Source organism: Dama dama, chromosome 6 (assembly GCF_033118175.1).
Source record: "Dama dama isolate Ldn47 chromosome 6, ASM3311817v1, whole genome shotgun sequence".
Lineage (NCBI taxonomy): Eukaryota > Metazoa > Chordata > Mammalia > Artiodactyla > Cervidae > Dama > Dama dama.
The window spans coordinates 25,034,054-25,165,107 of record NC_083686.1 but is presented as its reverse complement, the minus strand read 5'-3'; the positions used below and the strand labels follow the sequence as shown (position 1 = coordinate 25,165,107).

At 39.9% G+C, this 131,054-nt stretch overlaps 2 protein-coding genes and 1 non-coding gene across 3 annotated transcripts; 1 reads left to right on the top strand and 2 right to left on the bottom strand.

Annotated features, from left to right (window-relative positions):
* The first annotated feature begins 10,810 nt into the window (after nt 1–10,810).
* STBD1 (starch binding domain 1) lies at nt 10,811–17,095 on the top strand. Its single transcript, XM_061145754.1, has 2 exons — nt 10,811–11,148; nt 13,719–17,095. Exons 1-2 carry the CDS (start codon nt 10,953–10,955, stop codon nt 14,537–14,539), a joined length of 1,017 nt encoding a protein of 338 aa, XP_061001737.1. The 5' UTR covers nt 10,811–10,952; the 3' UTR covers nt 14,540–17,095.
* An 867-nt stretch (nt 17,096–17,962) lies between these two features.
* CCDC158 (coiled-coil domain containing 158) lies at nt 17,963–81,715 on the bottom strand. Its single transcript, XM_061145200.1, has 22 exons — nt 81,597–81,715; nt 77,547–77,764; nt 72,873–72,982; nt 72,432–72,759; nt 72,000–72,076; nt 70,952–71,062; nt 69,740–69,854; nt 63,738–63,857; nt 62,642–62,839; nt 61,116–61,598; nt 59,004–59,193; nt 57,016–57,168; nt 54,876–54,988; nt 51,572–51,730; nt 50,312–50,404; nt 49,420–49,545; nt 34,600–34,757; nt 31,453–31,512; nt 28,655–28,722; nt 23,910–24,068; nt 20,790–20,897; nt 17,963–18,309 (listed from the first exon to the last, which is right to left on the bottom strand). The coding sequence occupies exons 1-22, from the start codon at nt 81,664–81,666 to the stop codon at nt 18,233–18,235; spliced, it is 3,294 nt and encodes a 1,097-aa protein (XP_061001183.1). The 5' UTR covers nt 81,667–81,715; the 3' UTR covers nt 17,963–18,232.
* On the bottom strand, nt 56,248–56,354 carry LOC133058959 (U6 spliceosomal RNA). The gene has a single exon (XR_009693465.1). It is a non-coding gene; the product is annotated as a U6 spliceosomal RNA (small nuclear RNA).
* Nucleotides 81,716–131,054: the final 49,339 nt, after the last annotated feature.

The window sequence follows — 131,054 nt, the reverse complement described above, 5'->3', positions numbered from 1 at the left end:
TGTAAACAGTGCCACAGTTGGGTGAGACCAGGAGGCAGTCAAAGAATAATACTGAAAGGAGGAAGAAGGCAAGAAATGGGATAATGGTCACTTCAAACTTTGCCCTAATCATAGTTTTGCTTAGGTATATTTTTTTCTAGGACTTCCCTGGTGGCTCAGATGGTAAAGAATCTGCCTACAAGGCAGGAGACCTGGGTTCAGTCCCTGGGTTGGGAAGATCCCCTGGAGGAGGGCATGGCAATCCATTCCAGTATTTTTGCCTGGAGAATCTCCATGGATAGAGGAACCTGGCGGGTTACAGTCCATGGGATCGCAAAGAGTCAAACACGAGTGAGCAGCTCGCTCTCTCTCGCACACACATACACACACACACACACACACACACACATCCTTTTCTAATCTACCTCTCTCTCTCCCAAGAATATCACTGTTAATTCTTTAAAAGTATTTTTTTCAGGACATTCATCTCTTGTATTTTGGCAATACATTCTTGGTGTTTCACTATTCCTGATATTCATTCATTCAATAAATGTATAGTTTGAGGCCTGACTATGTAGGACTTTAGGTACTCTGTAGGACTCTTTAGGGAAAAACCTATATATTCCCTGCTCTCATGAGCCTATTCTCTAGTATGGGAGACACACCATTAACAAGTAATCAAAGAAGATAACGTGGTGAGTGATGGATAACGGTGACCAGTGAGATTCCAGAACTGAAAATAATCAACAGTAGTCATGCTCGGCTGGTGGTGTAGGCATGGCTTGGGAGGGGGAGGCTGAGGAAGATTCTGATCTAAATTTACTTCCTTAACAGTCGGCACCTGGTGGGAGTGAGCATCTTCCATTCCTTACTACAATTATTTGAATTGTTCCCACTTGCATGTGTGGCATGGCTTGACATGACTGACTAGAAGTAATAGAGAGTGCCTACTAGCTCTTCCTCTTTTTGTGTTCTGGACCCACTACCCTGCTCTGGGAGCCCCCAGTGAAAGTGAAAATGTTAGTAGCTCAGTGGTGTCTTTGCGAGCCTATGGATTGTGGCCTGCCAGGCTCCTCTTGGTAGCCATTTCCTTCACTAGGGGGTCTTCCCAACCTGGGGATCAAATCTGGGTCTCCTACAATTGTGGGCAGATTGTTTACCATCTGAGCCGCCTGGGAAGCCCGGGTGCCCCCCAACACCACACTTAATGCTTTCTGTTTTTCCCTTCCTGATCACCTCTCTTCCTCTTTAAACCTTCTGAATTAACCTTACTCCTTAGTCTCTTTGCTGCTTGAAGTGATGTCCACACACCAGCAGCACCATTATCAATTGGCAGCTTGTTGCAAAGGCAGAATCCCAGACTTGCTGAATAGGAACCCGCACTTAGCAATACCGCCAGTGCTGTCTCCACTCAGGTTTGAGAAATACTCGTTCAGAGCTATGCTTCTCGATGGTCTGTGAAGGCCCTTCTCCGGTTATTTACTTATTTATTCCCCTTTATTCCAAAGCCCATTCCTTTCCTTTCACCCAACAGAGATACTCCCTTTAATCTGTTTAAGAACTGGCCTTAACAGATGAACAACAAGGTTGTTGTTATAGCACAGGGAACTATACTCAATATCCTATGATAAACCATGGTTGAAAAGAATATGTATAACTGAATATTTTGCTGTACAACAGAAATTAACACAACATTGTAAATCAACTACACTTCAATAAAATTAAAAAAAAGAATTGGCCTTAAAACTACACCTTTAAACCTAAAGTGCTATTATAATAAAAAAAAAGAGCGACATTATGAGAGCATATATGTATTTTCAATGTACATAAACGTTATTGTACTAGAAATATTATTGCTTCCTACATTTTAGTCACTAATATGTATTTAAGATTTAATTACATTGCTGTATAGATCAAGTTCATTGTCCTAACGACTTCATAGCATTTCATTAGCATCCACCACGTTTTACTTACTATTTGCCCATGATGGGCCGGAGAAGGCCATGGCACCCCACTCCAGTACTCTTGCCTGGAAAATCCCATGGACAGAGGAGCCTGGTAGGCTGCAGTCCATCAGGTCGCTAAGAGTCGGACACGACTGAGCGACTTCACTTTCACTTTTCACTTTCATGCACTGGACAAGGAAATGGCAACCCACTCCAGTGTTCTTGCCTGGAGAATCCCAGGGATGGGGGAGCCTGGTGGGCGGCCATCTATGGGGTCGCAAAGAGTCGGACACGACTGAAGTGACTTAGCAGCAGCAGCAGCAGCCCATGATGGGCAGCTAGGTGGCCTTGAACTTACCCCAAATAACACATGTGTCCCCTTACAGTCTTGTCCAAAGTTTCTCTGGGCCATACATGCTCAGGAGTGGGATTGCTGGGTCCTGGGGTATACATATATGTAATTTCACAAAACTCTTGCAGATTGTTCTCCAGATTATTTGTCCCTGTTTACTGTAGCCACCGGGCTTCCCTGGTGGCTCAGCCGGTAAAGAATCCGCCTGCAATGTGGGAGAGCTAGGTTTGATCCCTGGGTTAGGAAGATCCCCTGAAGAAGGAAAAGGCTACCCACTCCAATATTCTGGCCTGGAGAATATAGTCCATGGGGTCACAAAGAGTTGGACACAGCTGAGCATCTTTCCCTTTCACTGTCCCATCAGTAGCATCACATCTCTCTAATATTTGCCTTTCTGGGGGATGTAAAATGGTGTAACATCATTGCTTTAATTTGCATTTATCTGACTACTAATATATTTGAGCATTTTTGTGTCTTTTTGCTGATCATTCATTTATTCAACCAAAAATTACCCTGAGTGCCTATTATGTTCCTGGCACCAGGTAAAAGCATCCCTTGTTGATGTTATACTGGATCTCATGCCTTTTTTGTTGGATCAGTTTGTATGAGTTCATCATATATATCCATATTAATGCCTTGTCAGTTTTAATAACACAAAAACCTGCTCCCCACATGAATCTATCTGCTGTCTTTGTCATAGCATCCTCACTGACCAGATAGCCTTATTTTGATGAGGTCAAGAAATTTTTTGACCTCTTCTATTAAGATCCCCTGGGCTTCCCAGGTGGCACTAGTGGTAAAGAATCTGCCTGCCAATGTAGGAGACATAAGAACCTCAAGTTTGATCCCTGGGTTGGGAAGATCCCCTGGAGGAGAGAGCATGGCTACCCATTCAAGTATTCTTGCCTGGAGAGTCCATGGACAGAAGAGCCTGGAGGGCTACAGTCCATAGGATTGCAAAAAATTGGACATGATTGAAGCGACTTAGCACTCAGGCACACACATTAAGATCTCCTGGAGAAGGAAATGGCAATCCACTCCAGTATTCTTGCCTGGAAAATCCCACGAACAGAGGAGCCTAGCAGGCTACATTCCATGGGGTTGCAAAAAGTCAGACACAACTGAGCAAGCACGCACACACTTATGCAATATTACAATGACAGTCTCTTGGATTTTGTTCTATAGCAGTAGGTTTAGCATTTACATTTAGGGCTTCATTCCATCTGGAGTCCACCATTTTATGTGGTACAAAGTAGTAATCTAGGAGAGAATCTAGTAAAGAAAAACTTTATTTTTCTCTACGTAGTGAACTTGTTTTCCTGGCACAGGTTTTCCTTTGCTCTCAGGGTTTCATCATTCAACCTAAGAGATCTCAGCCTTGAGTCTATTCTGGGAACCAAGATGAGTCAGAGGTTTGCAAACAGTTGCATTTAGAAAATGTCCCTGTGAAATCTGAAACTGGGCAACTCCAATGTTGACTGCTTTGCAGAAAGGTTTGACTTGTGGTTAATGTTATGTGGAATAGCTGGAGCCAGAGGCTTGATTGCAACGGACAGGTGTTGCTGGTGAGAATGTTTCTCCGACAAGGTGAGGGCTTGCAGAGAGGACTTACAAACCAAGAGCAAGGCTGAAATTTACCGTAAATGTTGGAATACTACCAGGGGGACTGTCGAGTATCACACATCCAAATTTGCACACTCCTAAAATGTAAGCTTTGAAATTTGGACATGATTTAAAAACATTAGGGGGCAATGGAGCTAGAGTTTCAAGCATGAGTCCTGGGAGGTCAAGAACACTGGGTTCAAATCCTGGCTTGGTCGCTTACCAGCTGTTTGACCTTGGGCATATTATTCCTCTCAGGGATTTAACATGAGATCATCCTTATAAAGCACTTAGCTCAGGGCCAATATGTATTAGGCATTCAATGAACAAAGACAACAGAAATGTCTATTACATAGCAGACTCTGCATTCTGGGGAATACAAAGAATAAACAAACTCTGACCCCCTAAGTGGAGTATGATCTAACACAGGGATGAGATAAACTACAAAAATAATTATACCATATGAGAAAAGCTAGAAGTTTGCTCTAAGAGCATTACAATATGTAATCAGAGTTCAAAGAAAAGAACGGCATATAAATCTGGGGGCTGGGTCTGGGACTAGGATTAGGGGCTGTGGAAAAGTTTCATGGAAGGACTTGGCTTTGGGGAAATGTCTAGACCAATGAGCTCCTGCAAGAGAGTGCCCATGGGGCTGGAGTATAGATTAACAGTAAGAGCAAGGCCTGTTGGGTTGGGTCATGGAGACCTTGAAGGCTGAAATGGGGTTGGATTTAACCTGGTAGACAGAGAAGACGCTCTGCTCTGAGCTGTGCATTGAGGATTAAACAGGAGCGGATTGCAACCAGAGGGGAGGGAGGTGCGGGAGGATGGTATGGTCTGGACAGGTTAGGTGGGGGCATGGGCACTGGGAGGGACAGGTAGGGAGCAACGCAGCAGGCCTGTGATGGAAGAACCCACAGGACTCCCAAGGCAACCTTTTCCCCAGCAGCCACTTCCTTCCTACCAGCTCTCCTTCCCTTAAAACTACACCTAGATTTCCTTTCTCTCATTTAGCTGATAGAGAACCTCACTTATGGCCCCCTTTGTATCTCAAAATGTTTCTTTTGTTCCTTCTTTTCTTTTTTCCTGCCTGTTTCCTCCCCTCCTTTCCTCTGAGGCCACCCCTTCTACTGGTGTTCTTGACCCTGCCTTTCCTCCTCCTCATGGAATCTCCGCCAAGGACTTCCTGTCCTTCATCCTCACATCTTCCTCCAGGTCTTCCCTGGCTCACTCCTGCTTACAAATGTGCCAGGTGTCTCTCAGGCTGAAAGAGCTTCCCTTGGGTGTGGTTCTCTTCTCAAGTGATACTTCAATTTCTCGCCTACCCTAAGCCTCCAGGTTTCTCCAGAGAGGGTTCCCTCCAAGTCAATCTTCAGAGCCTTCACCACCTTCATCCCTCAGCCTTCCAAAGCAAGCCCCCACCTCCGCAAACACTGCAGAGCCACCAAGGACCTCTTTGAGGCCGAATCCAATTGTTTTTTTCTCAGCCAGACTCTATCCACGAGGCTCTGCTGAGTGATAGCCCCCTTTTCCCCACACCACCTTCCCCCACTCTTCTCTGTACCTGACTTCGCAAACAACACTCCTGAACCTCTCTTTTCCTAGCTTTCCCTTCCCACCCTCTTTTATCCCTGCCCTGTAAATAAGGTACTGGGAGTGAGCAATCTTTTCCTGTACAAGTTAAAGGAGAAAAAATTTATATAAATATGTATATGTTATCCACCATCTGGAGTCAGGCCCCAGCTAGGATCCTCCTGCTGTGCGCTCTATGGGCCCATAGAACAAGATTGAGAGCTCAGTTCAGAAGCAAAGGAAAATTGTATTCGTTGATCAGGCATGGGGAAGTAAGGGCTTCTGCTCCAGAATACAGCTCTCCCTGTGGGCAAGGCAGTTTTATAGGGTCCTGACACTGGGAGCGGAGGGGAGGGGAAAGGATAGAGTTCTCATTAGGCAGGCACAGCGGTGCTGTTTCAGATTGCAGGGCTCACTCGGTGTCTCTGCACAAGCCCTGCCACCATCACGCACAGTGGTTCCGGGCTGTGCACTCTCATCCTATGTGTCAGATGCAAGCTCTTTGCCTGTGGCCTTCTATAGGCAAGTGAAGCTAGACTAAGCTAGCTCAAGTTAAAGAAGAGGTTAGACTGTATCACCTAGATTCCATCTTCTTTTTCTTAGGGACTCCAGTGGGGTTTTGCTGGTGACAAGTATATTTATTCTATATAAACTTAAAGATTTATTTATATATATAAAGGATTCCCTGGTGGCTCAGATGGTAAAGAGTTTGCCTGTAAAGCGGGAGACCTGAGTTCAATCCCTGGGTCAGGATGATCCCCTGGAGAAAGAAACGGCTACCCACTCCAGTATTCTTGCATGAAAAATCCCAAGGATGGAGGAGCCTGGTGGGGCTACAGTCCATAGGGTCACAAAGAGTTGGACACAACTGAGTTTATATATAAATATATATATAAAGTTAAATATATAATATATATAAATAACTTTAAAATCTCCATCTATGTCTATTTATACTCCATGTAATAGAATAACAATCAGTTAGAAAATGGGCACTTCATTATGGCCCCTAAATCATAACATCAAGACATAATTGCAAATAAGTAGCAATATGGAGGCAGCCTTTCAATCTTTCTTGCAATTATGCTGAGGGCTGAAGTTAGGCTCATTCTTTTGTTTTTCCTCTGAAATATTAATGTCTACCATGATTTAATTGCCACCTCCTTGTGAGGAATTTCCAAAATCTCCAGCTCTGACCCTCTTCTTAAACTATAGACCCCGAGTCCCAGTGTCCTGACAGTATCTCAAACTGAGCCTGGCTCAACAGAACTCACCATCTTCCTCCCTCATCCTACTGAATCTGCCATCCTTTTTCCTTTCCATCTTCCTAGGCTTCAAGATCTGTGTAGAAGCAAAGAGCATTATTTTGAAATTGTGTAGTGATAAATACAGTACTGTTAGTGCTGTAAGAATGTTTTTAGAATATGTGGCTGTAGACTTTTAACAAATATGATAGTGAGTGGAATATTTTTTTTTAAAACAGCAACACAGAAATCGATGAGTCAACATTTAAGTTTAGGAAATCCAAATAAATAATATTCTCTAAAAATGCTGCAAGATAAACCTAATACAATTCTTTTTACAATGTAAATAGAATTCTGATAAGTTGGGGAGAATTATGTCTTTCTTCCTTATATTTTTAACAAATGAAATAGTAATTGATGACAACAATCAACCTTGACTAAGAGCCTTCTATGTATCAGAATTGAATAGCAGGCCTTGAAATCTAGGATTTTATAGATCTTCTGGAATTTCATTCGTTAGCACATTGATAAAAAAAAACTAAGTGATGAAGCAGTAGCTGAAGTTATCAGTGAGAAAAAAAAAAAGAAATGTTTAGGGATTTCCATATTATTTGTAAAATCACTCTATTGGCTTGAGTTTATAAAATTTAAAAACAGCCCATGTATGACGTTTCACTTTGACAAAAGGAGATGAAATAATCCTAAATTATTCTACAAAGTTCAGAATTTGATTAAAATTTGATTTGATCTTAAATTAAAAATTTGATCTATAATAGTCTTATAAGAAGCAATTAGTAAGAGTCCATAAAGAGTTCAGTTCAGTTCATTTCAGTTGCTCAGTCGGGTCGGACTCTTTGCGACCCTATGGACTGCAGCACACCAGGCCTCCCTGTCCATCACCAACTCCCAGTTTACCCAAACTCATACCCACTGAGTCAGTGATGTCATCCAACCATCTCATCTTCTGTCCTCCCCTGCTCCTCCTGCCTTCAATCTTTCCCAGAATCAGGGTCTTTTCCAATGAGTCAGCTCTTTGCATCAGGTGGCCAAAGTATTGGAGTTTCAGCTTCAAAATCGGTCCTTCCAATGAACACTCAGGACTGATCTCCTTTAAGATGGACTGGTTGGATCTCCTTGCAGTCCAAAGGACTCTCAAAAGTCTTCTCCAACACCACAGTTCGAAAGCATCAATTCTTCGGCACTCAGCTTTCTTTGTAATCCAACTCTCACATCCATACATGACCACTAGAAAAACCATAGCCTTGACTAGATGGTCCTTTGTTGACATGTAATGTCTCTGCTTTTTAATATGCTGTCTAGGTTGGTCATAACTTTCCTTCCAAGGAGTGTCTTTTAATTTCATGGCTGCAATCACCATCTGCAGTGATTTTGGAGCCCCCCAAAAAATAAAGTCAGCCACTCTTTCCACTGTTTCCCCATCTATTTGCCATGAAATGATGGGACCGAATGCCATGATCTTAGTTTTCTGAATGTTGAGCTTTAAGCCAATTTTTTCACTCTCTTCTTTCACTTTCATCAAGATGCTCTTTAGTTCTTCTTCACTTTCTGCTATAAGGGTGGTGTCATCTGCATATCAGAGGTTATTGATATTTCTCCCGGCAATCCAGATTCCAGCTTGTACTTCATCCAGCCCAGCATTTCTCGTGATGTACTCTGCACAGAAGTTAAATAAGCAGGGTGACAATATACAGGCTTGACGTACTCCTTTCCCGATTTGGAACCAGTCTGTTGTTCCATGTCCAGTTCTAACTGTTGCTTCCTGACCTGCTTACAGATTTCTCAGTTTTTTCCTGCAGTTTATCGTGATCCACACGGTCAAAGGCTTTGGCATAGTCAATGAAGCAGAAATAGATATTTTTCTGGAACTCTCTTGCCTTTTTGGTGATCCAGCAGATATTGGCAATTTGATCTCTGTTTCCTCTGCCTTTTCTAAAACCAGTTTGAACATCGGGAAGTTCGCAGTTCACGTATTGCTGAAGCTTGGCTTGGAGAATTTGGGGGGAGGGATGGGTGGCACTTACTTTGGAGAGAAGAATTTTGAAGAAAGAGGCAGACTTTGCTATTGCCTACTTTGAGAGGGGGTAAAAAGGAGAAATGTGGTTGCCATTTACCGAGATGAGGAAGTCAGAGCAAGTAGTGGGTCTGGGGGTGTCAGATTTGAGTGAATTGGGTTTGAGATGTCTACTAGCATAGCATCCAGGGGGCTCTCCAGATGGCCCTAGTGGTAAAGAACCTGTCTGCCAGTGCAGGAGGCATAAGAGACATGGGTTCGATCCTGGGTCGGGAAAACCCTCTGGAGGAGGGCATGGCAACCTACTCCAGTATTCTTGCCTGGAAAATCCCATGGACAGAGGAGCCTGGCGGGCTACAGTCCATAGGGTGTCAAGGAGTCGGACACAACTGAACGACTTAGCGTGCAGCACTAGCGAGGAGCTCGGGTTGGTGCGGCCCCCTCCCCGCCTTTCCTCTCCCCTCTCGGTTTTGATGGCAGGGGCTGGGACCTGCGTGCGCCAAGGCTTGAGCCTGGAGTGCATTTGTGTGTGTGTGTGTGTGTGTGTGTTTTTTCATTTATTTTTATTAGTTGGAGGCTAATTACTTTACAATATTGTAGTGGTTTTTGCTATACATTGACATGAATCAGCCATGGAGTTACATGTATTCCCCATCCCGATCCCCCCTCCCACCTCCCTCTCTACCTGATCTCTCTGGGTCTTCCCAGTGCACCAGCCCCGAGCACTTGTCTCATGCATCCCACCTGGGCTGGTGATCTGTTTCACCCTTGATAATATACATGTTTCGATGCTGTTCTCTCGAAACATCCCACCCTCGCCTTCTCCCACAGAGTCCAAAAGTCTGTTCTGTACATCTGAGTCTCTTTTTCTGTTTTGCATATAGGGCCTGGGGCGCATTTGAATGATCCGTTTTATCAGAGCCACGTGTTAGTAATTATTCCAAGGCGGATGTCTGCGGGCTGTGGCTTTGGCAGTTGGGTGTGGACTTGTGTGAAAAGTGAAAGTCGCTCAGTCCTCTCCTGTTCGACTCTTTGCGACCCCACGGGCTGTATAATCCACGGAATTCTCCAGGCCAGAATACTAGAGTGGGTAGCCTTTCCCTTCTCCAGGGTATCTTCCCAAGCCAGGCCTTTCGCGTTGCAGGCAGATTCTTTACCACCTGAGCCACACTTGTGAAGGCCAAGGAAAAGGCTTACTCTGCAGATACAAACATGGGAACCAATAGCTCGTAGTCGGTGTGTGAAGCCATCAGGTCAGCAGACGTGTGAATTTAGGAAGAAATGTGTATAGCTTAGGTCCGGGATCCGTGTTCTGTATGCATTTGCCTATGCGTATATTAAACACCTGGCACACCGACAGCACTTAACAAAGATGGTTGCAATTTTTTTTTTTTTTTTTTAATTAATAAAGCCATCCGTAGAGGCTGGCCTCTGGGCAGCCTCCCGTCCGGCCAGGATAGCGCGCATTTTGTGACAACCACGCACCCTAAAAGAAATCGGGGAAGAAGAAATGACTGGATGCGGTAGAAGTGACGGGCATATATAGATAGAATGGTGTCAGTCCTACCCTTTCCTTTTACAGGTGGGGAGGCGGAGGCTCGGGGAGGTGAAGCGCAGCTAACTGGAGGCGGAATGAAGCTTCCACCGCGCCCGCTGTGCTCCGGGTCTTCCCCACCCCACCCGACCAAGCTGCCTCTCCCATCCTAGCCCCAGCCCGGCTGGTCCGCGACATAATGCAGCCTCTTCCGATTCTAAGGTCCTGGAAACGCCGGCCTCTATGCGGCCGCACTGTTACTGTTTGTGAGGAGATGCCCGGCTCACAGAGCCGGGCTTGACTGCCGCGGGAGCCGGGAGGGAAAGCGGCCGGGCAGGCGCGGGTTTGCGCGCTGAAGCCGCGCGCCCTTGGGTTCTTTGCGCACGCAGCAGGCACTTGGAACTGGGCGCCGGGTGCTCCCAGCCGCCGGCAACTGGCGGGGTCGAAAGGGAGGGAGAAGGAGGGCGCTCGCGGGCCCGCCGGGCCGGAGCCTGGGCTGCAGCCCCGGGGCGGGGAGCGGGGCGGGGCTGGGAAAGTTGAGTCTTAGCGGCGGAGGGCTGGGCTCCGCGCGGCAGCGCCCGCCACCGCGGGGACCGTAAAAGGTTGGAGCGGGCTGGGGAGGTGTGGCTCTTCCTGCCTGACCTGAGCCCCCGTCTCGGTTGCCGTCGTCTCCCGCTGCCGCGGCCTCTCAGTCATGGGCGCCGTCTGGTCCGCCCTGCTGGTCGGAGGGGGTCTGGCCGGAGCACTTTTCGTTTGGCTGCTTCGGGACTCGGGAAAGGAGGGGAATGCGGAGCAGAGGAAGGACGCCCCCCCAAGGGAGGCTGAGGCTCCGGGAGGAGATCAGGGCGGTGGCGGCGGCGGACTGAGCCCCGGACCTTCTGCCAAACCAGGTATTCTTCCTCCCTGTGTCTCCTGGGCAGATCTGCCAGGGGGGCTTTGAAGTTCCTCGGGGGAGCGGGAGGGATCCACCTGGAGCTTTCCTAGCAGTCCTTTCCCGGGGACCAGCTTCCTCTAGCCGGAACGCGACCCTCGCCGCGATCGGCATTTCCCCCGGCTGCTGCGCACGCCCCCGGCGGTGTGCTCGCCCCCGCCGAGGCCCTGACGATGCCCAGACGGTTCGTCAAGGGGCGCGCCCCGCCGAGTCGCTGCCCTTGGCGCTTGCCCCTGCTCCTCCGGCGGGGATGGGCTCCTCCGCTCGCTGGCGCTTGGTGCAGTGCAGGCAGCTGCAGCGGCGGCGCCCCTTCCGGGCCTTCGGAAAGCGGTGCTTAGGTTAAGAGATCCTCCCACCCTCCCGCGTCTGTCCGAGCTGGGACACTGTCTCATCTCAGTCCCAATCCCATAGCCTCATATCCTCCTATCCCTCACCCCAGGGAAGAGCCGCGTTTGGGAACACCGGAGCAGTGACCACCCCCGCTCTCTGGACGCCTCTGTCAGGGAGGCAAAGTTCAGGCTGGAGGCTGGCCATGAAGGCCTCGGCTAAAACCCTGGGGCGGCTCCCTGGCAGCCGATTTCGGAGCTGTCGGCCCTCCCCCATGCTCACCGGAGCAGGGCTCGGTTGTCTAAAACCCCAGGGAAGAGGCACACTCGGTAGCGGCCCCAAGTCCGAGGAACAGAACTGACATCTAGGTTTAGCCGTCTGCGCTTTAGACCCCGTGTGCTGGGCAAATAAGGGACTCGGCAGAAAAACTTACCTTCCAGCGCCCTCCCTTGGCAAGCTGCCCATCCCTGGATTCCAGCCTAGTGAAAATGACATCTGTAAACTTTATTTTTAGTGGAGTGGTGTTCATGTGTAGCCACTTGATAAATCTGCCTCTCTTGTCCTGCAGAGAGCTCGTTGGTCGTCTTTTCCCTGAAAGCCAGCCTCCTGTTTCAGGTGGAGAGATGGGGAATTCAAAGTAATTTTTGTTTATGCCTCACTTCCAACCCCACCATTAAAAAGAGACAATTAAACAACATCGCCGTCTTCCCACTCCCATCCCCCTCTCAATCCCCTTCTATACTGATTGAATGGCTCTGGAGACCTTGTAGGGAGCTATTTGGACTATCAATGAGGTGGCCAAGAAGTAAGCTGAATTTTCGGTTAAAGTGTTCGTCCCTCAGTCGTGTCCCACTCTTTGTGACACCCATGGACTGCAGCCAGCCAGGCTTCTCTGTCCATGGGATTTCCTAGGCAAGAATACTGGAGTGGGTTGTCATTTCCTTCTCCAGGGGATCTTCCCAACCCAGGGATTGAACCTGGGTCTACCACATTGCTGGAGAAGGCAATGGCAACCCACTCCAGTACTCTTGCCTGGAAAATCCCATGGATGGAGGAGCCTGGTAGGCTACAGTCCATGGGGTCTGGAAGAGTCGGACATGACTGAGCACCTTCACTTTCACTTTTCACTTTCATGCATTGGAGAAGGAAATGGCCACCCACTCCAGTGTTCTTGCCTGGAGAATCCCAGGGACGGAGGAGCCTGGTGGGCTGCCATCTATGGGGTCGCACAGAGTCAAGACACGACTGAAGTGACTTAGCAGAGTCAAGACACGACTGAAGTGACTTAGCAGCAGCAGCAGCAGCTACCACATTGCAGGCAGATTCTTCACCTTCTGAGCCACCAGGGAAGTTACTTTAATTAACTAAATAGCCTGTGTTTTGTTGAAGAGGCTCCCAATGCACATGGAGTTGGCAAGGAGAATCCAGCCCTGTCCCCCCACCCCACCCCCCCTTGCCCAGGGATGCACTGCTGTCCTTCATATTCTATCCCACTGACAGCTTCTGCTGGCCTGTCCAAACCGTGACCACCAATGCCTGACCCACACACAGTTCCTGGGACGGAAGGTGTGCTCTTCTGGTTTGCAGGGTAACTGTGTAGCTTTTCGTCACACAGGCTGGACAGCATTTTTGATGATAGGAGCCAAACAACTTGACTTGATTGCATGCCAGGATGGCCTGCACTGCGGAGATCCAGGACCATGACAGGGTTACACGTCCGCCTCTACAGCTTGCCACCTTGTTGACACTCTTGTGCTGGCGTCCTGGCGCTCCTGGATATGCCTGTTATTATTGGATGTGCTTTGCTTAGTTGCTCAGTCATGTCTGATTTTTTGTGACCCCAGTGGACTCTAGCCTGCCAGGTTCCTCTGTCCAAGGGATTCTCCAGGCAAGAATACTGGAGTGGGTTGCCATGCCCTCCTCCAGATCTTCCTCACTCAGGGATTGAACCTGGGTCTCCTGCATTGCAGGCAGATTCTTTTATCTGAGCCACCAGGGAAGCCCCTTATTATTGGATATGTGTGTTCTTAGAGCACAGTGTTAGGAACGCACCAGGTAACTAAGTACTTGATTTTAATAGAGACAAATTTTGTGAACTGCAGATAGATTAGTAGTGGAGTCTTTAATAACTAAACCTATTTCCTCAACCTCACTTATTGAACTGCCCAAACACTATTACATTTTTCCTTTTGTTTTTTTAAGAGCATCTTCAAGAAAGCAATGGATGTTTGGTTTCTGAGACCAAAGGTCCCGGTGACCTGCCCGGAGCAGCATGGAGACAGCAGAGTCCTTCTGGAGAAGCTGGTAACCCTGATAGTTCAAGAGCACATGTTCCCTCTGGCCCGTTTCCAGGCACAGAATCTCTAACTACCTCTGAGACTGGTAACTCTAGAAGTTACTCTGACGTTTCAAGACACGAAAGCCTTGGATCTCCAATGGGAGAATGGGGATTGCAAAAAGGCCCAGAGACACCTTCCAAAGCAGTTCCATGTTTGGCAGAAAAGTTTCCCTCTAGCAACCTGCTCCTGGGCAGAGGGAAAGAAGTGAACCCTGCACATCTGGACTGTCAGACTCGGGCTGACCACGAGGACTGGGAGATGGTGTCCCGGCACTCATCCTGGGGAGATGCTGGTTTGGGTGACGGTCTTGGTTCTCCAGTGTTAAGCGCTAAGCAGGGAAAGAATTGGGAGAGAAGCATGCTGGTGGAAGCAAAAGGTCAGAAAGAGTGTCATCAGGTTAGTGTCAGGTTCCAGGTCCATTATATCACAAGTGCTGGCGTGCAGTTCATCGCTGTAACTGGAGACCACGAGAGTCTTGGGAGATGGAACGCTTACATCCCGCTCCAGTGTAACAGGGATGGGTTCTGGTCTCGGTCTGTGTCCCTGCCGGCAGACACGGTGGTGGAGTGGAAGTTTGTGGTGGTAGAGAACGGAGAAGTTGCTCGTTGGGAAGAATGCAGCAATAGATTCTTAGAGACTGGTCATGAGGATAAAGTGGTTCACAGGTGGTGGGGGATTCACTGAATCGCTTTAACAAGCAGCCAAGAGGCTATGGGAGAGCATGCAAGGGGCTAAGGTCATGGAGCACCCGGAATAGTTTAAAATAAAGGAAGTGTAACTTCAAGTCTAACTCCTCAGACTTGTTTCAAATTTGCTAGTGGCTTTTGTCTAATGTGTAGATAGCGCTTCCAGAGAGCATGGCATTTCCTGTGGCATTGCTGGATGGATTTATGCTGATCCATCATTACTCTAGGGCTTGGTCGTCTTGGGGAGTGGCTTGGCTAAGTGCGCAGTGGTCAGGGAGCACGGAAACCAACTAACTGCGCAGGGTTTAGACTTGAGCCTTTCAGTGATTCTTAGACCAGGGAGTAAAACAAGCCTTATTCAAAAAGAGCAGATTTCCTACTGGTCCAGCTGGAGAAATGCTCTCTTACACATTTTATGTTTAAAAATCATTAGCATCATATGGAACTGTGATGAGAAAATATCTGGTCACTAGATGTGATTAGCCAGGATATGAAGCATCGCGTTAAGACTTCCCAATTTTTTTTTTTTTTTCTCGCTTGATTTTACTTGCCATGAATGGTTTGAAAGTAGCAAGTATGTTTTTGCCTTAATGATCAAAGGCCGGTGTAGAAGCAGGGGCCTAATCAGAGTCTGTTACTGGGAGCAGTCCAAGAGGAAAGAGAACAGGAAGGGAGTTATGGTGGATGCTGAGCAAGGTGGCCCGTGTGATACCTCTTAGAGGGCTGGGGGCTACGGCACAGCCCACTGGAGGGTGGGACACCCCATCATCTCCTGGAAGGGCCTTTGGAGGATCATCTTGCCTCACTGCTGCTCATCTCATAGCAGATTTGGGCTCACAGATGGATGGTCCCACAACAATCATTTCACTGTCTTCCCTCTTCATGTCAGTGACGATCTTGGGTAACAAAACTGTAACAGCAGAGTGATACAGAAATATATCTTTGCCCTGGGAAGAAACAACCTTTTAAACTTTGCCATTATAACTGAAAAAAAATAATAAAACCTGAGTTTAGTATCTTTATTAAATGTCTGAATTATTTGTATAAGTCTTAGTACCATAACCGCTTAGATATAAAATAAAATACTAATATTTTTCTTCACTAATGACACAGAAAAAAAGGCAAACATCAAGAGGCATATAGACTGTTCTCTTCCCTTTAAAGTTTTATAATATTTAACTTTGGCTTTGTTTGGGAGGATATTATACTTGAAAATACTATGTTAAAACAACTTTTTATTAAGTATAATATTTATTGGCAAAACAACATTTAATCCTGGATGGTCCTTGCTAAAAAGAGCATAAACTCAACTGAAAATAGTGTTAGAAAGTGCTTCAGTAACTTTTTTGGGGGGCTCAGAATACTTTTGCTTTAATTCACATATATTAAATATATATATATTTTCCTTTTTTTACAAACTTCATAATGGAATTTTATATTCCTTCCAGTCAGGTCTTCGGAAGACACTGACTTTTACTACACAGAATACCCAAGCATTTCTATTAGGTCAAGTTAAAGGTAGAACAATTTATAGTAAAAACCTGTTGAGAGTTCTGTCACTAGTGATTTTATCATTATCTGATGAAGTAAAAATCTTTCAGTAAAGCCAGTTGATTTAAGGGATACATAGTAATACTAAATTTTACACTTTTGAAACTCACGTAAAATCAGATGTGCTTAGAGGGAGAAGTGGGAGGACGTCTGTCCTACTCAGCTTGGCACCCGCACTTGCTGGGCGGAGCGTCACCTGCGGTCACGGGCCCCAGGGCGCCTGCTCCCCGCTCACTCGACAGCAGTGGGCGCTCCTGGCTGCGGGGCCGCTTTCCCTGCAGACCGGCACCCAGGCCCTGTCCTCGGCTCCTCTGTCCCCAGGACCTCCCTCTCCTCTGGGCCCAGTCCGTGGAAAGGGAAATAAAAGACTCCGCTAAAACTCGGGGCCAGAAGGTGCCGCATAAGGCTGCGTGTCCCTGGCTTAGTGAGAGCCGGTCAGGCGGCCCCACGCAGACGGGAGCCGGGGGGCGGGGGTTTGCTGGGAACAGAGCCATCCGCAGGGCCGCCTGTACTGGGGAAGGGGAACGCGGGCTGGCTTCTGTGAATTGTCTGTTGTCTCTGTATCTGTTTTTGTATCTGTTCTGGTCTTCTTTCATTGGGTTCCCATCCTGTAGTATAATAAATACATTTGGTCTTTGTTCCTGACAATTTCCCGAGAGATGGTGGTGTCTTCTGTTATTCATTCTGAGGCCCCTTAGACCATGCCTGAGTTTCTGCTAGTGAGGTGACTTAGGTGGGGCCCCTAGACAGCCTCAGGTCAGGGCTGGCCACCAGCAAGACCAAGTGGGATCGCAGGCTTGCCACTTCCAGCCCCACACACCAGTCTGCAGGCTGGGGAGGGGGCTGGAGATGAGGCTCTGGAGACACTCTTGAATGAGGGCACTTAATGAGCTTCTGGGTGGGAGGATCCATCAAGGGGCTGGGAGCCCTGAGGGGGCGCGGAGGTGCCTTGGTCTGTGCGCCTGTCGTTGGCCTGTTCCTGAGTTACACCCTTTATAATAAACCATAATAGTTAAGTAAAGCACTTTCCTGACTTCTGTGATCAGTTCTAGCAAATTACTGAAACTTTAGAGGGGGATATGGGAACTCCCCAATTTATAACCAGTCAAAAACTACAGGTGGCCCAGGACTTGCGATAAAGTGGGGGCCGTCTTGCGGGTTGTTGTTGGTTAGTCGCTGTGTTCAACTCTTTCGCAACCCCATGGACTGTAGCCCACCAGGGTCCTCTGTCCATGGGATTTCCCAGGCAAGAACACTGGAGTGGGTTGCCATTTCTTTCTCTGGGGGATCTTCCCGACCCCGGGATCGAACTCACATTTCCTGCACTGGCAGGCGGATTCTTTATTGCTGGGCCACCTGGGAAGCCCTAGTCTTGAGGGACTGGGCTGTTAAGTCTGTAGAACTGGACACTATCTCTAAGTAGTTAGTGTCAGAATTGAATTGACTCAAGGATGCCCAGTTGGTGTCCACAGAGAACTGGGTATTGGTGTTGGAAAATATTTCACATACAAACCCCACTCATTTATGAAACACTACTTAGGGCAGACTGAATTCATTTGATCTACAGAAGTTACCCACTGGCTGAAGAATAGTGAGCCTTTTTTCTCTTTCCTTCTAGGTATTAATATGCAAAAAGAGAAACTTCTCCAAAAGTTTTGATTACAGGCCCCAGTGTTCTGTTCTGTGATAACACTCACTGATATTGACAGAACACCGAGTTCACGGTCACAGAAGGAATCTGGACAAGGTCTTGGAGTTTGTCCTTCTGTCTGGGCATTACACCCCATCTTTTACTTTCATGTAAAAATAAACTTTTAAGCTGGAAAAAAAAAAGACTATTGCCTTAGCACCTGTAAGATAACAATTAAAAAAAAAAAAACAAAACGCAATTATTCCAACACACTGGTATTAGCATGAAATGATACCTGTAAGGTAAGTTCACATCTAGCTAGTACTGCTTTAAGTTTTACTAAGAGAGCATTCAAGAATAGTTTATTTCAAAATAGAGCTTACAGGACAGGATAGGATATCTTTTATTAAATTTTCACATAAAAAGAAAAAAGTACACAGGGCATTAATTATAAGTAACACCACAATTAATTGGGCATCATCTCTCTGTAAAGAATAGGCAAGCAATGTATCACTTTAGTAACATTTTTTCCTGGTCTTTCACTTTCTGTATTCTCTTTTCTTGATTTCTGATCATTGAAGACATTGCTGAAAATGTTGATAAAACAAGGTTAGAAAAGCAACATATACTCAGGTTAAACACATACTTCTATTATGTATTTCTTCAAAGGTCAGCTTGCTATCATAGAATAGATACATGCTGAGCTCAAAAAGTTCTTAAATAGTGCAAAGTAGCATATTTTTTAAAAAGACTTTAATTATGAAACAGAGCTGAGAGTAAATCTTTGCTCTTTTAGTTGTTTTCAATGAACATGATAGGGAATTCCCTGATGGTCCAGTGGTTAGGATGCTGCGCTTTCACTGCCAAGGGTATGGGTTCAATTCCTGGTCAGGGAAGCAGCACTGTGTGGCCAAATAAATAATTAAATAACATGATAGTTATTGTTACAGAAGTAATACATCCTGTTGCTGCTGCTAAGTCACTTCAGTCCTGTCCGACTCTGTGCGACCCCATAGACGGCAGCCCACCAGGCTCCCCGTCCCTGGGATTCTCCAGGCAAGAACACTGGAGTGGGTGGCCATTTCCTTCTCCAATGCATGAAAGTGAAAAGTGAAAGTGAAGTCACTCAGTCGTGTCCGACTCTTAGCGACCCCATGGACTGCAGCCTACTAGGTTCCTCCATCCATGGGATTTTCCAGGCAAGAGCACTGGAGTGGGTTGCCATTTCCTTATCCAAGTAATACATACTAATTGCAGATAATTTGAACACCTCAGAAGGGTACACAGAGAGATAAAAATCATTCTTTGTTTTTATTCCTCCAGTGTATTGAACCTCCTCCTCCCTAGGTCATCACTATAAACATTTCAGTGAATATCTTCACAAGTACATACACACACACACAGTTTTCTTCTTTACAAAAATGGAAATGTGGTATAAATTGTTCTGCAGCTTGCTTTCATTCACTTAAAATGTCAGTATCTTTCCAATTCAGCTCATGTTTTGTTATGACAGCACAGTATTACATCATGTGGATGTACCAACATGTTAATAAATAAACTTTCTAAAGTTGCTTCCTTATTTTTGTTTATAAACAATGCTATAGGAAATACTTCTGTAAATAGATTTTTGTATGTGCAATTTTTCTTGCAGAATAAATTGCTAGAAGTGGAATTTCTGGGTCAGAGAATACATGTACTTTAAATTTTGATAAATGTTCCCCACATTCTCTCCAAAATATCTGTTTCATAATTTCCAAGAGACATTTCATCCAGACAACGCACCCAATAACAAGATTAAGAAAAAATTGTTTAAACAAATATGACATGTTTTCCAATTGGATTATTACATGGTAGAATCAGTCAGATAAAGTCAGAAATATAAGTCAAAATGTGAATAAAAATAGGGCCAATAAGATAATGAATCTTCCTCTAAAAAGTTATGATAAACTTAAATGTTTTTCTTTATGTTTATATACACAGACATCTGGAGTTATCAGAAAGAATTTGTTGATTTTCTTTAGTAAAAATTTAACTTTTAATACATTAAAAATGTGTATTTTGGAGTCAGAAATTGCAGAGATCAATTCCCAGCTCCACTACTCATTGTGTGACTGAGAACTTACTGACTGACTGTGATCTTCAGCTTCCTCATTACCAAATGACAAGATACCAGCACGCACCTCCCAGTGTTGTGAAGCTCACAAGCAAGACACTGCATACAGGGCCTGGCACACAGCTGATAATTGCTCAATAAATGCTAATAACAACTATTATTAATAATAAGGTTAAATTTATTTTTAAATGATTTATTTTTTGAAAGTTAATATCTTCCATCTGGCAAGATTGTATTATTTTCTAGAGATGGAAAGATGAAATAAGAATAACATGTATACTCCAAAATTAATTTCTCTCTGACTAAGTCTCCTGGATTCATGGATTTATGTCAGGAAATCATAAAACATGATAGCCTCCTGAATTCATGGGAACATCCACTTAGAATTCACATCCCAAAAGTTGTCTATCATCTGTAGAATACAACAATTTCTTGTTCAAATAGCTCTAGTTTATGTAGGCATACATAAGTCCATGTTTAGACATAGTTTATCTTTTTATTTAGTGATTCATTGGGTGGCAATCTGCCCATAGTAATTTAAATCTTCTATAAGGCTAAATTCTATTGTTTTGTTTTCTGGCTATTAACTGCCACCTCATGCTGGCTACTGTCATACAAATGTTCATCTACAGACCTAAAAGGACAAGAAAGACAGTCTATGGGAAAGTGTGATGTGAACTCAGCCACTCGGAACATGTGTCCTGCCGAAGGCTGGTCAGCAATATTATCATCCCTATTAGATGAAAGAAGAAAGGAGGGCTAAAGCGACCTGCCCAAGGGCACACTGTTAATCCAGGCATTAGTCATGGTGAAGACTCTTATGTTCTGACTGAGGTTCCTGAATTGCCTGTTGTGTATCCTTCTCAGTGGATCTACAGGTAAGAGGCTTAACCTGCAAGGAAGACTGAGTATTCTTTTGAGCTAGGATGATCTCTCCAAAAGCATGCACCGTACCTTGGTTCTTCATCTGTAAATCTTCTACCAGAGTTTGCAAGCTTTCCAGTCTTGTTTGGAGCTTCCTGCATGTCTTTCCGGTTGTTTCTATTGGCTGAGACTGTGAAGCTATTAGAAAATTGCTTAGATGTGATATTAAAAGTCTATTTGATATTTCATTTTAGAAATCTTCCACTTATGGGTTAAACAACCTTTCTTTTAAAATAATGGAAGCTTTAAACCACTATTTTAAAATAAAGAAATATTGTGTCCAAATATTGCAATACTAGCTTATATGATTTTGTTTCAAACCAATCTGATTTACTAGTTTGTAACCACACAGCATTAAGTGGGATGAGTGGGAAAAACACTTCAAGTTTAATGATACGTCCTACATTTTAAATGACAGCTTTTCATTCCAAACCTGTGTAGTCCCAGTAACGTAGTGTTTGGAAGACTGAGATTTAATACTGGTGCTGGAAACATTTTTGAATGTGTGAGGCCAAGTGCCCATTTCAGCTGTCACCTGAATGAGGACAGTATTATATTGCAAGAGCAGTATGGACGCTGACACGGCCACAAGGAACCTAGAATAAATGTGGCAGCAGCAACTGAGGAGGTGCTAGAAGCCTGTGAATTATTCTCAAATAAGTACGCTATGCTTTGTCAACCTCCAAAAAACACTGGCTGTCAATCACAAGATTTTAATTTCGAGCTTAGTCTCTGACTTGTTGTATAATCTTGAAAAATTTTGATACCTCATTTTCCTATCAAGAAAACACCCTTTTACTTTTTAAAGATGATTTTAAAGGCAACCATCTAGGAATTATTTTTGTTCAAGAGAATAAAAAATAATTTCTCATTGAGAGATTTTTAACGTAAATATAATGTAAAACATGTTTGACAAATATCTGACAACAGGGAACAAAAAAGAAAATGCCATGCTATTGAAAATGAAAGTGAAAGTTGCTCAGTCGTGTCCGACTCTTTGCGACCCCATGAATTCCCTAGGCCAGAATACTGGAGTGGGTAGCCATTCCCTTCTTCAGGGGATCTTCCATTATGTAGCCACAAACTAATAATGAGGTGACCAGCAGCACTGTTCTACTCCTACAATAATCACTGTTGTCATCATGATGTAACTGGGCTTCCCTGGTGGCTCAGAGGGTAAAGAATCTGCCTATAATGCCCAAGACCTGGGTTCGACCCCTGGGTTGGGAAGATCCCCTGGAGGAGCGCATGGCTCCTCACTCCAGTGTTCTTGCCTGGAGAACCCCATGGACAGGGGAGCCTGGCGGGCTGCAGGCTGTGCTATGCGGTGCCCACTCGCTCAGCTGTGTCTGACTCTTTGGGACCCCATGATGGACTGTAGCCCGCCAGGCTCCCCTGTCCATGGGGTTCTCCAGGCAAGAATACTGGAGTGGGTTGCCATGCCTTCTCCAGGCTGCAGTCTATGGGGCCGCAGAGAGCTGGACAAGACTGACCAACTAAGCACAGCACATTTTTAAAAAAAAATTAAAGAACTTAGGAGTGTAAGAGATGAAGGAGGACCCAAATGCAGAAAAAGATGACAAAAAAAGAAAATGTGCTAAAAGCTATGATTAAGTCCTGATTTTTTTTTTTTTTACGGATCTAAAAATATGTTAGGCATAGAATTTCAAAAGACCAGGAACTGACTTAACAATGATACAACAACTTGGCTAATTTACCTCTTATCAAAGAGAATGATACCAGAGAGCACTGACGTCATATGTGATGAAAAACATTTCAAGCGCAATTCAGCATTTATATATATTTAATGTCCACTTTCATTTTTTCAGGCTTATTCTAAAGCAAATCATTTTTTTTCACTTGTCTTTATTAATAATAAATGAACACAAAATTTTAAAAAATGAGGACATTTTGGTAAGTCTGTATAACAGATATTTGCACTTACAGAGACAGAAAACAGACATAATTTGAAGCACAAGCTGGAATCAAGATTACCGGGAGAAATATCAATAACCTTAGATATGCAGACGACACCACCCTTATGGCAGAAAGTGAAGAAGAACTAAAGAGCCTCTTGATGAAAGTGAAAGAGGAGAGTGAAAAAGTTGGCTTAAAGCTCAATATTTAGAAAACTAAGATCATGGCATCCAGTCCCATCACTTCATGGCAAATAGATGGGGAAACAGTGGAAACAGTGGCAGACTGTATTTTTCTGGGCTCCAAAATCACTGCAGATGGTGATTGCAGCCATGAAGTTAAAAGACGCTTACTCCTTGGAAGGAAAGTTATGACCAACCTAGAAAGCATATTAAAAAGCAGAGACATTACTTTGTCAACAAAGGTCCATCTATGGTTTTTCCAGTGGTCATGTATGGATGTGAGAGTTGGACTATAAAGAAAGCTGAGTGCTAAAGAATTGATGCTTTTGAACCATGGTGCAGAAGATTCTTGAGAGTCCCTTGGACTGCAAGGAGATCCAACCAGTTCATCCTAAAGGAGATCAGTCCTGGGTGTTCATTGGAAGGACTGATGTTGAAGCTGAAACTCCAATACTTTGGCCACTTGATGCAAAGAACTGACTCTTTGGAAAAGACCCTGATGCTGGGAAAGATTGAGGGCAGGAGAAGAAGGGGACGACAGAGGATGAGACAGTTGGATGGCATCACCGATTCGATGGACATGAGTTTGGGTGAACTCTGGGAGTTGGTGATGGACAGGGAGGCCTGGTGTGCTGCAGTTCATGGGGTCACAAAGAGTCGGACATGACTGAGCGACTGAACTGAACTGAAATAAGAAAAGTCATTCATCTCAGCATTTACAAGACCCAAAATCTTATAATAAAATAGAGAAAGAGATAATATTATGTCAGAGAAAGAGATAATATTTACCTATAATATCTATGTTTATATACTAAGGTGTACATTAATAATTATTCTATTTAACTAAGACAAATAAATAAATAAGACCCACTTAAAGACACACCCACCACATAGCACCAATTGGAGTGTACGTATAAGAACACCATGTGAAACTTTATTAAATCCAATTATGAAAAAAAAATTAAAAAATAAATCCAATTATGGAAAAGAACTTTTAAATCACAGAGTAGGAAAACAATTAATCTCATCAGTGATATCAGGTCATTCTTACCTTTAACAGAATCAGGTGAATGAACAGGTTTGGTAGATCTATACTGTGGTGAGGAACCTATGGAATCCTCAACTGAACTAGTTAGGAGTGAGTGAACTGGAGACTTCTTAGGAGAAGAATGCAATGAACGGGAAGCTGAATTTTTCACAGATGGACTTCCTAAAATTTTATAAGAACAAAAGTAAAAGGACAGAATTATTTAAAAATAGTATGCTACACCTCTCAAAAAATCAAACTCTCATGAGAAAATTTTTCCAATCATGTGGGTTGGGTGTGTTCTGGTAAAACCCAAGACTTTGAATTTGAACTGAAATGGGGTACATCCTAGGAATAAGGAACTGAGCCTGCCCTTATGGGTCCTGAGGTCTATCTTCAAATTATCTTAATTCCTGATTGGATTAAATTGATCTGGGATTGCTGGTATGGTTGAGTACCAGAGGCAAGCATGAATTTTCTCTGGAAGAAGGCAATCTTATTCTAAGTCTGAAACAGTTTTTCGTATATGTTTGTATATGTTTGTCATACAATAAAAATAACCAAGCATATGAGGAGACCCCCTTCATGGATCACAGCATTGTTGTAGCAAAGGGGCTTGTCTAACTCAGTGAAGCTGTGAGCCAAGCCGTGCAAGCCACCCAAGACGGATGGGTCATAGTGAGAGTTCTGACAAACATGGTCCACTGGAGAAGGAAATGGCAAACCACTCCAGTATTCTTGCCATGAGAACCCCATGAACAGTATGAAAAGACAAAAAGATAAGACACCAGAAGATGAACCCCTCAGGTTTGAAGGTGTCCAATATGCTACTGGGGAAGAGAAGAGGGCAATTACTAATAGCTCCAGAAAGAATGAAGTGGCTGGGCCAAAGTGGAAATGATGCTCAATTGCAGATGTGTCTGGTGATGGAAGTACAATCTGATGCTATAGAGAACAATATCTCAAAGGAACCTGGAGTGTTAGGTCCATGAATCAAGGTAAATTGAACATGGTGAAGCAGGGGATGTCAAGAGTGAACACTGACATTTTAGGAATCAGTGAACTAAAATGGACTGGAATGGGCAAATTTAACTCAGATGACCAATGTATCTACTACTGTGGGCAACAATCCCTTAGGAGAAATGGAGTAGCCCTCATAGTCAACAAAAGAGTCCGAAATGCAGTACTTGGGTGTAACCTTAAAAATGACAGAATGATCTTGGTTCGTCTCCAAGGCAAACCATTCAACATCACAGTAATCCAAGTCTATACCCCAATCACTGATGCCAAAGAAGCTGAAGTTGACCAGTTTTATGAAGACTTACAAGACCTTCCAGAACTAACCCCCAAAAAAGATGTCCTTTTCATCATAGGAGATTAGAATGCAAAAGTGGGATGTCAAGAGATACCTGGAGTAACAGGCAAATTTGGCCTTGAAGTACAAAATGAAGCAGGGCAAAGGCTAACAGAGTTTTGACAAGGGAACACACTGCTCATAGCAAACACTTTCTTCCAACAACACAAGAGAAGACTCTACATATGGACATCACCAGATGGTCAATACCAAAATCAGATTGATTATAATCTTTGCAGAATATATATATAGAGAAGCTCTATATAGTCAGCAAAAACAAGACCTGTAGCTGACTGTGGCTCAGACCATAAGCTCCTTATTGCAAAATTCAGGCTGAAATTGAAGAAAACAGGGGCAACCACTTGTCTATTCAGGTATGACCTAAATCAAATCTCTTATGATTTTGTCCCTTACAGTGGACTTGATGAACAGACTCAAGGGATTAGATCTGGTAGACGGAGTGCCTGAAAAACTATGGACAGGGGTTTGTAACACTGTATAGGAGGCAGTGACCAAAATCATCCCCCCGAAAAGAAGAAATGCAAGAAGGCAAAGTAGTTGTCTGAGGAGGCTTTACAAATAGCTGAGGAAAGAAGAGAAACAAAGAGCAAGGGAGAAAAGGAAAGATGTATCCAACTGAATGCAGCATTCCAGAGAATAGCAAGGAGAGATAAGATGAACAATGCAAAGAAGTAGAAAAAAATAATAGAATGGAAAAGACTAGAGATCGCGTCAAGAAAATTAGAGAGATCAGGGGAACATTTCATGCAAGGATGGGCATGATAAAGGACAGAAATAGTAAGAACTTAACAAAAGCAGATGATATTAAGAAGAGGTGGAAAGAATACACAGAAGAACTATACAAAAAAGGTCTTAATGACCTGAATAATCACGATGGTGTGGTCACTCACCTAGAGCCAGACATCCTGGAGTGTGAAGTCAATGGGCCTTAGGAAGCATTACTGCAAACAATGATAGTGGAGGTGATAGAATTCCAACTGAGCTATTTCAAATCCTAAAAGATGATGCTGTAAAAGTGCTACACTCAATATGTCAGCAAGTTTGGAAAACTCAGCAGTGGCCACAGGACTGGAAAAGGTCAGTGTTTTCATTCCAATCCCAAAGAAGGGCAGTGTCAAAGAATATTCAAAGTATCATACAACTGCACTCACTTCGCATGCTAGTAAGGTTATGCTTAAAATCCTTCAAGCTAGGCTTCAGCATTATGTGAACCAAGAACTTCTTGATGTATAAGCTGGGTTTAGAAAAGGCAGAAGAATCAGAGATCAAATTGCCAACATTTGTTCAATCACAGAGAAAGCAAGAGAATTCCATAAAAACATTTACTTCTGCTTCACTGACTACACTAAAGCCTTTGACTGTGTGGATCATAATAAACTGTAGAAAATTCTTAAAGAGATGGGAATACCAGAACACCTTACCTTTCTCCTGAGAAACCAGTATGCGGGTAAAGAAGCAACAGTTAGAACTGGACATGGAACAACTGACTGGTTTAAAATTAGGAAAGGACTATGACAAGCTGTATGTTGTCAATGTGCTTATTTAACTTATATGCAGAGTACATCGTATGAAATGCCATGCTGGATGAAGCACAAACTGGAATCAAAACATCTGGGAGAAATATCAACCACCTCAGCTATGCAGATGATACCACTCAAGTGGCAGAAAGGGAAAAGAAACTAAAGAGCCTCCTGATGAGGGTGAAAGAGGAGAGAGAAAAAGTTGGCTTAAAACTCAACATTCAGAAAACCAAGATCATGGCATTCAGTCCCAGCACTTCTTGGCAAATATAAGGGGGAAAAGTGGAAACAGTGACAGATTTTATTTTCTTGGGCTCCAAAATCACTGCAGATAGTGACTGCAGCCATGAAATTAAAAGACATTTGCTCTTTGGAAGGAAAGCTATGATAAACCTAGTCAGCATATTAAAAAGCAGAGACATCACTTTGCTGACAAATGTCTGTATAGTCAAAGCTATGGTTTTTCCCCCAGTAATCATGTACTGATGTAAGAGTTGGACCATAAAGAAGAATGAGTGCTGAATAACTGATGCTTTCAAATTGTGGTATAGGGAAGACTCTTTAGAGTCCCTTGAACAGCAAGGAGATCAAACCAGTCAATCCCAAAGGAAATCAACTCTGATTCACTGGAAGGACTGATGCTGAAGTTGAAGCTCCAGTACTTTGGCCACCTGATTCGAAGAGCTGACTCATTGGAAAAGACCCTGATGCTGGGAATGTTGAGGACAGGAGAAGTGAGCAGCAGGGGATGAGATGGCTGGATAGCATCACTGACTCTATTGACATGAATTTGAGCAAAGTCTGGTAGATGGTAAAGGACAGGCAAGCCTGGTGTGCTGCAGTCCATGAGGTTGCAAAGAGTCAGACATGAATTAGTGACTGAACAACAACAACACGAGGAGTCAAAATGACACGGCAGAAAACCAAGAGGAAAAAAATACAGATAACAGGCACAGACCTGCAAGGTCTGGATGATGGAGGCACAGACTACCACAGATTCAACAGCATTTACTCCAAACCACAAACAAGTTCTTCCTATATAAAGAAAATCATATCGAGGTGTATCAGTAAAAACTGCCAGAAAATAAAACAAACCCAAACCCAAAGACAAAAAACAATCTTAAAGCTTTCAGGAGGGCAAAATGACAGGTTACATTGAAATGAGGGATAATTAAATTTAGAGCTAACTTCTTAGTGGAGACACTGGAAGCCAGAAAACATTTATAGTAAACTTTTGCTGAATAACCATCATTTTCAGTTTTGTTCTTTTCCATTTATTTTGTTTTCTTCCATAGGAGGGCTGATTTTGTGTCTGCTGGTTTGCCTTTGCCTTCCAAATGCAACCTATTCTCCACCATTATCTTTTACATTTCTTAGTGTTAAAAATTCCTCTTCTGCAATTTTCTCTAGGGGTTTGAGTCCCTGAGTATGATTTCAGCCCTTCCTATCCTAATTTTTATTTTTTTCCATTTCTAGTTTGAGTTGTGCCATTTTGCTTTTCAATAGATTCTGCTATCTTTCACTTTCTTCCTTTATCTTGTTTTATAGAGCACATTTTGTCTTTGGAAAGTGTATGGAGCATAATCTGTCTCATATCTCTTTCAGCAATTATTTACTGAATATTTTTACTGAGTAATTTACTGAATTATTTACGGGCCTGCTATGTCCCAGGAAGGTTCTGGGTACCGGGGTATATCCCAACCACTAAAGACATCTGCCCTTGTGCAGATCTGTCTAGCAGGAGGTGACACCCAATCAACAACATAATTAGTAAGTTACATAGTATGCAAAATGAGGGGACTAGCAGTGAGTGAAAGGGAAGCCACTGTAGGGTTTAAGCAGGCCCCATTTCTGGGCTTTCATTAAAAACTCACCTGCAGATGGGAATACAAAGCAACCAGGTGGATCTTCCAACTCTCCTACGTGTAACGTGACTGGCTCTCTGGAAACATAAGAATGGTCATGCAAAAACATTCCATTTCTAAACTCAGTGCTAAGATTCATCAACAAGCTGTATAGAATAGACTTTTGGACTCTATGGGAGAAGGCGAGGGTGGGATGATCTGAGAGAACAGCATTGAAACATGTATATTATCAAGTGTGAAACAGATCACCAGCCCAGGTTGGATGCAGGAGACAAGTGCTCAGGGCTGGTGCACTGGGAAGACCCAGAGGGATGGGGTGGAGAGGGAGGCGAGTTCAGGATGGGGAACACATGGAAATCCATGGCTGATTCATGTCAATGTATGGCAAAAACCACTACAATACTGTAAAGTAATTAGCCTCCAACTAATATAAATAAATGAAAAAGATAATAATAAAAAAACAAGAACAAGCTGGTGAAGGCAACAGTCATGGCTTAATGTATAAACCCAAGATGGCAGCCATGACCCTGAAGTGCAGAAGTCCTCAAGTACTCTACGAGGGAGAACCAGAGTTACGTCATCCTTATGTATTCAGTGCCCATGAACATTCTGCAGAATGAAAATGTAATAACATACAATCTTGGTTGCAAAATTCTTTTTTGTAATAATAGCTATAAAACCCAGTATTTCTCCCATGGATTCTAAGAGATGCACTCTTAATGATTCATTTAAAATTTAAAAACCAAGGAAAAAAATAACCTCTCTTAGCAATAATAAGTGTCACTTTACAAAACTATCAGACCTATTTAAATCAGTAAGTTGAACTAAACCACACAGTTCTCTGTGGGTTGGATACCAGTCTGAAAATATTATGACAGCAGCTCTCAAAGTGGTGCCCTTGAAAAGGGGGTTTGTGAGGTCAACACTAATTTTATTAGAATACTAAGATATTATTTTCTTTTTAACTCTTAGTCTCTCATAAGTACACAGTGGAATTTCCCAGAGGCTCCATGATATCTGATATCATACCAGAAAAATGCAGAGGCAGGTATGAGAATAAGCTACCTTTTATTAAGCCATGCATTAACTGTAAAATGATGTCTTCTTAATGATTTGTTTGAAAAGTTATTTTTCATAATAAACTATTATAGTAACATGTAATATACTTACTTTGCTTAAGTATCAAAATGTTTTAATTTTTTAATGCTTAAAATTTATTTTCCAGTACTAAAAATAGAAATGACCTATGTAAACAAAAGCTCTTTGGAATCCTCAGTGATCTCTGTGAGTGCAAAGGGGTCCTGAGACCAAAAAGTTTGAGAATATTAGGAGGAAAGCCTTGGAAAAGGTCACGGCTGTGTTGTGTAGTCTTCAGTATCATGGTAAGGAGTCTGTTCTTGCTGCAGTAGGCAATGAGGAGCCTTTGAAGGTTTGGGGGCTGGAATATAGTCTGAGGTGTGCTTTAGGCAGAACAATTTGAAACTGATGCACAGAAGTGATTGGAACGTACAAGAGACTAGACATTTAAAACATCCACACTGAACACTGTAGAGGCTACCACAAAGGTACATGAGTGGTAAAATGGCTTTAAAAGCAGTGTGGTGGGATGAATAATGACTATCAAATGTATCTGTCCAAATGCCAACAGCCTGTGAATGTTACCTTACATGGCACTAGAGACTGCAGATGTGATCACATCAAGGGTCCTGAGATGGGGAGACTGTCCTGGAGTAGGTGGAGATACACCTACATTATCCAAATGGCATCACAAATCTCTTTACAGGAGGAAGGCAGGGGGGGTTTTTCACACAGAAGAGGGAGGGCAATGTGACCATCCCAGCAGAAGACTTGAGGATGCCACGCCAGAGGCTATGAAGACAGAGGAAGGAGCCACAAGGCAAAGAGTGCAAAGAATGAAGCGCTAGAGGCCCAGAAGCTCTAAAAGAGAAGGGGAAGGGAATGCATTAAACCCAACGGCTTCTAAAAGGAGTGTAACCTTGCCAACATCCTGATTGTCCAGGTACCCAGAAGCAGAACACAGGAGTGGTTATAAGCCTGAGCTCAGAAGCAGGCTAGAACTGAGTTCAATTCTGGCTCCTTTATTTACAAGCTGTATGACCTTGGTAAATTGCTGGGCAAGCTGAGTCTTCATTTCTAACCTATATATGGGGATAATAATGCCTATATCATAGATTTGATTAGACAGACTAAATGAGATAAGTCAGAAACACCCAGATAATAGATGGCTGCAGATATTATTAACAGGATCAGTGAGTGTAATGTTACACACCCAGGTTAGAAGACAATCAAAACTTGTTTCTTTTAGGCTAAGAGAAAGCTGTATTTATAAAGTTTCAAGTTCACTGAATACTGACCAAACAGTAGGGACAGTAAGAAAGTATCTGCTTTAATTCATTCACGAACAAATATTTACTGAAAAGCAAGCAAAATGCTTGGTGCTAAAGATACAGTAATGAATAGGCCTTTCTTTGCCTAACTGGAATTTAAACACTAGAATTCATTTTCATATTCTATGATATAAAGAGGACTCTAATATCTCTATTCTTTCATAAGCAGTAAAAACAGAAAGATAAAAGTTTTTCCTGGCAGTCAGTAAACAGACCCCACAACTATAAGCAACTTGAGGACAGGGCCCATGTGTGTCTCCCCTGCTGTTACATCCCATGGGCCTAGCACAGAACTTGGCACATCACAGGCAGTGAAGGATATTCGAATGAATGAATGAATGAAAAATAGTAGTAAAGGGAACATTTGGAAAGTCAGGGGCTGGTCAGATGGTTTCTTACCTGCTAAAAGTTTCACTTGATTTGCTGCCTTCAGTGGATTCCCTTAATGAGTTGTTGCTTCTGTTGGCAGAGGGTGGGAGAAGTTAAAGACTATGTGATGTTATTTTAACTTAGTGATCAAACCAAACTGTTCCTCTGAATACTGCTTTTAGACAGATGCAGATTCAAAAGAGTGAGATTGGGGTGCTGGCTCTTCCCAGTGGAGAGAATGTATGCAGAGAAGTTTGAAGACAGAAGGACAAGGACCCTTCTGGGAATCAGGAGTAGTCCATCTTGGTCAGAGCTCAGTACAGGAGGAAAGCAGGCTGGCGACCAGCTAGGGAGATGCTTCCGTGTCAGTCTGAGAACCATGTGTTGAATGTAGCAGATGCTGGGAGCTACTGAAGACCTGCAGGCCATGCTTCTGTGACTGAGTAACAAACTAATATTAGCTTTTCTCCTTTTTGGCTAAAGACAGTTCTCAGAAGTTGTTTTTGTTTAGGGGTTATGGATGTAATCTCTCTTTTTAATGGTTTTTTAATGCTCTTTTTAATGGTTTCCTTTAAACATTCAGCTATTAGATTATTGATAAAAATAGGACTGTTTTCAGCAAGGCTCTTATACCCCTATATTGAGGCTGTTGCAACTTCCTTTGAGACCACCTTCTTCTCAAAAGTTATGTAAGCTATTTTAACTGTAGGAAAAGTATTCCATTTTTGGAATGGCATACCACAGAAATATCTTCATCTGGGTAAACAGCAGCAAAAAAAAAAAATGCCTATTAAGTTGACTTCTAGAAAGTAAGTTACTTTAGTATATTTCACTGAAAACCTTTTTTGTTTCAGTTAAACACTACTAAGGCTTTCCATCAATTCCCATCTAAACTATCCAGACTTCCCAAATTATCTGGTCACATGTACAATTCTTAGGCAATTAATAAGATTCAGAATCTCAGATTCCTCTTACCTATGGCATATCTCTAATCTCAGGCTTGATTCAGTAATGCAATCTCTTACTCTATCATCTCTGTATAGATAAATGTAACTCTCAGTTGATTATACAAAGAATAATTTCCAGATTCTAATTTCTATTTTTAGAATAATCAATTGCTCATATGTATTTAACTCTTCTCTAATGCACAAGAGTAGATTTTAGGTCTCCAAGCAAGTTTTGCAAAGGGCTACCCATGGAGTTTGTCAACCTAGAAATGCTTTTGTTCCTGAAACTTTAAAAACTTCAGGCTGAGTTTAGGCTTTGGGTGACAAGGCCATTTCTAGAATCACAGCAAATTAACATAAATTCTCTAAAGGCAGGGGCCAAATATATTCATGTTCAACAGAGTCCAATATAGTCAAGCACATCAGTAGCGGTTGAAGTGATGGAATTTGATCAGGGAAGTCATGGTAATCTTGTAGAATGATTAGTTCCGGAAGCCAGGGGCTCTAACGTTTACTTTGTACTTCCGAATTTGTCTCTTTGTCTCATAGGAGGCGGCAACTCAATCTATGTCAATGTAATCATTGGTCAAATGAGCTTAATAAATACTGCCCTAGCTTAGAAAGCATATTATAGAGTTACGACAAAAACCAAACTGCTCTGTTATCCACAATAGCCAAGACATGCAACAACTTAACTGTCCTTTGACAGACAAATGGATAAAGAAGATGTGGTACCTACATACAGTGGAATACTACTCAGCCATCAAAAGAACAAAATAATGCCATCTGCAGCAACATGGATGCGACCAGAGATGATGATACTAAGTGAAACAAGTCAGAAAGAGAAAGACAAATACCACATGATATCACCTGTATTTGTAATCTAAACTATGACACAGATTAACCTATCTATGAAACAGAGGCAGAATGACAGACACAGAGAACAGACCAAGGCAGGGTGCCAAGGGAGAAGGAGGGTGGAAAAGGGAAGAAGCGTGAGTTTGGGGTTAGTAGACATAAGCGTTTATATATAAAATACATAAACAGCAAGGCCCTACTGTATAGCATAGAGAGCTATATTCGATATCCCATGATAAGCCATAATGGAAAAGAATATTTAAAAAAGAATGTACATGTATCTATAAGTAAATCACTTTGCTATACAGCAGAAATTAAAACATTGTAAATCAACTATACTTCAATTTAAAAATTGAAAAAAATAACTAAAATGCATGAGAACATTTTTTAAAAAGTACTCTGCACATATAAGTGTTCTTGGATGGAGTGACAAGGGGATGTTTCTGACGTGATTCAGAGAATGCAATGTTATGTTAGGTAACCAGACAATCACTAATATTTTACTACTACTATTAACAAGTATTATTAATAAAATAGACAAATCCAATTAAGATTTTGCTACCTCAGGTTAATAAACACTATCTGAACATCTTAAAGAAACTGGAAATTGTTTACATGTAAGTATTAGGTCAGAGAGTATGATTTTGAGATATCTGCTATATAACCAGAAAACAAATGTTACAAAAGTGGGCTGTTATAATACTAACAACATATAATTAATGCTGTAATGCTAATAATATATATACTGTGCTGAGATGCTCTAAGTTAATTTAATAACAGCACACATTAAAATTTTAAAACACTATTTGATTTCTGTAAGTACATGAAGGCACTGGCTGGTAGACTGGTTGAATCACTTTTTGAATCTGACTTTATATTAATTTAAGTCACTGGCACAGATGCCTAGAGAGCCAAAGTTTTCCAATTAGTTTATATTTGAAGAGTATGCAGTTCTCAGGGTTCGAGTTTTGGCTCCACCACATGTGGCTGTAGGTAAGTCAACCTTTTAGAACTTGTGTTTTTCTTATTTTTTAAATGGGATAGATAAATCCTGCTCTGTCTTGCCTCAAACAGTTGCTGTGATAATCAAGTAACATGATGGATGTGAAATTTGCTGGGAACCATAAATTACTGTGTGAATGTAACTTTGGGTCACACTTTGCCCTGACTAATTTCTGAATAGAACAAATAATATTTTCTCTCGATATCAAGTAGTTTCACTTCTGCTAACTCCTCCACTTTCACATCATTTCTCCTGGTAGTGTCCAGATACCCCTCAAAGTTAATGTACCCTCAACCTCCCATGAGGACACCGTGACGGCCAACCACCGCTGAGGGAGACTTCCCCACTCTGAAGCGCACTGGGTCTTACACAGCCACAAAGGAGACCCCCAGAGACGGCGCTCTCCCGTCTTCCTCGCTCTTGCCCAGAGGCACGGCTGGCTCCTCATTGATCACACTTCTCAACTCCTGGAGAAGCTGTTTCAAGTCCCTCGTTGGATCTTCCTTTGCGTTAGGTTTCATAGAGTGCTGAATTAAAACAATTTACAAGACAAGGACACTTCGTTTTTTTCAGGTTTGAATGCCATTTCCTATTATAAAATTAATTCAACTGGTAAATTATGGAGGAGAAAAAGAGGAAATAAAAAACCTGTAATCTTACTACTCAGAGATAAATCAGTAATATCCAATCAACACAGTGCTATATCTAATTCATAAATGCATATACCTATTTATGGGCTTCCCAGGTGGTGCTAGTGGTAAAGAACCTGCCTGCCAATGCAGGAGACTTAAGAGCTGCAGGTTCAATTCCTGAGTCAGGAAGATCCCCTGGAGGCGAGCACGGCAACCCACTTCAGTATTCTTGCCTGAAGAATCCCATGGACAGAGGAGCCTGGCAGGCTCATAGGGTCACAAAGAGTCAGACATGACTGAAGTGACTTAGCATGCATGTGCATACCTATTTATACATAAACTAAACTATACAGGATTAACTATACACACCTATTCAAAAGTCTTTTCTTTTACAATTAGCAGGGACTTTATTTTTCAACATAATTAAGATTTATATAATTTTCACACAACAGTAGAATACAAATTCTATTCAAGTTCCCATAGACTATCAATTAGGAGACGCTGGAACATATCCAGGGACATAAAACAAGGTGGAAAAATTTCATGGTCTAAAGGTATTGAAACTATAGAGTCTGTTCTCTTATCACTGTGGAATTATGGTTAGAAATCAATATCAAAAGGTATTTGAAAATAACCCACATATTTTCAAGTGCAATGTGACATTTACCAAGAGAGATCTTTGGTTTAGCCAAGAGAGATCTTTTGATTTAGATCTTTAATAAAGCCATTGATTGAGCCTTTATTACTCTCAATAAAGTTAGAGGGCTGAAAAAACACAGCAGGTGATTACAGAGAAGAAAGCACTTAAAGGAGAAATTAATTTCAAAGATATTTCAAAAACCCTGTGCATGTAGAAATTAAATGTCCACTTTTAAATAATGGGTGTATCTAAGAAGCTGTAACAAGGAAAACTAGAAAATATTTGTAACAGAAAAAAGATGAAAAGAGAATTTACCAGAATTTGTTGCATATAGCTGAAGCTACTCAATGCAACTCCTTTTTCTTTTTTACCACATAGTGAAATCATTTAAAAAAATCAATTGACAAACCATTAGCAAGACTCATTAAGAAACAAAGAGAGAAGAACCAAATTAACAAAATTAGAAATGAAAATGGAGAGATCACAACAGACAACACTGAAATACAAAGGATCATAATAGACTACTACCAGCAGCTCTATGCCAATAAAATGGACAACTTGGATGAAACAGACAAATTCTTAGAAAAGTATAACTTTCCAAAACTGAACCAGGAAGAAATAAAAGATCTTAACAGACCCATCACAAACAAGGAACTCGAAACTGTAATCAAAAATCTTCCAGCAAACAAAAGCCCAGGACCAGATGGCTTCACAGCTGAATTCTACCAAAAATTTAGAGAAGAGCTAACACCCATCTTACTCAAACTCTTCCAGAAAATTGCAGATGAAGGTAAGCTTCCAAACTCATTCTATGAGGCCACCATCACCCTAATTCCAAAACCAGACAAAGATGCCACAAAAAAAGAAAACTACAGGCCAACATCACTGATGAACATAGATGCAAAAATCCTTAACAAAATTCTAGCAAACAGAATCCAACAACATATCAAAAAAATCAAACACCATGACCAAGTGGGCTTTATCCCAGGAATGCAAGGATTCTTTAATATCCGCAAATCAATCAATGTAATACACCACATTAACAAATTGAAAGATAAAAACCATATGATTATCTCAATAGATGCAGAGAAAGCCTTTGACAAAATTCAACACTCATTTATGATTAAAACTCTCCAAAAAGCAGGAATAGAAGGAACATACCTCAACATAATAAAAGCTATATATGACAAACCCACAGCAAGCATCACCCTCAATGGTGAAAAACTGAAAGCATTTCCCCTGAAATCAGGAACAAGACAAGGGTGCCCACTCTCACCACTACTATTCAACATAGTGTTGGAAGTTTTGGCCACAGCAATCAGAGCAGAAAAAGAAGTAAAAGGAATCCAGATAGGAAAAGAAGAAGTGAAACTCTCACTGTTTGTAGATGACATGATCCTCTACATAGAAAACCCTAAAGACTCTACCAGAAAATTACTAGAGCTAATCAATGAATATAGTAAAGTTGCAGGATATAAAATTAACACACAGAAATCCCTTGCATTCCTATATACTAACAATGAAAAAACAGAAATAGAAATTAAGGAAACAATACCATTCACCACTGCAACAAAAAGTATAAGATACTTAGGAGTAAATCTACCTAAAGAAACAAAAGACCTATACATAGAAAACTATAAAACACTGATGAAAGAAATCAAAGAGGACACAAACAGATGGAGAAACATACCGTGTTCATGGATTGGAAGAATCAATATTGTCAAAATGGCTATTCTACCCAAAGCAATCTATAGATTCAATGCAATCCCTATCAAGCTACCAACGGTATTTTTCACAGAACTCGACCAAAGAATTTCACAATTTGTATGGAAATACAAAAAACCTCGAATAGCCAAAGTAATCTTGAGAAAGAAGAATGGAACTGGAGGAATCAACCTGCCTGACTTCAGACTCTACTACAAAGCCACAGTCATCAAGACAGTATGGTACTGGCACAAAGAGAGAAATATAGATCAATGGAACAGAATAGAAAGCCCAGAGATAAATCCACGAACCTATGGACACCTTATCTTTGACAAAGGAGGCAAGGATATACAATGGAAAAAAGACAACCTCTTTAACAAGTGGTGCTGGGAAAACTGGTCAACCACTTGTAAAAGAATGAAACTAGAACACTTTCTAACACCATACACAAAAATAAACTCAAAATGGATTAAAGATCTAAATGTAAGACCAGAAACTATAAAACTCCTAGAGGAGAACATAGGCAAAACACTCTCCGACATAAACCACAGCAAGATCCTCTATGACCCACCTCCCAGAATATTGGAAATAAAAGCAAAACTAAACAAATGGGACCTAATGAAACTTAAAAGCTTTTGCACTGCAAAGGAAACTATAAGTAAGGTGAAAAGACAGCCCTCAGATTGGGAGAAAATAATAGCAAATGAAGAAACAGACAAAGGATTAATCTCAAAAATATACAAGCAACTCCTGAAGCTCAATTCCAGAAAAATAAATGACCCAATCAAAAAATGGGCCAAAGAACTAAACAGACATTTCTCCAAAGAAGACATACAGATGGCTAACAAACACATGAAAAGATGCTCAACATCACTCATTATCAGAGAAATGCAAATCAAAACCACAATGAGGTACCATTACACGCCAGTCAGGATGGCTGCTATCCAAAAGTCTACAAGCAATAAATGCTGGAGAGGGTGTGGAGAAAAGGGAACCCTCTTACACTGTTGGTGGGAATGCAAACTAGTACAGCCGCTATGGAAAACAGTGTGGAGATTTCTTAAAAAACTGGAAATAGAACTGCCATATGACCCAGCAATCCCACTTCTGGGCATACACACTGAGGAAACCAGATCTGAAAGAGACACGTGCACCCCAATGTTCATCGCAGCACTGTTTATAATAGCCAGGACATGGAAGCAACCTAGATGCCCATCAGCAGATGAATGGATAAGGAAGCTGTGGTACATAGACACAATGGTATATTACTCAGCCGTTAAAAAGAATTCATTTGAATCAGTCCTAATGAGATGGATGAAACTGGAGCCCATTATACAGAGTGAAGTAAGCCAGAAAGATAAAGAACATTACAGCATACTAACACATATATATGGAATTTAGAAAGATGGTAACGATAACCCTATATGCAAAACAGAAAAAGAGACACAGAAATACAGAACAGACTTTTGAACTCTGTGGGAGAAGGTGAGGGTGGGATGTTTCAAAAGAACAGCATGTATACTATCTATGGTGAAACAGATCACCAGCCCAGGTGGGATGCATGAGACAAGTGCTCGGGCCTGGTGCACTGGGAAGACCCAGAGGAATCGGGTGAAGAGGGAGGTGGGAGGGGGGATCGGGATGGGGAATACGTGTAAATCTATGGCTGATTCATATCAATGTATGACAAAACCCACTGAAATGTTGTGAAGTAATTAGCCTCCAACTAATAAAAAAAAATAATAATAATAAAAAAATTTTTTAACTTTAACAATATGGTATAGACATCTTACCATGCCACTGAATATTTATAACTATATCCATGTAAAATAATTTCAATAATGTGTTAAGGGATGAACTAATTTTATATAGCTATAGAATTTCAGAAGTAAGGAACCCTCTAGCAATGAGTGAATCTAGCCCCCCCATCACCACTTTACTGATGAGGAAAGAGACATTCAATATTTTCAAACTATGTTAGTTGGAGAATAATATTAAAAGATTTTCAGGTAGCTAGTGTTCCTCAATGAATATTTATAATATAAAAAGAAGCACAGAGGTTCCCAATAGGCACAAAAAGAGAGGAAACCTAATAATAATCAGAGTTTTCCCTGGTGAGCAGGTGGACTTAGTTGGAGGATACTCATGGCTAGAGAGGCATCAAGCATCATAAAGGCATTTTAGCCAGAAGTGTCTGACCCAAGGTAGAGTTACACCTGCCAGACATACTGGTTGCTGAAGGATAAACACTGCAAAAGTTTAGGCTTTGCTTTTCTAGGGTCCATGCCAATCAAGTGTTGATGCTACTGGTATAACCCTCACACTGTGCTTCTCTTCCTATTCCCACTGATAAACCACATAAAATATCCAGTTGAAGATGTCAAGTGTTCTAACTAACTGAATGTGTGGTAAGTATGATTTTACCAGTTTACTGATGGTCATCTTACCGAGACATTACCATGATGAGTTCAGAGTTTCATAAATTAAGATTCCATTAAACTATTAAATTGTATTTCATTGATTTAAAATATACAAATATGTGAACCATTTTTTATAGCTTTTATTTTTTAGAGAAGTTTTAGGTTCACAGCAAAAATGAGTTGATGGTACAGAGATTTCCCATATACCGCACATGCTGAACCAGTTTCTTAATAATGAATAAAAGCATTTGTTGCTAAGCAGATCCAGTTTCACCAAACACAGGCTTTGTTCTTGTCCTAGCCCTGGTGGACCTCATATCTGATGTGGAATAAAACTTCAGAAGACTTATCCTATTGCAATATTCAGTCATTTCAGTTCTAACCTTGAAATCTCAATATAACACCTGGGCCTTCATATCTTCTGCCCACTAGAAAGTTTACTTAATAAGCTTTGTTATTAAAAAATTTTAAGCCCAGGACACTTATTATAAATTATCAGTATAAGAACCTACAAACAAATTCATAAAGTTTATTTCATTATAACAAGAGAAATGCTTCTTTCAGTCTCCATTTCCTAATCTGTAAAAATGGGGAAAATAACTCTTACTTTATAAGGATGGCATAAGGAATGAGAAGTACTTAATGTATGCAAAGTAAGTATTTAAAAAGGCTGGTTTCCACCTCCTTCTCCCCTTAGTGTAAAAACACATGAAGTACCTTATATGCTTCATAGTTACAGATTCAGAGTAACCAGAAAGGTTAATGTGACAATGTATACAGTGTGTTACTAGCAGGACAGAGTCATGAAGATGTCATTAGGGTTAGCTGTGCAGTCTAGCTATGAAGCTCCCCTTGATATACTGACAAACTGATTCTAAAGTGTATATGGGAAGGCAAAAACCTCAGAATAGGAAAGACAACAGTGAAGGTGAACAAAATTGGAGAAATGACATATCCCAAGTTCAAGATTTACTGTAATAAGACAGTGCGGTACTGGTAAAAGAACAGACAAACAGACTGATGGGACAGAATAAAATAAAGATCCCAGGAACAGTCCCATACAAATATAGTCAACTGGTTTTCAACAAAGGAGCAAAGGTATTTCAGTAGAGAAAAGGCAGTATTTTCAACAAATGGTACTGGAACAACTGGCCATTCACACGCATTAAAAAAATGAATCTAGATGCAGACCTTATATCTTTCACAAAAATTAACTCAAAGTGAATCACGGACCTAAACATAAAATTCCAGACTATAAAATAGAGGATAATACAGGAGAAAATTTAGATGATTTGGGGATTCATGATGACTTTTTAGATACAAATCAAAAGTATGATCCATGAAAGAAAAGCATCAGTAAGAAAAAAAAAAAAAAAGAAAAGTATCAGTAAGTTGGACTTCTTAACCTTAAAAAATTTTCCTTGCAAAAGATAGTTTAAACAAAAAATGGAAACAAAAATCACAGACTGGCAGAAAATCTTTTCAAAACACATAAGTGACAAAAGACTGGTAGCTAAAATATACCTCCAAAAAGAACCTTTTAAAACTCAACAGTAGGAAAAAATTTTAAACACCCATTAAAAACAGGCAAATGTTTGGAACAGACATGTCACTATAAAAAAATATGTAGAAGGCAAATAAGCATAAGAAAATATGCTCAACATCATATTTCATTAAGGAATTTCAAATTAAAACTATAAGATATCATACTACACTCCAATTAGAACGGCTAAAATCCGAACACTGACACCACCAAACGCTGACAAGGTTGGGAGCACCAGGAACTCTCATTCACTGCTGGTGAGACTGCAAAATGGTGCAGTCACTTTGAAAGACAGTTTGGTAGTTTCTCACAAAGTTAACATGTTCGTACTATAAAATCCAGCAACCATGCTCTGTAGCATTTACCTAACAGAGTTGAAAACTTATGTCTATGCAAAACCTGCACACAGATGTTTATAGCAGGTTTATTCGTAACTTGCCAAAACTTGGAAGTAATCAAGATATCCTTCAAAAAGTGACTGGACAAACTGTGGTACATCCATACTATGAAATATTATTCAGTAAAAAAAGAAATTTAATTATTAAAGGATGAAAAGATATTGCTAAGTGAAAGAAGCCAATCTGAAAAGACTATAACTAGATGACTCTGGTTAGATGACATTCTGGAAAAGACAAAAATATGAAAACAGTAAAAAGATCACTGGTTGCCAGGGGTTCAGGGGAAGGGAGCAACAGACGAAAAGGTGAAGCATAGGGCATTTTTTGAGCAGTTAAACTATTCTGCATAGTACTGTAATGGTGGATACATATCATCATACATATGTCAAAATGCACAAAACGTACAATATGAGGTGCACGTGATGTTCAGTAGTGTCTGACTCTTTGCGTTCCTTTGCGTAGCCTGCCAGGCTCCTCTGTCCATAGCATTTTTCAGGCAAGAATGCTGGCGTGGATAGCCATTTCCTACTCCAGGGGATCTTCCCGACCCAGCAATCAAACTCACGTCTCCTGTGTCACCTGCATTGCAGGCAGGTTCTTTACCCACTGAGCCCTCAGGGAAGCCCCACAGTGAGCCCCAGTGAAAATTATAGACTTTAGTTAATAACAACGTATCGATATTGGTTTAACAATTATAACAAATGTACCACACGAATGTAACATGCTGGTAACAGAGGAAGCTGGGGGGAGAGAGGAGGACAGTAAAGAGAATCTATGGGAGCTCTCTATATTTTCTGCTCAATTTTCTGTATGGCTAAAATCACTCTAAAAAAAGTCTATTAATTTTAAAACAAAAAGAAATCCGTGAACTTTGAAAGTAAAAATGACAACATAAAGTCATATCAATCTATATGTTTATCAGTAAGGTGTGATAGAAGAGTGGCCATTATACCATACCCTTCCTATCACCATTTGACCATTCTATACACAAAATTGCTTGTTTTAGCTTTAATATGCAATAATTATTAACTGATTATAAATGAGCTTGAAGATTTTTCATGTTTATGGACCATATGCATTTCTTATATGAATTTTATATACATGTTTTTTCTATACTTTTCTTTTAGAATATATGCTATCTTTAGCCAGGTATGTAAAAACTCTTTATATTTTATATTAACCCTTTGTTTACTAGAAATATTTTTCTAGTTTGTGATTTCACTTTAGTTTATGGTGGCTTCTGATTTAAGTATCATTTACTCAAAATAGTCAATTATTCCTTTTCATGTCTGTAAATCTTATAATACTTTCACTTGTAATACTTTTCATTAAAAAGTTTATTTTTAACACTTTATTGTTTGATTTATATGGAACAAATTTTGATTTATAACATGAACAAAATACACTTAAAAAATTTGAAAATAGCTAGGAGATGAATGATTTAAAAACATTCTTTACATATGACTGGCTGGTTATGTATGGCTGGTTATGACTATCTTGTCTGGCTGGTAAAGAAACAGCTACATACAAGTTCTTCATAAGGTTACTGGAACCCATCAAAGAATTTTGCTCTCCCTCATTTCAATCCTTTGACCCTTAGGATATACATTAAGGCTATTTCGAGGGGACATACATTTTCAGGTTAAAACTTATACAAGCTTTTTTACTTCAAGGGATGAATATGAGCTTATACTGTCATTGTTAAACTTAAGGTTTATTTTGTGATTTGATTAGCCTCCTATTACTTTTGACTTTGAAATTGTCTTATGTCAGACTTGTTTCCAAAATAACTTGCAAATTATATCTCAAATGCACCTCCATCTTCTCCAAATACTGTTCTCTCCAATGGCCTTGAGTCCATTGTAGGCAAACATGAGTTATAACTTAAGATAAGTAATGTCTAGGAGAGTGTGTGCTTCTCAACACCTTCTATCTCCAATCTCCAAAGATAGAAGATAAATGAAAAAGCTAAAAATAAAAGCTTGATCTCATTCAGTTTGAATTAGACTATTCTATTTTAAGAATGCCTGACCAAATCCATCTCCTATAATACTTATATTCCTGTCAGAAGATTGTAATAAAAATGGAATATGAATATACTATTTAGAATATAAATATATTATTTATATTGTATATTAAAAATGGGTGAATCGGAAACCAAAGTTATATAAAGTCTTACTGAAAATCTTGCTCACATCATGGATACTTCAGTGACAAAGATCAAGCAACAGCTAGCACAAATTACAGTGCATGTGTATGGAATCTGATATAGAAATAAAATAAATTACATTATCCTGGAATTATTCTATTTTAAATGCTAAAATAATCTTTATCTACAACTTTAATCTAGAATGCTTCTGTGTCAGGCTACCAATTATGTGTGTGTATCTGTGTATGTATGTATATACATACAAATACATACACACATGTTCTTGGTTTCTCAGCTTAGATCAATCAGATAATAAAATGTTTCCAATTCTACCATTTTCTCTTCTATTATTAATAACACTAGAGCAATCAATTGGATAATTTTTAATGTCTTTGGACCTCTGAAAGGGTATAATCCTCAGTCACAAGGACCTAATGAAATACACAATTAGTTCAGGTAGAGTATTTATTTATAGCATCATCTATTTATTTTTTTATAAATAGCATTCAACAGTGTGGTGTACATAATCAGTACAGCAAACTAATTAAGACGACAAATTCTAGACTCAGGCCATCTTGGTTAAGTTTTGGCACAACTGTGTTTTTGGAGTGTGAACTCTGTATAACTCATTTAGCTTCTCCAAGCCTTAGTTTCTTTCTTTGAAAAATTGTTGTAACAATAGCATTTATCTCATATGGGTAGTTATGAGGAATAAATTATATAATCTACAGAAAGAATATCATATAGTGCCTGGTGTTCAACAAATAATGACTATTATTAGATTCATGGAACAAGAAGACTAAAATGAAATGAAATAAAGGGGTAATGCAGAACAATTCATGCAGTGATATTCTACTTTTGTTCTACTTTTAAACATTAGACTTGGCATTTATTCCATTTATTTCAGTGTCACTAAAATGACACTAAAGAAATTAACAAGGATAAAGAGGAAAAGAGATAATACTAGATGAGTAATGATGATAAAATTTGGGGAGATGAAAAGCAAATGGGTAATTCACAGCTAATTCAGTGCAGCAAAGAAGCTAACACATTAAGGACCTGCACAGAAGTAGTCAAGAAACAGTGACCTGCTCTGGATCAGAGTATACCAGCAAGAAAGATTCAAGTAATGGAGGCCTCATGCATTTCTGAAGGTCAGGGCAAGGCACAGGGCAGCAAAAATGGGAGCACTGGCTAAAAGCTTATGGCAGAAGCTGTGAGAATACCAGATGTTCTCCCCATGCTGGGTAATAATTCATTCTTTTCCTCTAAATAAAATTAGAGGCTTAATCACTGGGTGAGGCTGGACCAAAGGAATTTAAACTCTAAGAGGACACCTGGCATGGTAGAAGTCAGGCTGCAAACTGAAAATATAAGCACAATAACATAAGGCTGCATAGATACACATGTACCCCAGGCTCCCTGGCCCACTCACCTCTTCAGAACACTAGCAGACAGATCTATATCAACAAGTCAGTAGTAAGAGATTCACTCTGTACTGGGACTGACAGGACCAAGAAAAAAGTAAGATAGTTTTTGGGTCCCTCAGTTAAAAAGTAATACCTAACCATCTACTAGTTGACAAATCCTGTGAACCTTACCAAGTGCTTTTAATTAGTTTTTTAGGGCCTCAATTTTAAATATTAATGGATGGCTAGTGATGAGCAGACAGTGAAGGAAAAAGCTCCAACATGAAAGACAGACATCAAAACAAACAGAAAAAAATAAATTTGAAGAAACAGCAATGATTCAGCTAACAGAAGAGATTACTGAAAGACTGAAATTAATAGCCTTAAATGGAAATGAGAAAGTACTGCTGCATCCACTAAAGAACATAAAACTATATAAAGAGAAGATTTTAAAAACAAAAAGTCTCCTGGAAATTAGAAAAAAAAAAAAAAGATATTCAGAAAAAAAAATTCAATAGGTATTTGGAAGACAGAGTTGAGGAGTCTTCCCAAAAGTTGGGAATAAAATACAAGACAGAAATTGAAAGCCAAAATTAAAGAAGACTGGAGACTAAATCCAGGAAGCCTAATAGGTGACTTAACAGAAATTCCAGAAAGAACTGTAAAAATGGAGGGAGAAAAGTGATCAAATAAATAATACAAGAGAATTGCTGAGAGGAAAGAACATAAGAGCACCTATACAGTGAAGGGAAAAAGATCCTCAGCAGAGATCACCCTGAAATGAATACTAGGGATAAAGAAAGGACTCCAAAAGCTTTGAGAAACAAACAGGTCACATACACAGGCGCTGGAATCAAAACAGCAAAACAGCAGCAGCATTTTGTGTATCAATCAAATATAAATGAAGAACAAAGGTATTTTCAGACATGCAAGGTTTTAAAACAATGAATGAAATGCACCCTTTCACAGGAAACTACTGCATTATACAATCCCCACCAAATGCTGGCGAGGCTGTGGAACAAGAGGAACGCTCACTCGCTGCTGGTGGGAGTGTAAAATGGTACAACCACCCTGGAAGACAGTTTGGTAATTTCTTACAAAACTAAACAGATTCTTACCATATGACCCAGCAATCATGCTATCTATATTTGCCCAAGTAAGTGAGTAAGTGTTAGTCGCCCAGTCGTGCCCGACTCTTTGCGAACCCATGGACTGCAGCCCACTAGGCTCTTCTGTCCATGAGATTTCCCAGGCAAGAATACTGGAGTGGGTAGCCATTTCCTTCTCCAGAAGATTTTCCCGACCCAGGGATCGAACCCAGGTTTCCTGCTCTGCAAGCAGATTCTTTACCGACTGAGCTACACACAAGAAGTCTGTATTTGCCCAACAAAGTTTAAAACATATCTACACAAAAAACTGCACATGGATGTTGACAGCAGTTCTATTAATAATTATCAAACCTTGGAAGCAACCAGAGTATCCTCCAGTAGATGAACACATAAACTGTGGTACAATGGATTACCATTCCATGCTAAAAATAAATGACTATCAAGCCATGAAGAGACATGGAGAAAGCTTAAATGTGCACTGCTTAAGTGAAAGAAGCCAATCTGAAAAGACAACATATGGTATGATTCCAAATCATAGGCATTCTGGAAAAGGTAAAACTAGGAGATAATAAAAGATCAGTGGTTGCCAGGGGTGGAAGGAGGGTAAGGATCAATAGGCAGAGCATAGAGAATTTTAGGATAGGAAAGTGAAAATACTGTGTATGATATAATAATAATGGATATGTATCAGTAATGACACATTTATAAACACTGGTACAAATCCATAGCATGTACCACACCAAGAACAAACCCCAAGGTAAGCCATGAACTTGGGGTGATTATGATGTGTCTATGTAGGTTCATCCTTGATAACACATGTATCATTACAGAGAATGATGCTGATAATGGGGACGCTGTGCATGTGTGAGGGCAAGAGGTATATGGGCAATCTCTGTATCCTCCTTTCAAATTTGGTGTGAATCTAAAACTGCTCTAAAAAATAAAGTCTTGAAAAAAAGGAAGCAAAAAAACCAGACAAAAATATGACTAGAAATCAAGAGAAACAATGGTTACAATTGGGATTCAATTCAGGGGATTCAAACAATGGAGCTATAACACAGCAATTAAAAAAGTAATGTTATCTAATAGTACAAGTTTCAGAAGTAAACAAGAGAATGGGGTAGAAAAACATAATCAAAAATATAAAAGATACAAATTTCCCCAAATCAATGAAAGATATCAATCCATACATCCAGGGAGATCAGTGACCCACAAGAGATATAAAGAATATAGGTAGGCACATCACAGTCAAACTGCTTAAACCAAAATCTTCACAGTGGTCAAAGAAAAAAATTACCTTCAAAAAAGCAACAGTAAGAGTTAAAACTGACTTGTCAGTAGAAACGATGAAAACCTGTACCCAGTATTTTATCAGTACAATGAATTCATTCATCCATTAGACAAATATGTACTGAATATCTACCACATGCTAGATACTTTTCTAGGTACTCAGAACACATCAGTGAACAGAACAAAGAATGTATATTACATTTAATATGTAAAATTATATAATAAACATTCATAATAACATTTTTAAGGGAAGAAATTAATTGTATAAAACAGGCTTAACAATCTACTCAGAAAATATACTTCATTATTGCTGTTAGAATAACTCAAATTTTTAATTTAATAGACTCATGACTAGTACTTTTTCAGTGATGGATGAGATTCTTTATAATCAAGTATAGTCTATGTATTAAAGAGCCTATCTTACTAGGCTGGCTTTTAGGTAATGAAAAGTCATGAAATTTTAGAGCTGATCTTCTAGAAAATCCTAGAGATGATCCATAGTCCAGACTCCTCATTAGAGATGAAAAGGCACAGTATTATTTAACTCAATTTCCAAGGTCACACAAAGAAGTTAGAGACACATCTTAAGCCCCAGTGACTCCTGGTCAAATATGCTTTGTTGCTGTTCTTTGTTTGTTGTTTAGTTCATGGAGAGAAGGATTTAATTTAATTTTTATTAATGTAACATGCATATAGTTTTAAAAGTAAAATGATTTATGACACTTAAAACAAAACGCAGCAATTTTCTTCCCTTCCTCTGCCCACCTCCAATTTCCAGTCTCCAGAGAGAACCATGCTTAACTTCTAATATTAATAATACTGGGCTTCCCTTGTAGCTCAGTTGGTAAAGAATCTGCTTGCAATGCAGAAGACCCAGGTTTGAATCCTGGGTTGGGAAGATCCCCTGGAAAAGGAAATGGTAATCCACTCCAGTACTCTTGTCTGGACAGTCCTATGGACAGAGGAGGCTGGTGGGCTATAGTCCACAGGGTCACAAGAGGCGGACACGACTTAGTGACTAAACCACCAACCACTACCACCATTAGTAATATTGTTTTGTTTGATAGAATGTTATTGTGTGACAGCTTATCAGTCATATACCTTGTGTATGTGAAAGGAGTCCATTTCAACTTGTTCACTCTGAAGTGCATGTTTTATATTCAATGCACAGGCAGAATAACTGGTAGGCTACCAGTGACCTTGTTGCTATACACACAATAGGACTAGTAATTAATGAAACAGACTTTCATGAGTGATTTAGGAAATATGTCTCATTTCTTTAGAGTTGGAGTTGAATACTGGCTGCAAGGGATTAGTGGTACAATAATTACATATAACTTCAGAGAAGGGAAAATCTGAATTTTATACTGCGCATATTTTTCCTAAGCTTTAATAGTACAAAAGGTTAAACTAAAAAATTTTCAAACTAATATTTTAACTAAAGAGAATAACAATTTTAACATTAATAAAATCTTTATGATTATAAATAAGTCCACATATAGGTCATGAAGAGACAATATACAGCAAATCATTTTCATCTTAGTAGAGTACTACAATACAAATAATTTGCCTTTGGCATTTGAAGTGATGCTTATTTTAGCCATCTCAACATTGGCTTTGTAAACTGAATACTTATAATAGAAAAAAATCACACACAGGTTATTTCTTTAATAATTACTGTTTACATTAATATCACTGAGTATTTCATGTTTTGTTTTTTCCCAGAGAAAATATCAAACAAGAAAGAAAAATCTTTTTGTTCACCTGGTCTGCATACATTTAAATTCTAAAAACTGAAAATGTCATAGGTTTTTTTAAAAATGAAATTCTTCTCAACTTAAAATTGTTTACATATTATGCCATTTGCATCACAAACTATAAGACAAGTGACTTACATGAGACAGGAAGCTGGCTGTAGACTGGGAAGATGGAGCATTGGAGTGAGCACGCGCAGCAGATGACGGCTGCAGAAGGCGCGGTTTCACAGCAGGATTTGAGGTGTATCCAGGGCCCTGCAGTTCCTGGAAGATGGTATACATGTGAGCAAAATAACTGTCAACCTACAGCTGGAATTGTGAAATCAAAATGTATTTTTGCAAATAAATTTCAGTCTTTCATGTTGAACCCCTACAAAGTTTGAAGCCAAAGTATTAAGTAAGATGCATGCTATTCTTTGGGGACTAATCTTGGGCTTAGCAAGAGGCCTTCACACTTGTGAATGATGTAAGCATTCCAGGTGGGAAATGGCATCTCCAATCAAAGTCTACTACAATTGGTTTTAACTCTGCCAAACACTCCACACCAGCTCTGACATACTACTGAGAAGGTTCCTCTCCAACTATGGGAAGGTATCCAGTATTGCAACTTTGAAGTATGTCTGCAATTTTAAAATATATTCAAAAAACAAATATATTCCAGTGGAAAATGTATTATTTTTAAAGCACACCTGATTTGTCATGCAAATTACCTCATTTGTGCTATTCTCCAAACAAGCCAAAATGTCTGACCTCCTCCTGTATGCAAACCTCTGGCTCCCCAAGATAAGTACTTCTGTGTTTCCCTCACTCAATATAAACCTAACATAAAGCATGATGCTTCAACGTGTTACTATATAGTAAAAGGATAGGGAGAGCAGGTACAATGTAAAGATTTTATAATTGCTAATATCAGATAATGTTAAAAGTACACTTGAAAGCATCTAAGATACATGAAGAAAACCTAGAAGTATATCAAACCAAGGCTTAAGTTTTGCTTAAATTACTATTTAATGAAAACAAAAGACCTTACTTTTACATCCAACGTGTGTTGAAGTTTTAGGCGCACAGATTCTTGTTCCTGACGCTGTATTATATCTTGACATTCTGCAAACTGCAAAGATGCCTACAATCAAGCAACCACATGTGGTTTATCCTCCATTCTTTGTGCGATTTTATTTTATTAATGTATACGTGCAGAGTCACCATCTCTTCAAGGAAACTGCCCCCCATTCCTAGCATAGTGTATTACATTTATCTATTTACTTATCTGTTTTATTCAGAAAACTGAGAGTTATTGGAGGTCATGTCTTTGTAGTCCCAGCATCTATATGGCATTTAGTAGGTAAAAGTGAAAGTGAAGTTGTTCAGTCGTGTCCAACTCTTTGCAACGCCATGGACCCTACCAGGCTTCTCTGTCCATGGGATTTTCCAAGCAAGTGCACTGGAGTGGGTTGCCATTTCCTTCTCCAGGGGATCTTCCTGTCCCAGGGATCGAACCCAGGTCTCCCACACTGTAGGCAGACACTTTACCCTCTGAGCCAGCAGGGAAGCCGCAAAAGAATGAATGAACTAAGGATGAAATGAGCAAAAAGTTTTAGCAATGGTAAAAATATTTGCATAAAGATAACCACAAATGAAATTCGTTGAGCCCATATATCATGTTCTAAGACCTAAGTTTGCACAGATGGGAACACAGACCATGTTCTGTCACCACGGAGGCTCTGATGTCTGAAGAAGCAAGGACTAGTTTCGGTATACAGTATTTTCAGATTTCCAGAGTTTTCAGGTGACACAAAGAGAGATTACTCCTCTACGATATATGGCAAGGACAAATGTACTGTCATCACCGATCTTCTCAGTCATTTAGCTGCACTTTAGTCATTCTCTACCTGCACTTTCTGAACTCCACAAAGTGCCACACATTAGCATTACTTTGTCTTTTTATTGATATTATTAACAGACTGTATTCTACCAAGTATTGAAGTCCTTCTTTGAAGGTAAATTAGACTGGTGGTATTTTAAATTATTCAGGTCACAGAGGGTATCAGAAGCATTTCACATCTTGTATCTTACTGCGCTTATATTCATGTTAGCCGAAAAAAAAAAAAAGATAATTTTGTCAAAAGTATGCATCATGACTTGTTCTTAAAGTTCAGCCTTCTCTATAGGATATAGTTCTTCCTTGTGTGAGGTGACTGGGACACAATCCAATTTGACAGATTTGGTGTTTATCAACATGGAGCTTCCCTTTTTAGTTGTTAACTACTGTATATATTTAGTTAATAACCACCTTATCAAGAGCAACTTCCATATTAGCAACCTTTTCTTTCAATCGGCGCTCCTGAGATCGCAGGACTTCTAGTTCTCCAGCCATCTTGTTTTTCTCTGTTGCAACAGTACTCAATTCCTGGCTTAATTTTGTCTTCTCTTCTTTTAGAAAATGTTTTTCCTACAATTATACAGGAGCAAATATCAGAAATGATACAGTGATGTAGATGCTAAAGCACACACACATCATTTCTCTTATCCTAGATTTGTTCTTTTTTATTCTTCCATTATTTGCCTATTTAGAACTTAAGGCAAGAGCGGAGAAAAAAGTGGGAAAGAACAAAGACACAGGAAATAAGTTCATGTAATGAGTGTGCATGCATTCAGTCAAGTCTGACTCTTTGTGACCCCATGGACTGTAGCCTGCCAGGCTCCTCTGACCATGGGATTTTCCCAAGCAAGAAATACTGGAGTGGGTTGCCATCTCCTTCTCCCAGGATCTTCCTGACCCAGGGATCGAATCCGCGTATCTGGTGTCTCCTACACTGCAGGCAAATTCTTTACCACTAAGCTACCAGGGAAGACTGGTGAGAAGTATAACAAATGTATGTGCATATTTGTCAGTATTTAGTCTCATTCTAAAAAAGCATTTCAGCATTTTGGGAAGGGGGAAAGCAACTGCTTTAGTTGCCCTCGTTTTCTACGTATGCTGTTAACCTTCTCTTTGGCATTATGGTCAGTTCTATTGTAATTCTTCTTCTGAAAGTGCAAGTCTGTTCCAAAGTGGTTGATGTATCAGGGAATATTTGAGCACAACACAGATTTCACATTTACTAATGCATGGTTTCCTCTGTGAGAAATACTAGATCAGTGCAGAAAACAGCACCCAGCTAAGGAGAGTCACAAACATACACACTCTTGAAACAATTAGCTCCCTCAGTTTACCTTGTGTTATGAGCCACATCCTATGTCACAGAAATACCTACCTTCTACCCCTTCTTAACAACTATCACACCGCAATTCTTCAATGCACACGTTCACAAGCAAACTTCAGGTCATTTTTAAGATAAAGGGCCATTCTAACTGTAGTATTTATGTGTCTCTTAAACATTTAACATGTAAAACTATGCTACCACTTTCATTAGGTCCCTACTTTTCTTTTGTCACTGATGAAGTCCGCCAGTGTCGAGCTCCTACTCCCACAAGTCCCATGGTGGTTTCTGTTGCACAATTTTGCATAGAGTGGTTTTAGGAACACAGTTGTCACATTAGAGTGGAACTGAGTATGCTCTGCTTATAGTCACTCTGTCTCTACCACGAGTATCTTCTTGCAGTTAAATTACTAGCTCTTGGACCGCTACATGTAAGAAAATGAAATCAGAACACTTTAACAGCACACACAAAAATACATGCAGAATGGGTTAAGGACCTAAATGTAAGACCGGACACTATACAACATCCGCAGAACACTCTGACCTAAATTACAGCAATATCCTTTTCCATCTATCTCCCAGAGTAATAGAAATTAAAACAAATTAAAACTCCAATGGAATTAAATGAATGGGACCTAATTAAACCCAAAAGTTTTTGCACAGCAAAGGAAATCATAAACAAAATGAAAAAACAACCCACAGAATGGAAGAAAAGATTTGCAAATGATGCAACTGACAAAAGATTAGTCTCAAAAATTTACAAATAGCTCATGTGGCTTAATATCATAAAAACAAACAATCCAATCAAAAAATGGGCAGAAGACCTAAACAGGCTTTTCTCCAGAGAGGACATATAGGTGGCAAGAGGCACATGAAAAGATATCCAACATCGTTAATTAATAGAGAAATGCAAATCAAAACTATGATGATGTAACACCTCACACCAGTCAGATTGGCCATCATCAAAAAATCCACAAACAATAAATGCCTTAGAAGGTGTGGAAAAAAGGGAATCCACCTACACTCTTGGTGGGAGTGTAAACTGGTAATTGCCACTATGGAAAACAATATGGAGGTTCCTTAAAAAGACTAAAATTAGAGTTATTACATGATTCAGCAATCCCACTCCTGGGCATATATGCAGAGAAAACCATGGTTTGAAAGGATACATGGAACTCAGTGTTCACTGCAGCACTGATTTAGAATAGCGAAGATACGGAAGTAATCTAAACACCCATCAAGAGATGGATGGATAAAGAAGATGTGATATATATATATATACGTGATGGAATATTACTCAGCCATTAAAAAGAATGAAATAATGCCATTTGCAGCAACATGGATGGACCTGGAGATAATCATACTAAGTGAAGTAAGTCAGAGAAAAACACATGTTGTACGATATCACTTATATGTGGATTATTAAAAAAATGATATGAATGAAATTATTTACAAAGCAGAAACAGATGCACAGACTTAGAGAACGAATTTATGGTTGCTGGTGGGAAGGGTTGGGGGGAGGGACAGATTGGAAATTTGAGATTGAATATACATACGACTTTCTTTTTTGTTTCTTTCTAAATTAATTTTTATTGGAGCAGAGCTGCCTGATAATGCTGTGTCAGTCTCTGCTGTATGGCAAGGTGAATCAGCCGCATGTACACACACAGCCCCTCCTTCTCAGACTCCCTTCCCATTCAGGCCGCCACAGAGCGCTGAGTCGAGTTCCCTGTGCTCTATAGTAGGTTCTCACTAGTTACCTATTTTATGCAGGGTATCAAAGTGCAGATACGTCAATCCCAACCTTTCAATTCTTCCCACCCCCTCCCCCCCCCCTTGGAATCCATATGTTTGTTCTCACTGATATATTTAAAACAGACAACCGGGTGGAGAGGGAGGTGGGAGGAGGGATCGGGATGGGGAATACGTGTAAATCTATTGCTGATTCATGTCAATGTAAGACAAAACCCACTGGGGGAAAAAAAAAAAAACAGACAAATCGGAAAAAAAAAAACAAACAGACAACCAACCAAGACCTACTGCATAGCACAGTGAATGCTGCTCAGTATTATGTAATAATCTACATGGAAAAAGAATTTGAAAAAGAATAGATGCATGTAAAAAATAACAAAAGAAGACCAAGGGAGAAAATAATAAAAGAAAATAAAATTCATTCCATAGTAGTTATTAAAAAACAAAACAGAAAACCAAAAAACTAGCTCTTTCAAGGCCCTGCTCAGATGTTCCTCCGGGAACCATCTCCTCATTCTCTGTTAGGAAGAGCCGCCTGCCTTGTCCCCACTGAACTCTGCATCTCTGTGTGTCTTGCTCTGTGCTGTCGTTTGCTAATGAGCAAACACACCGGCCTCCCCCTCCCCAAGGACAGGGGCTCACCTTGTTTGCATTTGTCATTGCCTCTTCCAAAAATTGTATCTTGCTCTGAAGGGCATCTATCTGACCTCTTTTAGCTGTAATTTGTTTTTGCATCCCCATTGCCACTTTCATAGCTGAAAAAAAACAAAAGGAACTAAACTGTGTCTTAGTTTTTAAAGTTTCTAAATTTTGAGAGGTGACTATAATTTGAAGTTCAAACACTATGAAAAGGTGATAAGATTCCTCTAAGGCACCTGGACCGTTTCAAGAAATTATTCACAAAAGATGTCTTCAGATTTCACAATATTGGGATGTAACAATTTTCAGCAATTACTCAGGGGTTTTGAGCTGAGAAACATAGGTAAATGATGATGTTCTGTGATTCCTTCCTAGAATTAACTTCATTGGCCATCGTAATTTGCCGTATCTCCAATGGTAATAAATAATACTGACCAAATTCATACTTACACATATAGGAAATATATAGACAAAATATATAGTTATATAATGAAAAATATAAATAGTATTTTACTAATATAACTTTCTAGAAACTCATATATAAAATACCACACAAGACATCTGCTATTATTGATCTTTTAAAAGATCGCGGTGATAACACAAACCGTTCCATTTCCATTGTCAGGGGTACTGCCATGTACTCAGAACTCACTATTGTTTCAAAAGTCAAACTGGCCATATAAGCATATATGTGATTATTTTACTGAAACTGGTGATAGGATGAGAATGTTCTAGACAGGAGGCAAGGCACTGAATACTTAATGGCAGGCCACTGAAAAGATAAGTAAAGCTCACCATTGCTTGGAAATTCAAAGTCTGAGACCCTATGTCGTTTCTTAGAACCAGCTGAGAAAAGAGGTTTGAAAATGCCACTGCTTTTGAGTTAGGTCCAGCTTAGAGGTTAAAAAGAAAAAGAAAATGTGGCATTCTTTAAAAACAAACTATTAGAGGATGAAAGGTCCGACTTCTTGCTAACAAGATATAGTTCCTGTAGCTAAACTGTCCAGACCAGGGTTAATACAGGCACAGTTCACTGGTTTGTTAATAGAGCAAAAGTCTGGTATCATTTGCTCACCACTCTGAAGAATTCTGGTCTGATTAAGTGCATCAAGATTGGCCTTCAAAGGTAATTTTCTTAATAAATTCTTTATTTTAAGATGATCCTAATTCGAGAGTGAATACAGGGTTACCTAGTTAATTTAACAACTGTAATGGAACTGGGGGAGCTGTGGAGAGCCCTGGAGCACGTAGGAGACTGTCTAGTGGATGGGGAGGAGGGAACAGACTCCAGATGGGCCTCTGGAGTGAGCTCTCAACGCCCCACCATTTTCTTCATGCTTGCCAGCAAAGACAGAGCTGAATCTCTGAGGACCGCACAAAATGTGGACACTTTAGGAACTTCTGTGCCATCTTTGGGCAAGGGCCACGGTAATCTTTTCAGTATCATTCCAATTTTGGTACATGTGCTGTTGAAGTGAGCACAAACATAAATCTTTTGACATGAAAAAATATTGAGAAATAGAAAGTGTAGTCTTTAGTTAAAGCATTATTCTTATATTCAGCTAATACAGCCATACTAACAATGATAGGAATGTGAAACAGCAACTAACCTTCCCTCTGAATTAATATGGGCAGCAAGGTGAAAAGGGAACAGGTGTAAAGTGGTGAGAAGGGACCCCTCATCCTAGCAGTTCAATCCCCAGGGTTCCCTCCCATCTTCAACTCAGAGGAGGAGTCAGGAATGGACATATAGCCATAGACACACAGTTTATGAAGATAGTGAACATGTTAAAAATAGGCTGATGAATGAAAATTATTGGTGATCTGGATTTATATCAACATTTCCTCAAAAACAATTAATTGGCATTTATGGACACTGAGGTTTGTTAGAAATTATTGAAATAGCTAAAAAAAAAAGAAAGATTCAGATACTTAAGGAATAAATTAAGCAAATGTCAAATTTCCCTCAAAAACACTGGGAACTGTAACTGCTATATAACAACCATCAGTGATATCTACTGTTGTATGTCTCTCACACCATGCTTCACTGTGAAGAAGTGGAAGGCAATGAATCCAGTTTGTGTTTTATTAAATCTACACCAAGGGAATTAAAAACAAAAGGAAAAGATCTACTGAAGCATACCATGACCATCAGATCCTTCCATTGACTTTAAAGTATTTCTTGTTTGCTCCAGCTCAGACTGTGCAGATTTTAATTGCATTTTCAGCTTATTTGTAGTAGTTTCCATCTCTTCACTTTTGTTTCGAAAGTTCCTTTTTAAGACTTCATAGTCCTCTGTACAACATGATAAGCAATAATAGTTGGTTAATTTTTTTCTACTCCATTGTTATAAAACTTATTTTATTTGTAATTAATGATCACAGAATTTTGGAGCTGAAAGAGACCCCACTTAGTTACATCATCAGTTGTTAGAGAAATGAGATGTACACACACGTTTTCAGGGATCTAACTCTTTTTAATCTGCTCGGGTGGGTTGTCCCCTTTTACTCTTATTATTCATTGCTTTTCTTCCAGTCGGTGTAATTGGCTCACATCTATTTCCTCTTAAACCTTCTTGGATAATCATACCCACCACAAAAGATTTAGCCACCATTTGGAGGCAGATGAATCTCCATGATTTAGTAAGTAACCTGACGCTGCCCTGTGTTTTACCTGATTTTTTATCTCCAGTAACTATCAAAATATCTGGCATTCATCATTCATACACAAGAATACACACACACACACACACATTCAACTATCCATTTATTTACACTTGCCTATTTATATATGATAGATTTACTTATAAAGGGAACAATCAGAGTCAAGACCTCTCTGCTGAGATCTCACCCCATCTCTCCAGACACTTCCATGTGGATGCCCTGGTGCCCCCAGACCAATGGTCTCACACTGACTGCCTCACCCTCCTGCCTGTAAGTTAACCCCTCTTGATTTCATTCTTTCAGATGTTGGTATCACTGTTCTGATACTACAAAGTTAAAACCAGAATCACACACACAACCCCTCTGATCATTTACTGTTGATTCAATCTCCAAAAACATGTGTAATTCTTCCCTTTCCTCTCATTCTCATTATACTGCCTCAGTTCAGGTTCTCATCACCTTTCCCTGGGACTACTGCAAAATTCTCCTCAGCTGGCTGGCCTCTGTTCCTTTAGGCTCGCCTTCCTCTTCTTACCTGCTGACTCTGTCCTTCTAAAATGTAGATGTGGCGACAAGAATCTCTTACTCTGTATCTCTTGCCGGCTCCACAGTGTCTGGCTCTGCCTGTCCACTCTGCCTCATTTCTTAGCCCTTGTTCCTTTGTACGTCTACTCCCGGGTGTTTCTGAGGCCGCACTGTGTTACTTCATGCCTTCCTGCATTTGCCCGTTACGTTCTCTCCGCCTAGATTGCCTTCTGCCTCCTTTTCACTGCCAAATTCCTATTCTTCCATCAAACCCAGATGTCACCCGCGACAGGAGGCCGATTCCCCACCTTTCCCGCATCTGTACCCACCACCCAGCCACTGTGCTTCACCCACCGCACGTGACGCGCTCTACACAGGTCTGGCTTCCAACTAGCGTGGAGCCTCACTGCTTTCCCGGGGCCTGTCTCGGCATCTGACATAGTCAATGCTTAGGAATCACTGACATGTTCATGTGCGTGTGTGTGTGTGTATGCGTGTGATGTAGATACTGCCTGTACCGTACTAACAGTGAACTGACGGTGTTTTCATCTTAAAATTTACAGCCTCGGATTTTTCCCTCCCAAGAAATTTGCATAAGTCTGTTTACACGTGTGGCTTCATTATTACACCTCTCATCAAGCTACCTGACTCAGAGGACTCAAGGTTTCCACTTCTGCCACTCTCCCCTTGGAAACGCAGTACAGAATTTCACGGACACTGAGGGCTGACTGAAGTTAACGGTCAATGAGCGCACGCTCTGGGAGCACTTCATGGAGAAGGGTCAGGGTTTCGGGTGATGAGATGTGTGCACAGGGACAGAATAATTATCCATGTTTGTGTCACTGGACAAGGGCCCGTTCTGTCACAACAGTCCGAGTATCCTCGTGGAATGCCACTGACAGCACTCCTGTTTTCGGCAGAGTTTGGACTGGAGTAACGTACCTGTAAGACTGTTTAACTCATTCCTACTAGCTTTCACCTCACTTAGTAAATGGTCTCTCTCTTGCTTGATGTCCTTCACTGCACGGAGCCGCTCAGAGCCTGCGTTCACCAGCTTCACTTTTTCCAATTCCAGGTCACTCACTCTGGCTTCAAGCTCCCGTATCTTGGCATCTTTTTTATCTTTCAGAATCTAAATGTAGGGATAAACACAAAGGACAGAGCAGGAAATAAAAAATAAGATGTAAAGCAGCAATAAGAAGTGAAAACAAAAGGAGTATTTTACCTTTCTTTTAACCACAGATATCAATTCCCAGTATCACTGACTACAGCCCTTCATTATTCCTATTCTATATATTCATTCATTCAAATAAAAAAAACCCGTATTGGGCACCTAACTGTGCCAGATTCCACTTCACACGTTGGGGATAGTGTGCACGTAGTCCTAGGTGAGCGCCTACTCAAGGTTTACTCCCATGGCACCTCCCCCAGCAGGCTCCCCCTGCCCCAGCAGTAAATAAACAATGTCCTTGTCCTCGTGGGGCTTTTACGTTCTTGTGAGAGGAGACAGACAGCAACAAATACTGAATAGCCAGATGACAATAATGACAGAAAAAGAACTGAAAAGGTGAGAGGGTAGAGAATGAAGACAGGGAGGAGGCTGCTACTGGAGCTCAGGTGGTGTGTGGAAGACAGCCTGACTGCTGCCCTGATGAAAGCTTCTAGTCAGGGTGGCTGTTGGATGTTCTGAAAACTTGGATTTGGGGAGGGGTCCCACCAGTCTAACCGGCTCTGTCTAAAAACTGTTCTTCAAGCGAAACAATTTACGCTGAACCCTTGCTTTCCTTTCAGAAGACTGTATTCCCCTCCCTGGTAAGGAGAGCCTATACGATCAACTCCCAGTATAAAACCCTGCCCACTGAGCCTCTGATGGACTCCCTGGTCGGCAGCATCTGACACGTGCTGTCACAACTTATCTCTGATGGGGTTAAGCATGTCCTGCCTGACTGCAGGAGAAGAAGGTTGTGCCTGGTTTCTTTTGGGTGAATTCTCCCCTTTGCTGATTTTTAGATCCTTTCTTTGTCATAAATCATCATAAGGGAAAAAACACTGTTTTTTTTGTATCTATGTGAGATGACAGATGTTAACTTATTGTGGCAATCATTGCACAATATGTGTAAATTAAGCCGTATGCTGTATACCTTAAATTCATACAGCACTGTATGTCAATTATATTTCAACAAAACTGAAAGAAAAAATAAATTATATGTGATCTGTTTCCTACTAGTTACCATGGCAGATAAAAGTAATATAAAGCTTGGGAAACTGAATTTTTAAAAATTCATTCAATAGTTTTAAATTCTGATAAATATTTACTGAGCACCTTCTGGGTACATGGCACAAAGTCAGGGGCAGGGGTACAAAGATGAAGATGTGTGCCCTGCTTGAAGAAGTCGTCAGTCTTACAGGGAAGAGGAGAAATTGCTATTTACACACATGCACGCACGCACACGTGGTGCAATATAGAATGTGACCCAGGCTGTAACAGGTACAAATGCAGTACGATAAGGTTCAGGAGGAGAGTGGAATGGGGGAAGGGAACTAATATTGTCTAAACGTCTTCCACAGACCAGGAACCAAGCTAAATCCTTGATATATACTTTCTCATTTAAGCCTCAAATAACACAACAAGATTCGGGGTGTTTTGTTTTGCATTTTGGTTTACAGACATAGAAGCCAACATTCAGCAAACAGTCTAGTGTTTTACAGTTTACTGAGTGATGAGATGGGGTTCAAATTTAGGTCTGTCTGAAAGGGGACAAAATGCTTTCTCAAACTACGGGATTAGGACAGACTTCATAAAAAAGCTGGATTTTCTGATTTTTCTCTTTTGTATGAGCACTTCTGAACCATTTGGGGGCCACTCCTTGTGGAATTTAAGAAAAGTGTGGAAACTTTCTCACAAAAGCACACATGCACACTGACAAAAACACTTGCAAACAATTTCGGAGTGTCTATAACTATCTTTACAGAACCTACTTCTGGTCAGTTAGGTCAGACTTACAGGAGAAAAGAGACATTTCAGAAACAAAACCACCAAAACACGCTACAGACCTTAACTTCCTGTAGCTCCAGCCTCCGATCGTTGATCTCCTTCTCCAGCTGAGCTTTCTCCACTTGCATGGCGCCGGCCGTCCGCCCGTGCTGGCCCACCAGCTGCGTCATGTTCTCAATCTGCTGTCGCAGGATCTCGATCACCTTGTCCTTCTCTGCCATCTGCAGCCTGAGCGCCTCGCACTCCGTCTGCACGTTTCGGAGGTGATCCCCTTCGTTCTTCAGGTGCTGCAGTTCCTGCAGCTTCAAATCCACCCGGGAGCGCAGCTTCGTGATCTCCGCGTTGGTGGCCTCGATGGCTCGCTCCTTCTCTTGGAGGGAAGCTGTCAGGTCCGACACGGTCCTCTCTGAGCTCTCCAGCGTCATCTTCTTGGCTGTCAACTCTTCCACCACTTTGCGGAGCATCTCTTTGGTGGATTCAAGCTGAGCAGTCAAGGAGGACACTTTTTCTAGGCTTTCATTCTTTCCCTGAATGGCTGCCATCTGATTGTTAAAGAAGAATTTCATGGATTTAGGCAGACAGGGAGAGGTCTCAAGAGATCTGACAAGTTAGCTCAAGAAGGTGAAATCAAGAATATGACAGTACCTCCCGTTGTTCTGCTCTCAGAACTTCACACAGTAGACTAACTTGTGTTAATTAGATCAAGACGGAGAGGCTTAATTAAATAACAATGCTCATCCAGAATGGTGGTGTAGGGTGGGGATGAGCTTGGTTAGTGTCCTCTGAGGGTGTTTTCCACACCAATTTGTTAGGATGACACTGGCAACAGTGGAAAGTGGGGTAAGAGCGAAGGCAGCTATCCTTTCTGTTTCCCTCCTCCTTAATTCCACCTTCGAGGGGAAAGTGAATCATGGCTTTTATCCAATGTACATTCACATTCTCTGGTCCCTGTTTGGAACAGAGTAAGATTCTAACTGGGCTTCCCTGGAGGCTCAGACAGTACAGAATCTGCCTGCAACGCAGGAGACGCTGGTTCGATTCCTGGGTTGGGAAGATCCCCTGGAAAATGGATAGGTGACCCACTCCAGTACTCTTTGGCTTCCCTGGTGGCCCAGATGGTAGAGAATCTGCCCACAATGCAGCAGACTGCATTAGTTGTTCAGTTGTGTCTGACTCTCTGCATCCTCACGAACTGTAGCCCATGAGGCTCCACTGTCCATGGGGATTTTCCAGGCAAGAATACTGGAGTGGGTAGCCTTTCCCTTCTCCAGGGGATCTTCCCAACCCAGGGATCGAACTCAGGTCTCCCACATTGCAGGCAGATTCTTTACCACCTGGGCCACCAAGGAAGCCCAGATCTCCCTACGGTCTGAAGCTTTTCTATTATTAGAAATTATTAGGTTGCCAATTTCTAGGTGAAATGAAAAGGCAACTGGATGGGAGTTTCATGTCTCAACAATGGACAAAAGCGAGATGAAGTTTAACATTTGAAATTTAAGGAGAGGTCAGAACCATAGAAACAAACAGCCGGTTTACGTATCTTGCTCTCAGAGCCCACAGCTCTGCCCGGGGCGCCCCGCCTCACCTGCCGCTCCATCTGGCCCTGGCACTCACTCTTCATGGCCTTGAGCAAGGCCTCCAGGCGCTGCACCTCCATGTTCCTGTCGTCCAGCTCCCGCCGCAGGTGGTCGACGGTGATGCTGTTGCCCGTGTCCCGGTCCCACAGCCTCTTGTTCTGCTCCTTCTCCAGACTCAGCTCCTTCTCTCGCTTATGTAGGTCGGCCTGCAAGAAGGGACGTCAGCCTTGCCCCTCGTTTCACTTATTTGTTTTCAAACTCTTTTTTTCCTTACATCATCTTTGGAGTTTCTATGTGATTTGACAAGACTTTGATCTTGGAATTGGATTCTTTGTTAATGATTTTAGATAAAGAACAACGATTTCCCAGAAAACTAACCTTTTGTTTACTTATAATTTCTAGCATTACAAGTAACTTTTCAATGGACTAGACCCCAGATTAGATATGAGGATGCTGGGAAACATGCAACAGGAAGGTGAGAAGTGAGGATTATCCCGCAGTTTAGAGTCAGCTCTCCCCTGAGCATGTCAAGCCCCGGTTAGCCTGTGAAGGACAGTCCGCCAGCTGAGGGCCCTGTAGCCTGAAGTAAGGTTTGGCGGGGAGAGAATCCTGTTCTACAGGAACCCTAACAAACATCAAAGGGGTACCAACATCGCCTTTCCTAATTTCTCAGCCTGTAGTACCCCTAATGGAGGGCAGAAGCTGCTTCACTACCATCGGAATCCTCTTTTCTTCCTAAAAAAAATTTTTTTTACCTAAATTTGCATTTAACTTTTCTTTATACATGATTTGTATGTGTTTTGAATGTTGTTTGGCTTTGAAATGAACACTCAACCCTACTTCAGTTTAGCAGAACACAGTGCCTAACGGAAAGACTATGGCTGTTCAAAGATCACCTTCGCCCAACTAGTAAGCCCTAACAGTTGTGCTTAACGTGTACAATATTATATTTCACACGTAAAACCTGAATAGTGTCCAGGATGCTGTGTTGTGTGTAAATGTACAGATGTGTTGTAAAATTTGGAATTTGAAACTAGTTTTGTGAAATACTGTGGTAAAATTTCCCAGAATTAACCTCACTCATATTTCAGACCACCTTCTTACCAAGAGCTTTTGAAGCTGGTCGTCCAGATTTCCAGATTCCTGACTGAACTGATCACGTTCCGTCCGTGCTTCAGTCAGCTCTGAGTTTGCAAGAACCAACTGCTTCTCCAGCTCTTCTATCTATAAGGAAAGCACAAATCAATCTGACTACGTCAGTGAGTAATATAAAATAAATATAGTCTTTGGAAAACAAACAGTATTATTTGGGGCAATGGTATCATTTGGGGGGCAAAAATAAGAGTTCATTTTGTGATGTATTTTGCAAAGTTTTCTAAACTTAAAATCTATGTGGAATTCAGCCAGACAAATTGACCAAAATGAAATACTTGGTACTGTGAGATTTAGCCATTGTCTGTGACATGTCACTCTCATTATCACACTATTCAAAATCTATCTTCTGTGAAAATATGTTCTATAATTTTGTATTTAAGGAAGCTTTATGTGGCATAAACAACATTCTACAAAGCCCACACAAATTAACTATATTATACTTATAAGTGCTATTTTATTTCAAAACATCAGTTTCAAAAATAAAGGCATTGACTATAAAAGAATGAATGGTAACAAGTTTATAGTTATTGTCACTGTTAGTCACCCTGTTTTGAAAGGATACACAAATTTATATAAATATATGTAATACAATCCTCATTTTTTCTAACTATCAAATGGGATAAGAATACTAATTTTAAAGAACTGTACAGATGTAGTTCTCTCTTGCAGACAGGCAGCTATCAGATCTGTGTGACCATGCATTTCTGTGACATATGTCAGAAGGGCCATCGCTGTGAACAGCACCTCTACTGCCCTTAACCTGGGGCTGCAGGCTACAAGGTTAAGATCTCAGACAATGGAGATTCTGAGTTTATATTTGAGCACAGCTACATAAACTCATTACTTAGACACAGATAATAAAATAATGAAAAACTACTGATAGTGTTATATAGGGATACCTGATCTTTAATGTGATACCTACAATAACATTTCATCACCACTTTCCAGTAATAGCAAATCTTTCATGTCTGCATAAATGCTACATAGTCCTTCTTACTTCTAAGGCATCTACTGAATAGGCTTCCAAATCCACAGTCAAGAACAAAACTTACTGACTGGTTTGGATGGAACTGTGATTAAATCTTCTTAGAGAACATACAAGCAAGTATGTATACAAGTATACATTTTGTGATACTATTTTAAGTTGGCCTAAGTTCATTTAAGAACTTCACTTATTAATTCGGCACATATATATTAATTATATTACATATAAACATGTATGTGCAACTATCTCTGATAAATGGTAAGGATGAATACATAGATGGGTATGTATACACATATATGTCTTTATTTACACACATACATACATGACCTAAGAGCATACTAATACAGGACTATCAAATAGTTTCACATTTACCAACAGAGTAGCATCACAACCTACAGGAATTTGAATATAAATTTTAATATTTACATTGGATATATTTCAAAACTGACTTTGTAATTGATTCCATGTTTTATACAAAAAAGTATTTCACAGGAATTAGATAAAACATTAGGTGACTGATAGAAATGAGCTCATAGATTCTAATAATCCTCTAAAAAAGTGCTTTCACTCTTGTGCTCCTGTAACAATTCATCCTCAGGGACACAGGCAGCTTCCTGAGACAAACGAGGGCTATCAGCTGAAGCCATCTCTTCAGCTCTACTATTATTAGGAAAGACTAACTCAGCACACATAGTAAAGACATTCCCAATACTGAGGGGGAAAAACATCAACTCTTACTGTGGTTAGACAAATGTGATCAGAAAGGCAATATGATCTGGCTGAGAGTCAAACAACCTGGTTCTGAACCAGCTTCTGTCATATAAGCTCTCTGAGTCTGTAATCTTGAGTCTAAATTATACATTTATAGTTTGAAAAAAGTATTCTAGATGATCTTTCAAATTCCTTTCACTTCTGCTTCTAATATTTTTTCACATAAGATCAGTATTAACAAAGCTGAAATTCTATATTTTCAAAGGAACCATATTGGAGTTCTAAATTTAATAAGAATGCTTTCAATTTTAAAAGTTACTCATATAACTAAAACAAATATTTTAGACTCCTGGTCTGGTGTAAAACCATTTCTATCTTTGAGCAAAGTATTTGTGTGGTTTAACAGTTTAAATTAAGACTTGCTATTTTATATCTGTTTTCACTTTTTAAGAAATTCTGGATAACCATTTAATGTTAAATTCTATGAGACCAAATTTTACAAAGAAAAAAATAAAAGATAAAAGAAAAAGAATCAACTTGTATCTTTCCATCTAAGTATCACAGGGTTCCTCCAGACCCCTGCAGGAACATTAGTTTTGTAGTTGTCAGTACTGACTCAACTGCTATAGCTCTGCTTTTACCTTTCACTTTTTAAAAGTAAAAATATTTATATTAATTAATCAATCAAAAAGATAAATGGAGAGTGAAAGGGAAAACCATTGAAGTAGCAGCTGAGCTGATAGAAACAGCTGTAAAAAAACACTATGAAGAAAAGCCTTTTAAAATGTCCAGAATAAATACTGACATCTGAGATGTATTAGTTTTTTTCTTTTTCGTTTCTTTTTAAATAGCAGCACTGGTTTTCCCTTTCACCATCTATGAATCTACTTTTTGTTTTGGATCACTGGACAAATAAGTACTGGGATCTCATTATAATCGTACAGTGATTTCAGGTATCACCAATTGTGCCAAATTGTTATCTCGTTTTCTGTGCTCAAAAATACACAGTTCTGCGATAATAAGTGCTGCCGGTCAGCATGGAGGTGCATTGGCAGAACCATGCAGAGATCTGCACAGAGTCCCCCTGCGCGGGGTACAGCTCCAGCCAGTGCTACTACAACCTTACTTTCTGAGTAAGAAATTCAGCCCCAAAGACTTTCAAAGTAGGAAAAGTAAACTGAGAATCAAGGTTGTCAGATAGTTTTGTTATCAAAAAGCGAAAGTTAAGAGTAAAGCCAAATCTACAGAGCCAATAGTGACAGCTTCTACTGGTCCAAATTCGTAAAGGGGTATTCTGGAGGTTCTCCTAAAATGGAAAGAGAAGAATAGAAAAAATATTACAGTAAAACACTTTTGTATGTCTGAAAGCTATGTCTACAGTCTTCTTTGAAACATCACTTTTCATCAGTATGAAAACACTTTTGCTTATCTGAAGAGACAAGTTTTCTCTATACTTATGCATTCTAGTTGGGAAAGTTTTGTTCAGACCTGTCATGTAATCAATTTTTAAAAATAATAAATATTTTTTCTGAAGGAATCTAACCTTCAGGAGAAAATACTAACACTGCCTGCCTCTCATAAAATATGTTGATGTATAATATCAACATACTCTTAAATAATAAGTCTCTGTTCCCACAAATCTCACTTTTAATCATAGCTGTATTTTTTCCTTATTGTTATTTGGACAGTATATATTGTATATATTAAATGTGTACTGCAGTAGTGGAAAAATAAAATTTTAAGATTTTATTTATTCAATTTTAAGATTTTAAGGTTTTAGTAGGCTTTAGCAATGTCAAGGTAAATGAAAATAAAAGAAATTGAACAAAAGAATCTGTTTTTTTTAAGTTTTATATTCAATTTATCACAACAAAAACATTTCATAACAATAGAATTTTCATGAACACAAAATAAAATACTTTTGTTAATGTGTTTCATCTTCTTTGCTTAGTTACACCATGTATTTTTTTTTACGCCATGTATATTTAATGCTTTTCAGATCAGAGTACATTAAAATCTGTATTTACATGGCAGGATAATCATCTCTCAGTGTTCCCCGACTAAAGGGAGTTACTATACAGATCCTCGGTAACCATCAACTAGGTGCCAATTCGATTAGGCTCAATATACTTTACTAAAAGTCTCAGTGATCTGGATTAAAATTAAACTAATATGTCCCCCTTTTTTCCAATAATGTTGATTGTTTAAGACTGTAAAAATTCTTCATGATCAATTGTTTACATTAGAGCAAGGTAAGACAATGATTTTAATATTACATTTCTATCTACGTGACCTCAAAACCCTCATATAAAAGGTTTTTGGTCATTTATCTGGGGCTAATGCTTCTACGGTGCTAAAGAGATAGGTGTTTATAAAAACAAAAACTATTTTTGTACTGTTGAGATATCAATATTTGTTAAAATTTCCCACCATGCCCAAATTTAGGTTGACCAGCATGGTGTTATACATCGGACAACACGCAGATTAGCAAACAACTGCATGACAGCTTACGAAGAGGCTGTCTCCAAGCAACATTACAAACGCAAAGCTATATTAATCTCAAATTATGTAAGACAGACAGGTGAGGCAAGTCTCAGTATCTAATATTTTGTGGCTTTTCAAAGGGTCTGTCAATAAACAATGAAAATCAAATCTTTTCAGAATGGGTTGAGTATGATGAATATCAGTCATTGTATAGGCTTGATCTGCCCAGAATGGGGTGGATATTCCTGCTATCCATCTTCAGAGGAAAAGTCCATCCTGAACTAGAACACAAAAGGCAGGCCTCAGAGAAGCAGGAAAGAACAAATATTTCTCTCTGGGCTTTTGTTTCTTGGGTTTAGCCTTTAAGAAGTCTGAGGCTCCTAAAGGCTACTTCTAGGTAGCAGTGGCTAAAATGACCTGACACAAGAATCAAGGCCAAGAGCTGAGGAAGAGGTTTTCAAGAGCGGTGCTGTTCACACTGCAACCCACCAGGAAAACGTGAAATCAACTTAGTGGGCGTCAAATCAGTATCTGAAGAGCAGAAAAAGAGCCAGTGTCATAAGTATTATTTTCTGAAGCGTACTTCGATTGTATCTGTGTGTACTAGATCATATGGTAAACTAGATTTCTCGGTGTGGGTAGTGATCAAAAATGTTTGAAAGCCCCTGTAGAGGACGCAAATCTCCAAACTGAGATTATACAGTTTCACGTTACTCTTTATTGTTTAGACCTTTATAGTAAGATCATGTCTAAAATTTCTATCTTTCTTTTAGCTGTGAAACTACTAACTAAAATCAAAGTCTTGAACTAGAGAACCAAGGAGAAAGAGCCCCCTCCTGTGACCAGCACAGGGGTGACAATGATAATGAAAGGAGGGGTTGCCCAAAGGCAGGAAATATCTGGAAGAATTAGTGCTGCAATTTTTCAATTGCCTCTTCCCATAAGGAGCTTTTCTCCTTGTACCATTACCCTGTAGAACTAGCTTATGTTATAAAGAAAATCTGTCAGCTTTCTTATACTCTATTTTTTCCCTATCAACTAAGGAGTAAAAAAATTGGCTACAAGTGGTTAGACCTGCAGGTTCTCTTATAGGTAGGTTGATTATCTAAAGAATTTATCTTCCAAACTAGGGCATTTTGGAGATAAAAGGTTACGGTATTCACAAAACAGGATACTATTTTGTGTCCTTGAAATCAACAAAAACCTAAGCTCCAAAAGAATGGTCGATAATGAAAACAAGTTTCTTTTTAGCTATGGAAACTGAGAGAATAGAATACTGTAGTAAATATTAATTAATGGCTAGTTTTAATAGGAACTGTGTGATAAGAGATGAAGATTTAGCTTGTTAATTATTTTTTATTCAGACTAATCTTGAAGTGAATTCAGTTTGTAAGCCTCACAATGATTAATAAGGAGGAGTTGAAGTAAGACAGGAAATAGCCTCATGTATTCAGTGGGAGGGGGAGATCAGCTCCAAGTACTTGCCAAGTACTTGCAAAAGCTAAACCTTGTAGCAGTAATTTAAATGATGTTATCCTTTAATTTTTTAGAAACTTGCTTGAAGTATGCAGGAAACTTTTCTAAGAATGAATTGATTTGACCAAACACTGTTTATAATTTAACTTGTAGATATTTAGCACTGATCTTATAAACTGCTTTTAATTTTAAATGATTGCTTTGATTCCTCATTTTCAAATAAACCATCAAAAATTATCTAACTGATTTTGTGTATAATAGTCTCTGGAAGCAGAACAGCAAAATTTAAACTCACCTTGTCTTCATACATCCTTTTGGCTTCCCTTAATTCAGAACGTAGTTGAGAAACAGTAGATTCCAGGTCACTGAGTTGGCGCATATACATTGAATTTTGGTTTCTTGCTTGCTCTCTAAGAAGGGTTTAAAGAGGGAATAAGAGCAAATAAGATCTAAGGCAGAAGGAAAAGAGCATGACAGAGGATGAGATGGTTGGATGGCATCACTGATTCAATGGACATGAACGTGGGTAAGCTCTGGGAGATGGTGCGGGACAGGGAGGCCTGGTGTGCTACAGTCCACAGGGTCACAAAGAATTGGACATGACTTGGCAACTGAACAACAAGAAGGGCAAATAGCAAACTAAGAGTAAGTGTGATATCTAAGGGCACTCTAGCTTTTAGGTACTTCCACTGATTATTTAATATAGCCACTAGTCTTTTATCTTTCAAATTGGTTACTAAAGGCTTAAGTTCAAAAATGTTAACTGTTAAACATAGATGATGCATACACAGGACTTCATTTTATAGTTTTCTCTCTGTATGACTGAAAATGTCCATATAAAAAGTTTCAACATGGGAATGCAAATTATAAAATTATTTGTATGTTGCTAGTCAGTCACTGAGTCATGTCTGACTCTCTGCAAACCCACTGACTGTATAATTTATATATATTTACACACATGTTCATGCTCAGTCACTCAGTCATGTCTGACTCTTTGTGACCCCATAGACTATAGCCCTCTGGGACCCTCTGTCCACGGGATTTTCCAGGCAAGAATACTGGAATGGCTTGCCATTTCCTCCTCCAGTGGATCTTCCTGACCCAGGGATCAAACCCACGTTTCCTGTGCCTCCTGCATTGGCAGGTGGATTCTTTACTACTGAGCCACCTGGGAAGCTCATCTACACACACACACACACACACACACACACACACACACACACACACAGAGATAGATAGTGTGTGTGTTTGTTTTATCCAATCAGTTGAAATGTAGACAAAAATTAAAACATCCATACCCCAAGAGGCCCAAATACTTGCCATAATACTTCTGATATGGTTATAAAGTATTATCCATATGTTAAATAATCTTTCCCTTTCACTTGAATGTTAAAATAGTTCTTGTGAACTATTAAGCATTTTTTAAAAAGATCTTAGAACAAAAATCAATAAAAAAATAAAATGAAGATAAATAGCTATCAACTTCAAACCACCAGGACACACATACTGAATGATTTCCAATTGACTCTGGATGCTGTTGGCTTGGCTCCGAGCACTGCTAGCTTTCTCGGTGAGTCCTGTTATTTCAGCTTCATGTTCACTTATTAACTGTTCAATCCTATAGAAAGAATGTGGTGATCGTTATTTGATACAGATTTTGCTTGATAATGAATTATTCTAAAAATTAATGGTTTTCCCCTCTCTCACATTTGGTATTTTGTTTTAGCTTTGTCTATATTATTCTTTTTATGACAAGTATCTAGCTCTGGGAGTTGGTGATGGACAGGGAGGCCTCGTGTGCTGCAGTCCACGGTGTCGCAAGGAGTCAGACATGACTGAGCAACTGAACTGAACTGATGACAAGTGTTTAAGTTAGATACAGAATCCTTTATCCAAATCCTTTGGGAGCCAGTCAGGCTTTGGAATTCAGAATTTTAAAAAAATGTTATCATGGTAATAAAGAATAGTACTAAGTACCATGTGACTTCCCCAGAGAGATCTACGGAAGCTCTGTCTCAGAAGCCAGACATCACTAATGAAACGGTAGGTTTTTAAATATTCACAGTAAATCATGAAGACTATAAAAAGCTTTACATTAGTTCAGATTAGGTTTTGCCAACAAAACTGACACAGTATCTAATCTTGACCAAACTGTAGTCAGGTGCTTCTCGGCACTTAGAAGCCTAGGCTTAGTAAGAATTTTGCTAAGTCAGTTTAGTGAGAACCTCCCAGCCCATGCCTCCTCCTAGTAATTTTCCACCCACTGACCCCCTCACCCTGCTTCTTGGCTATGAATCCCCATTTGCCCATGTTGGACTGGGAGTTGAACCTCATCACTAATTCAAACACCTTTTGCAACAGTCTTGAATGACATCTTCCCTCCTTTTCAAATAAGTGTCAGAATAAATTTTTCATTAACATGAGTTTGCTACAAATCTATGAGAAAAAAAAAATCTGTGTTTTAGAGCTTTTTAGATATTGGAATTGCTGATGAGAGATTGTAGACTTGTGCTATAGTTTCACTATGATCTTCTATACCTCAGCCAGAAACTTACCTATCTTGATGTTGCTGAAGAAGTAGTTCCATTTTGTTCTGTGATTCAGATTTCAGTGCTTCAAGCTGATCCTCTACCTGGTTATAAAAAAGAAATATTGACTGAGGAACTGGTAAATCTAAAGCTTGGAAAATATAGAGATTTTCTAACTAAAGGAATGCTTTAGAAAGATGCAAATAGAAGCAATACTAAAATCAGATACATTCTATCACTGTACTTTATTAAATCTTTTACAATGGTTATACTCATGAAACTATACTGACAAGTTAGCTCCCTTTATTAGGAAAGATCACTGTGGAAGTAACTTCCGCTATTTTAGAGAACAAAAATGAGAACTTGGCTTACTTTGAAGAGTTTTAAAAAATTATATGCCTTATACTATTGTCTTAATGAATTTTAATATAAAATTGACATAGTGTTCTCACCACTTACTGGAAATATCCTCCCTTTAAGATAAGAAATCTCTGTGTCTAATTCTCTTAGGATTTTACTAATAGCTGAGGCCATGCTTCGGGAGTGGATGGTAGACATGCTGTCATGTTCAAATACTTTCTTGCCTGAGGCTTCTTCAAAGTCAACTAGGACTGATCGGATTTCTTGAAGCACTCCCTCATGACTAAGCATCATCTTTCTTAGCTGCTCTATCTGTGTGCTGCTATCTTTCAGCATATCGTCCTTAAGGCATTTGGCAGCTTCAAGTTCATGAACTGTATTTTGAAGCTGATTTCGTAAATCCTCCTGGGACTGACTCTCCCTTCGTCTATGAAATAAATGAAAGAAAAGAAATAATATTGATAAAACTGAGATTCACACAAGTGATTTTACTCTAGAAAAAGTAAAACTTTAAAATAATTTCAGATAACGAAGCCCAACCTGATGTCAGCCATGGCATCTCTCTCCATCTGCATCTCTTGAAGTTTTGTTTGCAAATCAATGACTGATTGTCTTAAGTAAAACTTTTGTTTCTCATGCAATTCATTGCTCTGGAAAAAAAAGTGTCCTGCAAATTAGTCTTCATCAGAGGAACATATTTCCTTATAGCTAGTAATTTCCAAAAATCTATATACCAATCATTTACTTTTTTTAAAAAACTGTGTGTCTTTTTAAAGAAATTACTAATATTTATTTGGCTGCATTGAGTCTTAGTTGTGGCACATGGGCTCTTCACGGTGGTAAGTGAATTTCTCTCCAGAGCAGAGGCCTCAGTAGTTGCAGCTTGCCAGCTTAGTTGCCCCAAAGCATGTGGGATCTTAGTTCTCTGACCAAGGATCAAACCCACGTGCCCTGCACCAAAAGGCGGATTCCTAACCACTGGATCACCAGGAAGCCCCTCAATTGTTTGTTTTTATGTGTACTTCCTTCCCCCCTTCACCACTGTCTGGGGCCTAATTAATCATTTCTAACACAGATTTTTGGAATACCCCTATCAATCCACTTACTTTATAACCAAAACATCATTTCTAGGACAAATCTGACTTATAGCTCAAGAAAGAGATAGGAATAAACTCTATTCCTGAGGACAGAAGTGGTTGAAATTGTGTATACAGAAAAGTCAACCCCCACCTCCAACTGACTTAAAAAACTTGGCAGCAGACAAGTACCCATTCAAAAATCAAGGTGTTCTACTACAGAGAAATTCACAAAGATCTCTAAAATCAGGCACTGAGAGGTCTCCCAGAGAAACAGTTGACACCCCACCTAATTATCCCAAAGTAAAGCCATCAAGTTCTGCCCATAGACAGATTGCCAGCAGTTTTGTTTTTTCTCTACTGTTCATTCTTGAGTATGAACAAAAATCCAAAAACCACTGAACACTTGAAGGAAGATTACAAAATAAAAGAGAGAGTAAGATCAAACAAATGAGAAAATACCCATAAAAAAAGATCCAAAGAAACAAAAAGTGATAATGCAACAGTGGAAGGACATTTCCAAAAACTTGTATTAGAGAGAAATTTGAAAGACATTTTTGCTATAAAGTAAGAATAAGTGAAAGTGAAGTCACTCAGTCGTGTCTGACTCTTTGCGACCCCGTGGACTTGTAGCTCACCAGGCTCCTCCGTCCATGGGATTCTCCAGGCAAGAATAATGGCGTGGGTTGCCGTTTCCTTCTCCAGGGGATCTTCCCGACCCAGGGATCGAACCCAGGTCTCCTGCATTGCAGGCAGACGCTTTAACCTCTGAGCCACCAGGGAAGATAGGACTATGTCAAATAAGAGATCAGAGGAGAAGAAAGGGTTCCTGGAAATTAAAAATATGGCTGCAAACTAAAAAGTTGCAATAGAAATGTTGGAAGTCAAGAAATGCCCCTTTAAATAGAAAAAGTAGATAAAATTTTTGAAAGAAAAAGAGATTTAGAGGTTCAACCCAGACAACAGGAGCTTCAGAGAGAGAGAACTGAGAACAGAGAGAAAGAAACTGTCAAAGGAAAAAACAAACTGAATTCCTCAAAGCCCGGAAATTAAAGACGCGTGATCCTCGGGAGAGAAGCCATGACCAGACAGCATACTAAAAAGCAGAGACACTACTTTGCCAACAAAGGTCCATCTAGTCAAGGCTATTGTTTTTCCAGTGGTCACGTATGGATGTGAGAGTTGGACTGTAAAGAAGGCTGAGTGCAGAAGAATTGGTGCTTTTGAACTGTGGTGTTGGAGAAGACTCTTGAGAGTCCCTTGGACTGCAAGGAGATCCAGCCAGTCCATCCTAAAGGAGATCAGTCCTGAGTGTTCATTGGAAGGACTGATGCTGAAGCTGAAACTCCAATACTTTGGCCACCTCATGCGAAAAGTTGACTCATTGGAAAAGACCCTGATGCTGGGAGGGATTCGGGGCAGGAGGAGAAGGGAACGACAGAGGATGAGATGGTTGGATGGCATCACCAACTTGATGGACATGATTTTTGAGCAAGCTCCGGGAGTTGGTGATGGACAGGGAAGCCTGGTGTGCTGCAGTCCATGGGGTTGCAAACAGTTGGACATGACTGAGTGACTGAACTGAACTGAAAGGCACAAATCTACACACCAAAAGGGTCCACTGAGTCCCTTTTGGGACTAGCACAGTGAATGAAAAAAGCAAAAATCCACACCTATTTACGTTATAGTGGAATTTCAGATATAAAGTTTCCAAAGTTTCCTAAAGGTTCCAAAGATGAACCTCAACTAAGTAAAAAAATATCATCTACAAATGAACAAGAATCAGATAGACATCTTCTCAGTCTCTGCAAGGGAACATAATATTTTCAACGGATTGAAAGAAAATAACTTTCAATTATATCCAGCTTAAGTCATTTTCAGAATGAAAAAAATTCATACAATGTATGTCCCATAGACCTTTTCTTAAAGTTTCTAAAGATTTTGTGTTCTGACTAAAGGAAGAAATAAATCAAGAAAGAAGAAAAAAGAAAATAATAAATCCTGGAAATCATGGCTCCAACCAGGAAAGCAGTGATAATAATCTCAAGAAAATATTTTTTTAACTTTTTTTATAGTTATACAACAGACCTAAGAAAAAATTCATCTAGACTAGACAAAAGAACTAAAGAGTCCTGGGTTAAAGGAAGGTATGATAGAAAACCTATATGATAATTTTTTTAATAAGGATATGATAAAGGTAAATAGTATAAAGGAAAAAGAAAGACAATTGGGAACCACAGGAAAAACAAAAACTACACAGCAAAGGAAATATAAAAGGTTACGACCTGATTCTGCAGTTCACAATGTTTATATAGTCACTATAAGGTGGGACCCTCTATCTTTTTCTCTAACAGTCCAGGTGAATGGCTAGAGTAGTCTGAACTTTGGAATGTAACAGTGGAAATGAAAACATACTTGAGAAACATATATGAGGTGCACTGGGCGGAGTTGGGAGTGAAGTGCATGTCAGGGAAAACGCAGAGCTACCAAGAATGAATCAGGCTTTTGCCCTCCGCGACTGTGTAAATAGAGCACCACCCAAAGCTAGAAGAAGGGTTTGGGGGAATCAGAGATGTCATTGGAGTGGTGAGTTTATGGAGCCTGAGAAACCTTTCAAGTAGAAATGTCCAGGAGGAACACAGGGACACTAACTGGGTGTGGCGACCAGTTAAGAGGTCTGACCAGATGTGTAACTGGCACTGACATATACATGGCAACAGAAGCCATGGGAATCACTGTTACAATCTATGGAGGGTTTTGTTGGAATAAGAAAACTGAAAAAGAATGAGCTGGAGGGAAGTTAGCAGAGTGTGCTTCCAAGAGACCTAACAGAAAAGAGTGCTTCAAGGTGAAAAGAATTGTCATGTGCGTCAAATGTTGTGGAAGAGGCAAGTAAGATAAAGAATGTAAGGCACTGATTAGATTTAGCATCAGTGCTTACCCTACTGTGGCATATCTTGTTACTATCATTTTCTATTTTAAATACCTCAGCCATAAGACTGTAAACATGCACATAAAAAGGAGGACATCTTTTCCATCTCTATATATCCAGTACCTAGTATAATATCTGTTACATGGAAGGTTTGTGATAAATATTATGTCTCCAAATAACCCTGTTATTTACTTACTGATACAACTATTAATAATTTATTGGGAGCCAGTCAAGTGTCACACACTCTGCCAGAGGACAGATGTGGAAAATTAATTAAGGCATTATTTCTATTCCTCATTGGTATTTCTGTGCTTCACCCATCTATCTATCGATCATCAATCCATCTCTATTAGTGTACTTATCATAAAGTATTGCCATTGTTTGTTTATATGCCCCCTCCCTTCGAGACTATGAATTTATGAGTCCTATCTTATTCATCTTTGCATCCTCTGTACATAACACAGTGATACCTCTTTTCCAGCACTTAATAAACTTGCAGAATTCTTAAGTGTTTACACAGTCTGATGAGACAGAACAATGCATTGGTGAATGCAATAAAAAGCACTAAACAGTACAACAGACGTGTGCACAAGGAGCAGTAACGGTACAGAGGGGGACACGCCTACTGTGTCTAGAGGACAGGTTTCAGAGAAAAATGCTTGAGCTGAGTCTTGACTGAGAGTAAGAACTGCCAGGTAGACAGGTAGAGAAGGGGGAATGATCTGGGCAAAAGCGTGAGGGTCTAGAATTGTATAGTACATCTAGGGAAGACCATGTAGCTTGATACTGCTAGAATGGAGGATATATATAAAGAGCAGGTAGCAGAAGAGGCTAAAATGCACAGGGAAAAGTTGGATTACAAAGGCGTCTGTGCAAGTTTGACTCTAAGCTATAGACTGCTCAGATGCAACATGCAGTTGGAAAGCTGACTAAATCCAGCTTGATTCTACATAAGGTCCACTTGAAGTTTTTATGGATTAATCTCTAAACACTATTTAGCTATCACGTATACACACACATCTAATATCTGATCCCCTACCACTGCTTTGAAAAGAAAAACCTGCTATCATGATAGCAGCACAGCAGGCTTGAACCAATTATTAATTATAATTGTAGCTGAATGTCATTAAGCATAACACTTTGAGCTATTCAAGTTTCACTATGATTACACCAAGAGCACAGCAAAAGAATCAATTTGCAACTCACTTCATTTAGTCTTCTCTGCAAATCTTTGACTTGATGTGAATATTCTTCCAAAACACGCTCAATGTGTTCCTTTCCAGGGTAAGGAATGACTTTTCTATGAGAATCAAGTTCTACTTCATATTTAGGGAAAAAAGGAATTTGTGTTATAGTCCCAGTTGAAGATGTGTTTTCAATTATTGTTCCACGAATAGATGACATAAAAAATGGACTTGAAGAACCTAAATATTAAAGAATTAACCAATTAATTAACTGAATAATAAAATAATTTTGTGGTGAACAATTATACCAGGTGATGGCCTTATTGAACCCTGAAGGAGCTCAAGGTCTCATGGGGAAAAGAGACAAGTGATAGTTGCTCTGAGAGAGAAGGGCGCAAGGTGAAAAGGAGGAGCAGGATAGGAAAGATGGGGCAGTTTTACTTGCTAGTGATCAAGTGACACTTGTGTTGAATGAGCCCTGAAACAGCTATGACTAATGAAGTAACCAGCCTGTATTATAACTCAGTATGTATGAAGTAACTAGTATGTGTGGTAACTAGTCTGTAGAGTAACTCTATGGCACTGTATCTGAATTCAAGTTTTCAGTATGAACTTAAAAAAAAAAAAAATCTAATTCCAAGTTTTAAGACACTGGACACCCCCAAACACAGTGTCACTTCAGTAGCAATAGGCACACGAGATCCTGGTGTATGATTACTATTTCCTACTAAAAGGAAACCAGGGCTCCTTAGCAAATGACTGATTCCAGGTCTGGTGGAACAGGAAAAGTACAGTGTGAGTCACAATTAAGAACCACTACCTTTATCAGGCAGAAAAAAAAATAAGTATTGTAGGAATAAGAGAGTGACAGTGCTAGAAGATAGCAGGCTGGATTCCAGAATCCCAACTGTTCTTGGCAGTAAGATCCAAGATAGGAAAGTGAGTAGCTGTTAGCAGTTCAGTCATTCAGTCATGACCAACTCTTTGAGACCACAAGAACTGCAGCACACCAGGCTTCCCTGTCCATCACCAACTCCAGGAATTTGCTCAAAATCATGTCCATCAAGTCGGTAACACCATCTAACCATCTCATCCTCTGTTGTCCCCTTCGCCTCCTGCCTTCAATCTTTCCCAGCATCAGGGTCTTTTCCAAGAAGTCAGTTCTTCCATTCAGGTGGCCAAAGTATTGGAGTTTCAGCTTCAGCATCACTCTTTTCAATGAATATTCAGGATTGATTTCCTTTAGGATGGACTGGGTGGATCTCCTTGCAGTCCAAGGGACTCTCAAGAGTCTTCTCCAACACCACAGTTCAAAAGCATCAATTCTTTGGTGCTGAGTCTTATGGTCCAACTCTCACGTCCATACAGGACCACTGGAAAAACCATAGCCTTGACCAGACCTTTGTTGGTAAAGTAATGTCTCTGCTTTGTAATATGCTGTCTAGGTTGGTCATAGCTTTTCTTCCAAGGAGCAAGCGTCTTTTAATTTGCATGGCTGCAATCCCATCGGCAGTGATTTTGGAGCCCCCAAAAATAGTCTCTCACTGTTTCCATTGTTTCCACATCTACTGACATGAACTGATGGGACCAGATGCCATGATTTTAGTTTTTTGAATACTGAGTTTTAAGCCAGCCTTTTCACTCTCCTCTTTCACTTTCATCAAGAGGCTCTTTAGTTCTTTTTTGCTTTCTGCCATAAGGGTTGTGTCATCTGCATATCTGAGGTTATTGATAATTCTCCCGGTAATCTTGATTCCAGCGTGTGCTTCATCCAGGCTGGCATTTTGCATGATGTACTCTGCACAGAAGTTAAATAAGCAAGGTGACAATATACAACCTTGACATACTCCTTTCCCAATTTAGAACCAGTCCATTATTCCATGTCTGGTTCTAACTGCTGCTTCTTGACCTGCATACAGATTTCTCAGGAGGCAGGTAAGGTGGTCTGATATTCCCATCTCTAAGAACTTTCCACAGTTTGCTGTGATCCACACAGTCAATGGCTTTGGTATAGTCAATAAAGCAGAAATAGATGTTTTTCTGGAATTCTCTTGCTTTTTCGATGATCCAGCAGAAGTTGGCAATTTGATCTCTGGTTCCTCTGCATTTTCTAAATCCAGTTTGAACATCTGGAAGTTCTTGGTTCCCGTACTGTTGAAGCCTGGCTTGGAGAATTTTGAGCATTACTTTGCTACCATGTGAGATGAGTACAATTGTGCGATAGTTTGAGCATTCTTTGGCTTTGCCTTTCTTTGGGATTGGAATGAAAACTGACCTTTTTCAGTCTGTGGCCACTGCTGAGTTTTCCAAATTTGCTGACATACTGAGCACAGCACTTTCATAGCATCATCTTTTAGGATCTGAAATAGCTCAACTGGAATTCCTTCACCTCCACTAGCTTTGTTCGTAGTGATGCCTCCTAAGGCCCACTTGACTTCTCATTCCAGGATGCTTGACTCTAAGTGAGTGATCACAGCATCGTGATTATCTGGGTCATTAAGATTTTTTTTTGTAGTTCTTTTGTGTATTCTTGCCAACTCTACTTAATATCTTCTGCTTTTGTTAGGTCCACATCACTTCTGTCCTTTATCGTGCCCATCTTTGCATGAAATGTTCCCTTGGTATTTCTAATTTCTTGAAGAGATCTCTAGTCTTTTCCATTCTATTGTTTTCCTGTATTTCTTTGCATTGATCACTGAGGAAGGCTTTCTTATCTCTCTCTGGATTTCTTTGGAATTCAGCATTCAAATGGGTATACCTTTCCTTTTCTCCTTTGCCTTCTGCTGTACAGATCAAAATGATTGAGTAACTAGAGTACAGAAGCCATGAGTCTGAGACCTTAGATGGATCATCCATGAGGACAATGACACTGCAGGATGATGGTGTGCCTGGGGCGGGATGACAGTCCATGAGCTAAGCACCCATGTCCCCACTGGCTGAGGGATATCATGCGGGTGGGGAGGTGAGCAACGGGAATGAGCAGGGTGAATGGGTCTAGTACGATGGAGGTGCCAACAGCATGAGCATCCTAAGAAGCAGAATTTTTATGGAATAAGCATGTGAAGACAAAAGTCTGTAAGCAGACCAGTGGAACAACAGACCTGTAATTCAGAATAAGCTCTGGCTGCATTCTTTCAGACGAGAGAGACAAGAAGGGAAAGCAGGCAGGGTTGAGCAGTCACCCGCCTGACCGCCACAGAGCTGCGTCCCTGCCATGTGCTGTGGAGACCATCCTTCCAATGCCCCATTCCCAGCGCGTTTCCTGGTAGGTTCACGATGGAAGGTGCTGGCAAAAGACCAGAAGGCCGTAGGCGGGAAGAAACTGAGGGACTCTCCTCTCTCCTGCCTCAGACGGGCTTCTGGCAGTGAGTGGTGGGTCCGTCTCCAGCAGGCAGCCCTGACCTCCTGCTTCTACCCACGCCTTCTAACAGCTCCTACGCTCAGGGTCCTTTTGGTTGAGCTCTGTGTTCTTCCATCTCCCGAGAACCTTCTCGGCTCTTCCAACACCTGTCTTATAAATGCCCTGTGTTAAGTGCCGCCTATTTATTCCACCAGTTTCTATCTTCCTGTCTGCTATCTGCTGACTGACATAATTTTCATCAGAGTCGATAGGAGGCCTGAACTAGAACAGTAGCCGTGGGAATGGAGAGGTAAAATGCATTCAAGAGACATGTCTGAAACTACAGAAAGCAGGACGTCTTGATTGGATGTGGTGGGGAGAGATGTAAGGGAAAAGCAGTCAAAATGATGCAGAATTGGGGCCTGGGGCAGACTGAGGAAGAGAAGGCATTTAGAGAAATGGCATGTGCGGAAGTGCCTCAACATGGAAACAGTCTTCAAACCAGAAAATAATGTAAACACATGCTAAAATATAGACATGCTATTTTTAAAAGATTAAACAACTTCTTCCTTATAAAGCAGAATTATAAATAATCTGGTAAACATTCATGAACAAGGTCTGTGACCTGCACAGTTAAACTAAAACATACTAAAAAACAGTGGCTTGAATGAATATTATGAAGGCTGCTTAGTTCTAAGTTTCTCCCATTTTTGTTTCATAAAAAACACATACCTGCATTGGATGGGATGCCACTGCTTGACAAAAGATGTTCATTTTTGGGTTCACAAGGTTTTTGTTCCATATTAAATATTTGCTACCTCTTCTTAGAGATCTTGAAATATGAATGCTTCCCTATTTAGTTCTTTTAGTTCTTATCTATAAAAGACAGGGATTTAGTCTTTATTAATATGGTACTATGTGAAAAAAGTTCACAGAGGAGGAAATGACTATATTCACATTTGAAATTTAATAACAGGTTTTCACCAGGAAAATATTTACACAGAAATATTTTATTATTACATAAAATTAGTAAGTGAATAGAATCTTATTGCAAAACTTGTTGATTTTAATGGCCAAGTGGTTTATTAAAGATAACCCGAAAATAAGAAACACTTTTAATTACTACATTATTAGCACTCTAATCTGGGGCAGACTTTTTTCTCTTCTTATGTCTCTCTCATAAGTTACATTGTCAAATAATGAAAGAAGGCACTTCCTCAGTAAGGAGTCACAAATTGTGAAGAAAATTCAAATTAGAAATCATTAATAAAAGGTAATGGAGGAGGGCATGGCAACCCATTCCAATATTCTTTCCTGGAAAACCCCATGGACAGAGGAGCCTGGTGGGCTACAGTCCAGGGGGTCACAAACAGCTGGACAAAACTGAGTGACTGAGCACAATAAATGGTAAAAACTTCCTGGATATCAGACAGTGCTCATAATTTTAGATTAGGCCAAGAGGGGACTTTGGGGTTTGAAGAACACTGGTAGAGGCCTGATTCCAAATCTTCTCCTTATCCTCTGAATATCCATAAAATCAGCAACAGAAAAAACCCAAATAGAAGCACATGGGCTCCAAGCCCTCAGCATTCCCAGAAGACAGAGAATGTCACAGCCTTCAAATTATCTGTTAGCAGAGGGAAATTTTTTTCCAAAAGTGCTCCCACACTCTACAGACCAGCACTACAGGCCTGTGGGTGTGGACAGCGGGAGAGGAGAGGCTGAAAAGGAGCAGAGGGCCCAGAGGAAGCACGGGGCGCCCCCAGAAGGCGAGCAGGAAGAGCCAGGTCACAGCACAGGCTGGAACATGACAGTCTCCAGCTGCGCAGTTAGGGCTTAAAGTGGGTGGGCACCAGGAGCATCTGCCTCAGAGAAGAGTGTTTCTGAGGGAGACTCAGGGTCTCCCCTGGAGACATCGCAGGAAAGGGAAGACGGAAATGAGACAGGAAATTTTAGGAACCAGCAAAAGCAAAAAGAAGCAAGATATGCCAGTGCTCCTTCTACCCTTCCCACCTAATATTCCCCCACCATCCATACAAGAGAATGCCCGGAAGACAGCTCTCTCAGACCAACAGTCCTGTCCACTAAATAAACAGAAATAGTTAAAAATAGATCACATCCATAATCCATACAAAACTTCCACAAAATATCAGAAAATGTGGATAAAATCTTTTCTGCTCATAAAAAGTCCCCCGAACCCTCCCCAACAACAAACATGAACTCAATGAAAGCTGTAACACAACATTCCAAGCTGAACTAAATATTCTCAAACAAGCATTTGGGAATAATGAAAAGTCACCCTTGAGTAAGAATCGTAAAATGTAAGAACATAAGTGGACAAGAAACAAAGAAAACAAGCAAGTCATCAGGAAGAAATGAAATGAGAGTTGCCTGAGGTAAGGAAAGAGAAGAAAAACACAGACTTATATCAGAAGTGAAGACCAAATTACAAAGACCAGAGAATAAACTGCAATGTAAACTTAATAAAGGCACTGAAGGAAATCAGGAAAACAGCCAAGAGGATGAAAACGGAGATAAAGAAGAAAAGGGGGTTGGAGAAGAAGTGAAAGAAATGGAAGACAGGCAAAGGAGGTTGAATATAATTGGTGTCCCTGAAGAAGAAGTGTCCAAAAAATGAAATAGAACTGTTATTTAAAACTATAATCCAAGGAAGCTTCCTAGAAATAAATGAAGATCCAAATCTATACATTTTTCATACTAAGGAAAATCAGCCAAGAATGATTAACTTTGAAATACATCCTACAGAAACAACATTAAGATGTTAAAGATTATGAAAAAAATCCTTAGAGCCTGCAGGCAAAAAAGATGAAGTAATTTATAAAGGCAAAAAGATTAGAATGGCATCAGATTATTCAAAAACAACATACAGAGCAAGGCAACAGAAGAGCAGCATTTTCAAGGAATATAAGGAAAAAGAAAGTACAAACCAAGCCTATTATATCCAGCCAAGATCAAAAGACACAAAAGCATGGAAAAGCAGTTTTGAATGTGCCAGAACACTGTACGTAAGTGCCCCTTCTGAGGAATCTACCAGAGGGAGTGAAGCTTCATCCAACCAATAATGACCAGCAAACGTGGCAACATGCTAACAGCTGGTGTAAATCTTTGGTTTTTCCAGAGGTTTTAAATTTTTCAAAATAAAATTTGGGAAAAGGGAGGCCTATGTTTTAAAAAAAGATGACTGGGAACACTTTATGTGAACATTTTAAATATTCAATTGTAGAGTTGAGACTAAAACATGAGAAGGTTAATGGCACTGAAAAATAATATATAAATATTGTATGTGTGACAATAGAGAACAGATACAACTAAAGATGGGAAGAGAGAGTAAAAGGGAAATAGAGGGCCACTGGCTATAAAAAATACCATTTAAAATTGACAAAAAGCAAAAGGTTAAATAAGAAAAAAAGTTGGAGGGCTTATGGGTGTAGTATAGAAAGCATTAAGGCAAAGGTAACAACTAGAATAAAAATAAAAATCTTAAATGCCAAAAGAATTTTTTAAAAAAAGAACACTAAACACATTAATATAATACACACAGTAATTATACCACAAGATAATAATGTAATATAACAATGAGACAGAATTTAGACCAACACAACAGTCATGTCAGTAAATCTGAAAGGACTTGACTATTCAAAGAAATTTCAAATTAGCTCTTAAAAAAATTCAACTCTGTGCTGTACATAAGAGGACACTAAAAGGCACTGATTAAAAAAAAAAAAAAACAACACAAAAACTTCAAATAAAGTGACACCATGATCTGCTAGGCAAATGAATGCAATAAGAAAGCATGGGGTGGCCATACTATCCAAAGCAATCTGCAGACTTAATGTGATCCCTATTAAAATTACCTGTGGCATTTTTCACAGAACTAGGACAAATAATTTCAAATGTATATAGAATCATAAAAGACCCAGAATTTCCAAAGCAATCCTGAGGAAAATAAAGCAAAGCAGGAGGCATACCCCTCCCAGACTTCAGACAATATTACAAAGCTACAGTAGTCAAAACAGCATGATATTGGCTGCCCACCTCCCACCCCACCCCCTCCACAGACATATGGATCAATGGGGCAGAATAGAGAACCCAGAAATAAGCCCACTCACCTATGGTCAATTAATCTTTGACAAAGAAGACAAGAATATAAAATTGGAAAAAGTCTCTTCAGCAAGTGGTGCTGAAAAAGTTGGACAACTGCATGTAAATCAATGAAGTTAGAACACATCCTCATACTATACACAAAAGTAAACTCAAAATGACTTAAAGACTTAAATACAGGACATGACACCATAAAACTTCTAGAAGAGAACATATACAAAATGTTTTCTAATAAAAGTCATACCAATGTTTTCTTAGGTTAATCTCCCAAAGCAACAGAAATAAAAGCAAAAATAAACAAATGGGCCCTAATCAAACTTATAAGCTTTTGCACAGCAAATGAAACTATAAACAGAATGAAAAGACAACCTACAGACTGGGAGAAAATATTTGAAAATGATGTGGCTGATAAAGGATTAATTTTCAAAATATACAAAGAGCTCATACAACTCAATAACAAAAAAGCAAACAACCCAATCAAAAAATGGGCAGAAGACCTAAACAGACATTTCTCCAAAGACATACAGATGGCCAACAGGCAAATGAAAAGATGCTCATCACTAATTATTAGAGATTTACAAATAAAAACTACAATGAGGTACCACCACACACCAATCAGAATAGCCATCAATAAAAAGTCTACAAATAATAAATGCTGGAGAGGATGCAAAGAAAAGGCAACCCTTTTACACTGTTGGTGGGAATGTATATTGGTACAGCCATTATAAAAAGCAGTATGAAGGCTCCTCAAAAAATTAGAGTAGCCATATGATCCAGCAATCCCATTCCTGGGCATATACCCAGACAAAGCTAATTCAAAAAGATATGTGCACCCCTGTGTTCGTAGCAGCACTATTTACAATAGCCAAGACATGGAAACCTAAACGTCCACTGAAGATGAATGGATAAAGAATGTGTGTGTGTGTGTGTCACACACACACAATTTAATACCATTTGCAGCAACATGAATGGACCTAGAGATTATCACAGTAAGCAAAGTCAGTCAGAAAGAAAAATACAAATACCATATGATATCACTTATATGTGGAATCTAAAATATGACACAAATGAGTCTGTATCAATGAAACAGAAGCAGACTCACAGAAATAGAGAACAGACTCACCGTGGCCGGGGGAAGAGCACTGGGAGGGAAGGATTGGGAGTTTGGGGTTAGCAGATGCACACTATTACATATTCAATGGATAAACAACAAGGTCCTATTGTATAGCACAAGGAACTATACTCAATATCCTATAAAAAGCTATAATAGAAAGAATATGAATATATAGATGTATGATTTTGCTGCACAGCAGAAATTAACACAACACTGTAAATCAAACATACATCAATAAATTTTTTTTTAAAAAAGCATGGGTTAAAATCCTGATAACCAGACCAGTCTTCAAGCCAAAGGGTATTAAATAAGACAAAGGGCACTTAAGCTAAAAGCTTCATTCCACAATAAAAATATAATACCTCTGACTCTGCTGCTGCTGCTAAGTCACTTCAGTCATGCCCAACTCTGTGTGACCCCACAGACGGCAGCCCACCAGGCTCCCCCGTCCCTGGGCTTCTCCAGGCAAGAACACTGGAGTGGGTTGCCATTTCCTTCTCCAATGCACGAAAGTGGAAAGTGAAAGTGAAGGCACTCAGTTGTGTCCACCTCTTAGCGACCCCATGGACTGCAGCCCACCAGGCTCCTCCGTCCATGGGATTCTCCAGGCAAGAGTACTAGAGCGGGGTGCCGTTGCCTTCTCTGCCTCTGACTCTATATACCATTTAACACAGCAATCATTTAGATAAACCATAAATTACAGGAAATGCAATAAGAACTAGAAACAGTAATAATGAGAGGCTTTAACATGTCACTCAGCATGAGAGAGATCAAGCAGCCAAAAATAAGTAAGGCTATAAAAGAATTAGAAATAATCACTAAGGTAGACTTTATGGATATACATTGAACGCTATGTTTTAAGAACAGAGAATACACATTCCTCTCAAGTACACATAGAACATTCACAAAACTCAATCATACTCTAGGACACAAATAACAGATTAGCAGCTTCCATAAACAGAAATGACAAACATCCCCCTCTGGTCACAATGTAATATGAGAAAATAAAAGTAAAACCCCAAAAGCAAAAAAGCCTTTCCACTTAAAAGTTAAAAGGCTTTGTATTAATAACTTTTGTGTGATAAGAGAATTATAAACAGAAATTTTAAAATTTCTAAAGCAATGACAATGAAAGCACTACATATCAGAATCTGAGATACATTAAAGCAATGCAAAAAAGAAAATTCCCAGCCTTAAACACCTATTTTAATTTTTTAAAAAAGCATGAAAATAAGTGAATTAGATTTGTAACACAAAAAGATTTCTAATACAAAAAGGGAAGGGGGAATATAACAAAAGCACATGGTAGGACATAATAAAGACAAAAGCTGCTGCTGCTGCTAAGTCGCTTCAGTCATCTCCGACTCTGTGCGACCCCACAGACGGCAGCCCACCAGGCTCCCCCGTCCCTGGGATTCTCCAGGCAAGAACACTGGAGTGGGTTGCCATTTCCTTCTCCAATGCATGAAAGTGAAAAGGGAAAGTGAAGCCGCTCAGTCGTGTCTGACTCTTCGCGACCCCATGGACTGCAGTCTTACCAGGCTCCTCCATCCATGGGATTTTCCAGGCAAGATTACTGGAGTGGGTTGCCATTGCCTTCTCCGAAAGACAAAAGCAGAAATTAACAAAACAGAAAAACAATTAAAAAAAGAAAACAGAAAAACAATAGATCACATTAATGAATCAGAATGCTAATTCTTTAAAAAATAGATGTAGGTAAGAACTATCAAAATGATGGAAAGAGGAATATTACACAGAACATATTGCTCATCATTTTTACAATGCAAGCATTGTACTAAGAGTAAGTTTTAAAAGCTTCTGAGCTAAAAAGAATTTTTGCTGTTGAACAGAATTCGTTTTTATTACACTCACAGTTTTGCCTTTTAGATTACTGAGGTGCCATCTGTCAAAACAATGATTAAATTCTACCTTAATATGTTTGTACTATCATTTTCAGGAAATAAGTGGCAGGTAGGGAAACATTCCATAAAGAATTATAACAAATGGAACGTTATTCAAGATTGCTAGGCAATTTAAATGTTCTAAATAGAAGAAATTGCTATTTGCGGGGGGCGGGGGGGGGAACCCTTCTCATTTAAACAAGTTTTATCATGAATGTTTGCTGTTTCACTTAGCTTACACACTAAAATGATATATTTGGTGATTCTTCAGGATGGTAAAAGTAAGAAAATGTAAATTATTGAGTAATGTTATTATCATAAAATAGAGATAGATCCAAAGCATGAAGGAATGAGTAGGGCAGGTGGAATCAAAGCCCAGCATTAGGAGAACATACACTAATTCACTCTGCTTGAAAGCAGACTTTGGGCTATCAAGAAAGAAACAGAACCTACAAGAAAGATAAGCAGAACGGGTACGTCTATTTGCCAGTGCTGCTAGTTATTTAATGTATATACCTGAGAGTAATGAAATGTCTTTTAAAAATTATTTGTAATCTAGATTTTCACTGTTTTAGACGGACCAAATCATTAAACTGGTCAAATCATTCAGTATTTATTTTCATTGCATTGTAAGAATTGTAACCTTATTCCTATTTTCAGGCATAAAACTTCTTGAATTACTAAGGATTTCTGGAAAAAGAAAAAAATTTTTTTTTGTCTCAGTAAGTCATGAAACTGAAAATGCTGTACCTTGTTGATTTGCGGATCAAAACATGAACTTACACATGTCTGATTTAAACCTCTGAGAAAAGCACACAGATGAGATCTTGGTCTCTTCTAGTATGCCCAAGATTTATTAAGAACAATTCTGCCTGGTTTAAAATTATGAACAGGTTCACACTGAAAGATGACTAAATTTCTGACAAGTAATAGCTAGGTAAGGATTCTACTCTTGTTATTTAATTGGAATGTTGCAGAAAAGGCCTTAGAAACTACAGACCACAAAAAGTGGACTTTTGGAGGAAAATAAGGTTATAGGCTTTAGTTTTTGTTACACAGTTGAGCCAAGGGACTTAAAACTATTTCCTGGGTTTTCACCTCTTCTCCTTGGCTCCCAAAAGCTGTGGTGACTGTACACCTATACCTTCCCTAATGTGACCAGTCCTCACCTTGATTTCTTTCTGTATGGCTATGCTGGGTAGACCTCTCCTGTGACTATGATAGAATGTGACTGTCTCCATAGTAAGCTGATTCAGAATCCATGATCTATTTTGATTTGGAAAGATTACTTACAAAGTGGGCTTCCCCGATGGCTCAGTTGGTAAAGAATCCACCTGCAATGCAGGAGACCCCGGTGTGATTCCTGGGTTGGGAAGATCCTCTGGAGAAGGGAAAGGCTACTCTCTCCAGTATTCTGGCCTGGAGAATTCCATGGACTGTATAGTCCATGGGGTCTCAAAGAGTCTGACAAGACTGAGCAACTTTCAGTTTCACCTACAAGGTGTGTTACATTTAGATTACTGGATTCATAAATTAATGACTCAAGCCTTTAGGGTGCTATCTTTCACAGAAGCCTGAGATTGGTGATTTTATAAAGCCAGTTCATACTCTTGTAGAACCAGTCTGCAGGTATGTTTTCCCCAGGAAATCCTAAGGTACTCTAGTGTGTTAGTCAGTCAGTCATGTCCGACTCTTTGAAATCCCACGGACTACAGTCTGCCAGGCTCCTCTGTCCATGGGATTCTCCAGGCAAGAATACTGGAGTGGGTTGCCATTTCCTTCTCCAGGAAATCTTCCCAACCCAGGGATGGAACCCAGGTCTCCTGTATTGCAGGAAAACTCTTTACCATCTGAGCCACCAGGGAAAGTGAAAATGAAAGAAAGTGAAGCCGCTCAGTCGTGTCCGACTCTTTGCGCCCCCATGGACTGTAGTCTACCAGGCTTCTTCATCCCTGGGATTTTCCAGGCAAGGGTACTGGAGTGGGGTGCCATTGCCTTCTCCAGGGGATCTTCCTGCCCCAGGGATCAAACCCCCCCAGGTCTCACTACTAAGACTAATCCAAATATCACATGCCTGGGCCAGTACAGTCTGAGAAACACAATGAAGAGAGCAGTTACTGCTGAATAAACCTTTATTGCCTGAGTTATTGTTCTTACTACTAACTTCACATCACTCACGGGTTCAAATTCGAGCTCTGTGATCTACCACCTATGTAACCTTGAAAAACAATATCTAACCTCTGTAAGACTCTAAGATGGATACGGAGTATACACCTCAAAAGAATAAGAGTTACCTGAGGAAACTCATCAGACTACTACCCTGTTGCCTCAATCTATAGGAAACTAGCCTGGGGGGCTGCCGTCTATGGCGTCGCACAGAGTCGGACACAACTGACGCAACTTAGCAGCAGCGCTACATAATGGAATAGTAAACCAAGAATAACAATACTGTTTTTGAAATTTAGGCAGTATATACCAGCTCACTTTTCCATAATAAACGGCTATATCTTTCTGTTTATCTAGAAAGAAGGTATGTTTCACATATGTCCTCTAACAGAAAACAAAGTGGGTTCAGAATACACTGAATAAACTCAGGGGACATTATAATGTAATACAGAATTAAGCTACGTAAGATTCTACATCACCAGTACATGAGACCATTTTGGAAGGAGGCAGCCCAGAAGAAAAACAGAACTTAGAATTGTAATTCTGCCCTTGGTCACCTTGAAAGCATAAGCAAATCTATTCACATCTCTGAGCCTCAATTCCCACCATTACTAAATGAGGTTACGGGTGTGTCTTCTAAATTTTTTTAAGGAGTGGAAGCCTTTCGTTGAATCTTCAGACACCTGACTACACACACCCTCCTCTCTGCCCTCCAAATATCTTTATGGAATACAGAAGGCTCTACTGATCAAAGTTTGAAAACCACAGAGATAAACCCATTATAACTTTATTAACTTAGATATTCTAGCCTAGGCATTGATCAAGTTTAAGACCTCAGGGTCTAAAATTAGTTGCAGATATAATAAATTAGTGTTATCAGTTATATTTAGTCACAATTCTTACGTATAACCCATAGTAAAACAAGAAATACCTTAAAATCTGGATATTCTTATTTTCACTTATCCTATCAACACCTGAAAAACAGAAAATATTTTAAAATCTGCTTATTAATATATACAGTACTTCATTATCTAAAATTTATTATTTTCAAAAAGTTCAACTTGCAAGTTCGTTTTCAACACTTAAGATCATGACAACACCTAAAACATGTACATACAATACCAACAACAAAAGTTCGAATTCTTCTTCCTTTGGGTTTATGTTGTACATGAAAGTATCGACATTTCAAATTTACAGCACTTAAAATGGCACCTGCGGCACTTATCTACACTAAGTTTACACACAGAACATGGTCAACCATATGCTCCCTATTTTGCTGTACTAAGTCACTCAGTCGTGTCCGACTCTTTCATCCCAGGGACTGTAGCACGCCGGGCTCTGTCCATGGGATTCTCCGGGCAAGAATACTGGAGTGGGTTGCCATGTCCTCCTCCAGGGGATCTTCCCACCCCAGGGATGGAACCCAGGTCTCCAGCATTGCAGGTGGATTCTTTACCATCTGAGCCATCAGGGAAGCCCATGCTTCCATTAGGTCCAACGCTAATCCTGTATATATCAACATTCCAGACCCAACCCTTCTCCAGGTACTTCCAAACTAACTTAAATAGATCCCCTGAATGTCTTCTGATCATGTAAGCTGCTTTTCACTGCTTGGAGATGCTTTGACCAGGTAACAGCTCTTGTGCTTGGTTAGAAAAGTTACTGAGTAGAGGAAATTCTATCTATAAATTAGCAATAGGTCTATAAATCTTAAGCAATGGAGCTGAGAAAAACAACTAGGAATTCTGGAATATCTCAGTGGCATCTAAGTGAGCAGCTGCCTTTCTGGAAAAAATGAATGACAACACAAATATTAAATCATAATGTAATAACCAGTGTTATATATCATTTAACCTCAATTGAAAAAAAGAATGATGGTGTTCTATGTGCAGAATGAGGACTAATGGACAGAAATAAAGAGAGACAGGTTCTAGCTCAGAGTGGAGAGGGACATTCTAAAAACTGAAGCACCAACATCATCTTAACTAAGGACCAAACCTAAGTCATTTTGTACCTATATTCTCTTAACCAGAGCAAATGCAGTGATATATTAAAAGAAACACAAAGAAAGTTCAAAGAAAATTGCTTTAGTGCTAGACTATCTCTTTCTAACGCAACTTATTTTCCCTTCTCACCAAATTCTCTGTTTAAATCTTTTCCTTAGGATGTACAGGGTTCAGGAAATATTCATTGGTCTCCACTACAACACCTGCCACTGCCCCAGCTGGAAAGCTTTAAAACATTCATCAATACAGGCCTGATTCTATGTGACTTATAAGCATAATTGTATGTATTAGTTTCATATAATCACCATAACAAGTTACCAAAAGCTTGGTGGTTTAAAACCATAGCCATTTATTCTTTCACAGATCTGGTGCCAGAAGTTCAAAATCAGTCTCACAGGGCTGAAATCCCAGTATTGGCAGGGCTGTACTCCCTTCAAAGGCTCAAAGAAAGAATCCATTTCTTGCCTCCACCAGCCTCTGGTAGTTGCTGGCATTCCCTGGCTTGTGGCCACATCACTCTAATCTGTGTCCACAATGCAGTCTCCTCTTCCCTGTCTAATCTCCTCTGCCTCCCTCAAGGATTCTATTGTTTGCATTTAGGATCCACTCAGATAACCTTTCTAGTTCAAGATCCTTGACTTAATCGTATATGCAAAGACCTTCTTGGCTTATCACATTTTTGGTTCCAGGGATTGGGACCTGATATTTTTGGGTGGCCCTTATTTAGCCTACTATACCAAATCATCTGAGGGCTTCTAGTGTGGGAACAGGTGGTTTGCAGAGGCCCTGTGGATGTGAACGGCCCTAATATACTAAATAGACAACACTGAGTCCTCCTGTAAACCACAATGGTAAGGAGTCTGCATATACAAAATAAATTGTCAATGTCTGCCCTCAATTCAGGAGTATAAAAATGTCTCCAGGGCATAAACACCATTTTACCCACAAGACAAATAAAGATAACTGTTTAAATCTAAAAACAATAGAGGTGGGAGGACCAGGCATCTCCCTCACTCCCCCACCTCCACCCCATGACTTTACACAGAGAAACAGTCCTGCCCCGCTGCGTTCCAGGACAGCGAAGGTGCTGAGCCTTCCTTTCCTGAATGGGCAGCTGCGGAGGAAGCAAGAAGTGGATGCCAGTCAAAAGACCCTGAGAAATAGCCAACTTCACTTTTCTTCTACTTTCCCTTGCTCTTAAAGTACACCAAGATGCATGAACACCACAGGGCTCTTCAGGTCTATTATTATAATAGCCTTCTACTTTTCTGGCTATTCTCTCTATTCATTCTATTAATTTTTGAGAGCTTGATGCTGAAACTCCGACCAAAAATCGTAATTTATCCACTTAAAAATAATTATAATATACAGTGGAACTACATATTAATTTTGTTCTGTATTGTCCACGTCTCCTGTAAATATGTGATCATACTTTCACAATTTAAAAAAGAAAAAAATAAAGATGCATGAACTCAACCTGGAACAAGAGCCTCAGTGGTGACTGGGAGCAGAGTTTTGTGGGAGAGGGTGGACTCATCTGAGAACCCACTGTTTCTGATAGATACTGATAATGATACAGAACCAGACTCCCACTTAACAGACAGGCTTCCAGCTGAGAGGGCCCTTGAACAGCATTTAATACAATCTCATTTGGATTAGACTGTCCAAGGTTACACATTACTCATTATGTCTCTGTCTTCCCTATTCCTCCCCCTGTCTGCGAGAGAAGCTGGGTAGGAACAGGAGTTAGCAGTAATGTTCGAACAACAGGATCCTATTGTTTCTACCGAAAGGAGTACTATAGTCCTACAGTTCAGCCACCGTCCCCGGAAGTCTTGTGATTCCTGAAAACAACGGCAGTCCCTCCTGGTAAAGAGGCAATTTATTGGGCATCCATCATGTGCAAAACAAACGCAAAGATCTGGAAGGTTCCAGAAAGGAAGACGCGCAGCCTTGGGTCCTGTGGCGAACGACCCACCTCCTCACCCGGTCCCCCCCGGTCGCGCCCGCCCCTGTACCTGCTACCAACGCCTCATCCTAAGAGACCGGCCCCATCCCCGCGGGGGCGCCGGCGGGCGCGGCGGCCGCACCTGCGTCGACTGGGCGGCGGCGGCGGCGGCGGCGCGGGACCGAGCCCCGCCCACCCGTGCGCCAGCTCCCCGTGCGCTCGGGCTCGCGCCCTGCCTGCTCCAAGCCAGCCTCGGGGGCAACCGTTGGCCACCTTGCCCGAGAGTCGGGAGGGGGCGGGGGGATGCTGAACTAACCATGTGGGGACCACCTCTGGCCCCAGACTCCGCCCCTAGACGCCGTCGCCCGGGTAACCGAGCGCCATTTCCGCCCTCCCGCCTCGCCCGCCCAGCGTCTCCATCCTGGGAGCCCTGACCGAGGGGGCTGCTTGGCATCAAATCTTGCCAGCCCTACTCCACAAGCGACCCCGATTCGGGCTTCCAATTTATACTCTCTGCCACTCACGGCCATTCTCTTTATCTGCGGCCTCCTAGCCGGTATCCACGTCCTGCTCTTGCCCTCCATCACCCGAACGGCCCGGGCTATTCTCCAAGTTGCTCCGCAGAGGATCTGCCCCAATTCTTTACCGACCCGCATAAATCCTGTCTGTATTCACAGTCTAAGAATCAGGCCAATATTGGCGTTGCTAGTCAGGCCTCCCGGCCCGCCTTCTAACAGTGGCCCCTCCCACCCCAACCATTCCCCTCTGTCTATCTGCTTTTGCTTATCCTGATCCTCTGTCCGGAGTGTTTTGCAAGGTTCAGAAGTGTCCTCGAAATAGCTGACCCTCTCGCCTCCGGAGAGTTTTCTTCCGCTGTGATTCAGTTGCTGTCTGTGGTCATCTCTGCAATATAGAACTTATCATGTACTGTGATTACACACTTAGACCTCTCCGGACTGCCTAAATTAGTGCTCGGATGGAAGAAATCCAGAAAGGGCCTGAGTGTGATGGATGCCACCTGTCAGCGTTAATGCCATTAGCAGTGGCACTATAAGGACACCTCCAGCGAATAACTTTTTATGTGTGAGTTGATTGGAAATATTAATAAATCCTACATTGCATAATGTAGTTTTAAATTTTCATAAAATTAGTATTAAATACCACTAAAGATCACCTTTTATTGCACCTATAACATAAATTTATTGACCTGGACAATCTTGCCTATAGAATCAAGTATTTTAATAGGGAATGAGAGTATTAAATGGAAGGATGAATGGTTTAAGTTTTATGGCTAGACAGCAATGTTTAATTCTTTGGTTCTAAACTTTTATTCTGTTAAAGCACAACTGTGTTCTTAGGGCAAGAAAATGTTTTAGTTACCTAATATGTGGTTTCCATTGATGTCTCATGTCCCTAGAAATTTCCTTTTTTTATTCTTTTTGAAGTTGTTAACTAAAATATGTTAATTAGAACACTATAAAACTATTTAAACCCACATATATGTGTGAACACTATAATTTTATTAGAAAATTCTTTTCATTTGAAGTGCTTTGCAGTTTTACTTCATGGTATGTTTCTGATAATTTAAAAGAGATTCTTAGCTTTTAAAATAAAAAATGTAGAGATAAAGGAAGGGGTCTAGAGTTCCTGTACCATTCATCCAGTCATTTGAACATGTATTCATAGAGACCTGACATGCAACATGCAAAGGTGTTGAAAATACAGCCATGAACCAAAAAAACTCCTGTCCTCATTGAGTTTACACTCTTGTAGAAGAAGATGAGCAATGAGCACTGAGACAAGTTCAAATATATCTCATGGGGGTAAGTGTAGATGAGGTAGGATATGGAGGTTAGAGAGAGTAGGTACCATTTCATGTGTGGTCTGAGAAGTCCTCATTGATAAAGTCGGAGAAGGCAATGGCAACCCACTCCAGTATTCTTGCCTGGAAAATCCAATGGACGGAGGAGCCTGGTAGGCTGCGGTCCATGGGGTCGTGAAGAGTCTGACACTACTGAGTGACTTCACTTTCACTTTTCACTTTCATGCATTGGATAAGGAAATGGCAACCCACTCTAGTGTTCTTGCCTGGAGAATCCCAGGCACAGTGGAGCCTGGTGGGCTGCCGTCTGTGGGATTGCACAGAGTCAGACACGACGGAAGTGACTTAGCAGCAGCAGCAGCATTGATAAAGTGACGCTGAGCAGAGGTCTGGAGGACTGGAGGGAGGAGCCACGTTGTAGAACAGAGCTTCCCAAGGATGTGCTTGGTGTACTGAAGAATAAGACACAGCAGTGTATGTTAAAACAAATATGCGCCAATAAAAAAATAATAATAATTGAAAAAAATTCAGTCAAAAGGCCAGATTGGCCTTTTCTCCTCTATGCTGTTTCTGTCATTGAGGTCAACCACCATTGTCACTAATGTCTTTGAAGCTGGCTCTGGTTTTTCCAAAATAAACTTATGCTCTTTATCAAAACTATCTATTGTTTAAGATCTTAATACTGCGGGTTCTGCTGAACTATATTCTTATTAAAATCCTCTACTTCTAAGTTTATGGATATATTTCTACCAGATTTTAGAATTATAACTTACTATGATAATTCCTATAACAGTTATAATTTTTTACCAGGTATCTAATGTTTAGTATATGTGATCAGGTATTATTATTATTAGTTGGTTCTTTATGCATTTGACAATTTCTATGACATCCACCACAACCATGTGCAACATGGTGAAGGGATGAACTGATTAATTACAGCATCATATTTTACAATGTTTCTTTACCTGTTACAAGTACTTAAAAAAAAAACTTTTTACTGTGGTAAAATACATTAACATAAAAGTTACCATTTTAACCGTTTTAAGTGTTTAGTTCAGTTAAATTCACATTGTTTATGTGACCATCACCACCATCTATCTCTAGAACATTTCCCCAAACTGAACTCTGTACTCATTAAATTCTAATTCCCCATTCACCCTCCCTCCAGCCCCTGGCAACTACTATTCTACTTTCTGCCTCTACCAATTTGACTCTTCTAAGAACTCATATGAGTGGAATAATACAGTGTTTGTCCCACCATGACTGGCTTATTTCACTTAGTACAATGTCCTCAAGTTTCATCCATGTATGTATCAAAATTGCCGTCCTTTTAAAGGCTGAATTAATATTCCACTATTATGTGAGATATATATGTATATATACATAAAATAATAATAATAATAATAGTATAAAACCTCACATTTTGTTTGTCCATTCATTCATTGATGGGATTCTTGTATTTTTAAAATTTTATTTTATCTTATTTATTATTTTTTTACAGTTCCAGGCAGAATGTGGGGTCTTAGTTTTCTAATCAGGGATTAAACTCATGCCCCCTGCAGTGGAATCTTAATCACCAGTGGACCACCAGGGAAGTCCCTTGAGTTTTTTTTAAGCTGAACTTATTGAGGTGTAATTTCTGTTCATTAAACTGCACTTATTTAAAGTGTACCATTTGATGTGGTTTCATAGATACACATTCAACCCTTGAGCAATAAGGGTTTGATCTACTTATACACAAGTCTACTTACACTCGGATTTTTTTTTTTTTTTCAATAAATAAATTCTACAGTACTACACAGTCTGCAGTTGATTGACTCCTCGACACAAAATTGGGGGAACAGAGGGCTGACCATAAAGTTAAGTGTTTTGATTTTTGACTGCAAGGGTCAGGGGGAGGGGATTCTATGCCCCTAAATTTCATGTTGTTCAAGGACCAGCTGTATACCTGTGAAACTACAGCTTTAATCAAGACATGGCATTTTCATCATTCCTGAAAGATGTGAACCGACTGTGCTCTGACAGTTTTGTGACAGCCCTCAGGATGGGGAGTGAAGCTGATGCTGTAAACCACAAATCCAGCATCCATGGCCCCTCCCTCCTTCCTCAGGGAACCCCACTTTGAGTATCCACATTCCATAGAGCTAGGACACTGCTTCAGGGGCAGTTCTAGCAGGTGCATCTTGATAATTTTTAACTAATCTTCGGGCTTCCAGTCCTCGTTTCAAGTGACTGTCTTCAGGTGAGGCTTCTTGGCATTTCAGCGTGAGGGAAGGTCGGCTTGGAAGTTTTCCTCAGAAAGAGGCACATGACGAGATCATTTTTTTTGGGTTTTTTTTTTGCCTCTGAAAGGTTGCCTAGAGAGACTGTGCAAAGTTTAAAATAAGGTTGATTTTTGTCTATTTGGGATGGTTCTGAGATGTTCTTTCTAAGAAAATCTAAATAACCTTCCAAAGGTACAATTTAACAACTGTGTACATTTCCTTTGATGACTATTGAGTAAGCCAGAAGAGCCACTAGATGTCACTCTGAGTTTTTTTATTTTCAGAGACAACCCAGTGAATTTTCAATCTTTGAAATACTAAATTTAAAGGCACTCAAAACACCCAACAAGTTAAAAAATCACATTTAAAATGCTAAAACAAAAGAGAAAGACACACAGGTTGCTATGAAAAAATCAAGGAGTGAATATTTTGAAAAGAACATATTTTTCCTGAAGTAATGTTAACAAATAGAGTGATGCATGATTTCTAAGAAATAGGAACGATGATTAGGCAAGTGACATTTAAAAGCACATTTGGAATAGGTACTCCAGAAGGACAGGAGAGTCAACATGATTGAACTGTTTTTTGCTCTGGGGCCATATTCACAGTAACAGCAAGATGAACAATTACAACATTGGGAATCTTTCATACAGAGATAAAAAGTTGTGAGGTATGTGGAATCTATTTATTACAAAGGAAGAACTTGATGAGAAAGCAAAAGTAATTCTACTTTAGAGGCACAAAGAAGGAGGGAAGAAGTAGAAAAAGAGAGAACAACATTCAAGGCTACCTCTGTGAGACAGCAGTGTGTGTGTGTGTGTGTGTTCAGTCGTGTCCGACTATTTGTGACCCCATGGACTGTAGCCGGCCAAGCTCCCCTGTCCATGGAACTTTCCAGGCAAGAATACCGTAGCGGGTTGTCATTTCCTACTCCAGAGGATCTTCCGCCCCAGGAATTGAACTCACAAATCTTGAGTCTCCTGTGTTGGCAGGAGGATTTTTACCACTGCGCCACCTGGGAAGCCCCCCACAAGACAGCACTAAGCTTCCCTAAACCTTTTCCTAAACTAGGAAAAGCCATGAAGGGTTTCATTGTGTTTACTTGAAACTCTCAGTTGCAAGTAACAGAAACCCAACTCCAGCTATTCAAGGAAAAAGTACACATATGTTTATAGGCTCACCAAACTGGTAAAAATGGGATTGCTTCAGGTATGGCTGTACCTGGTTGAGGCCAGCAATTCTCAAAATGTAGTCTGGGTATCCTGGGAAGTCCTGAGACCCTTTTGGGTCTGCAAGGTCAAAGACATTCACATTCATGGTTCCTTCTGCTGTCAGCCCGTGAGACAATAGGGTTGTTTTTCTCTGTCTAGAGAGGGGAGAGGGTCCAATTTCATTCTTGAATTAAAGTTTGGGTCCAAGTCACATGCCCTAACAGAAGTTATCCTTATGAATTAGCAGTGCTGGCCACATAAACAATTTTCCTTTAGCCATAAATTGTGCAAAAGACCTACCTTAAACTGAGAGTCCATTCCTAAGGGTCTGATGATGTTAATTTTATGCCCACTTATGCTTTCAAACTGTAGTGCTGGATAGGACTCTTCAGAGTCCCTTGGACAGCAAAGAGATCAAACCAGTCAATCCTAAAGGAAATCAGTCCTGAATATTCATTAGAAGGACTGATGCTGAAGCTGAAACTCCAATACTTTGGTCACCTGATGTGAAGAGCAGACTCAATGGAAAAGACTCTGAGGCTGGGAAAGATTGAGGGCAGGAGAAAAAGGGGGTGGCAGGGGATGAGATGGTTGGATGGCATCATTGATCCAATGGACATGAGTTTGAGCAAACTCTGGGATATGGTGAAGGACAGGGAACACTGTCCACGGGGTCACAAAGAGCCGGACATGACTTAGTCACTGAACAACAAGAAGGTTGCTTGCAGGATGACTCCAGTTGGATTATTTAGGCTTCTTATGGCCTCTATGCACTCACCTTTAAAACAAGGATACTTTCTTTGATTGTGAGCAATGGAAGAAGGGGGGAAAAGTTATTAAAAGTTATTCTAATCCTGATCTATCAGTTGCTACACTGTGTCCAACAAGTTCTATATGGTTTATTTTTCAAATTATTTATCAATTTTCATTAAATATTTATGTCAAATACTTTTGGTGATTATATAAAATAGAGGTTTCATCTGTCCACAAGCCCTGAGTTCTTTCTTCATTGCTTAATGTGTTCTTACTTTCTTTCCATTTTGTTTTTGGTAAAAGTAATAAACTTTTAATATTAAACATTGATTCTATGAAATCCCATGTTTTACAAAATGAATCAGGAGCAAGATTGTAAATGCCGCACACAAAAAAGTACTTTTCAGAAAGAAACTTCATTTACCTTGGTTTTTATTTAAATATCCTCTCTCTGTATACATATATGTTTTAATAATGGAGTGAAAGAAAAGCCTAGATTTCTTTATTTATAAATTAAGCCTTCTATTCTTTATTTATAAATTAAGTTGTAAAAGGAAGCCCCAATCAAAATTGCATAAATTACTCTTAAGAATCAAACAATGTTTACCATTTATTTTCATTTTGTACACCTTTTGTTTTCACTAAAATACTATCATTACGTTAAAATGAGATTTTACTTTATTTTGTCTTTGAGCCCTATGGGTGAAGTTACTACTGAAAAGCAAATAACACTTGTCATGTGTTGTTGTACATTAAACATCATAGAGACTTCTTTGCATATTATATCTGCTTCTTTATTATATTAACTTTTCATTAACTATAGGTACAAACACCAAAATTAAATTGATATCAAAACATCAGTGTCCAACAGAATTCACATCATGTACTTTTAAACAAAAAAAATTTTTAGCAAAATATCCCTTAGAAATAATTCTAAGTTGTTCCAGCTTAATAGCTGGGGCTTCTGGCTAAAAGATACAGTTATCTTGCACTATTTAAGTTTTTAATAGAAAGTTTTGATGTCAAATTTTATATAACATTATTACAAAATTCCATTGCTAACCTGAAATCCGAACAACATTCCACCTCGAGTGCTTATTACTTGCCAGACACTAAGTATTTCTTTTCATTTAAAGAATGGATAACAAAGAGCCTTGGAGTAGATAACAATTACAATATAGAAGAAAGCCTGCGACCTGTTTGTACTGAATCAAACAAGGAGAAATTTGATTGGAGAGTCCTATTTCAAGATGAGAGGCCAGTTATAAATTTTACTTGGCCGTTTTCTTCTAATGAACAAAATAAAGCCCTTGTGCTACCACCTTGACACATACTTAAATGTTTACCAAAAAGCTCTGCAAACTTGGCCGCAGGGCAGAATTGCCCAGAGATTTTTTTTTTTTTTAAATGTCAATGCCTGTGTCTCACTCCCAGGGATTCTGCTTTAATTCACCTTTAACAAGGTGGGGTTAGTCCATCAACTATTTTACTACTTGCTAATTAGCCATGAGTACTTTTAACTGTCTACGGTTTATCAAGTGAAAGACTGTTGTGATTGGTCGGGTCTTTGTGTGGAGCTGAATTCCGCAGGGCAGCGCCTACAGTGCAGAAAGGTTGCGGTCGCTCTGTTTGCCTTAATCCATTTTCCTCTCACTTCCGTACCCTTTTCTCTTAGAAAAGGCAAGTACAGCCTTGGCGGCAGTGGTGGCTGCTCATCACTGAAAATACCAAAGAAAGGACTGAGCTGCCTCCTGGATATTTTTTCCAGGGAAGGTTAATTCACCGTGCTTTTTTCCATTTTTCTCTACATCCTGGAAAAACTTTTCTTTTTTTCCAAGAAACAGACTGAACTTATTGCTGAAAAACATAGACAAATACGTTTCAGCACAGCTTATCTGTTTGGAACAAGTTAGAAACTTCTGAAGCTAGCAGAAGCATAGTGAGTGCTTTCTTTCTTTTTAAAACTACTTCTGGGAAGATGGGAGGCTATTGTAATGGTAAATTTCACTCAGAGAGGAAGAAAGGGTTGATAATCAATCAAAATTGAGGTATGCAGTTGACTTTTTGCAATTTTCTTACTATATTGTAAGACGACTTTAAGTTTCTCTGTATAAACTGCTGGAAAAATTTTGGCGTGGGTGTGTGTGAAATAGAGGCAGTCTGGAGAGTGACAGTGAAAGAAGTTTGTTTCTTTTTTTTTAACGGAGTGGAGAGATATACACCCCTCCGGGGCTTTAGTGAGAACCGGGAATTCCAGGAGAAGAGTTGCATTCAGAAACATTGAAGTGAAAAATCCTCCTGGCTCAGCATCTTGGAGTTAAGCTCACAAGAACCTTTTACATCTGAAAGAATTAGTTTCTGAAAACATCTTTTTTTGGCCAGTGTGGATTGCGAAGGATGGCATAATGCTAAACACCATTCTCCTGAAACTGCTTCAGGCGTTTAAAATTTAACTCGAGGCACCATGTGTTTGCCATGATGAGGACTACGGAGAACTTCGATGAGACCAGAGCCACACTAACCCCTAACAGGACCTCCAGGGGACGGTACATTTATCTGGAAGCGTTCCTGCAGGGAGGAGCTCCCTGGGGTTTTACTTTGAAAGGTGGTTTGGAGCACGGAGAACCATTAATCATCTCTAAGGTATGTTGCTTTTTCCAATATTTTTTTCTTTAATCAAACTGCTTTTCCAATGTTTGTCAGATCTCTCAAAAACACAGATAATGCTGAAGATTGTCCGTCAGTTGCTTAATTTGCTGTTTCATACCCTTCTGATTATATCTGGAAATATCTTGCATAGCTTGGTGTTTGAAAGAAAAATGTGTCTGGCGCCTTTATTCTGTGAAATTCCAGGGGAAAATGTGCTTGTCTAATGGATAATCTCTTTTTGTGAATGAAATAGTGTAAAACCAGCTGCCACATGATCTTTTCTGTTGTGAATCAGATTAAAGGTTAACCCCCTAGTTAAGGTGGTGGCATGGTATGTATTTATATATGTGCATCTTTATTTAACATGTAACACAGCAAACTCCAGGAGATAGTGAAGGACAGGGAAGCCTGGCATGCTGCAGTCCATAGAGTCACAGAGTCGGATACAGCTGAGCAACTGGACAACAACAACAAATTTAACATATGGCTAGAGATATACCTGCTCTTTCTCCTTTCAACTAAAAGTGTTATATCTAGCATTCCAAAAGATTTTAGAATTTGTTTGAAATTCTGGATAGTTGATTGCATAAAAATTATTTATTTTTCTTGCACACTTAGAATTATAGAATAAATCAGCTTCCAGTATAGCAATTCAAGGGCAAAACAGCATTTCTGCCTCTTCTATTTATTTATGATTTAAGCCCATTTTTAAACTTTAGTCATCCTGTAACATGCCTCAATTCTTCATTTATGTTTGGTGTGGCGAGGTATACTCATTGAATGAATCCTTTTAATGCATTAGGTATAGTGCTTCTACTTTTCTCTACAACTACAGAGATTAAGATTACAGAGGATGCTTTACAGAATTTTGTTGGTTTCTGCCAAACATTTCCTTCAATTAAGACATAAATGAAAAAAGAAAGATAACAGAAGTTTATTTTACAATTTCAGAATATTAACAGTCTAAAACAGCAGAATATAAGTGCTTTACATATCAAAGCATTACTGAAGAAATATTTCCAATTGAGGGGAAATTTCTTTTTAGTTTAAGGGTGGGAAAGAGACAAATACGCATTTTGCCTGATCTCTGATACCTATTAAGGTTTGTTTTCCTATCTCACCAAAATAGGTGTTTTGAGAGAGACTAAAATGATTTTTGCTTCCCTAGGTCCTCAGCAGTAAAGAATCTGGAGCCGTGGGTTCGATCCCTAGGTCAGGAAAAGGAGAAGGAAATGGCAACCCACTCCAGTATTCTTGCCTGGGAAATGCCATGGACAGAGGAGCCTGGCAGGCTGCAGTCCATGGGGTCTCAAAAGAGTCAGACACGACTGATCAACGAAACAACAGCAACAAAACAATTCTTACTGTGGGTGAGAGCCAGTGGAATTGGCTTCTGGCAGTCAGCCAAGAGTGTGCAAAATAGCACAGTAAGCTGTGTGACTTTTCCTTGTCTTTCCTAAGAAAACAAAAGATAGGTGTACATATATGTGTATCAGAAAGGCTTACAGCTATAAGTAAGTGGAAACCGGATTGATAGTGACCTAAGTAAATTGTGATTAGCTTTTTTCATCTTATAATAAGTCTGGAGTTAGGCTGTCCAGACAAGGAGAAGCTCAATAATGTCATCAAGAACTTCACTTAGCTCTCCACTCTGCCTTCCTCAGTGTTGGCTTTTATCATTAAAGTTGCAAGATGGATGCCACACTTCCAGCATTGCATCTCCATTCTGGGCAGACTTGTGGCTTTTGGTTTGGAAAGGGTCACCCGCCCTATCAAACTTGTGGTTACATCTCATTGATCAGAACTGTGCCACTTTCCTGTCCTTAGACCAATTACTGGCCAACAGGAATGAAACTACTATTACTAGTGTAGACCAATCAGAATTTCTCTCCTGGGTTCTGCAGTAGAAACCTACTCTTCCTGATGTCAAAGGATCTCCACCCACTAGTTGAACAAATTGAGGTTCTGTTTTCAGGAAGAGGGAGGTAACAGGTGCTGGGTAGACGGCTGAGAATGTCTGCCACGGACATAAATGTCATCTCTGCATTTTAAAACTCTGATTTACACTCAATTTTCCTGATCTTTAATGATAAGATATTATGTATGGGACTGCCCTCGTGGTCCAGTGGCTCAAACTCAGCACTCACAATGCAGGGGCCCAGGTTCAATCCCTGGTCAGGACACTAGATCCCACATGCCTCAAGGAAGTTTGAAGATCCCGTGTGCTGTGACCTGGCTCAGCCAAACAGACAAACAAATAAAAAGTGTTAAAGAAAGAGGGAATAAAGGTCAAGCTGATAAAAGCTGACTTGAACCTTAAAAAAGAACAGATATTATTTATCTGTTCCCTAGAATATGATTAGCTGTTAGATCTAATCCTACCACTAATGAGCCACTTTGGTAAGGCTTCATTTTATCTGCAGAATGGGAATAAACAATTATCTCCCTTATTGTTATGTGCGGAGATTAAATGGGATGCAAGCACTTAGAAGAGTTGGCACAGGGGCTCGTACACAGGAAAATCTCAAAAAAAACCTTAGCAAGATTATGACTATTGCTTTTCATTACTGTAAGAGACATTGTGTTAGGATACAAATTTATCTGCTGTATAAAGATCCAAAATAACAATAGCTTAAGCAATATAGAAATTGATGTCTCTCTCACATGACAATGTGAGCTTAAGCTAAACTGAAAGATGGTCCTTTCCACTGTCTTACTTCCATCCCTGGGGTGATGGCCCATCTGCTGGTCCAAGGTGACTTGCCACAGAATCTGCTTTCCAGTCAATAAGAAGTGGAAAAAGAGTAAAGAGAAGACAGTCTCCTTCCTTCTCAGGGGTATAGTCTGCTGTAATCCACTCTGTCCAGCATGGTAGCCAAGAGCCACATGTGGCTATTTCCAGTTTAATTAAAAGGAACCAAAATGAAATGGGGCTTCCCAGGTGGCTCAGTGGTAAAGGATCTGCCTGCCAATGCAGGAGACACAGGAGACGTGGGTTAGATTGCTGGGTCATGAAGAATCTTTGGAGAAAGAAATGGCAACCCACTCCAGTATTCTTAACTGGGAAATCCCATAGACAGAAGAGTCTGGCAGGCTGCAGTCTATGAGGTAGCAAAGAATCAGACATGACTGAACACACACGCCTAAAATGAAATGCAGTTTTAAATTCTGTTTCTCATATACACTAGCCAGATTTCAAGGGCCACATTGCTCCAAAGCTCTTGAATCTCTTTATCCTGTCTGTCTGGCAGACTCATTCATCCAAGCTTCATTTCTTCTTCTTTCTCAAGTTTTCCTGATTTCATTAAGCTGGGTTAGATGGTCTCTCTTCTGTACTCCTGTACCATACATTTATTACAACAAATCATACTTTAAATAAATTTATGTTGACTGTCTTCTCAGAAGTTTAAAAGCCTGTTGAGAGCCTTTTCCATCTCTACCACATCTAACTCAGAGCCTGGGTACACAAATATTTGCTGAGTAAATGAAAAGGCTATGTCTTATTCATCTTGCATTTCCAAGACGTGGCTGGTGCTGGCACAGAGTAGGTGTTCGATAACTTTTACTGAATGACTAATCAAAGACAAAACAGAGCAAGGAGCAGGGTGAGCAGGGAGGCAGAGTTCCATGTGGTGAGGATACTAGGCACATCTCTGGAGATGGAATGTCAGTTTCCCATTGTTGTTCAGCCGCTCAGTTGTGTCCGATTCTTTGTGACCCTGTGCATTGTTGCCCACCAGGCTCCTTTGTCCATGGAATTCTCCAGGCAAGAATACTGGAGTGGGCTGCCATGCCCTCCTCCAGGGGATCTTCCCAACATAGGGATTGAACTTGAGTCTCCTGCATTGGTAGGCAGATTCTTTACCACTGTACCACCCAAGGAAATCAAGGGAAGGGACAGTACACGTTAAGTCTTTGATATGAAAGACACGTACACTTATACAAAACAGTTATAAGCTGCACCGTATGACAATATAATGAATGAAGTATCATTTTTCTTTAGGTACAAATGAGACAGAAGGATGAATGGGGGAAGAGGAGCTACAAAAGGGTGGCAATAAAAGAAATCATTTCCAAATCACTTTCTTTGGGATTTAATGTCCTTGAAAAGGAAAGGTGGAGTTGAGGAAAGAGCCTCTGTAATCTGCGAACTTAAAAAAGAAAGGGTAGCTTTAAAAAAAAAAAAAAAAAGTATGTAGAAGCTCAGGTAATTCAATAGTTCAGGAAGTTGGCAGCTTGATTTTATTATGACTCACGCAGTATTGTGGCTGAGAATGGTTCCACCTGCTGTGGGGATGCACCTGCCCCTAGGATTCATCAATCAAGTAACAACTAGACAACAACAAACAACAACCAGTAACAATCACCAGTAAATGCTCACACTTACTGAGTGTCCACTAGGTGCCAAGGTCTATTCCAAGAGATCCACATGTGTTAACTCATTTAATTTTCACAACTCCATGAGGAAGGTGATATTATGAAGCTAGTTTTATACATGAGGACTGAGACCCAGAATTTGAGCAGCTTTCTGAAGCTTTCATGACTGGTAGAAAGTGCTAGAGTTGGAATTTGAAACCAGACATCCTGATTCTCCAGGGTCCTCTGCTATTCAGTCACCATGGATACCAAATATTAATATTTGACTCTGTAGATTCTAGAGCTATGATCTGGGTAAAACATGGGATTAATCTCTTTATTGTATATGTTTTTAAATTTATTAGAGGAAAACAAACTTAAAAAATCTTAGTCCTAGAGCTTCCCTGGTGGCTTAGTGTTAAAGAATTCACTTGCCAATGCAGGAGACACAGATTCCATCCCTGATCCAGGAAAGTCCCACATGCCATGGAGCTACTAAGCCCATGTGCCGCAACCTTTGAAACTGTGCTCTAGAACCAACATGTCACAACTACTGAAGCATATGTGCTTCTCAACAAGGGAAGCCACTGCAATGAGTAGCCTCCACTCACCACAACTAGAGAAAAGCCCACAAAGCAATGAAGACCCAGTATAGCCAAAAATAAATAAATAAAATTTTATATATAATGTTAGTCATATAAAAGTCCCCTAAAAATAGGTATGGGCTTTCCTGGTAGCTCAGCTAGTAAAGAATCTGCCTGCAATGCAAGAAACCTGACTCGATTCCTGGGTCAGGAAGTTCCCTTGGAGAAGGAATAGGCTACTCAGTCCAATATTCTTGGGCTTCCTGGTGGCTCAGATGGTAAAGAATTTGCCCGCAATGCAGGAGACCCTGGTTCGATCCCTGGGTTGGGAAGATCCCCTGAAGGAGGGCATGGCAACCCACTCCAATGTTCTTGCCTGGGGAATCCCCATGGACAGAGGAGCCTGGTGGGCTGCAGTCCATGGGATCACAAAGAGTTGGTCATGACTGAACAACTAAGCACAAAATAGGTGTAGGAAGTCCTGTAAGTAGTTTCAGACCCCTAAATGGAGGGGTCACTTGACATTTCTTAGAAAGTATTGTTGGGTGTCTTCACCTAGAGAGAGAGATTTTTCTGGGTGTGCACTGCTTCTGCTGCTGACAAGGGCTCAGTGGTTTCTGACTCTTTGCAACCCCATGGACTGTACTACAAAGGATTGAAACCTCCAATGTACTTCATGTGCTTACACGGCCTAAGATTGTCTAAGAAGACGAAAACATACATGCCAACCAAAAGGAACTATGAGCATGCCAGTTCAGCCTTGGGGAAGAAAAGGAGGGGGAGGGAAGCTTATTTTAGTTTTGTGGGGAAATCCTAAAGAAAATATAGCCTGACTTCAATGGATCCTTGGGTCCTCTGGAGGAATGGTGACTGAATGGTGACTGAAACTGATTGTGTGTGTGCTAAGTCACTGCAGTCGTGTCTGACTCTGTGTGACCCTACAGACTGTAGCCCGCCAGGCTCCTCTGTCCACTGGATTCTCTAGGCAAGAATACTGGAGTGGGTTGCCACGCTCTGCTTCTGGGGTTCTTGCCAACCCAGTGATGGGAACTGGTCTCTCACATCTCCTGCATTGGCAGTCAGGTTCTTTGCCATTAGCACCACCTGGGGAGCCCCTGAAACAGATTATCCTGAAGGCAACTAGACTGTCCTTCGACAAACACAGGAAAGCTGTCCCCAGCAGAGAGCTCCTTGAAGCAGTCAAGCAGAGGTCCTCTCAGAAGAGCTTGTGGATAAATGAAGTGTTTCTGAATGGTCCTGTTGTGGGAAATGATTGTACTTGTTCAAAAAAATTGGACGCCTCAAAGGGCTGGGCTGGAGGACAGAGTATCTAAAGCTGCCACAGGCAGGAGTCTGGTGCTAAACACCTGTTATCTGGGTCCTCTGTTCTTAGCCTCTGATGTCACTTGTAGAAAACAAATAAAGGAAAGGCATTTTTTTCATGTGTGTTAAGAAATCCTGGGCCTCAGGATTGAAGGTCGGCCATTGTCTCTTTTGTCACTGATACGAGGAGCAATCATTCCTGATTCCTACCCCTGAGAGGTATCTTTGCTCTGACTGGACTCTCTTATGTGCCAGCCACAGGTAGATCTTCAAATAATGGCCCTGTTACTCTACCAGGCCAGCAGCTCTCATGAGTGACAGAACTAGTGGATCCCATCAACATGTGCCCATTGCCAACCTCCTTTACTGTAAGTGTTTCCTTTGATCAGAGGGGATGTGATGTAGGATCCTATTGAGGGGATCAAACACTTGTAAGCTCCCAAATATCAATGCTGACTGAAGGCTTATGGTTAGGAATATGTGTCCGTTCCAGTCCAGAGGAACAGCTGCCCCTTCCAGAGTAAAAAGGTCCAATGTCATCAACTAGCCACCAAGTAGGTAGTTGGTTTCTATGAGGGATGTTGAAACAGGTAAGTTCAGCATTTGTCTCTGTTGCTGGCCAGTTGAACCTTTGGCAGCATTGATAGCTAAATCAGCCTTGGTGAGGGTGGGGCCTATGCTACTGGGTCCATACACAACCTCCATCCCTGCCACCTGCCTCCCGTGTTTGCGAGCTCGATGTGCCAATGCCAAGGTGGACTATGACACAGACTTCAACTGGCTGTTGGTTCCGTCTTCCACACCATTACCCCTCCCTCTCTGAAACTGCTTCTGCCATCTACACCACCATCTTTCTCTTCCTCTCAATCTAAGTCATAGCCTTCCTTTACCAAGGCTTGGCTCACTATCCCAGCTCAGCCCTATGTTTCCATTCTTGATGTATAAGAGAGTGTGTTTGCTAGGTGACATCAGAGGTTAACCTCAAACACATGTCCCCTGGCTTCCTGGTGTCTGACACTACTCAGATATAAAAATGGATTCTTTCACTGTATTTTTCTAGCCTCAGTGATATGAGCTCATCCCTGAATCCTCTTCATAATTCCTCCTCTGAAGACAATGATCTGAAATACCTTAATCAATCAGCTATTTTGAGATAAAATGAACTACCTCACTGCATTGTGAGAAGCCTTGGAAATAGAAACAGTCCATAGGCTGGGAAATGATTCATTGGGAACATACTTAAATTGTCTGGATGAGCATGTTGAGATTTCCTTATTGCTGATTTTTCTATATCCATCTTTCCACACTGAGCACTCCACCACCTTCTAGCTTCCTTAGTGATCTTCAGTTTCAACACACCAACACCAGCCAGACAATCTCTCTTGGTCCATTTCTTCTTCATTAAAATAAGAATTATCTTATGAGTTTATGGGCCCTGGTTTCTGAATTCAGTGTGAAATTGTCTTCTAGTCAGTTCCCCCAGGACCTTGGGCTGGTTGATTTAGTTCATCCCAAAGTCACCTTTTCCATCTTTTCCCAAGAACCAAGCTTGACTAGCTTGTTATTGACCTTTTAAAATAGCCAGTGTTTTCTGAGTTTCCTTCCCTACTGTTCTTGCTCTTTCCTTTAACACCCTTTACCCTTCACAAGAGGGTAGCCTCATCTCTCTGCTGTCCTGAAACCAGCTTGTCTGGTCCCTCATTGTTCCATCCCCCTCTGTCCTGAATTTGTATCAAGTCTTCCTCTTGTGTCCCCCAGCACCTTTATTCATGCCATCTTCTAGTACAGTTGTTTGTATTTGGCCAATAAATTGTAATCACTTCAAAGCCAAAAGAGTTTTACTTAGGCTGTACATCTTGTTTCTTCTAGTAAAATACTTCCCATTTCACATGCAACAATTGCTCTGTAAATGTTGAATGTCCTATAGGATGTTAGAACTGTAAAGAATCTCAGCAATCACCTTATTCAACTTCCTTATACAGAGAGAAAACTGAGATGCAATAAAGTTAATCTATTTGCCAAGATGGTTTCTGCCATAGCAAACAAACTGTGTGTGTGTTTCTGGTTAGGCTGCTAACTTCTGGAAACTAAGGACATTTCTTTCCTTTTCTCTCCTCCCTCCTTTTCTTCCTTCTTTCTTTCTCTTAGCCACAGTGTTTAAACTATGCATGGCCATGATGAAAATGAAAATAATGAAGAAGACAAATGAATATTAAAAAGGATCTTCTTTAAAGTCTTTGTTAGAGGGAGGCAGGAGGGGGGATCGGGATGGGGAACACATGTAAATCCATGGCTGATTCATGTCAATGTATGGAAAAAACCACTACAATATTGTAAAGTAATTAGCCTCCAATGAATAAAAATAAATGGAAAAATTTAAAAAAAAAGAAACCAAAGGAATAAAAAACAAAGACAAATGACAACAAAAAAATAAATAAATAAATAAAGTCTTTGTTAGAAAGATGTCAAGGGCAATGTACAAACATGCTACTAGGAAATGCTGCTTTAAAGTATAAGATAAATTGGTTGAGTTTGACTTTCAATTTAATGATGTCTTGCACATACGTAATGTTTGGTTCAATGTCTGTTGAATTGACTGGGAGCAAAAGGGAAAATTTGCATTTTTGATTTAACCATTTATAAACCATCTAAACTGCTTAAGGTGTTATGTGTTGTTAGACAAAGCCCAAATTTGTGATCCTATCAATGATGTTGGAAATAACTTCTCTTCAAGTAGTACGCTGAGGTGGTGTGACAGATGGCTCTTGGCATCTATGAGAACTCTGCTTTCCTTTAAAACTATAGCTTCCCAAGGCACTGCCTCCTATGCTAGGAACACAATTTAAGAAATACTTGTCTGGCTCAGTAAATCAACAATCCAATCAAATCCAATCAAATTATGATTGGAAACACATAATGAGAGACTTTCTACCAATCTTTGAAAAAGCAAAACCCCAAAGGACATTCTGGATCTTAGCTAACCCACAGACAGATTTTTCCACTTCTCTCTTGAGGTACTTCCAAACATCAAGCATCTTGATCTAAAGAGCTGCAGAGTCAGTGTTCTCCCTCTGTTCCTCCCATCCATCTCTCGTGCTCTGACATCCTGGGCCCTTATCAACAAAAGGAAGTGAGGCAAAGACACTCTGCTAAATCTGAGCTCTGTTTCTCCCCCTCTTCTAATGAATAGCCCTGCAAGAGGGAACTTGCGTATCTCCATCTGTAGGACGGAAGTGACAGTTCCTTCCTGCCTTCAGAGGAGGCTTTTCTAACTTCACAGACAAATGTGAAGAACTCTCTGTCCTGGGCATCTGAGCTTGAATTTCCTCTTACGTCATGTACTTTTTTTTCATTCCTCAGCCATTCATGCATCTATTCATTATATCCTTCTCGAACTTGAACTGCATTTTACCTTAGAGATTTATGAGCTCTAATTAAAGTCTTTATTTTTCAATGCCCTTTGATATATCTGTATTGCTTTAGGTTATAACTTCTATGTTTTCTTTTCATTTTAATCAAGGCTGTCCAGTATAGCAAAATACACATCCCAGACACTATAGGGCTTGGAGTGAACATAAACAAATTTCATTTCATTTCATTCATAGTCTTAACTGGCTGTGTCACTGTGGCAAGTAACATAGCTTTCTTAAACCTGTGTCCTCATCTTTAAAAATGGAAATTCTCACCTAATGGAATTGTTACAAGAGTTCAAAGAATTAAACTATACAACAGTGCTTTGAGATGACAAAACACATCCAAAGTTTAGTTATGATGTGATATTATGGACTGGTGGGAGACTAGTAGATACCAAAGTTAGCAACTCACATAACAAAGATGATACTTGACTGACTTTCTGTATCATGGCCTAAATGGATAATTGTTGTTAGTTTCTACCTGAACAGATAATTCCCTGCTCCTGTTGAGCTTATAATCTAGTAGAAATAGACTAGTGGGAAGCATGTTTATACATGATAATTTCAGAGTTGATAAGTGTTATTACAAAAAAAGAAAAAGATGAGTTCCAGAATGGTACTATCTGTTGGGTAGAGAGGTATGGGGAGCAAGGTTTACTTTAAATAGGGTAATTAGAGAAGTGTTTTCTGATAAGATGACTTCCGAGTTAAGACTGGTGGATGAGATACAAGAAATCAGATGTAAAAGAGGTTTGTAAGTTAGGTTGAGGAAGGAAAGTCTTGGAATGTTTCAGAAGCGTGAAGAAGGGCATTTGAGGAGTAGAGTAGGTGTCTTATTCTGTTTGGATTGTTATAACAGAATGTCATAGACTGGGTGACTTACAAACAGAAATTTATTTCTCACAGTTCTGGAGGCTGGGAAGTCCAAGATCAAGGCATTGGCAGATTCAGCATCTGGGGAGGGCCCACTACCTCGTCCGTAGATGGCATCTTCCTACTGTGTCCTCATATGGTAGAAAGGGCAAGGGAACTCTCTGAGGTCTCCTTTATAATGGCACAAACTCCATTCATGAAGGCTCTACCCTCATGACCTAACCACCACCCAAAGGACCCACCTTTAAATACCATCACATTGGGGGAATAGATTTAACATATGAATTTTGGAAGGGACACAGTTTCAGTATATAGTGGTAGGCAAGAGAGAGTAATGTGACATCAAAATGCAAAGGAGGCAAGGGTCAGATCATAGAGGACCTTGTAAGTTATAGAAAGGATCTTGGATGGAATTTAAATGTGAGGTGTGAAGGGAGGGTATATCACACCATGATTCTGTCTCTTCTTATGGTGGGATGGGCCAATTGCATTTGATTAAACTCCAGGTGATTTTTTTGTGCCAACTCCTTTCTTCCCTTTCATTTATTTATTTTTGGCTGCACTAGGTCTTGGTTGCTTTGCACAGGCTTTCTCGAGCTGTGGCAAGCAGGGGCTACTCTTCGTTGTGTTACTCCAGCTTCGCATCGTGGTAGCTTCTCCTGCTGTGGAGCCCAGGCTGTAGGTGAGAGGAGAGAGATGCAAGCCAAGGAGTGCAGGTGACCTTGAGAAGTTGGAAAAAAGCAAGAAAGCAACTCTCCTCTGGAGCTTCTAAAAAGAACACAACTCTGCTGAAATCTTACTTTAGTCCAGTAAAACCCCTTTGAGCTTAGACCTCCTGTGCTATTAGATGATACATTTCTGTCGTTTGAAGCCGCCAATTCCGGGGTACTTTGTTACAAGCAGCAATAAGAAACTAATACAATATGTCATCTAGCCCACTGTTCTTTTCAGAAACGTAGAGGATAAAAACATCACACTGAAAGGGAGAGTGAGGGAAAAGAGGCCCCAAAGGTTGAAAACTGGTGGAGGAAAGATAACGGTTTGACCCCAGGAGGGTCGGTGAAAACACCTACATTTGAATCACGATCAGTTTTGAGCTTCAAACTGGTAGAGTGCTGATTTTCTGGGAGGTTTTAAGTTCATGCCACTGCAACTTGGTAAAGAGACCTGGTTATAAGCTCAGTAGCACAACAGATGGTCTTTCATGGGGGAGTGTCCCCCAAGGGGCCTTAACCCTCTGTTCTTGGCTCCTGGAAATCTGGTTTAGACAGATCCTAAACTCTAAAGATATCAACATTTTAAGAAGATCTCAAAACACAAGCTAGTTAAGTGAAATAAGCATTCTTCAGGTTAGTTGGACTAAGTGCCTAGCACTTTGGGTATTGAATTATACCCTGAGTTACACGTTTGCTGGAAGGTAAGAAGAAAGATTGAACTTCTACAATGACGGGACTTACTCTTTTCCTTTGAGAAGTTAAATTTTTTATGAAGAAAGTTGTACGGGTATAATTTAATTTTTTATCATCTTGTGTGCCGTCCTCTGAGAAGTTAACATTTTTCAGGGTTTGTTTCATGGAACTGGGAAATGAGCTATTGGAATTCAGACCTGGGATCTTACTAGATACTTGAAAGAAATATACATATTGAGTGTATAAAACCTTAAAAGAGTAGGAGAGTGAGTGAACTTTTGGGAATGAGAAATAGAAAATAGCTGACACTTTCTTCTTACTCCTTGATATTTTTTATTTTTCATGTTTTCACTTTGGAGTAATTACTGATGAGCATCAGGTCAGAAAAAGGCAACCATTGACCTTAGTATAAGCAACAGTCACATTAAAAGGGTTAGCCTCAATCTTCAAAATACATTCATCGTTCCATAGTGGTGGTCTTGGCTCAAAACTAGCAAGCATTGGCTCTCTCTTGAAAGAATTGCTATCACAGCTTCCCCTATATATGAAAGTCAATGAATTAGACATTTAGGAAGAAACCGTTTGTATGGGCCAAGATACATTGCAGATTTCAAAACTCAAGCACTATCAAGTGCTCCAGCTACCTTTCATTTCTGTGAGAGAAAAGCAAAGCAAAGGAGGGAGGGCCACGAAAAAAGGAAATGGATCTATAATAACAATATTTCTATTTACTTGGTTCCTGCTGTGGGTCAGGCTCTATGTTAGGTTCTGTCATTTATTATTGATAATAGAAGGAGATTTGTTTTTACATGTGAGGAAGGAGGTTTTCCACAGATGATGGTGCTAGGATTAAAGCCAAGTTATTATCATGTATTCACTAATACGGTATTTATTGAGTGCCTAAAATGTGACATGATCAAGGAAACCACAGCAAGCAAGGTCCCTGCACCCCAAGAGGGAATGTGTTCTCTGGTTACTTTCATGTCACTTGCAGCTGACCCAGGTGCCACCACTCACGTTCCCTCAAGCCTTTCTCTGCCCCTGCACAAAGGCTGGACTTCCCTCTGTTGAAGCTACAAGGTGGCTCAGATGGTAAAGAATCTGCCTGCCATGTGGGAGACCTGGTTCAATCCCTGGGTCAGGAAGATCCCTTGGAGAAGGGAATGGCTGCCACTTCAGTATGCTTGCCTGGAGAATTCCATGAACAGAGGAGCCTGGCAGGCTATAGTCCATGGGGTTGCAATGAGTCGGACACGACTGAGCGACTAACACTTTCCTACTGTCAGCATCTTGATTTCTTTGCCTGTGGACTTTCTTTTGCCTCCTCCTTTGGTTAATGACTCTGGGAGCAACTCTCAACCCATGACTGAGTGAAGATGAACAGCTCAGCTTTTTCATCCCTTGAATGAGGTAAGAGGGAGGTGATGTTTCCACTGGAGTTGCCCATGGTGATGGCTGGCTTGAAATGGGACTGCTTTCCTTCTCTTATCTCTTTTACCCACTTTCGCTCTGAGCTTTCTTTACTTCCCAGAGAAATTCTTTGCTTTTGAATACTTTTGTTTTCAATTTTATTTTTTATTTATTTTTGTTTCTTGGCCATGTCGCATGGCATATAGGATCTTAGTTCCCCCACCAGGGATCAAACCTGTGCCCCCTGCTTTGGAAGAGTCTTAACCCCTGGACCACTGGACCACCAGGGAAGCCCCTCATTTGAATTCTTGTCTCAGAGTCTGCTACTGGGGAAACCTAAACTAAAATAACCACTATTTAGGGAATGCTTACTAATGTAAAAGCCAGAACTTAAAATCTAATGTAAATCTCTTTCCACTCTGCTCTGGAATTCAAGCAGGAGGAATCTCATACTTCCTTAGACCTAAGATTTTCTTGGGTGCTAAGGAAAGGAGAAATTCATTCCTAGATGTGTTGTTTTGCAAGTCTACCTTTATCTTCTGCCCGCTCCCCCATGGGCCTGCCTTTCTCATTTTTCTCCATTGAATGGGTTGGTGAGCCTCACTGTTTTCATCCTGGCTTCTATTTTCTGTATCAATCAAGTCGCAAGAGACTTTCCCCTCCCCTCTGAGAGGAGGATCCAGTCTGTCTTTTGTTCCATAGGTCCTTTTATTCTTCAGGTTCTATAGGTGAGTGGTTAAAGAAAATGTGGTTTCTTGAGCAGAACAGACAGAGAAAATTAGATCTGATTTTTGTCTCTGAGCATAGTTTCTTTTCTAGAATGTTAGTTATGTTGCTTCTTTTCTTTCTCAATTCATTATATACACACAGCACAAGAAGCAAGGTGAACAACATACTATTTTTCAGTCCAGAATATTTGACAGTATAATCTGTCAGTGGTATGAAGTTTGGCACCTAAGCAAGCAATAAAATATAATTTCCAACCCACCCCAACCCCAAAATAACAGAATAACTTTTCAACACTGAAATGTCGTTTCCTGGTGTAACTTGTACCACTGCCAAATTCAGTACGAGAAGCTGCTTTTCTTTTGGAGCTGTTTCTCCACCATATGAATATTCTTTGACTCCCTAGGTTGTCCATTCCCAATTTCCTTGTTTTTTGCTTGAGTTCACTGGAGACTGACAAACAGTAGCTTCATGTGACAGCCATTAATCTGCCTTAAACCTCAACTTACTCTTGAATGGATAGAATAATGAATGCATTTTATGTCATATAATTCATGTTGTCAGCTATATGAAATTGGCAGCTCAAGATCAACCTAATATGCTTCCAGTCTTTTCTGTGTTCCTATTTGAATATAATAATGCAAAAGGCATTGTTACTTCCTTCCGCTAAAGTACTTTTATAGTAGTCTGAACTCTGAGTAAGAGAGCAGTAAATTCATTGTCTATCAAAAAAGAGAGAGAGAGAAGGTATGGAAGATAAAAATTTCCTTCTTTGTAGTCGTGGAAATTAACAAGCATTTTAAAAAGTTGTGTTTGTGTGTGCGTGCATGTGTGTGTGTGCACACAGGGAGGGCCTTTTCATCATAATGAAGGAGGTCTTGGCAAGTCAGTGTTCATTTTAACCCCATGGCATTGATTGCTGAGCACATGCATGCCCACTCTAGCTCCAGGGAGCCTGTGGAATAGAAAATAGATTTAGAAAGTAGTACAGAAGAAAATCAACTCCCAACCTTCCATCTCTCATGCAGGGGAAAAGATGCATTCTTCTTAGAATTCCTTGGTTTATCCTGTTTATGCTGTCATTTCACAGAGGTTAAAAATATACCTTTTCATTTATTGCTGGTAGGAATGTAAAATGGTTCAGTCACTTTGGAAAAACAGATGGCAGGTTCTTAAAATGTTAAACATGGAGTTACTGTATCACCCAACAATTAGATGTCTAAGTATTGGGTTGGCCAAAAAGTTCGTTCGAGTTTTCCCGTAAGCTGTTATGGAAAAACCCAAACTTCTTGGCCAACCCAGTATATACCCAGGAGAAATGAAAACATAAGTCAGTACAAAGACATACTCAGGGACTTCCCATTCTACAGCTGAAAAGATTCCACATGTCGCAACTAAGACCTGGCATGCAAATAAATAAAAATAAAATATATTTTTGAAAAAAGACATACTCAGATGTTCATAGCTGCATTGTTTGCAACAGCTGTTAAGTGGAAAAAATCCAAATGCCCATGAATTGGATAAGCAAAATGTGGTATAGCTATATGATAAAATACTGTTTAGCAGTAAAAAAGGACTGAATATTGATACATGTTACAACTGGATTAACCTCAAAAATATTAGGTTCAGTTAAAGAAACCAGGCACAATAAAACACATACTATATAATTCCATTTATGTTAGACGTCCAGAAGAGGGAGATCTATAGAGACAGAAAGGAGATTAATGATTGCCTAAGCCTAGGGATGGAAATGGAGAGTAACTATAAATGGTATAAAGTTTCTTTTTGAGGTGATTAGCTGTTCTGAAAGTAGATGGCAGTGATGAGTGTACAACTTTGCATTAAAAATCATTGAATTGTAAAGAAAAAAACTCACTTCTATTCTGGTTATAGAAAGGAAAAGAAGAAATAAAAAAGGAGAAAGAGAATAAAGAAGAATCACAAAATAGATATTACCATGTTGAACACTCAGTATTGATCTGATTAACAAATGAAGCTCTAATGAAAACACTGCATTGCCTGAATTATTTAGGGAGTCAGGACAATCTAAAAAGTTGTTCTTGAGCTTAGGAAATGAGACCTAACATGGCGTGTTCAGAGAACCTAGGCTGTGGATTCTAGGATCTTCTCCAAAGGAAGAGTGCCCTTCTTTGTAGTCAGATATCAGGATCTTAAATCTCTAATTCATTGGTTCACCACGGAAAATGAAAATATATGTTTATAAAAAGGCTTGCACAGGAATGTCTGTAGCAGTTGTATTCATAATAGCTCCAAATTGTGACAATAGGAAATGGGTAAAGAAATATGGCACATCCACACAATGGGATTCACTCAACGATAAAAAGCAATAAACTACGGGTATGTGCAACATAAATCAAGTACAGAAATATTGTGCTGAACGAAAGAAGGTAGAGTACAGGGGAGTGCATACTGAATTATTCCATGTTCAGGAATATTTAGAACAGGCAAAACTCAATGGTTGGGGGCTGACTGAAGCCCAAAGCACCTCTCTGGGTGATTGAAACATTTATATCTTAATAGTAGTATGAGTTATCTGTAGGTATTTGCCAAAACTCATCAAATTGGATCCTGAAGATCTGTGCATTTTATATCATATAAATTATACCTTAAAGTGAGATACTTTGAAGTATGAGGCAGGAACAAATGGACTGGGCGATGACACCATGGAACAAAATAGAAAATTTAGAAATGGGTTCACTACATAAAAAAAGAATTAGCATATGATGAAAGAGAAACTTTAAATCAGCAGGAGCAAGAACAGAGGGAAGGATTATTTAATAATAATGCTGTGACCAGGAAAGATAACTGGCGCCATTTCATTTGTAACACCAAAATAAAACCTGGTGAATTAAAAATCTACATGCAAAATAATGAAATAAGTTTCTCCACATCCTTGCCAAGACTTGCTACTTTTCTTCTTCTTCTTCTCTTCTCCTCCTCCTTTTAAAAAACAGCTCACCTAACTGATGTGAAGTTGTGTCTCATTGTGAATTTGATTGCCTTCCTTAATGATTTGCGATGTTGAATATCTTTTCATGAGCTTGTTAGCCATCTATATATCTTCTTTGGAGAAATGTCTGTTCAACTTCTTTGCCCATTTTTAAATTAGGTTGTTTTGCTGTTGTTCTTCTATAGTTCTTTACGGACTATACAGTTCATGGAATTCTCCAGGCCAGAATACTGGAGTGGGTAGCCTTTCCCTTCTCCAGGGGATCTTCCCAATCCAGGGATCAAACCCAGGTCTCCCACATTACAGGAGGATTCTTTACCAGCTGAGCTACCAGGGAAGCCCTTATATATCTTTCTGAATACTAATCCCTTATCAGCTGTATGATTTGCAAATATTTTCTCCCATTCTGTGGATTGCCTTTTCACTCAGTTGATAGTGTCCTTTGATGATCAAAAGCTTTAAATTTCGATGAAGCACACAATTTTTTCTTTTGTTTTCTACACTTCAGGTGTTCTATCTAAGAAATCACGACCAAAGTTAATGTCATGAAGCTTTTCCTTTGTATCTTCTTTTAAGAGTTTTATAGTTTTAGCTCTTATATTTATTTGATTCATTTTGAGTTAACTTTCACATGTAGTGTAAAGGCCCAACATCATTCTTCTGCATGTGAATATTCAGTTTTTCCAATACTATTTCTTGAAAAGACTGTCTTTTGAATATCGAATGATCTTAGACCCTTGCAGAAAATCATTTGACTGTATTTGTAGTCTTTCTAGGCTGTTTATTCTATTCCACTGGTCTATATGTTTGTCTGTATGCCAAGACAACACTATTTTGATTACTATAGTTTTTTAAATAAGTTTTGAAATCTAGAAGTATGTAACCTATAATTTTGTTCTTTTTTTGAAAAAAAAAAAAAAAAAAACAAGACTTTTTGGCCATTTGGGATCCCCTGAGATTACATATAAATTTTAGGTCAGACTTTTCTGCAAAAATTTCATTAGATTTTGATAGAGATTGCATTGAATGTATCAATCTCTTCAGGTAGTACTGACATTTTAACAAGACTAAGTCTTTCAATAGATAAACATGGGCTGTTTTTCTATTTACTTATGTCTTTGTTAATCTTTCAGTAATGTTTTACAATTTGCAGTGTATAGTCTTTAGCCTCCTTGGTTAAGTTTATGCCTAAAGAATTTTTCTTTTTGATGTTGTCGTAACTGGAATTGTTTTCTTAATTTCCTTTTTGGGTTGTTCATTATTAGGTTTAGAAACACAGCTAATTTTTGTATGTTAATTTTGTATCCTGTAGTTTTGATGAATTTGTTTTTTAATTCTGTGTATGTGTGACTTTTGGGGTTTTCTACATCTAAGGTCAGGTCAAATAGAAATAATTTTGTTTCTTCGTTTCCAGTTGGTTGTTTTTTATTCCTTTTCCTTGCCTACTTGCTCAGGCTAAAACTTCCAATGTTATGCTGAGCAGAGGTAGTGAAAATTGGTGTCTTTTTAAAAACTTTTTATTTATTTAGGTTGTGCTAGGTCTTCGTTGTGGTGTGTGGGCTTCTCGTGGTGGTGTCCCTTGTTGCAGAGCATGGGCTCTAGGCATGCAGACTTCAGTAGTTGTGGCACATGGGCTTAGTTGCCCTGTGGCATGCGGGATCTTCCTGACCAGGGATGGAACCCATGTCCCCTGCGTTGGCAGGAGGATTCTTAACCACCAGTCCACCAGGGAAGTCCCGAAAGTGGGTGTCTTTGTCTTATTCCTGATCTTACAGAAAAAACTTTCAGGCTTTCACCATTGAATGTGACGTTAGTTATGAGTTTTTCAAATATGGCCTTTATTATGTCATATTTTTAAAATAAAATATAGATCAATATTTATATAATTTGGAGGAAAGAAAGCATGGTAGAAAAGGCAAATACTATAAGGGAAAGAAAAGATAATACATTTGATTTGAAAATATTTATATGGCAAAAGCTCCATAAACTAAAATGATATGATAAATGATATGATACGGGTAGGATTCTTAATATAAAAGAAATATTACATATAAATAAGGAAAAAATCCATAGAAAAGCTAAACTGGCAAGGGACATGAGCATGCAACTCCTAAGAAAAGAACAACAGAGAGTTGTGGCATATTTAGGAAAGACATTTATTCTCCTTAGCATTTAAAGAAATAAAAATTTTAATGAGATAGAATTTTTGAAAATTGAAGTATAGTTGACTCACAATATTATATTAGTTTCAGGCATACAAAATAGTAATTCAGTATTTTTATAGATCATACAAAGTTATTATAATATATTGACTATATTCTCTGTGCTGCACATTACAAACTTTTAATTTATTTATTTTATACCTAGTAGTTTGCATAAACTGTCTTCATCATTTTGCTCCCTTCCCCCACCCTATTCCCTTCTGTTGACCACTAGTTTGTCCTCTATATCTGTGAGTTTGTTTCTATTTTCTTGTATTTGTTAATTTGCTTTACTTTTTAGATTCCACATAAAGGTGAAAGTATACAGTATGTGTCTTTCTCTGTCTGACTTATTTCACTAAGAACTTTTTTTTTTAACCTCTAATTCTGAAGAAAGATGAGAGAGAATAGTAATTTCACACATATCCATGGGAATACAAATTGGTTCAGACCATCTGAGACATGGGGGAAGCCCTTTCAGGAAAGCACCAAGGGCTAACTCTGAAAAATGTGCATCCTTAGCAATTATATAACTCTTGGTTTATCCTAAAGACAAAATCATCCAAGATGTACGTACAAGGATGTTCACTGATATATTATGTAAGAGAGCAAAAAAAGAGGACTAATCTAAATGTCTAACAACTGTGGGGCCACTAGAAATGATGATTCAGATGTAGTGTGTATACCCACCCACCCACACACACATATGGTCATCCCTCAATATTTACGGGAGAACTGGTTCCAGCACATTTTCTTGGAATCTTTGGAAGTTCAAGTCCCTTATATTTACATATAACCTCAGCACACCCACTTGTATACTTTAAATTATCTCTAGATTAATCATAATACCTAATACAATGTACATGAGGTGTGAATAGTTATGTGTACTGTGTGTTAAGTTGCTCAGTCGTGTTTGATTCTGTGCAACCCCATGGACTGTAGCCTGCCAAGCTTCTCTGTCCATGGGATTCTCCAGGCTAGAATACTAGAGCGGGTGGCCATGCCCTCCTCCAGGGGATCTTCCCGATCCAGGGATCGAACCTGCGTCTCTGATGTCTCCTGCATTGGCAGGTGAGTTCTTTACCACCAGCGCCACCTGGGAAGCCCTGTGAATAGTTATAAGTACAATGTAAATGCTATTTAGATGGTTGCCAGCATGCAGCAAATTCAAGTTTTGCTTTTTGGAACTTTCGGGAATCTGTTTTTCAAATATTCTTGATCCATGATTGGTTGAACCTGCATATATGAAAGGCTAACTCTACCTGTAAATCTACGGATCTAAACATGGAAAGATATATATATGCGCTGAGTGAGAAGCAATTGCTAAATAATACACCGAGTACTACCTGAGTTTTATTTATTTGTTTTTGGCAAAATTTGAGAGGCTATTTATACAAAAGTATTAAAAATGGTTGTGTCTAGATAATAGTATTTTAAGTGATTTACATTTTCCTCTTTTTTCATTTCTTTCTCTAGATTTCTACGATAAACATGTAGTCTTGACGTAGTAATGGTTTTGTTACTATGATGACTTTTTATTATGGTAAAATATGCAACACATGACATTTACCATTGTAACCATTTTTCAAGTGTATAATTCAGGGGCGTTAAGTGCATTCATATTGTTCTGCAACCATCACTGTTGTCCATCCTCAGAACTTTTCATCTTCCCAAACTGAAATTATACTCATTAAGCAATAACTTCCCATTACCACCACCCCGTCAGTGCAGGAGCATTCTATATTCAATCATATTTCTCTCTCTCTCCCCTTCCCAACTACACATATGCTTAAACACAAAAACAATTTTATGAAATAAATCCCCCATCACACACACTTCTGAAGTGCATTTTAGCCTCCCTTGTCTTTTTCATTTTTTAAAAATTGGGAACATTTTAACCATGCATGAAGGACAGTGTTTGAAGTGAATGCTCTTGTATTTCTTTGGAAGAAACTGTAGACGAAAAAAATATAAGTGAATTTTACCTGCCAGAACTCTGTGCTCTGTGTTTGGAAAGGGCCTCTGGGTACTTTCAAAAACTATTCAAACTGGTTTTAGGCCCAGCTCTCCTTGGAAAGCTGAGATAAACTCAAGAGCAGGAATCTATTAATAGGTCAACAGCAGGAGAAGAAGGGGGGCATGGAGGAGTCTGGGGCAGCTGCGTCTCATTTGGGACTTTAAAATTGGCTTTTCTTTTATTCTTTTATAGAATCTAGGAAGATAAGGGATGTTTTCTCCTGCACATTTGATTATTATAACAGGGCAAGATCTCTTTGAACATAACCAGTAAAGAAAAGAAGCCTCCGAACTGGGTAAAATAGTAACATAATCTCTGGTTTGTAGTTTGAATCCTATTAATGTTAATGGTGTAGAACTGTACAGTGAGAATGCTCTGGGAGTTTTTAAAGCTCGATTTTTCAAAGGCTGCATTCCTCATTAGACCTTCCCCATTAAAGCATGCTTGAATGATGCTACACAGCCGAATAGTTGGGATTTTTTTCCACTCTTGTCATAGTCTGAAGACAAAGGATTCTTCCGCTTGCCCAAGTTCCTGCGAGCCTAGGTTGAGCGGCTGTGACAGTGGGGCAGCAGGGAGCTTTTTATGCAGGCTTGGGATTGCCGTCAGGCCTCATTCACTAGACAGGATCAAGTTGGAGCAGTGGATGGAAGAAAAAAAATCAATGGGGGAAAATCTCATGCAGCCAGATACGGTGCCATGATCCACTTTTCCCTTTCACTGCTGCTGAGTCATGCTGCCATGAGGCCATGGCACAGAAAGCTGTGAAATCTCCTCCTAAGTGCATTGTGTCGAGACAGTTCAACAAATGCTAGCGTTAGGGTCTCAGCTTTCTTGACTACTTCTCTGAGTGGCATTAAGAGCGGTGGAAAGGAGCTGGGGGCCCTGGAGCTGGTACCCACGGTTCTTCCTCATGGTCTCACAGCCTAGCTTGTCCTCAATGTCTCCTGGCCTCAATTTCCTTATCTGTAAAGCATGGATAATATACTTACTCCTTCTAATTCACAAGGTTTCTGTGAGGACCAAAGAGGATTAACTCGTACGTTTGTTATCATATGGAGGCATATTTCTTATTCATTATCACTGGGATTTTTATACTTGAGTTAGAAGTTGTGTGTATAACTCTTCCGGATTATGTGTGCGTGGATTTCAGCCATTACCAAAAGTTTTTTAATATTACCCAAGGATAAGGGTTGTGTGTACATGTGTGTGCTCAGTCGTGTCTGACTCTTTGTGACCCCATGGACCATGACCCACCAGGCTCCTCTGTCCATGGAATTTTCCAGGCAAGAATACTGGAGTGGGTTGCCATTTCCTTCTCTAGGAGATTTTCCCAACCGAGGGATTGAAACCACATCTCTTGTGTCTCCAGCATGGCAGATGGACGTTTTACTGTTAGCACCACCTAGGAATCCCCAGGAAAGTGTTAAGGGCTATATAAATTTAAAAATGACTTTAGGTATAAGATATAAAATGTAAATATCATTACTATTAACTAGTTAATTGGAATAGAGTTTGGGGGAAGGAAGGAGAAAGAGGGGGTCAAATAAAAACCCCCTCCTTCACAACAAAACAAAACAAAGCAGAAATCATCAAAAGGAGGAAAGACAGTGGGGAATAGGGAATAAAAACACAGATGCCCTAAGGCACCAAATGGACACACAGGAAATACACTGTCACCGTTGTCTTGTGACCTTCTGTCTCTTACTATTGAAGGTTTTAAAAACCATATTACATCTTTACACTGTAAGCTGCATATTGGTTTGCTAGGGCTGCCATAACAAAATACCACACACAGACTGGATGGCTTGAACAACTGAGTTTTTTCTTCCAGTTCTGGAGACAAGAAGCCTAACATCAAGGTGGTGGCAGGTTTGGATTCCTTTGAGGCCCCCCACCTTCCCTGGTTTGCAGATGGTGGTCTTCACACTGCGTCCTCGGGTGGTCTTGTGTGTGTGTGTGTGTGTATGTGCACATCCCCGGAGTCTCTTTCTGTGTCCAGATTTCCTCTCCTTATAAGGCATCAGTCATATTGTACTGGGGGCTTCCTCAGTGGCCCAATGGTAAAGAATCTGCCTGCAATGCAGGAGACACAAGTTTGATCCTTGGATTGGGAAGATCCCCTGAGGAGGACATGGCAACCCACTCCAATATTCTTACCTAGAGAATCTCATGGACAGAGGAGCCTGGTGGGCTATAGTCCATGGGGTCTTAAAGAGTCAGATATGACCGAAATGACTGAGCATGCACACACACAAGCACGCATATTGGATTAAGTGAAAGTGAAAGTGACGTCGCTCAGTCGTGTCTGACTCTTTGCGACCCCATGGAGAATATAACCTACCAGGTTCCTCCGTCCATGGGCTTTTCCAGGCAAGAATACTGGAGTGGGTTGCCATTCCCTTCTCCAATCCAATATTGGATTAGGACCCATTCTAACAACCTCGTTTTAACTTAATCACCTCTTTAAAGATTCTATGTCCAAATACGGTCATACTCTGAAGTACTGGGAGTTAAGAGCTTCACTATGAATGGGGGTCAGTACAACTCAGCCCACAACATGCTTTTTGTGTCATAGACAATAAGAAATTAGTCAAAGGACCAGAATTTACTTCAAAATCATAGAAGGGGGCCAAAGGGAGTTGTGAAACCAGTGGCAAAATTTGTTTGAATGTCTCTTGTGATACTTCTATCAATCATATGAAAGATATCTGACATTTATAGAGAAACTCAGACTTCTGTGGATAAATAATTGTTTGGTTTAAGCATTTGGTCCATAATTTTTGGTTTGGGAAGTGGGATTTGGAGTTGTGTCAGATAGGAAAATAGAATCTACAGTGGTTATGTCAGCAGAGGAAATTTAATAGAGGGAAAACCTTAAGAGATTTACTACTCTCTGCTCCTGAGAAGCAATTTAACATGGGATCACTCATGAGGGAGTCATATATGATGTTCACAGGATGTTCTGTGGGATGTCAAGATGGTCAAGACTTCTGGGGACCATGGCAGAGATGATGTGGCACAGAGCAAAAGGGTTGACATAGCCTTGAGGCAAGACAGTGAATGTATACTCTTGTCCCTCTTAGTAGAAAGCAAGAGACTTGTGATCCTTGATAATTGTTTGAAGGGAAAAAATTAGATGAAGAGCTGTGTACCAGATGCCAGATACTTGTGTTAATTTGCTCAAGTGAAGTTACCATATCAGGAACAGCAATGACAATCAGCATTACCTGATAGAGTTTAAAATGATCTATAAGCATTATCCAACGTGAGTACATCTTCTGCATAGGCCAAACAGGAAAGTTAAATGGAAATGTTAGGAACTGCCACACCTGCTTCTTTTAAGTCTCTGGTGTTGGCATTAATCTTGGCAGTCCTCCTAGGGATGTGGTATTGCTTTTGGTTCACTATCAGGAACGGTGTGGAAGGAATTCCTAGAGCTTCCACTTGGCCTTACTACAGCATTTTCCCACATTTCAGTGTGGAGACTAGATCAGTTTCCAAGTGTGTTTGCAGCAATTATACACTCAAGATCTAAGGAAATAACCATTTCCTTACAGGTAGGTCCTGTAAGGTAGACTTGAGCTCAAACCTCAAGTATCACCTGACTACTTTAGGTCTTCTCTTTGAATACTGATCTCCAGTGGTGTTTTTGGTCTTCAGGAATTAGCATCCATTCAGAACTAGTATCTAGAACATTTCAAAGATCTGTAGATTCTTTAAGTTCCCTTGATAAAAGGCCAAGACTTTACTTAAATCTTATTAGCAGAGTTGATCCACATCACTTGCTTATCCAAATTAGTATGTGTATATATACTAGCTGATGCCTCTTGTTTGATACCTGCTATGACAGTTGATCTCTGCTCTAGGGGCTCCCCATCAGACCTCAGAATTGCACTGCAGGCTGAAGCTCCTCCTACTCAGCCACCTTCCTTCCCTGTCTCCTTTCACAGGGGTCAGACCTGTACTGTGGTCAGAAGCCTCTCCCCTCCTATTCCTGATCCTTCTCCCCTTGATCTTCCATAGATGTTTCCCCCAATATGTGTCTATCATGCCTTGTTCCACTTTGACATCTGTTTCTCAGAGGATCTGAGCTGACACAGAAATCAACTAATCATGCAAAATAGCCTGAAGTCCATTGAATATTAGATTGCTGACAAGTATAAGACTCCTGGGCTTTGGTGAGCATAATTCTAGTTTTTCCTAATAACTGAAAAAATTTTTAAATAATTAAATATGTCATATATTAAAAAGCCTGAATAGAGTTGGTTACTTTCTTCTAGAAAAAATCTATTCCTTAGGTGAGAAAATGTTGCTTTTGGAAATAAATTTTTAAAGTGGATCCAGGGAAGAGATTGAATTCAGGGAAGAGATTGGGAGCAGAAACTGGGAACCTGGGTAGCATTTACATTTCTGTCTGTCTCTGCTATGTGTTATGCTTTCTATTTTATATCAAAAAGTGTTAACCTAAGATCTAACTTGTCAAAAATGAAAAATGTGGGATTCATGTGGTACTCTCAACAGGCTCCTTGAAAAACATTTTTTCCTTCTGTCAAAGATGAGCTAAAGTTGGATTTGGCATTGTTTGCCCTCTCTCACCCCCGCATTCAGGTCAGACTGTTGGCTGACCTAAGTGAGGCAGTGATGGACAGGTCTGTAGAGGGTATTATCACAGCCTAATCAGATAAACTGAAAGCAAAATTGTTTTTCTCTTCTCCCGTGGCATCTGCTCCTTCATGCTCTTCCTCTTTCATGGTCTGGCCTAACTTGCTCTGTGAATTTTCAAGGCACGGTACAATTGATGGTTAGGAATGAGACAGAGATTTTGGTCACAGCAGCAGTTCTGCGAATCAACTGTCCTCCGCCTTGTAGATGGACTTCCTCAGCAACAGAGCAGCCTAAGCACCATGAAACCTGAAATATTTTTTCACCTAATGCATAAAAGAGGGCCCTGTTGTTTCCTGGATGCATCAGGCTTTCAGTTGATGTTAATGACACATTTAATCTTGTGCTGTGCTAAATTGCTTCAAATGTGTCTGGCTCTGTGACCCCATGGACTGTAGCCTGCCAGGCTCCCCGTCCATGGGATTCTCCAGGCAAGAATGCTGGAGTGGGTTACCATCCCCTCCTCTAGGGGATCTTCCCCACTCAGGGATCAAACCTGCGTCTCTTACGTCTCCTGCGTTGGGAGGTGGGTTCTTTACCACTAGGGCCACCTGGGAAAGATCTAAAATATTGATTTTGTGATAGTAACAATAAGTCCAAGTCTAGAATCAGCAGAAGCCTTGCAAAAAATAATTAAACTTAATAAAATGAACAGCAGCAACCAAAACTAAGTCCTAAAGGCACTGAAAGAATCTCTTTTTGTTTGCTTGCTTGCTTAATTATATATTTTAATAATAATAATAATAATAGACAAGAAATACCTATGTTTGGGGCTGTAGAGGCAATGACAACATAGGCTTAAAGGAAAGTAAAATACTGTTAAAACAGTATTTTGCTTCTCTGCCGGGGGAGTAATAGAAGGAAATAATTATTTGTTGCAGTTGTACTTTGTGCCAACCTTTGTGCTAAGTTGTACACACACACACACACACACACACACACACACACACTCAGTTGCTCAGTCCTGTCCAACTCTTTGTGACCGCACAGGCTGTAGCCCACCAGGCTCCTCTGTCCATGGGATTCTCCAGGCAAGAATACTGGAGTGGGGTGCAGTTTCCTACTCCAGGGGATCTTCCTGACCCAGGGATTGAACCCTCATCTCTTGCATCTCATGCATTGGCAGGTGAATTCTTAACCACTAGCACCACCTGGGAAGCCCATATATATTTATTAATATTTTGGCCAGCTAAGATTATTTATTTATATTTTTTGATTGAAATATAGCTGACATACAATATTATATGTTATAGGTGTACACTATAGTGATTCACAATTTTAAAGGATGTTTTCCATGTATAGTTATTATAAAATATTGGCTAAATTCCCCATGTTGTACAACATATCTTTGTAGCTTATTTCATACTTACCAGTTTGGAGGAGCCTGGCGGGCTACAGTCCATAAAGTCACAAAGAGTTGGACACAACTGAAGCGACTTAGAACACATGCATGCAGAGTTTGTACATCTTATTTCCCTGCCCCTATATTGTCCTCCCGTCCTCCCTCTCCCCACTAGTAACCATAGTTTGTTCTCTATATCTATCAGTCTGCTTCTTTTTTGTTGTATTCACTAGTTTGTTGTATTTTTTAGATTCCACATATAAATGATATCACACAGTATTTGTCTTTTTCTATCTGACTTATTTCACTTAACATAATGCCCTCTAAGTCTATCTGTGCTCCTGCAAGTGGCAAAATTTTTATTTTTTATAGCAGAATAGTATTCCCTTGTGTATATAAACCAAATCTTCTTTATCCATCCATCTGTTGATGAACACTTAAGTTGCTTCCATATCTTGGCAATTTCAATAATACTGATATGAATATTGATAAATAACTTAACCTTCTATCTAAAGGAACTAGAGAAAAAAGAGCAACAGTTAGTAGAAGAAAGAAATCATAAAAATCAGAGCAGAAATAGAGACTAAAAAAAGAATTAAAAGATCAATGAAAATAAAAGCTGGTTCTTTGAGAAGATAAATAAAATTTATAAAAATTTAGCTGAACTCATCAAGAAAAAAGGGAAAGGGTCCAAATCAATAAAATAAAAAATGAAAAGGAGACGTTATGACCAACATCAGAGAAATACAGAGGATCATAAGAGATTACTACGAACAACTATATGCCAATAAAACAGACAACCTAGAGGAAGTGGACAAATTTTTAAAAAGAGGTACTCTCTCAAGAACCAGGAAGAAATAGAAAATATGAACAGACCAATTACCAGTAATGAAATTTTGAATCAGTAGTTTTAAAAGTCCTAAGCCATTATAGGAGATGTAGGT

Excerpts from the sequence above, each read along its gene's own strand:
- STBD1 (XM_061145754.1), top strand. The coding sequence starts at position 10,953 with ATGGGCGCCGTCTGGTCCGCCCTGCTGGTCGGAGGGGGTCTGGCCGGA. Across the intron at positions 11,149-13,718 it reads CGGACCTTCTGCCAAACCAG|AGCATCTTCAAGAAAGCAAT; the intron begins GTATTCTTCCTC and ends TGTTTTTTTAAG.
- CCDC158 (XM_061145200.1), bottom strand. The coding sequence starts at position 81,666 with ATGGAACAAAAACCTTGTGAACCCAAAAATGAACATCTTTTGTCAAGC. Across the intron at positions 72,077-72,431 it reads TTAAAGGGAGGATATTTCCA|GTAGAGGATCAGCTTGAAGC; the intron begins GTAAGTGGTGAG and ends TTTTATAACCAG. Across the intron at positions 28,723-31,452 it reads TCAAGTGAAACTTTTAGCAG|AGAGCCAGTCACGTTACACG; the intron begins GTAAGAAACCAT and ends TTATGTTTCCAG.